At 45.0% G+C, this 102,899-nt stretch overlaps 3 protein-coding genes, 1 non-coding gene and 1 pseudogene across 8 annotated transcripts; 2 read left to right on the top strand and 3 right to left on the bottom strand.

Annotated features, from left to right (window-relative positions):
• Nucleotides 1-12,748: 12,748 nt before the first annotated feature.
• Nucleotides 12,749-65,029, top strand: LOC118649209 (zinc finger protein 724-like). 5 transcript variants are annotated; one of them, XM_036296087.1, is made up of 8 exons: nucleotides 12,749-12,916; nucleotides 24,101-24,246; nucleotides 25,968-26,094; nucleotides 35,233-35,306; nucleotides 36,509-36,707; nucleotides 50,653-50,779; nucleotides 56,919-56,992; nucleotides 57,879-57,934. In XM_036296087.1, the coding sequence occupies exons 2-7, from the start codon at nucleotides 24,232-24,234 to the stop codon at nucleotides 56,929-56,931; spliced, it is 555 nt and encodes a 184-aa protein (XP_036151980.1). In that variant the 5' UTR covers nucleotides 12,749-12,916; nucleotides 24,101-24,231; the 3' UTR covers nucleotides 56,932-56,992; nucleotides 57,879-57,934. The 5 variants fall into 5 exon arrangements, with proteins under 5 accessions (XP_036151980.1, XP_036151981.1, XP_036151979.1 ...); XM_036296088.1 differs by lacking the exons at nucleotides 50,653-50,779; nucleotides 57,879-57,934 and adding an exon at nucleotides 65,006-65,029; XM_036296086.1 differs by lacking the exon at nucleotides 50,653-50,779 and having other exon boundaries at nucleotides 57,879-60,314.
• On the bottom strand, nucleotides 21,904-22,094 carry LOC118649317. Its single transcript, XR_004965598.1, has one exon. It is a non-coding gene; the product is annotated as a U2 spliceosomal RNA (small nuclear RNA).
• LOC118649135 lies at nucleotides 32,997-33,398 on the bottom strand (annotated as a pseudogene).
• On the bottom strand, nucleotides 33,878-34,335 carry LOC118649246 (40S ribosomal protein S15a-like). The gene has a single exon (XM_036296138.1). It carries the CDS (start codon nucleotides 34,296-34,298, stop codon nucleotides 33,906-33,908), a length of 393 nt encoding a protein of 130 aa, XP_036152031.1. The 5' UTR covers nucleotides 34,299-34,335; the 3' UTR covers nucleotides 33,878-33,905.
• Nucleotides 65,006-96,842, top strand: LOC118649210 (zinc finger protein 737-like). Its single transcript, XM_036296092.1, has 11 exons — nucleotides 65,006-65,108; nucleotides 72,447-72,554; nucleotides 72,789-72,909; nucleotides 79,378-79,523; nucleotides 81,683-81,766; nucleotides 83,997-84,156; nucleotides 85,844-85,952; nucleotides 87,724-87,890; nucleotides 91,757-91,883; nucleotides 93,211-93,284; nucleotides 95,219-96,842. The coding sequence occupies exons 8-11, from the start codon at nucleotides 87,876-87,878 to the stop codon at nucleotides 96,692-96,694; spliced, it is 1,692 nt and encodes a 563-aa protein (XP_036151985.1). The 5' UTR covers nucleotides 65,006-65,108; nucleotides 72,447-72,554; nucleotides 72,789-72,909; nucleotides 79,378-79,523; nucleotides 81,683-81,766; nucleotides 83,997-84,156; nucleotides 85,844-85,952; nucleotides 87,724-87,875; the 3' UTR covers nucleotides 96,695-96,842.
• The last annotated feature ends 6,057 nt before the right edge of the window (nucleotides 96,843-102,899 follow it).

Below are 102,899 nucleotides of genomic sequence, written 5' to 3'. Positions count from 1 at the left end.
TAAAACAGGCCTCAGAATCTCATCAGCTTTTACATCAGCCTGCCAAAATGTTGTCCAAACAATTCTCAATCACTTGAAGCAGGCAAAACAGATTATTAAGGAATGTTGCACTTGCATGTTACATCTGCCTCAAGGGCCTAACACAGGAATTAACCCTAGAGGATTAATAAGGGACCATAACTGGCAAATGGATATGACACACTATACTCCCTTTGGACGCCTTGGAGCATTGCATGTCTCTGTAGACACCTTTTCAAAAGTCCTCTGGGCTACTGCATCTACAGGGGAAACGGCAAGACAGGTTACTAATCATTGCCTAGCTGCTTTTGCCATGATGGGAATTCCAAAAATTATTAAAACTGACAATGGACCCACGTACACAAGCTGTCATTTCCAGCAATTTTGTAAAAAGTGGAAAATTCAGGACATTACAGGAATACCGTATAATTCACAGGGACAGGCAATTACAGCGCACCAACACCAAAGGCTAAAATCCCAAATTGAAAAACAGAAAAGGGGGATTATGGAGAAGTAGCCTTTAAGTAGTCTATACCACGCCTTAATCACTTTAAATTTTTCCACTTGTGATACGGATGGGAAGGCATCCATGGAAATACACTGGTGTTAGAATAAGCCAAAAGAAAATGGTCTGGATAAATCAGTGGTTCTCAACCATCTGGGTCTTTAAATACAGTTCCTGTGATCATGTGACCCAACCATAAAATTATTTTCGTTGCTACTTCATAACTGTAATGTTGCTACTGTTATGAATCGTAATGTAAATATCTGATATGCAGGATGGTCTTAGGCGACCCCTGTGAAAGGGTCGTTCGACGCAAGGGGTCGCAACCCACAGGTTGAGAACCACTGGGATAAATGGAAAGATCCTGAGTCTGGTTTATGGAAGGGCCCCAACCCCCTTTTAACATTTTGTTGAGGGTATGCTTGTATATATTTCCAAAAAATTTCTCCAAGCCTGTGTGGATTCCCGCAAGAAATATTAAAATTCAACATGGATCCGAGGGAGGACCTGACCAGGTTAATGAGGACCTTGCACCTGGAGCCACACCTTACAGACAATCGCCTACCCCAGTGGCAGACAGCAGCAGCCCCAAGCAACCCACTGAAGATTAGGAGTGGGAGGAGGATGAAGCTGATGGCGAACAGCCCAGAGATCACCTGAAAGCTGAGCAAATTTGTGAGGAGACCAGAACCCTGAGAACGTCTTTCTTGCCATGCTAGCAGTAATCAACTGTGCAGTAATACTGCCAGGAGCAAATGGGGAAGTATTTTGGACTTATGTTCCTGACCCACCATGGGTAAGACCCCTTACGTGGACTGATCCCCTGCCTAATGTAGTCACCAATAATACCAAACGCCTTGGTCACCCAGGAGGGGTGGGGGAAAGAAGTATATGGGCAAAGTATAATTATACGGGTGTCGCCACCCAGCTTCCCTTTTGTATGACACAGAATGAAACCGCTGCTCCTTTGTGTATAAATTAAAAGAGAGGCTTCTGGCTCGTATGGACACCAAAGAAGCGTGAGACAAAAGCCCAAATACATCTACTATCACTACTTGCTCTGGGGAGAGCTGCAGAAAATGTAGCTTTACTAAGACACCCGCCACTAAGCCATTATGTAAAAAGTCTTATGAATGGCACCCCACCAAGGAAGAAATTAATTGGCAAGACTGAATTATTATTTCTTGTCTCTGTCATTTGCGCGAGGCCCTTCTCCAGATCCTGAGCCCTGAACCACGCTAAACATGGTCCACACAGGCCTCCTGGTTTTCTCAGAAATAATATGAGTTTTGAAAAATTTAAAGTATTTTTATTTTACTATGTTAAGGTTTTTATTATTTTATTTTTATATATTTTTAAATTTTTAAATATAATTTTTATTAAATGCAGAGAGGAAGGGAGAGGGAGAGAGAGATAGAAACATCAATGGTGAGAGGGAATCATGGACCCCTGCCTCCTGCATACCTCACACTGGGGATGGAGCCCTCAACCAGGGCATGTGCCCTGACCAGGAATGGAACCTTGACCTGGTTCATAGTTCTATGCTCAACCACTGAGCTGTGCAATCTAGGCAGGTTTTTTTGTTGTTGTTTTAAATTCTTTATTAGTTAAGGTATTACAAATGTGTTCTCATTCCCCCCATTAACCCCCAACCTCCCTCTCCCACACTCATGCTCTCATACCCCTGTTGTCCATGTCCATTGGTTTGGCTTATATGCGTGCATACAAGTCCTTCGGTAGATCTCTTCCCCTTACCCCCTCCCTCCCCTACTTTCCTTCTGGGGATTGATAGTCCGATCTCTGTTTCTCTGTTTGGATCTGTCCCTGTTCATCAGTCTATGTTGTTCTCTATAATCCACAAATGAGTGCGATCATGTGGTATTTATCTTTCTCTGACTGGCTTATTTCACTTAGCATAATGCTCTCCAGTTCCATCCATACTGTTGCAAAAGGCAAGAGTTCCTTCTTTTTTACAGCAGCATAGTATTCCATTGTGTAGATGTACCACAGTTTTTTATTATTTATTTATTTATTTATTTATTTTTAAATATATTTTTTATTGATTTTTTACAGAGAGGAAGGGAGAGAGATAGAGTTAGAAACATCGATGAGAGAGAAACATTGATCAGCTGCCTCCTGCACATCTCCCACTGGGGATGTGCCCACAACCCAGGTACATGCCCTTGACCGGAATCGAACCTGGGACCCTTCAGTCCGCAGGCCAACGCTCTCCACTGAGCCAAACCGGTTTCGGCTACCACGGTTTTTTAATCCACTCATCTGCTGATGGGCACTTAGGCTGTTTACAAATCTTAGCTATGGTAAATTGTGCTGCTGTGAACATAGAGGTGCATATATACTTTCTGATTGGTGTTTCTGGTTTCTTGGGATATATTCCTAGAAGTGGGAACACTGGGTCAAATGGGAGTTCCATTTTTAGTTTTTTGAGGAAGCTCCATACTGTTCTCCACAGTGGCTGCACCAGTCTGCATTCCCACCAGCAGTGCAGAAGGGTTCCTTTTTCTCCACATCCTCTCCAACACTTGTTGTTTGTTGATTTGTTGATGATAGCCATTCTGACAGGTGTGAGGTGATACCGCATTGTCGTTTTGATTTGCATCTCTTGTATAATTAGTGACTTTGAGCATGTTTTCATAAGTCTTTTGGCCTTCTGTATGTCCTCTTTAGAGAAGTGTCTATCTAGGTCCATTGCCCATTTTTTTACTGGATTGTTTATCTTACTATTGCTAAGTTTCATGAGTTCCCTTAAATGTTGGAGATTAAACCCTTATCGGTGATATCATTGGCAAATATGTTCTCCCATGTAGTCGGTCTTCTTGTTGTTTTGCTGATGGTTTCCTTTGCTGTGCAAAAGCTTTTTATTTTGATGTAATCCCATTTGTTTATTTTCTCTTTAGTTTCCATTGCCCTAGGAGCATTATCAGAGAAGAAATTTCTTCGGCATATGTTTGCGATTTCGCTGCCTGTGGATTCCTCTATTACTTTTATGGTTTCCCGTCTTATGTTTAAGTCCTTTATCCATTTTGAGTTTATTTTTGTGTATGGTGTGAGTTGGTGGTCTAGTTTCATCTTTTTGCATGTATCTGTCCAATTTTCCCAACACCATTTATTGAAGAGACTGTCTTGACTCCATTGTATGCTCTTGTCTCCTTTGTCAAATATTAATTGGGCATAGTGGTTTGGGTCGATTTCTGGGGCCTCTATTCTATTCCATTGATCTATATGTCTGTTCTTGTGCCAGTACCAAGCTGTTTTAAGAAAAGTGGCTTTGTAATATACAGTTTGATATCTGGTATTGAGATCCAACCTACTTTGTTCTTCTTTCTCGGGATTGCTGCAGCTATTCCAGGTCTTTTTTTATACCCAATGAATTTTTGGAACATTCATTCTAGATCTGTGAAATATGCTATTGGTAATTCAATGGGTATTGCATTGAATCTATAGATTGCTTTGGGTAGTATGGACATTTTGGTGATGTTGATTCTACCAATTCATGAACACGGTATGTTCTTTGATCTGTTTATGTCTTCCTCTCTCTTTTTTCAGTGTCCTGTAGTTTTTCGCATAAAAGTCTTTTTAAAAAAAAATATATTTTATTGATTTTCCACAGAGAGGAAAGGAGAGAGACAGAGAGTCAGAAACATCGATGAGAGAGAAACATCGATCAGCCGCCTCCTGCACATCCACCACCAGGGATATGCCCGCAACTCAGGTACATGCCCGTGACCAGAATCGAACCGGGGACCTCTCAGTCCACAGGCCGACGCTCTATCCACTGAGCCAAACTGGTTTTGGCGCATATAAGTCTTTTACCTCCTTAGATAAGTTTATTCCTAGGTATCTTAATATTTTTGGTGCAATGGTAAATGGGATTGCTTTTTTAGTCTCCCTTTCTTTAAGTTCACTATTAGTGTAAAGAAATGCCTTAGATTTCTTGGCATTAATTTGGTATTCTGCTACATTGCCGAATTCATTTATTAAGTCTAATAATTTTTTGATGGAGTCTTTAGGGTTTTCTATGTACAATATCATGTCATCTGCAAATAAGGACAGTTTTACTTCTTCTTTTTCAATTTGGATGCCTTTTCTTTCTTCTTCTTGTCTAATTGCAATGGCTAATACTTTCAGTACTATGTTGAACAGGAGTGGTGAGAGCAGGCATCCCTGTCTTGTTCCTGTTCTCAGGGGAAATGGTTTTAGTTTTTGCCCATTGATTATGATGTTGGCTGTGGGTTTGTCATAGATGGCTTTTATTATGTTGAGGTATGATCCTTCTATTCCTACCTTGCTGAGAGTTTTTATCAAGAAAGGGTGTTGAATTTTGTCGAAAGTTTTTTCTGCATCAATTGATATGACTATGTGGTTTTTATCTCTCAATTTGTTTATGTGATGAATCACGTTTATTGATTTGTGGATATTGTACCATCCTTGCATCCCTGGGATGAATCCTACTTGGTCATGGTGTATGATCTTTCTGATGTATTGTTGGATCCGATTTGCTAGAATTTTGTTGAGTATTTTGGCATCTTTGTTCATGAGGGATATTGGCCTATAATTCTCTTTCATTTAGGCAGGTTTTATTATTTTAAATAAATGCTTATGCTGAGATAGATTGAAAGTTTGGGAGATCCATTGCTATTGGACAAAAAACAAACAAACAAACAAAAAAACCCGAAGCTCCCAGGACTCAGCTTACTCCCACTCAAATCTACCCACTACACAGAGAATTCCCTGCTGTTTGTTTATAGGTGAAATCTTTTTCAATGAAACATACTTCATATTAGATGTTCACTAACATATTGTGGTAAAAATTATTGTGGTTATAGAGGGAGATTTCACTATTGGATATTTTTTAAAAAATATATTTTATTGATTTTTTACAGAGAGGAAGGGAGAGGGAAAGAGAGTTAGATACATCAGCTGCCTCCTGCACACCCCCTACTGGGGATGTGCCTGCAACCAAGGTACATGCCCTTGACTGGAATCGAACCCGGGACCCTTTAGTCCGCAGGCCGACGCTCTATCCACTGAGCAAACCAGTCAGGGCGCACTATTGGATATTTGATCAATGGTTGTACTCTTTTATGGGCTTACAGTATAGAGAATATACCACCATACAAAATGATTCCTTTCTTGTTTATTTTTGGCTCCTGATTGTGCCCCATTATGGGCTCGAACTCGCAATCCTGGCACATTGGGGTGGCACTCCAGCCAGCAAAGTTACTCCTTGGCCAGGACAACATTAATGAATCTTTTTGTTGTTGTGAATCCTCACCTGAGGCTATTTTTCAATTGAATTTTAGAAAGAGTGAAAGGAAGGGGGACAGACACGGAGAGAGAAACATCAGTGTGAGAGTGACACATCGATTCGTAGCCTCCTGCACGGGCCAAGAGTTCAGCCTGCAAGGTAGGTACGTCCCCTTTACCAGTTTCAAAGCCAGGATCCTCAGTCCATGAGCCAATGATGTATCCACTTAGTGACACCAGAATTAATGATTCTTGAGCTAAAAATATGTCCCAGTGTCTTCTTCAGTGTATATATTTGACAGGCTTGTTATGCATACGTGACAGATCACTGAGAAATAGAAAAGAAAGCAAAAATAGGGGATTCAGGAGGGAGGAGGCAACAAAATAGGTTATAATTGTAGGAAGTTAACTTTCTTAGTGGATGAGCATTGACCTATAAGCCAGGAGGTCGGGTTAGATTCCTCGTCAGGGCACATGCTGGGGTTTCCCCTTCAATCACCAATAGGAATCAGTGGAATATTGATCCTCTCTCATCATTGATGTTTTTTCTCTCTCCCTTCCTCTCCAAAATCAATACAATATTCTAAAAAGTAAATGTAGTTTCTCTTTAAAATCCTTATCCAAGGATATTTATTATTTCCATTTATCTTAGAGAGAGTGGGAGGGATAGTGGGTAGAGAGGTAGAGAGAGAAGCATTGATATGAGAGAGATACATCAATTAATTGCCTCCCTCAGGCACACAGGGCAGGGTGGAGAGCAAACCTTTCACTCAGGTACCAGACCCGACTGGGAATCAAATCTGTGATCTTCTGGTGGGAGGGATGACCCTCTAACCTACTGAGCTACACCTGCTGAGCTGTAGATTCTCTTTGAAGGGACATATAATAAATTTGAAGTTACCTTATATGAGACTAGAGGCCCGGTGCACAAAAATTAGTGCACTCGGGGGGAGGGGGGGGCCCTCAGCCCGGCCTGTGCCCTCTCGCAGTCTGGGACCCCTCGAGAGATAACGACCTGCTGGCTTAGGCCTGCTCCTGGGTGGCAGAGGGCAGGCCCAATCCCTAGGTGCAGCCCCTGGTCGGGCTCAGAGCAGGGCCGATTGAGGAGTTGGGGTGCCGCCCCCTGTCATGCACGGAGCAGGTCGGATTGGGAGGTTGCGATGCCACCCTCAGTCACGCCCAGGGTAGGGCCAATTGGGTTGGGGCACCATTCCCTGTCACACTCAAGGCAGGGTCGATGGGGAGGTTGCGGCGCCACCCCCTGTCACGCACAGAGCAGGGCCAATCGGGGTTGGGGCGCTGCCCCCATCACACACAGAGCAGGGCCCATCAGGGGGTTGGGGCACCGTCCTCTATCACCCACAGAGCAGGGCCCATCAGGGGGTTGGGGCGCCGCCACTCTCACACTCAGGGCAGGGCCGATGGGGAGGTTATGGCTCTACCCCATCACACACAGTGCAGGGCCCGTCAGGGGGTGGTGTTGGGGAGCTCCCCCCTATCAGGCACAGAGCAGGGCTGCTCAGGGGGTTGGGGCCCCGCCCCCTGTCACACACAGAGCCGCAGGGCGATCAGGGGGTTTGGGCGCTGCCCCCTGTCACGCTGATCCCGGTGCCGGGAGGCATATTACCCTTTTACTATATAGGGTAGAGGCCTGGTGCATGGGTGGGGCCGGCTGGTTTGCCCTGAAGGGTGTCCTGGATCAAGGTGGGGGTCCCCACTGGGGGGCCTGGCCAGTCTGGGTGAGGGGCTGAGGGCTGTTTACAGGCTGGGAGTGACTGAAGTTCCCAACCGCTCCTTTTTTTCTTTTCTTTTTTTTTATTCTGGGCCAGCTTTACTTTGAGGCTTGGCTCCAGCTCTTAGGCCTCCGCGGGGCTGAAAGTAGGTTTCTGGCCTTTGCTTACAATGTTGTGAATCTGCTGGCTGAAGTCCGGCGGTATTTGTTACAATGTTTCTTTAACTGCAGGCTCAGAGGCCTGCAGCCGCAGGCGGGAAACGTTGGTTTCCTCCAACGATCCTCCCTCACTGAGGCAAGCAAGCCTCATGTTACTTTCAAGCTACCTGGCTGCCGGCCGCCATCTTGGCTGGCAGTTAATTTGCATATCTCGCTGATTAGCCAATGAAAAGGGTAGCGGTCGTATGCCAATTACCATGTTTCTCTTTTATTAGTGTAGATATGACTGACAAATATGTCACCATGTAAGGAAGTTTATCTCAAAGGTCTTTCTAACCCTGTTCGTTTGGCTCATTTGTTTGCCTGTAGTGCCCTCCACCAAAAGGTTGCAGGTTTGATTCCTGGACTTGGGGGTATGATTCCAGAGCTGCTCAGGGCAATTTCGGGAAGCAACCAATGGATGTTTGTCTTGCACATGGATGTTTCTCTCCATCTCTGCCTTCCTCTGTAAATTCAATTTTTTTAAAAAAACTTTAAAAATATTTTCAAAACAAGGTATTTTCCAGCTCCCTGGGGCCCCAGACAGCTGCCCTGCCAGGAGAAGGCACCTGTGTGTATGAGCCTAAGTGAAAGCAGTGCAGAAGGGCTCAGCCACCCCGGAGTTATGTGCAATGATGAATGTTGGTTGATTTCAGCCACTAAACTTTGGGCATTTTATTCCACAACAAAGACTAGTTGTAAGAGAAAAGAGTTCCTGAGATTGAGGTGCTCAGTAATAAAAACCTAATGTGTGTGACATGGCTTTGGGACTGGCTAGTGGATAGATGCTGGAAGGAGGCTGTTAGTAGACACTGCAAGCGAGGAAACTAGGATTGAGGTCTGGAAGCACGGGAAATGATGTGTTTTTTTGTTTTGTTTTGTTTGGGGAAATCATGTTTTGATCTAGTGAAAAAGTTCACAAAACTTTTTCCAATACACATGAAGCAGAAAAACCACCTAGGCAACCCATAGACCAGGGGTCCTCATACTTTGTAAACAGGGGGCTAGTTCACTGTCCCTCAGACTGTTGGAGGGCTGGACTATAGTTAAAAAAAAACTATGAACAAATTCCTATGCACACTGCACATATCTTATTTTGAAGTAAAAAAACAAAACGGGAACAAATTTGTATTGTATACAAATACAATATTTGTATTTGCATGTGGCCCGCGGGCCATCGTTGGAGGACCCTTGCCGTAAACTCTTAAGAAATATTGAATATTGTTGCATTAAGAGAATCAGTTTTGGGTGGTTTTACATAACAAATAATGAACTTGAGACGCAGACTGTTACGGACTGAATTGTGTCCCCTCAAAATCAATTTTTTGAAGGCCTAACCCCCAATATGTCTGTATTCGGAGATAGGGGGCTTAGGGAGGTCATTAAGGTTATATGAGGTCACAAGAGTGGGGTCCTAATCTGATAGAAGTGGGGTCCTCATAAAAGGAGATAGAATAACCTGTCTGTACATATTCTTGGATTTTTATATAGATAACTAGAGGCCCGGTGCACAAAAATTTGTGCACTGGCACGGGGGCGGGGTTGGGGGGTCCTCAGCCCGACCTGTGCCCTCTCACAGTCTGGGACCCCTCGGGAGATAACCAGCTGCTGGCTTAGGCCCACTCCCCGGGTGGCAGATGGCAGGCCCGATCCCGTGGTGACTGCGCCGCTTCCCTGGGTCGCAGACGGCAGGCCTGGATGGCATCAGGGCAGGCAGCGGATCACACTGCCGCCCGCCCCACCGCCCTGGGTCGCACACGGCAGGCCCAGATGGCGGCGGTCGGGCGGTGGATTGCACTGTCCCACCCCGCCTGCAGTATGCAAATTTAACGACCATCTTTCTTCGGTTAATTTGCATACTCATCTGATTACCTGATGGGCTTAGTGAAGGTATGGTCAATTAGCATCTTTGTCTTTTATTAGTGTAGATATTATCAAAAAAAGGATAGTTCAATATCTTTTTTTGAACTAAGTTGGCAATGTTTATTTCTGATGTGTCTATTTAATTTTGGAATAGGTATTACATTCAAATGCTGCCTGAAATAATAAAAGGTGTGTAGTGAAAAAACAGTATTTAAGGTAATTTAATTCAAGTGTCGGGCACAACATTTGATTTAGTAATGCAGTTTACCTCAATTTTCTTTAAAAGATTTATTTTTCAGCAATGCTATTGTCCTAAATGATCACACATCTTAGTCATCCAATCTCATATCCCAGGTCGTGTTCCTACGAAAGGCTCTGGAACTCAGCCATGTTGAGTCTTGGTCTCCCTGGGGAATGAGGAAGGGAGCAGGACAGGCTGCTGGTGTGAGTATGAAAGTGCCTATCTTATCCAGGGAGAGTTTTGTTTCACCTTCTAGTTCTTCATCCTCACACAGACCATTGCAACTCTTTGTTTAATTAAAGTACTTACATGAATTCCAATTGCAGTCATGTTCCTGGGTTCAAGCCCCTCCCCACCTCCAACCTCTCCCTGAGATCCCAGTTCCTTCCTACAGACTTGCTTCAGCCTCACTACCAACATCTGCCTGCATGGCCCAGGGGAAGGTGGGGGCAAATTAACTGCTGGCATTCTCCTCCATTCCATTGGTGTATGTATATGTGCTAATTCAAGATCCCAACCACTTGGTTACTTTTGCTTTCTAAAATGTTTTTAGGGTAAAAAAGTGAATCTTCCAACTTTTCTATATTAGAAATATTTTGGCTGTCCCACATCTCTTGGCTGTCCACAGACAAAATTGCCTTGGAATTTTGATAGGTAATCTATTTATTCTGTAGAACAGGGAATATTAAGGAATTTCTCAATTTATTTGTATCTGCTTTCTGTAGCATTGTTGTGTCATTTTCAGCGTAGAAGTCTTTAACTGTCTTTGTAGAATGGCTTGGTCTTTATGTGTTTGTCTGTTAGTTATATGTGGTGTGTTTTCTGGCTCTGGGTGGCAATACTGAGGGTTGATATTTTATTGGCCTAAAGTGACTAATACTTATGTAGGTTAAACATAATCCTCTGGTCTAATTTACTCTTTATTACTTACTGTATAGTAAATAAAGTTTCATAAAACTCTAGGGCAGGGGGCCAATTCACTGTCCCTCAGACCATTGGAGGGCCGGACTATAGTTTTAAAAAAAAACTATGAACAAATTCCTATGCACACTGCACATATCTTATTTTAAAGTAAAAAAACAAAACGGGAACAAATACAATATTTGTATTTGCATGTGGCCTGTGGGCCGTAGTTTGAGGATCCCTGCTCTAGGGAATATCTATATTCATGACAATATTCGAAAATGGACCTGGAGAGTATTATACTAAGTGAAATAAGCCAGTCAGAGAAAGACAAATACCATATGATTACACTTATATGTGGAATCCAATGAAAAAAATAAACTAGAAACAGAAAAAAAAAAATTGGTCATATCTACAAATACAGCCCTGTTTATTCTGAGTATCATTTCTGTGTTTTTTGTGTGTCTTCTCCTAGATGGGTTTTACCAGAGATTAGTTTTCATTACATTTTCAAGGAGCTCAATTTTGGTTTTATTGATTTTATTGTTTCCTTGATTTTTACATTTGTTTTAAATAATAAAACTTTAGGTACTCTCACAAATTTGTATATATTTTTATAGTCATTTAGTAACAAGTATGTTATAATTTCCCTCATGAGTTATTTAGAAATGCATTTTAAATTTCCCCCCAAAATTAAAAAATGGTGATGAGACTAAGTAAACTGATAATACTTATTCTTCTTTTTTTAAAAAAAATATATTTTATTGATTTTTTACAGAGAGGAAGGGAGAGAGAGAGTTAGAAACATCGATGAGAGAGAAACATTGATCAGCTTCCTCCTGCACATCCCCCACCGGGGAAGTGCCTGCAACCCAGGTACATGCCCTTGACCGGAATTGAACCTGGGACCCTTCAGTCCGCAGGCCGACGCTCTATCCGCTGAGCCAAACCGGCTTTGGCAGTTATTATTCTTATAACTGTTTTAAATATTGTTGATTTTTGAATTATTTTGTTTCCCAAATATAAGGAATACTAACAGGAGACGTTGTACATTATTGTCAATGGCCCATTATCTAGATTATAGGGACTACTAAATTAAAGACATGCATTTCAAAATGCACTCCCAGAACACAAAAGCTTCAAAGACCACAAACAGAACATTTTTATCCCTGGAAAAATATCTGAATAACACTATCTCCCCCACAGTGTTGGATGGGATCTTATCTCATCAGGGGCCTAACCATGAATGGATATCTGGGTCTGTCTCTGACACCCCCATCCACCTGCTTCCCTAACTCAAGCTGCCTCTCCCTTCAGATGGGGAGACAGGGAGGGGCTGAGAGAGCAGGATGCCCTTCCCCTCCCCCCTCCTCACTGAGGGTTTAAGGATCCAGGTTAATCGCAGGCAGAAAGTTTCTGGTTTCAAACCCGACCAGCCCGACTGTTAAGTTCCCTGTAACTTCACTGTGAGAATGTGCTCCCGGCTTGTGAAGATCCTGGGAAAGACCCCTCCCTGGGACACCTGCAGCTGAAGGGCAGACCAGCCAGTAGCTCTCAGCACAGCCTCTGGGAGCTGGGAAACTTCTGTGTGAATTCCAGGTTCCTCCTCCCTCTTCATGCTTTTGCCACAGCTGCCATTTACTCGCTAGCACCCTAATAAAGAAACAGCCCCTCTATCTGGGGTGCCTTGTGCCATCAGAGGGCCCCTGGCCCTTTCCTCCCTTTAAAGAAGTAAAATAAACGCCCTCCCTCTGCTCCTGTCTCTTCTCTCCCTTGTGAATCCTTTTGCAGCCGCGTCACCAGCCAAAACCCTGACAATGACGTGGGAAACTCCCCCAGGAAGGGCTGTCCCTGTGGGAGGAGGTGCGGGGACCCGGGGCTGCCCCCTCGCTCCTGCCCCGCCCTCCCTCCCTCTGTCCCTGCACAGGCCTGGCCGCCGGGCTCGGCCCCGCCCCCATCGCGGAGTCGCTCAGCTCAGGCTCTGGCCCCGCCCACCCCGCAGGGAGGCGCATGCGCAGTTCCTTGCAGACCCGGAACCGGCTGTGGAGGGCAAGATGGCGGCTTCTCCGTGAGGAGGGTGTTTGTCTTTAAAGCTGACGCTCCCCGTCCCCTCCCCGCAGGGAAGGCTGAGGGCGCTGCCGGCGCTGAAGTCCTTGTTGGGGTCCCCGCCCCGGAGCCTCTCTCAGCGGTGAGTCCGCGTCCCGGGAGGCTGCGCGGTGCGGGCGCCACGTTCCTTTGGGAGGAAACTGAGGCCCGGCCCGTGGTCACTCCGCCTGTGGCTGTGGCCACCGCCTGCCGCGAGGTTTTCCTGCTGAAAACCGTTCCCGGGGCCGCCGGTGCTCCCCGCGGGGCTGAGAGTCTGCGTCAGGGGGTTCCCGCCCTTTGCGGCCCTCCCCCTGCCCGGCGCTTCCCGCCCCAAGAGCCCGGATTGCTCCCGACCTGGGGGTCTGCACCCCGCTCCTAGGCCCACCCCCATTTAATAAGGGGTCTGCGTGCCCGGGGAGCCCAGTGTCCTTGGGGTGGGATCAGGGGGAAGAACACGATGTCCCCTGAAGAGGCGACCTGCCCGCAGGGAGGGGCTTTGTGGGCGCGGTGACCGCGGGGGGCGGGGGCCCAGGCTGGGGGGTCAGGAGAGGGAGTGAGAGAGACACGTGGGCGGGAGAAAGGGCAGCGAGGGCTCCACAGAGAGGGGCCCATAGGGGTTTGGGGGGGACTGGACGGCGACGGTAGGAGTGAGGGTGTCACTCGGGAAAGTAGCCTGAGGAGGAAGGAAGTGGAGACACAGGGAGGAGGGGGAGCCCAGAGAGAGGAAGGGGGGCTGAGAGGGAGCGGGTCCTGGGGAGCAGAAGTGGGGGCCTCACAGGAGGAGGCTCTTGAGACAGAGACACTGGTTCAGAGGAGAAGAGTTGGGGGAGCGAGTGCAGGGACAGAAAGGGGGGCTCAGGGATGAGGGAGCAGAGGGAGCAGCACTGAGTCAGCAGCTGTGGGAGCGGACAGAGGGGAACAGGCAGCAGAGGGGCCACGGGCGTGGGGAGGGGCAGACGCAGATGTGGGTGGAGATGGAGCCTCAGAGACCAGGAGAAAGAGCCCCTGAAGGGAAGTAGGTTTCAGGAGTTTCATGGTCCAGGTGTAGGACAGACAGAGAAAAGGGAAAGATCAAGGGACAGGGAAGTGAAATATAGGAAAGGACCACAGTGGGGAAGAAGGGAACAGTGAGACAGAGACAGATCCATAGACAGAAATACATAGTAATGGGAAGGAGGGAAACCCTAATTTCAATGAGAGGGTAGCTGATGGGATGTGGGTGATTAAGTTGTGATCTATCTGCTTGTGTGTTTATATGGTTAAGTTAACAACTGAATTATTTAAACAGATTTGACTGAGAATTATACATTTCCACTTTATAAGGTTTGCCAATTATATGCTTATTTCATTCCATTTGAAACCCTTATTCACACAGAGGGAGAGACTGTTCCTGATGGGCCCCCTGTCATTTCCTGGGATGGCAAGAGGAGTTGACTTGGGACAAGAAATGACTGAGTCTGCCCCCACAGGATGCTTTTTATCAAGAAACTAGGAGTCCAGCCTTGCTGCTGGCCACTCCCTCTCTGGCCATTCAAGCATCCATGCTGCAGCTGATCAGGCCCTCCTCCAGCTCAGGTGCAGGGAGTCCCCTGCCTCCCTGCCCCCAATGCTGTGCCCGGCAACCTCCTCCTGTCCTGTGGACCTGTTAGGGGTCCCAGTTAATTAGCATATTTCTCTATTTTATATACACTTGAGTGACCAGATTATTATGACCACCCCATCAGTACTTCATTGACGCTACCACAAATACTGATTATTGATTACTTCCTAAGCAAATACTCTTAACGTTTTATTATTATTATTTGCATAACTAATTCACTTCATTGTACTGATGGGGTGGTCATAATAATCTGGGCAGTGTGTGTGTATATATATATATATGTGTATATATATATATATACACCCGGTTCACAAAAATGTGTGCATTCGGGGGGTCCCTCAGCCCGGTCTATGCCCTCTTGCAGTCTGGGACCCCTCGGAGGATGTCCACCTGCTGGCTTAGACCGGCTCCCTGGGGGATCGGGCCTAAGCTGGCAGTCAGACATCCCTCCGGCAGCCCTCTGGGGATGTCCACTTGCCAGCGGGGAGCAGGCCTAAACTGCAATCGGGCATCCTTAGCGCTGCTGAAGAGGTGGGAGAGGCTCCCACCACCACCGCTGTACTGGCAGCCGTCAGCCTGGCTTGTGGCTGAGCAGAGCTCCCCCTTTGGGAGCACACTGACCACCAGGGGGCAGCTCCTGCATTGAACATCTGCTCCCTGGTGGTCAGTGTGTTATAGTGACCAGTCATTCTCAGTCATTCTGCTGTTAGGGTCAGTTTGCATATTACCCTTTTATTACATAGGATAGAGGCCTGTTGCACGGGTGGGGTCTGGCTGGTTTTCCCTGAAGGGTGTCCCTGATCCGGGTGGGCATCCCGCTGGGGTGCCTGGCCATCCTGGGTAAGGGGCTGATGGGTGTTTGCAGGCTGGTCACGGGGGTCCCCACTGGGGTGCCTGGCCAGCCTGGGTGAGGGGCTGATGGCTGTTTGCAGCTGGTCACACCCCCTTTAGCGTGGGGGTCCCCACTGGGGTGCTTGGCCAGCCTGGGTGAGGGGCTGATGGCTGTATGCAGGGTGGTTACACCCCCTTCAGGGTGGAGGTCTCCACTGGGGTACCTGGCCAGCCTGGGTGAGGGGCTGGTGGCTGTTTGCAGGCTGGTCAAGCCCTCCCCAGTGGGGACTCTCACCCCATGGAGGTCTGGCCAGCCTGGGTGAGGGGCTGATGGCTGTTTTCAGGCTGGCCTCACCCCCTTCAGGGTGGGGGTCCCCACTGGGGTGCCTTGCCAGTCTGGGTGAAGGGCTGAGGGCCATTTTCAGGCTGCCCAAGCCCTCACCCGCATCCCCCACTCACCCTGGCAACGGAAACTCACAGCCTCTCCTTTTTTCTGTTTTTTCTTTTTTTATTCTGGGATTTATTTACCTTCTATAATTGAAACTTTGCTGCTTTGAGTGGAGCTCAGAGCCGGGCTCTGGCAGGTGGGAAGCTTGGCTTCCTCCATTACTGGAGCAACCAAGCCTCCTGCTCGCTCCAGCTCCGTGGCTGCCGGCTGCCATCTTGGTTGAGTTAATTTGCATATAGTCACTCTGATTGGCTGGTGGGTGTGGCTTAAGGCGTAGCGAAGGTTCAGTCACTTTGCATGTTTGCCTTTTATTAGTGTAGATACACACACACTAGTGGCCTGGTGCATGAAATTCATTCACAGGGGTGCGTGTGTTCTCAGCCCGGCCTGCACCCTCTCCAATCTGGGACCTCTCGAAGGATGTCCCGCTGGTTTACAGGGATCAGGCCTAATCTGGCAGTCGGACATCCCTCTCGCAATCTGGGACTGCTGGCTCCTAATTGCTCACCTGCCTGCCTACCTGCCTGATTGCCCCTAACCACTCTGCCTGCTGGCCTGCTTACCCCCAGCTGCCCCCCACCGCCGGCCAGCTTGCCCCCAAATGCCTCCCCCCGCCAGCCTGATCACCCCCAACTGCCCCCGTGCCAGTGTGCTCGCCCCCAACTTCCTTTCCTGTCAGCCTGCTCACCCCAACTGCTCCCCGTGGTGGCCTGCTTGCCCCCACCTTCCCTCCCCACTGGCTTGCTCATCCCCAACTGCCCCCCTGCTGGCCTGCTCACTCCAACTCACTCCCCCCCCCCCCCCGCCCCGCTGTCCTGATCGCCTCCAACTGACCCCCACTGACAGCCTGCTTGCCCCCAACTCGCCCCCATGCTGGTTTGCTTATCCCCAGTGGCCCCGCCCCTCACCAGCCTGATCACCAACAACTGCCCTCCCCTCTTGGCCTCTAACCGCCTCTACCTTGGCCCAGCCACCATGGCTTTGTCCAGAAGAATGTCCGGAAGGTCTCCTGGAAGGTCTCCTAGTCTAATTAGCATATTACCCTTTTATTAGTATAGACTAGAGGCCCAGTGCACGAAATTCATGTACTGGGGGCTGGGGGTTCCCTCGGCCCAGCCTGCCTCTCTCACAGTCCGGGAGCCCACAGTGGATGTCCTACTGATGGCCACAGTCTGGCAGCAGAGGCTTGGAGCAGGCATCGTGTGTGTGTGTGTGTGTGTGTGTGTGTGTCCCCACTGGGGGTCTGCCCCCAGCCACATTGGAGACTCAGAGCAGGCACTGTGTGTGTATGTGTATGTGTGTGTGTCTCTCTCTCTCTCTGCTGGGGGCCTGCCCCCAGCCACACCATGGAGGCTTGAAGCAGGAGCCCCTCTGTGTTGATCTCTCAGGCTCCTGGCCTCCACTGCATGTTGTACTCTCCCTTGAGCTATGGCCAGGATGGGGGTGCTGCTTGCAAGCCGGACTTTCCTGCTCCAGGATTGCCATGGTGACGGGGTAGCAGGCCCAGCTGGGGGCTGTCCACAGGCCAGTTTTTCCCGCTTCCAGGTCTCCATGGCAACCATGGAGCAGGCCCAGCTTGGAGCTACCCGCAGGCCGGGCTTGCTCTCCTGCTCCCGGATCCCCATGGCGACCGGGGAGCAGGCCCAGCTCGGGGCTGCCCTCAGGCCGGGCTTTCCTGCTCCCTGAACAGGCGCAGCTGGGGGCTGCCTACAGGCCGCACTTTTCTACTTACCAATGGCTGGTTCACCACAGTGACCCAGGGCCCAGCGGCACTTTCCTGTTCTCCAATAGTCATAGGGTCCCAGCTGGGGGCGGGGCTTAGCAGTGTGGGGCTTAGGCGGCATGAGGGTCCCGGCTGGGGGCTCAGGTGGCACATAGGGGTCCCGGGTGGGGGTGGGGCTTATGCCCTGCTGCTCAGAGCTACACATGGGGCCCAGATGGCAGCTCGCGCTGTCCTGCCCTGCCTGTAGTATAGGATAGAGGCCTGGTGCAAGGGTGGGGGCCAGCTGGTTTTCCCTGAAGGGTGTCCCGGATCAGGGTGGGGGTCCCGCTTGGGTGCCTGGCCAGCCTGGATTACAGGCTGATGGCTGTTTTTAGGCTGCTCGCACCCCCTTTAGGGTGGGGGTTCCCACTGGGGTGCCTGGCCAGTCTGGATGACGGGCTGAGGGCCGTTTTCAGGCTGGTGGGTGACTGAAGTTCCCAGCCTCTCCTTTTTTTCTTTTTTTCTTTTTTTTCTGGGATTTATGTACTTTCTATGGCTGTCACTGGAGCTGAGAGCCGGCTTTAGCTCTGAGGCTGGCTCCAGCTTGAGGCCTTGGCTGCTGAAAGCAGATATCTGGGCTTTGTTTAGCTTCTGTAATTGAAACTCTGTTGCCATCACTGCTGCTTTAAGCTCTGAGCCCGCTGCCGGCTGAAAGCAGGTTTCTGGAGCTTGTTTAGTTTCTATAATTGCAACATTGTTGCATCCGGAGCTCATAGCTGGGCGGTGGCAGGCGGGGAACCTTGACTTCCTCCATCACTGGAGCAAGCAAGCCTCCTGTTCGCTTCAGCTGCCTGGCTGCTGGCCGCCATCTTGGTGGGCAGTTAATTTGCATATCCTGCTGATTAGCCAATGGGAAGCGTTCAGGGGTATGGTCAATTTGCATGTTTCTCTTTTATTAGATAGGATAGAGGCCTGGTGCACGAGTAGGGGACGGCTGGTTTGCCCTGAAGGGTGTCCCAGATCAGGTGGGCGGCCTGGGTAATGGGCCTGTGGTGGTTTGCAGGCCAGCCACACCTCCATGGGGTGAGGGTTTCTGCTGGGGGTGTGTGGCCAGCCTGGGTGAGGAGCTGATGGCTGTTTGCAGGCTGGCCACACCTCCTTCAGGGTGGGGGGTTCCTCTGGGGTGCCTGGCCAGCCTGGGTGAGAGGATGATTGGCTCTTTGCAGGCTGGACACAGCCCCTTCAGGGTGGGAGTCCCACTGGGGTGCCTAGCCAGCCTGGGTGAAAGACTGATGGCTGTTTGCAGGCTGGCCACAGCCCCTGGCAACCCAAGCTCCCAGCCCCTCCTTTTTTTCTTTTTACAGCGCCTCCTTGAGTGGAGGGAAGCAGGTATCTGGGATTTATTTATATTCTATAATTGAAACTTTGTAGCCTTGAGCAGAGTCCAGGGTGGGTGGGAAGCTTGGCTTCCTTTATTGCCGGTGGAAACTCAAGCCTCCTGCTTGCTCCAGCGCCATGGCCGCTGCCATCTAGGTTGGGTTAATTTGCATACTTGCTCCTGATTGGCTGGTGGGTGTGGCTTGTTGATGTAGCAGAGTGGCACCAATTTACATGTTTCTCTTTTGTTAGTGTAGATAGATATAGATATCCTATCTAATAATAGACAAACATGGTAATTGACCATACCTTCGCTATGCCTCCCATTGGTAATCAGGGCTATATGCAAATTAACCGCCAACAAAGATGGCAGCTAATTTGCATACTGTAGGCAGTGTGGGACAGCACGAGCCGCGATCCAGGCCTCTGTGTGCGACCCCAGAATCCGCCTGCCTGCCGCCCGTGATCGGATCCAATCCTGGGCTGCAGGCCGGTCCCAGAAACCCCAGAAGCCACCTGATATGACAGTAACTCTATCAGTAAGCACTTTGAAAGTCAGTGGCATAAATGCACCAATTAAAAGACATTATGAGGGTGAATCAAAAACAAAATCCACTTTAAATATGAAGACACATATAGATTAAAAGTAAATGAATTAAGCTGCAGCCTGTTTTGCTCAGGGGATAGAGCATTAGCCCGTGGACTGAAGGGTCCCAGGTTCGATTCCAGTCAAGGGCATGTACCTCAGTTGCTGGCTTTATCCCCAGTCCCTATCAGAGCATGTGCAGGGGGAAACAATCAATGTGTGTCTCCCTTTCCCTTCACTCTCTCTAAAATTCAATGGAAAAATATCCTTGGGTGAAGATTAACAAAAACAAAGTAAATGGATTAAGTAACATTAAAGAGATTATAAGAAAAATATATTTCAAATTTTGTTAGTTGTAGAATGGTTATGTTTAAATTATTAACACCGCCCTGGCCAGTTTGGCTCTGTGAATGGAGCGTCGGCCTGTGGACTCGGGCGTCCCGTGTTCGATTCTGGTCGAGGGCATGTGCCTTGGTTGCGGGCACATCCCCAGTGGGGGGTGTGCAGGGGGCAGCTGATCGATGTTTCTCTCTCATCGATGTTTCTGGCTCTCTATCCCTCTCTCTTCCTCTCTGTAAAAAATCAATAAAATATATATTTTTAAAAAATAATAATAAAATAAAATAAATTATTAACACCTAAGAAATTGGGTGAAGGGCACATATAATATGCTGTAGTATTTTATAGTTTTTTTACATGTATGAAATTATTTCAAATTAAAATATTAAAAAATTAAAAATTAATAAAGTATTAATTGAAATGTTTCTGCATTACATGAAAAATCTCCTAATTGCTTCTAGCATAATTTATTAAATTGTGCTAAAATTTACAAGTGTTCAATTAAAAAGTATCTTTTTTTTTTAATATATTTTATTGATTTTTTACAGAGAGGAAGGGAGAGAGATAGAGAGTCAGAAACATCGATGAGAGAGAAACATCGACCAGCCGCCTCTTGCATGGCCCCTACTGGGGATGTGCCCGCAACCAAGGTACATGCCCTTGACCAAAATCGAACCTGGGACCCTTCAGTCGCAGGCCGACGCTCTATCCACTGAGCCCAACCAGTTTGGCAATTAAAAAATATCTTAATTCTAGATGATATAATAGAAAATATGTAATCGTTCAGTTATAAGCACTTATCTGAAAATAAAAATTTAAAGAAGTGAATTTAAAGGGATTTGCCAAAGAAAATATATGCACAACCCATGTACACAGACAGCAGTATGGTAATGGCCAGAGAGAAGTGGGGGGCGAGAGCCAGATAGAGGAGGCAAAAGGGGCGAAATAGGGAATCCTATATAATAATAATAAAAGGCTAATATGCAAATTGACTGAACAGCAGAATGACCGGTTGCTATGATGCGCACTGGCCACCAGGGGGCAGACGCTTAGTGCAGGAGCTGCCCCCTGGTGGTCAGTGCACTTCCATATGGGGAGTGCCACTCAGCCAAAAGCTGACTTATGGCTGGCCAGTGCAGACGTGGTGGCAGGAACCTCTCCCACCTTCTTGGCAGCACTAAGAATGTCCAACTAACGGTTTAAACTCGATCTCTTGGGAGGCCTAAGCCTTTAGTTGCCGGAAGCCGGTCCATCCTTGCTGCTTGACACAGTCGCTGCAGGATAGAAACATCTGCACAGCATATGTTTCAAGGGACCTGGCATATATAGCATACTGTTCTTAATATGTTTGCTCCCCTTAGCGCTGTGTGTTTTAACCAAGGTCACCTCTCCGAGAAAGGTTGTTTCCCCAGGTAGGGATTTTTCCCTGAAGTTAGGGAGGGGATGAAACTCCTTAACTAAGTGCCAGGCGGGTAGTTAATCACTTTAACTACAAACAATCATGCTTAAGCTACATAATCTTTACTCCCTGGAATGGAGATAAGAAACACCCTAACCTTTGTAATAGAAATTGACAGGATTAAAATCAACTGGTATAAATACGGATGTAACAAGACAATAAACAGCAGAACTTCGCTGGAGATCCAGACCAGAACTTGGCTGGAGATCCTGGCTAGAGATCCTGGCTAGGCTGCTGATCAACTGAACGCTGTCTCTGTGTCATTCCTTCTTTGCCGACTCCGTCTACACCTTTGGGAACCCCTGGACCTGCTGGGGTTGGACCCCGGCATTTAGTCGGACATCCCCCGAGATCTCCCTGGCTGCCAGAAGAATGTCTGACTGCAAGCTTAGGCCTGATCCCCCGGGGAGTGGGCCTAAGTCGACAGGTGGACATCCCCCAAGGGTGTCCTGGACTGCAAATGGGCCCAGGCCAGGCTGAGGGACCCCCCCTCCCCCAGTGCACAAATTTTTGTGCACCGGGCCTCTAGTATATAGATATTAGAAGGATCAATCTTTTTTTGTCTGCCATGGCTTTGATTTTCTCTATCTGACATTTCATTCACGTAAATAGTCGTTAACTGCTGACATCTCACAAGCAGCTATTATCATTCTTTGCTTATATAAGGTAGTCTCCACATTTTTAAAACTTTAAATGTAGAAATCATTACATTAAAAAAACAACTACCCTAATTGTTTTTGTTTGTTTGTTTTCTTGCACTGTTCCCAGAGATACTTCAATACCGGCTTGGTGCATGGATTGGGTGGAGCAAAATCCTGTTCCATCTCCCTGCTCTAAAAATACATTTAATATAATGTCCTCGGATAGAGGACATATCACATATTAAACTGATAAGTACAGATACTACACTTGATCTTAGACAAAAGGCCCAGCAGCGATGTTTTTGGTTTTAAATATTGTGTGTAGTTCAGATTCTGAGACCTGTTTCATTTCCACTGTTTATCATCCATCAATGCATTAATTGGCACTTAGTCAATAATATGAGGCTATCTCAGCGTGCACTGGTAAGGATGTCAATGATCTTAACAGTCAGAGTCTAGTTCTGTGAGTTGGTTTAATGTTCAGTAGCTGCTTCTTTTCCTTTATGTGATTTGTTGAATTTGTGTCTATGAGTCACAAAAGAGCCATTCCCCTCAAGTACCTGTTGTCCATTCTCAGAAAATATTGAAGAATGGACTGGATTGACCTGAAACTTGGTTCTCACAGAGCCCATCTATTCATGGTGAATTCACTTGATCAGCATATTTGAATATCTAACATTTCCCAAAGACTTTAGTATGAAGATCTACTATTTGTAATTTCCTGGAAAAAGAGGAAGGAAATCTACCTAGGAAACCTGCACTGGTAAAACTTCTTGCTTCCAGTCATCTGTGGGAACCATGTCAGTGATACCAGATAGTCAAGGGTAATTAGAGTGTGAAGGACTCATCTGTAATATGCCAGACAGCCAAGGACACTCTGAGCATGGGAATGTTAATCAGGTTGATCAAGGACTATACAGAGATACAAGGCCACTGCAGTCTACGCTGTGCCCTTTTTTTTAAAAAAAATATATATTTTATTGATTTCTTAGAGGAAGGGAGAGGGGTAGAGAGTTAGAAACATTGATGAGAGAGAAACATCGATCAGCTGCCTCCTGCACACTCTCCACCGGGGATGTGCCCGCAACCAAGGTACATGCCCTTGACCGGAATCGAACTTGGGACCTTTCAGTCTGCAGGCCGATACTCTATCCGCTGAGCCAAACCAGCCAGGGTAACTGTGTCCTTCTATAACCCAAAGGATTGATGTCACTGTTGGCAGGAAGCCTCTTTTGTCTAATTAGTATTAAAGTATATTAGTAAGGCTAGAGACCTCAGATGAAGCTGCGAGCCGGTACTGCTATGATGTGAGGCTATGAGCTTATGGAGAGCTCAGATATAGCTACCTTGTGAACCCAGCATGCAAAAGAGGCTGGGAAGATGCAGGGAGCTCAGGTGCCGCTACTATGTGAGGCTGTGAGTTCAGAGGCAGAATGTGGCTGCTCAGATGATAGCTGTAGGCACAGAGGATACTGCTGCTGCTTCAGGCTGTGGGTACAGAGGCTACTGCTACTTTGTGGGAAAGATGTATTTGTTTATCAGCTGGTGTGCAGCTGCCTTTATAGGACTGTTACGAAGAGCTGTTTTGTCTGATGGCTCGTTGTTCGCAGTGCCTATAGGCCCACTAGCTTCTATAATAAGGACTCTCTTATATACCCACAACTTCTCATGGCTTCTTCTTCTACTATTTGGTGTTCAAGAAGGTCCAGCCCCTGGCAGAGGAGCTCAAACCCCACAGTTGGTGTACTCGAGCTGAGGGTAAAGGAGGAACTTAGACTACCTGTAAGTTCCCAGCAGTTAGTACAGCGAGCAGGGTTCAAGGAGGAACCTGCTCTCACAATTAGAATTATGAGCAGGATTTAGCACTAAGCACTCCCGGAGAAATGGAACCTACTCTGACACATGGTGTGGTTGAGCAGAATTCAGAAGAATAGAGGGACTCCGAGTAGGTGTGCTGTGACACCATCACACTACCCAGAGGTCTCAGGTGTGCTGGGACTTATGTCTGTTACCCAGGGCTACTGAAATCAGCTCTAAGGCAGTCTTACAGGCCTCAGGAGTGAACTGGAGAAAGATGGCATAGCTTGGGCCTCTGCAGGCTTTTTTCAGGATAGGTAAGCAGTGCTCTGTTGGTTTGGTGTTTGGGGAAATCAGCACATTCTCTCATTGCTGTAGGAGTTTGTAGAAGTCTTTGGAAGGACAGACATATGAAGATAGAATAAAACACCTCACATTAGTATCTCATTGTTCCTGACTCTCTCCTGTTACAAACGTAGGATGGGGTGGCCTTTTTCTCATTTCCAGGTCCTTCTGACTGTGGGTGTGAGGTGAGCTGATTAACAGGCTGTGTGGATGCCTTTGAAGGCACATTCTGTGGTTCCTCAGTTGTCACTTGAGAAAACATCCCAGGACCAGCATCAGTAACCAGGACCCAAATGGCTGCTTGTCAGGTAAAAGATGAGGCTATGTTTGCTTTCCTCTAACATCTTCGAATATTTCTCTACTACTGATATTTTGCCTTGCAGGTTGTTTAACTTTCCTTATTTCTTATGATAGTCAATGTTAGCAGTTTTATATTTCCCTCTCTCCTTTTTTAAAAAAAATATATTTTATTGATTTTATTACAGAGAGGAAGGGAAAGCGATAGAGAGTTAGAAACATGGATCAGCTGCCTCCTGCACACACCCCAGTGGGGATGCGCCCGCAACCAAGGTAGATGCCCTTAACCGCGATCCAACCTGGTACTCTTCAGTCCGCAGGCCGACACCCTATCCACTGAGCCAAACTGGTTCGGGCTCCCTCTCTCCTTCTTTTTATTTATTTATTTATTTAAAAAATATTTTATTGATTTTTTTACAGAGAGGAAGAGAGAGGGATAGAGAGTTAGAAACACCGATGAGAGAGAAACATCGATCAGCTGCCTCCTGCACCTCTCCTACTGGGGATGTGCCCGCAACCAAGGTACATGCCCTTGACCGGAATCGAACCTAGGACCTTTCAGTCTGCAGGCCGACGCTCTATCCACTGAGCCAAACCGGTCAGGGCCCTCTCTCCTTCTTGATGTATATTTTTACTGATTGCAAAAGGAAGAGCAAAAGACAGAGAGGTAGTAACATCAGTGATGAGAGAGAATCATTGATTGGCTGCATTCTGCACATCCCACACTAGGACCTATCCTGCAGCCTAGGCATGTGCCGTGATTAGTGACCTCTTGGTTAATGGCTCAATGGTCAACCGCTGAGGCACACCCTCCGGACCAGGCAGAATAATCTTGCTCTAAGATTATTCATAGTAAAATTTCAAATAGGATTGTAGCTCTTATTCCATGAGTACTGCAAGTTACATTAACAAACCCCTTGAGTTCAAAGTTATTTGTGAATTTTTTCCTGCGTTTTCATTTTCTGTGTATTCAGACATGTGATGTGGTAACATTGGTATCACAAGTAAAAAGTGAGCTTCTTACACATGTGAAACATAGGCCCCATCTCAGAACATGTAGCAGAATCTGTATTTTTAGAAAAGTTCAATCGTTTATGTTACACTTGAAGAAGTGCTTATATTTCCGACTCACCATGACATCTCCAGTTGAGAAATATACACCACTGACCCTGAATGATGCAAACACAGCCCTCAGAAACCCATATGCCTGTGTCCATGCTTTAATTTTAAAGTTGTTTACTGAAAAGCAAATTCTATACCATGGATTGGTGGGCCTGTGTCATCCTCATTTGTCACGTCAGAGAATGTTACTGGAGCAAAGTGATCTTTTTATTTTTATTTTTTAAAATTTTTTATTGTTTAAAGTATTATGAATAGTAGTACATATGTCTCCTTTTTTCCCCCATTGACCATCCCTTGGCCTTCCCTACCCACTGGAACATGCCCTCACCACCACCCCCACCCCCACCCCCACCCCAGTGTCTTGTGTCCATTGGCTATGCTTATATGCATGCATTCAAGTCCTTCGGTTGATGTCTTACCACTGCCCCCCATCACTCCCCAGCCTTCCTGCTGTACTTTGACAGTCAGTTCGATGCTTCTCCAAAGTGATCTTATTGGATGATTCAGGATACTCCCCTAGGTCCAAACCTCTTCTAACACTGTGTTCATGTTAGATGTGACATTATGAACTCTTCTGGTGACCTCTTAGTAAATGTGTCTTTTCTTTCAGGGACTGCTGACCTTCAGGGATGTGGCCATAGATTTCTCTCAGGAGGAGTGGGAATGCCTGGACCCAGATCAGAGGAAATTGTACCTGGATGTGATGTTAGAGAACTACAGCAACCTGGTCTCCGTGGGTGAGGATGACTTCCTTCCTGAGTTCCTACACCACGCGCAGGGTTTTGTTTCCTTTATTATTTTAACATCTCTAGGACCTGCTTTCTAGGGTAGATTCTTACTGTCTGTATTGTGTATCTGATCTCCTAAAACTTCCATCTTATAGAAATGTCTCATTATGTATTAAACCACTATTCCTCATTTGCTTTAAAAGTACGGCCCATAACTACCATTTTTTTTTTTTTTTATATAACGTGGACTACATTTGATTACTCACCTGAGGGAAATCCTGTATTATCTGTCTCTTTGTGACTTGTGTGCTTCACTTAAAAATTGTCATGAACGTTTCTCTTTGTGGTATCAGGTGACAATATCTGTTTTTATTTTATTTTATTTTACTTTATTTTTTAAATATATTGATTTTTTTATACAGAGAGGAAGGGAGAGGGACAGAGAGCCAGAAACATCGATGAGAGAGAAACATCAATGAGAGAGAAACATCGATCAGCCGCCTCCTACACACCCCCCACTGGGGATGTGCCTGCAACCAAGGTACATGCCCTTGACCGGAATCGAACCCAGGACTCTTCAGTCCACAGGCCGATGCTCTATCCACTGAGCCAAACTGGTCAGGGTTCTATTTTTATCTTATTGCAGAAAGACATCCCATTACACATATATGGTAAATTTTCTTTATTCACTCTACTATCCATGGACATTTGAGTTGCTCCCATCTGTTGCAGCCTCTTGTGAATAACATTATAATGGACACAAATGTGTAAATGGCTTTTTCAGATCTTTTGTGAATATTTTCCGATATATACCTAGAATTAGGATGGCCGCCAGCAGTATTTTCTTTTCTTTTTCTTTATGCTATTATTTATGTAATTACACACTTAATTTGTTATTTTGTATTAATTTCTGTTCCTGTACAGGGACACAGCTAACTTTGTGACTTGGTCTTATATATTGTGTTTTGAGAAATTCATTGGATTTTTCGATTCCAATCAAATTCACTGTGATTTGCAATACACAATTCTGTCACTTCTTAATGTGATCATTTTATTATTTTTTATTTTTCTTGTGATGATGGGAGCTACTTAAAATATTTTAAGGCTCTAGCTGGTTTTGCTCAATGGATGGAGCGTCAGTCTGCAAACTGAAGGGTACCGGGTTTGATTCCAGTCAAGGGCACATGCCGGGTTGCATGCTGCATTCCCAGTGAGGGGCATGCAGGAGGCAGCCAACCAATGATTCTCTCTCATCGATGTTTCTATCTCTCCCTCTACTTCCTCCATGAAATCAATAAAAAAAATTTAAAAAAATATATTTTAAGGTTATAACAATATACTTTCAACTCAGTGTGTCAGTTGCATAGGAAAACTCTGCTACTTGCCTCTGTACCTGTGTACCCATTTAAGTTATTGATATGACATTATCTTACCAGGTATACATTGTGTGTCTTATAGCAGAGATATAAGATTTTATTCCTTATACTTTTAATTTCTTTTTAATGATATATTTTTGTTGATTTCAGAGAAGAAGGAGATGTGGAGAGATTTAGAAATATCAATGATGAGAGAGAATTATTATTTTTTAAAATATATTTTATTGATTTTTTACAGAGAAGAAGGGAGAGGGATAGAGAGCTGGAAACATCAATGAGGGAGAAACATTGATCAGCTGCCTCCTGCAAACTCCCTACTGGAGATGTGCCTGAAACCGAGGTACATGCCCTTGACCGGAATCAAACCTGGGACCCTTCAGTCTGCAGGCCAACACTCTATCCACTGAGCCAAAACGATCAGGGCAAGAGAGAATTATTGATTGGCTGGCTCCTGCATGCCCCTCACTGGGGATCGAGCCCTCAACATAGGCGTGCACCTTGACTGGAAATGGAACCATGTCAACCATCCACCACTGAGCTACAGCTGTTGGACTATCCCGTTTATTTTCTAAAGTTCTAAAAGAGAAATCAAAGTGATATTTGTTTCATTATTAAAACACCACAAAATTTAATATTTCTGTGTCTTTTTTCACATACAAGGAATGTTTCTATGTTCATATGTTAGTGTTGTGTAGACATTTAAAATTACCTCCAGAAGGATTTTTCTTTCTTTTTTTTTTTGATTAGTTAAATCTTTATTGTTCAGATTATTACATTTGTTCCTGTTTTTTCCCCCCATAACTCCCCTCCACCCAGTTCCCACCCCACCCTCTGCCCTCACTCCCCACCCACTGTCCTCATCCATAGGTGCACGATTTTTGTCCAGTCTCTTTCCGCACCCTCTCACCCCTTTCCCCCCCATGAATAGTCAGTCCATTCCCTTTCTATGCCCCTGATTCTATTATAATCATCAGTTCATTCTGTACATCAGATTATTCACTTTATTTTCAGATTCACTTGTTGATAGATGTGTATTTGTTGTTCATAATTTGTATCTTTACCTTTTTCTTCTTCTTCCTCTTCTTAAAGGATACCTTTCAGCATTTCATATAATACTGGTTTAGTGGTGATGAACTCCTTTAGCTTTTTCTTATCTGTGAAGCTCTTTATCAGACCTTCAATTCTGAATGATAGCTTTGCTGGATAAAGTAATCTTGGTTGTAGGTTCTTGGCATTCATCACTTTGAATATTTCTTGCCACTCCCTTCTGGCCTGCAAAGTTTCTGTTGAGAAATCAGCTGACAGTCAGTCGTATGGGTACTCCCTTGTAGGTAACTGACTGTCTTTCTCTTGCTGCTTTTAAGATTCTCTCTTTGTCGTTTGCTCTTGGCATTTTAATTATGATGTGTCTTGGTGTGGTCCTCTTTGGATTCCTTTTGTTTGGGGTTCTCTGTGCTTCCTGTACTTGTAAGTCTATTTCTTTCACCAGGTAGGGGAAGTTTTCTGTCATTATTTCTTCAAATAGGTTTTCAATATCTTGCTCTCTCTCTTCTTCTGGCACCCCTATAATTCGTATGTTGGTATGCTTGAAGCTGTCCCAGAGGCTCCTTACACTATCTTCGTATTTTTGGATCCTTTTTTCATTTTGCTTTTCCGGTTGGGTGTTTTTTGCTTCTTTGTATTTCAAATCATTGACTTGAGAAAATTTTGGAGTTGGCAAAAGTTTTTTTCCCTCTCCATTGTTGTTGATGTGTTTTGTCAGTGTTCTTTTTGAATGGTTTTTGTTCCTTTATCAGTTCAGTGTTTTATTTTGTGCCACTTTCACCCCAATAGTTTTCTGTTTATTAACCCCAAGTAATATTAGAAGGGCTGTCTTTTCAATGAGAATTTATTTTTCACATGCCTTTAGGATAGTATTCTGTGATTCATGATATTTTCGTATTGTTTTAGCTAAGTTACCTCCTCTTTTTCACTGTTCTGTCTTTATGGGGTACCCTTGGAGTTTGATTTATTAGTGTCTTAAGAATCTCACAGGGGGAGCTTTGCTCAGCCACAAGCCAGGCTGATGGCTGCCAGTACAGCGGTGGTGGTGGGAGCCTCTCCCGCCTCCTCAGCAGCACTAAGGATGTCAGACTGCAGCTTAGGCCTGTTCCCCGCTGGCTAGTGGACATTTCCTGAGGGCTCTGGGGCTGCCAGAGGGATGTCTGATTGCCAGCTTAGGCCCAATCCCCCAGGGAGCAGGCTTAAGCCAGCAGGTGGTCATCCCCCCCAGGGCTCCCAGACTGCAAGAGGGCACAGGCTGAGCTGAGGGACACCCCGTGGAGTGCACAAATTTTTGTCCACCAGGCCTCTAGTGTAATTATATATGTGCTTTCTGATGGTCTTAGGCGATCCCTGTGAAAGGGTCGTTCGACCTCCAAAGGGGTCGCAACCCACAGGTTGAGAACCGCTGCCCTAACTGCTCTCCCCTGCCAGCCTGATCCTCCTAACTGCTCTCCCCTGCCTGCCTGATCACCTCTAACCGCCTGTGCCTCAGCCCTGCCATCATGGCTTTGTCTAGAAGGATGTCCGGAAGGTCGTCAGGAAGATGTTCAGTCTAATTAGCATATTACCTGCTTATTAGTGTAGATGCCACCTTGTCCCAAAAATCCAGGTTGTTAGCAGGTTTTCCTGTCATGGAAGGGGAGCCCGCAGTATTATCCTGGGTTCTGACCAGGGCTTATGCACTCGTGCTTTATCTCAGCAGATGAGATTCCTAGAAGACTCTTGGATGTACCTTGAACATTTCTATCAATTTTGCCAAATCATCCTCCAAAAATGTTGTACCACTTTAAATTCCCACCAGCAACCATGCGTATGCCCTCTGTCCTACTTTGATGCCAATATCATTGATTTCCCCCTAGAAGCCTCCCTCCCCTCAGCGGGGACTGCTTGGCATTTGAGCCAAACTCACTATTCAGCCCGGGACTTGATTTCCCAAGATAGAATTATGGAAGAGAAAAAATAGTTTTCCTCTACCCTTCTGAGTTTTTTTTTTTTAAATACATTTCTTTATTGATTTCAGAGAGGAAGAAAGAGGGAGAGATAGAAACAACAATGATGAGAAAGAATCATTAATTGGCTGCCTCCTGCACGCCCCCGACTGGGGATCGAGCCCGCAACCAGGACATCTGCCCTTGGCCGGAATTGAACCTGGGACCCTTCAGTCCTCAGGTCTACACTCTATCCACTGAGCCAAATTGACCAGGGCAAATATATTTTATTGATGTTTTACAGAGAGGAAGGGAGAGGGATAGAGAGTTAGAAACGTCGATGAGAGAGAAACATCGATCAGCTGCCTTCTGCACACTCCCTTACTGGGGATGTGCCTACAACCAAGGTACATACCCTCTACCGGAATTCCCTTTTGAGTTCTTAGCGGAGGCCCTCGTAATGAAAGACAGATTACCAAGAGAAAAAGAAAAGTTCATTAACAGGTATACCTCGTGTATATGTGGGAGATCCCAGGGAAAAATGAGTAACTCCCCAAGGTAGCTTAGAATCCAGATTTAAATACCTTCTTCCTAGGGAAAGGGGACGGGATATGTAGGCCTCTTAGAGAGTACATGATTTTTAGGAAAGATGAATGGGGGAGGGGGAGATAGTTTGTAACAAAGTTTGGGTGTGATGTCAACTTCTAGTCTCCTGTCCTGTGACAGGAGTCAGTCTTCACTGGCTGATGGCACTTTTCCCATCGAGGGAAACTTTTGGGGGGTCCGATTTTAGGCAGATCAGGAGACTTAAGTTATAGCCTCTCCTTGCATTTGCTGTTTTTTTAAGCATCTGCACCTCAAGATCATCAATATAACAACATGGCATATGTTGAGGTGGTCTGTTCTCTGACCTTCAGAATAAACCCAACAAAAGCTTGTTTCCTCTCTTAGATGATTTGCCACAGTAGCGTTATTCCCTGGAGACAGTATTCTGACCAGACCTTCCTGGGAGTGGTCATAACATACCCTGTGCTTGTAGAAAGGTGTGGGCCATATCACTAAATAAATCAGGGTCAGTTTTCCCATCTTGTGGAAAGGGAGATAAAGTTGTGAAAGGTTATCTCCCTTTCCACAGGTTTCCATTGGGTTTGTGTCTCTGCTGCAGCCCCAGTGGCCCCAGCGCCTCTGCGGCCACGGGGCTTGGGGCTGCTGGGTGTTGGCCCTCCTGCGGGCTGTGTCTCTGCTCCTCTGACCCCAGCGCTGAGGTGGGGCTTGGGGCTGCCGGCTGCCAGGCCCCCTTGCGGGCAGTGACTTTGCTCCTCTGACCGCAGATCCCAGGCGGGGCTTGGGGCTGCTGGGTGCTGGCCCCCCTGTGGGCTGTGTCTCTGCTCCTCCAGCCCCAGCACCTCTGCGGCCACGGGGCTTAGAGCTGCTGGGTGCTGGGCCCCCTTGAAGGCTTGTGTCTCTGCTCCCCTGCCCTGGTGGCAGCAGTGGCCAAGCAGGTCCAGAGGCCCTCCGCCAGTGGGTTGGGGCAGAATGCCTTCGTCGTCACTATGGCAACAACAACGCGGTGCCCTGGCCCAGCCACCGCCATCTTTGTCATGGAGTGACGGCTAATTTGTATATTACTTTTTTATTAGGTAGGATAGGAGATAATTTTTAAACTGCATATTGAAGCCCTAACTCGTTTGGCTCAGTGGATAGAGCATTGGCCTGCGGACTCAAGGGTCCCGGGTTCGATTTTGGTCAAAGGCATTTACCTTGGTTGCGGGCACATCCTATGGGGAGTGTGCAGGAGGCAGCTGATCGATGTTTCTCTCTCATCAATGTTTCTAACTCTCTATCCCTCTCCCTTCCTCTCTGTAAAAAATCAATAAAATATATTTTAAAAAATAATAAACTGCATATTAAAGCAAATTTTATCATTAAAATAACTTAATGATACTGATTTTTTGAGTATGAAACTAATTTAAAAATATTTTTACTTTAAAAATAAGCCTGTATCCCCCCCGCAAGCTCTGATACTTCTTTTATTCAGATTCGGGAAGAAAATACCATTCTGATTGCACAAAATGCAAAAATTTTAATTGTTTTAATCCCAGTATAGAATTTTAAAAACTATTAATTTAAAACAAAGTCATTAAGTGCACAACACTGATTTCTGGCCAGCTTCTGGTATTTTGTTTCTCCCTTGGTTCTCCCAAGGAAAACTTCAATTGAATCTTCAGCTGAATAATCCTCAAATGTACTTCATATGCAAAATGAGAGCTTTTGTTTACATAGTTTTTAGATTTTGCTGTTCTTAATTTAATTCTGGAACTCAATTTTACTCCCAAACCATAATTACCATATAACCTTTGTAATGCATGGTTGTATGCAATTCAGGAAAGCAGTAGTATACCATCAGGCTCTGTTTACCCAGAGCTTAGGAGAAATAGGATTGGTCGCACCCATTTAAAAACAAATCCCAGTGCATGGTTTCAGTGTAAGTTCTGACAGTTAAATATATGGTATATGTCTCTAAGTCTCATCTTGATTTTCAAAGGTAGGCACAGGATGTTCTTCACCGCTCAGCTTTGCCCAGCTGGAGCTGAAGATTTTGTAACTTCATAGTGAGACCCATGTTGCCAGTGATTTTCAATTTGCCTTGAAAGAAGGCCCACTGAGTATTCATTTTATGTGTCATTAAAGCCATCAAGTCCAAGTCAGCTGTTGTAATTGGGCAGTCAGCCTTATCTGAGCCAGGAAGCACTAATTCTTTGCCAGTCTTCATATCCACCCAGGTGGCTTCTTTACCCCAGGGCCATCCTTCACCTTGAAGGCAAAAATGTCACAACTGTTCCTCTGCCTCTTCTAGCTCCTTCTCAGTTTCCTTAAAAACAAGATTTGCCTTTAACCCTTCAACTGCAGCTCTGGTTGGAGCAGCCTCAATTTGATGAGTTCTGGCGGCATCGGGAAAACCCATCTGGGAGATTGCGACCACTACAGCTCCTCTGAGGCCTCAATTATGCTGCAGAGCAACCTTTGCACCAGGAACTTGCCTTTTCTCTACTGTATTTTTTCATTCGGGTATTGAGTTTTTTAATTTCCCACTTCGGAGTTTTTTTTTTAAATATATTTTATTGATTTTTTAAAGAGAGGAAGGGAGAGAGATAGAAACATCGATGAGAGAGAAACATCGATCAGCTGCCTCCTGCACATCTCCTACTGGGGATGTGCCTGCAACCCAGGTACATGCCCTTGACTGGAATCGAACCTGGGACCTTTCAGTCCACAGGCCGACACTCTATCCACTGAGCCAAACCAGTTTTGGCCAGAGTGGTTTCTTAAAATATACTTTCTCATTGTATTTTTATTTTGGTCATAACGTTTTCCTGATGTTATACAGTAGTCATTTTTTTCTTTTTTTTTTTCTTTTTTTTTTCTTTTTTTGTCCTTTGAGGCATTTTATTTCCATATATGTATCACATCCCTAGAAAAAGAATCCCAGGATTTTCCCTCCTGTGTGTTTTCGTCTTGCTTCTTCATGGTCCATGATGCCCGCTGAGGTTGTCAGTACAATGAAACCAAATTGGCGGGACGGAAGCAAGTTGTTCTGCCATTTTTCTAGATCTTTTAGTTGCACATCAAATCTGGGGCTGATTACTCCACACTTGTTCAACCTGCCTGTGAGGTTCACAACAATCTTCCCAGCTCTGTGGTCATCAATAATTTCAAATTCGCCAATGTCACCATGCTTCATCATCACGGTCAGAAACTGGACGATGACTTTGGAGCACGGCCGGATGAGAACCTGGCGCTTGCCTCTCTTTTCGGCATTGTTGATACTCTTCAGAGCATCAGCCAGGACATTCTTGCGCACCATGATGGCCGCACGGACCGATGGCGGAAAGAGAACTGGAGGGGCGAGCGCACGGAGTTATGGGAAGCGGGTAGGATCTCGCGAGATTTTCAGAGCACCACCGGGGCGGCTGGGAGACTCGTCATTTTTTTCTACATTTTGTTTTTAAGATACTTACTTTCCCTTTTTTTCATTTAATTAATATATTTTCATTGATGTAGTGCCACTTTGATTACATATATTTTGTGTTTCTGATGGGGCACTTTCTGTTTCTTTGCATGACTTGATATCTTTTGTTGAGATTTAGGAATTGTAAACAAGCAGGCTTTTGAACATGTTTTCTGTAGGAGGAAACAAATAATAACCGTCTGTGGAACAAATTCTAATTTCATTCAACACTATTTTCAGGATCTTTATTCTTGGTTCGGTTGTCTGTTTAATTTCCCAGTTGGAAATGTTCTCTGTTTCTTTCTCAGGCCCGTGGTATCTTTTCAGGCTTGATGTACATCTTTAGTACCACAGTCTTTGTGGTACTTGAACACTTTCTCATTGTTTCTTTGTAGCAGCCACTACAGTGCACTCACCGTGTACTGCCATTCTGTTCGCACTCTGTGTCATGCACAACAGACACATGTTCTTCAAGATGCTTCAAAACAGGGAGATCATTGAACATGCACTTCCCTCATCTCTCTCTCCAACGAAGAAACTGGGAGGTGGGAGTATTTTTATAATGTTGCCATTGTGTGCCAGGGGGGTTAATTAAGCAGGTATCATTGGCAAAAGTAAGCACCTCTTTGTCCCACTTTGATATGACTTTTCCTCATTGTACCTATCTTGAGCTTTTTTTGAATCCTTCACTTGCATTTGGAGTACTCAAAACTGTCATTTGCTCAACACTTGCTAGTAAGTTGAAAGTATAATCACCTGATTTTCAAAACTGAAAATTTATTTCTTTCAGCTATGTCATCTGAAGATGAACAGGCCTTTTTGCCAAAGCCCGAACCACAAGATGTATGCTCTGAAATAATACTGGTAAGATATAAAAGGTAGTGGCTTTGATAATGTACACTTGAGAGACTTGGAATTTGAGAAAGTTGATGAGAAGAGAGAATCCTATATAATAAAAGCCTGATATGCTAAGTATCTGGTTGTCTAGGCGTCTGTTCAACCAATCAAAGCAAAATATGCTATTGATATGCTAAAGCTGCTCAACTGCTCCCTATGGCATGCACCGACCACCAGGGGGCAGACACTCAACATAGGAACTGCCCCCTGGTGGTCAGAACGCTCCCACATGGGAAGCACCGCTCAGCCAGAAGCCAGGCTCATGGCTGGCGAGTGCAGTGGCAGTGGCTGGAGCCTCTCCCACCTCTGCCGTGGGAGTTGGACATCCCCCGAGGGCTCTGGACTGGAGAAGGCACAGGCCAGGCTGAGAGGACCGCCCTGAATGCACAAATTTTGTGCACCGGGCCTCTAGTATTAATATAAATAGAACTAACCCGTAATCATTATTAATAATAAAATTATTGTTACCAAAAGAGGTCAAGGGTATTATGCATTTGAGAAACGTGCCACTTTAAAGTCAGTTACATTGGCAGATCAGTGTGTTTCTGCACATGAAGGTAGAAAACGACTTTTTACTATTGTGTGTCCTTGGAAAGGAAATCTGAAAAAAACTCAAGTCTGTGTTATGAATAATCATTTAATTGTTTAAAGTGTGTGGTGGAATTAATTGTTCAGTCAATCCTTTCTAAAATTTTGAGATTTATAATGTACTTATGCAATTTAAATGTGCTCAATTTTACAATATATTTTTATTTTTTTTAAATACATTTTTTATTTCAGAGAGGAAGGGAGAATGAGAAGAACATCAATGTTGAGAATCATTGATTGGCTGCCTCCTGCACACCCCTCACTGGGGTTCAAGCCCACAACTCAGGCATGTGTCCTGACCAGGACTCAATCCCTAACCTCCTTGTTTATACATCTTCACTCAAACACTTAGCCACGCCTTCCAGGCATTTTGGCAATCTTTTAAACAAGGATTCATTATTATTCCTCTGACAATTAAACATTTTATTTTTTGTTTATAATTTTTATAGATTGGGGATGCTTTTTTTACACAACCATCTTGGTTTAATGAGTATCACAAAATGGTTCTTATAAAACAAGTGTACACGTTTAATTAAATTATTACTGTCACTGAAAGCCTTTCTATCTCTTATTATCACCAGGGTACATATACTGAAGACAGAAGTTATCAATGGAATGCATATTGGAAAACCATTAAGCAAGAGCCATATCATAATAATCATTGGAGAAGTGAGCTTGCAGAGGATCATTATGAAAGTGAAAAACTCTTTGACCAAATGTCCAATCACAATATACATCAAGTTATTCCTATTGTGGAGATGATACTCAAAGAAAGTAAATGTGAGGAATCTTTTCAGGAATCTTCAAGTTACACCAAACAAGAGGGTATTCATGCTGGGGAGGAGGCTTACAAAGGGAATGCCTGTGGTAGAATCTCCAGTCAAATATTCAATCCAAGTAAACTGAAAGAAATCCATAGTGGAGAAGAACCTTATGAATGTAAAGCTTCTAGTAAAACATCTAATTGGCCTTCAGGTTGTACTCTAAATCAGAAATTTCATACTGGAGAGAAGACTTACAAATGTAAAGTATGTGGCAAAGCCTTTAATCACTCCTCACACCGTAATCGTCACCAGCGTATTCATACTGGAGAGAAGCCTTATAAATGTGCAGAATGTGGCAAATCCTTTGGGTCATCCCCACAACTTACTCTGCATCAGAGAGTTCACACTGGAGAGAAGCCTTATAAATGTAGGGAATGTGGCAAAGCCTTTGGATGCTCCTCAGGCCTTATTAAGCATCAGAGAGTTCATACTGGAGAGAAGCCTCATAAATGTAGAGAATGTGGGAGAGCGTTCAGTGAGACCTCAGGCCTTAAGCGACATGAGAGAGTTCATACTGGACATAAGCCTTATAAATGTAGAGAATGTGACAAAGCATTTAGCTACTCTTCATCCCTTACTTCTCATCAGAGAGTTCATACTGAAGAGTGGCCTTATAAATGTAGAGAATGTGGAAAAGTTTTAAGCAAGGCCTCAACCCTTACTGAACATCAGAGAGTTCATACTGGAGAGAAGCCTTATAAATGTAATGAATGTGGCAAAGCCTTTAGTCAGTCCTCAACCTTTAATAAACATCAGAGAGTTCATACAGGAGAGAAACCTTATAAATGTAATGAATGTGGCAAAGCCTTTTGGCATTACTCGGGCTGTATAAACCATCAGAGAATTCATACTGGAGAGAAGCCTTTTAAATGTAATGAATGCGGCAAAGACTTCAGGGAGTCGAGAAAACTTACTCGCCATAAGAAAATTCATGCTCGTGCCCTAGGTGATTTGGCTCAGTGGATAGAATATCGGCCTGCAGACTGAAGGGTCCTGGGTTCAATCCCAGCCAAGGGCACATGCCCAGGTTGCGGCCATGATCCTCAGTTGGGGGTGATCAACTAGTCTCTCTCATCATTGATGTTTCTATCTCTCCCTCTCCTTTCTTCTGACTCAAAAAAAATATAAAAAGTTGCAGGTTTGCCCTAACTGGTTTGGCTCAGTAGATAGAGTGTTGGCCTGCGGACTGAAAGGTCCCTGGTTCGATTCCAGTCAGGGGCATGTACCTTAGTTGTGGGCACATCCCCAGTAGAGGGTGTGCAGGAGGCAGCTGATCAATGTTTCTCTCTCATTGATGTTTCTAACTCTCTATCCCTCTCCCTTCTTCTCTGTAAAAATATCAATAAAATACGTTTATATATTTTTTAAAAAGTTGCAGGTTTGGTTCATAGTGCACAAAGACCCAGATTGGGAGTGTGATTCCTGGTCTGCTCAGGGGATGTTCGGGAGGCAACCAATAAATGTCTTGCACATACAGTGGGGCCTTGACTTACGAGTTTAATTCGTTCCGTGACGGCGCTCATAACTCAAATTACTCGTATGTCAAATCACTGTGACGTTCGCTGCGCCAACTAGCAGTGGGGTATCTGAAGCTGGCTCGTAACCCGAATTTTTTTGAGCTTGCAACTCAAAGCCAAAAATCGTCCGAAAGACGGCTAGTATCTCAAAAAAACTCATTAGTTGGGACACTCGTAAGTCAAGGCCCCACTGTAGATGTTTCTATTTGTTCCTTCCTTTATAATTTCACTCTAAAAATATGTTAAAAAAATTGTTTCAAAGAAAAATTTCCCAGCTCCCTGCAGCCCCAGAGAGTTGCCCTGCCAGCTGGATACACCTGGGTGTATGCGCCTAAGAGAAAGCAGCAGAGAAGGGCTCAGCCACCACAGAATTATGTGAAAAGATTAATTTTGGATGATATAAGCTATTAAACTTAGGGATTTTTTATTCTATGACAAAGACTAGTTGAAAGCCCTAGGTGGTTTGGCTCAATGGATAGAGCGTCTGCCTGCAGACTGAGGGGTCCAAGGTTTGATTCCGGCCAGGAGCACATGCCTGGGTTGCGGGCTCGATCCCCAGTGGGGGATGTGCAGGAAGCAGTCAATCAATGATTCTCATCATTGATGTTTCTCCCCCTCTCTTTTCCTTTCTAAAATTAATAAAATATATATATATATATTTTAAAAAGACTAGTTGAAAGAGAAGAGACGAAGTTTGAGGTGCTCAATAATAAAAACCTAATGTGTGTGACATGGCCTTGGGACTGGCTAGTGAATAGAGGCTGGAAGGAGATTTAGTGGACAGGTACATGCGAGGGAACTAGAATTGAAGGAACTAGGATTGAAGTCTGGAAGCGTGGGAAATCATGTTTTGGTTTAGGGAAAAGTTGATCTAAATTAAAGGTCCCAGTTCCTACACAGTTGCTTCAACCTCACTACCAACATTTGCCTTCCTATACCACATGAAGCAGAACCACCTGGCCAACCCATAGACTCATAAGAAATATTGAGCCGTAACCGGTTTGGCTCAGTGGATAGAGCGTCGGCCTGCAGACTGAAAGGTCCCAGGTTCGATTCCGGTCAAGGGCATGTACCTCGGTTGTGGGCACATCCCCTGTGGGGAATGTGCAGTAGGCAGCTGATCGATGTTTCTCTCTCATTGATGTTTCTAACTCTCTATCCCTCTCCCTTCCTCTCTGTAAAAAATCAACAAAATATATTTTTAAAAAAAGAAATATTGAATTATTGCATTAAGGGAATCAGTTTTGGGGTGGTTTATATAACATAATGAACTTGAGATGCTGAGTGTTTAGGACTGAATTGTGTCTCCTCAAAATGGATACTTTGAAGCCCTAACCCCCAATATGTCTATTTGGAGATAGGGTATTTAAGGAGGTCATTAAGGTTATATGAGGTCACAAGAGTGGGGTACTAATCTGTTAGAAGTGGGGTTCTTATAAAAGAAGGAGATAGAATAACCAGCCTATATGTGCTTGAAGTTTCATTTGGACAATATTATCAAGAAAGGATAGCTCGCCCTAACCGGTTTGGCTCCATGGATAGAGCGCCGGCTTGCGGACTGAAGGGTCCCAGGTTCGATTCGGGTCAAGGGCATGTACCTTGGTTGCAGGCACATCCCCAGTAGGGGGTTTGCAGGAAGCAGCTGATCAATGTTTCTCTCCCATTGATGTTTCTAACTCTCTATTCTTCTCCCTTTCTGAAAAAAATCAATAAAATATATTTCAAAAGAAAGGATAGCTCAATGTCTTTCTGAGCTAAGTCAGCAATATTTTGATGTGTTTAATTTTGGAATAGGTGTCACATTAAAATGCTTCATGAAATAATAGAAGGTGTGTAGTGAAAAAACAGTATTTAAGGTTAAGTGTTGGGCACAACATTTGTCTTACTAATGCAGTTTATCACAATGTTCTTTAAAAGGTTTATTTTTAAGCAGTGCTATTACCCTAAATGCTCACATGTCTTAGTCATCCAAATCTCATATCCCAGGTCATGTCCCTCTGAAAGACTGGAACGCAATGCTGTTGAGTCTTGGTCACCCTGGGGAATGAGTAAGGAAGCAAGAAAGGCTGCTGGTGTCAGTATGAAATTACCTGTCTACCCAGGGAGAATTTTGTTTCTTCATCCTCACACAGATGATTGCAATTTTTGTTTAATGAAAGTGCTTACATGAATTCTAATTACAGTCATGTTACTGGGTTCAAGCCCCTCTCCACCTCCTGCCCCTCGCTGAGGTCCAGTTCCTGCAGAGTTGCTTCAGCCTCACTACCAACATCTCCCTGCATGACCTGGGAGAGGGTGGGGGCAAATTAGCTCCTGACATTACCCTTTGCAATTGTCAGTTTCCAACACACATGGAAATCTTTCTGAGTGTTTTCATAATAAATATTTGTAGCTGAATGTGTGAGTCCCTGACTTCAATACCTTCACCACTGAGAATGGAGAGGGATGTGGACAAACAGACATCACTGCTGGAGAGGGTTTCATTCCATTATCAGTTTTATGGAGGAAATCCACAGGAATGTCGGGGAGTTGGAGATCACTTTTACCACATCATTGCTGGAGGTTGCATTTGCCCCTGTGGATTGTATCCTCTGCCACAGAAAAGGCTCCTGTTGGATGCAGGCGAGGCTTCATCAGGGTTTATGTGAGGGCATTCCCCTCGTTCCATTGGTGTATGGGTCTGTGTTAATCCAGGATCACACCCACTTGGTTGCTTGTTCTTTGTAAAATGTTTTCCAGTGTAAAAAAGTGAATCTTCCAGCTTTCCTACATTTGAAGTGTTTGGCTGTCCCACATCTCTTTTGCTTGGTTCCATATGAATTCTAGTGTTGTTTATTAAATTACAGCCAAAATTGCCTTGGAATTTCCGTAGGTAATCTACTGTGTAGACAGTTGGACATATTAAGAAATGTCTCCATTTATTTGTATCTGTTTAGCATTGTGTCATTTTCATTGTAAAAGTTTTTACTGTATGTGTAGAATGGATTGTCTATGTGTTATGTGTGGTGTGTTTTCTGGCTTTGGGTGGCAATAGTTGATATTTTATTGGTCTAAAGAGATGAAATACTTATATAGGTTAAACATAATTGAGTTGGACTTACTGTAAATTAGAGGTTTCTGAACAGGCCATATCTTTAAAGTAAGTAGAGGTTTATAAAACTCAAACGAATACCTATATTCATAAAAATACTGGAAAATACTCAAACAGAAATGGTGATGGGACTGAGTAAACTGATAATAGTGATTCTATATATATATGTAAAAGGCTAAGTGACAGACCAGCTGGTCGGGCACACTGACAGCTTAAAAATAAAGGTAGACTTTTGCGCATGTGATACATATAAAGCTCTCGCTGGCGCCTATCGCACGGGTGTTTTAATTATATAACACTATAGTATATAAACTATTTTGACATAATTTTTTAAAATATATTTTATTGATTTTTAATTTTTTTTATTTTTTTATTTTTTTACAGAAAGGAAGGGAGAGGTATAGAGAGAAACATCAATGAGAGAGAGACATCGATCAGCTGCCTCCTGCACACCTCCTACTGGCATATGCCTACAACCAAGGTACATGCCCTTGACCAAAATCGAACCTGGGACCTTTCAGTCCTCAGGCCGATGCTCTACTCAATGAGCCATACCAGTTAGGGCTTGACATGTAGCTTTTGCAGTAATGTAATTACCACACAAATCTTTCTTCTAGTTAATTTCCTTTCAATATGCAAGAATCCCTGCACTGGGCCACTAGTATTCTAATAGCTCTGTTTTAAATATTGTTGATTTTGAAATTGTCTTGTTTCCCAAATACAAGGAAAACTAACAGGAGACATTCTACATTAATATCAGTGTCCCATTAACTAGGTTATAGGGACTACTAAAGGCAACATATTCCGTTAAAAATGCATTCCGCCGAGAAGTGGCGGAGGCCTGTCTGGGATGGGCCCCGCAGGGCAGCGGGGGCGAGGGTGGGATCCTAGCCACAGCCTCAGCCAGTGCTGGTGCCAGAGACTGGGACGCTGTCGTTGCCGGAGCAGGGTGCGCGGCCGAGGCACTGAACTAGACAGAAGGAGAATATGGAAATGAATAAAGTACAGACTCAACTAGCAAAAACCTCAGAAAGAGTCCTTAAGAATGAAAATGCGCCCTAACCGGTTTGGCTCAGTGGATAGAGCATCGGCCTGCGGACTCAAGGGTCCCAGGTTCGATTCCAGGCAAGGGCATGCACTTTGGTTACAGGCACATCCCCAGTAGGGAGTGTGCAGGAGGCAGATGATCGGTGTTTCATTCTCATCCATGTTTCTAACTCTATCCCTCTCCCTTCCTCTCTGTAGAAAAATCAATAAAGTATATTTAAAAAAAATGGATTCCCCCCAAATGCATTTCCAGAACACAAAGACTTCAAAGACCAAAATTAACAACCAGAAAATTTTTATCCCTTGAAAAATACATAAATTAAAATTTCCTTCTCACTGTGTTGGGTGGGACCTTATCAGGGGCCTAACCATGAATGGATATCTGGGTCTGTATCTGACACCCCCATCCACCTGCTTCCCTAACTCAAGCTGCCTCTCCCTTCAGATGGGGAGACAGGGAGGGGCTGAGAGAGCAGGCTGCCCTTCCCCTCCCCCCTCCTCACTGAGGGTTTAAGGATCCAGGCAAATCGCAGGCAGAAAGTTCTGGTTTCAAACCCAATCTGCACGCCTTTTGAGTTCCCTGTAACTTCACTGTAACAATGTGCTCCCGGCTTGTGAAGATCCTGGGAAAGACCACTCCCCGGGACACCTGCAGCTGAAGGTCAGACCAGCCAGTAGCTCTAAGCACAGCCTTTGGGATCTGGGAAACTTCTGTGTGAATTCCAGGTTCCTTTCCCCCTTTTTATGCTTTTGCCACAGCTGCCATTTACTCGCTAGCACCCTAATAAAGGAACAGCGCCCTCTATCTGGGGTTCCCTGTGCCATCAGAGGGCACCTGGCCCTTTCCTCCCTTTATTTTTTTTTTTTTTTAATTAAATCTTTATTGTTCAGATTATTACATTTGTTCCTCTTTTTTCCCCCCATAACTCCCCTCCTCCCAGCTCCCGCCCCACCCTCCGCCCTCACTCCCCACCCACTGTCCTCTTCCATAGGTGCACGATTTTTGTCCAGTCTCTTCCCGCATCTCCCACACCCCTTTCCCCCCCAAGAATAGTCAGTCCATTCCCTTTCTATGTCCCTGATTCTATTATGATCACCAGATTATTTATTCACTTGATTCTTAGATTCACTTGTTGATAGATGCATATTTGTTGTTCATAATTTGTATCTTTACCTTTTTTTTTTCTTCTTCCTCTTCTTAAAGGATACCTTTCAGCATTTCATATAATACTGGTTTGGTGGTGATGAACTCCTTTAGCTTTTCCTTATCTGTGAAGCTCTTTATCTGACCTTCCGTTCTGAATGATAGCTTTGCTGGATAAAGTAATCTTGGTTGTAGGTTCTTGGTATTCATCACTTTGAATATTTCTTGCCATTCCCTTCTGGCCTGCAAAGTTTCTGTTGAGAAATCAGCTGACAGTCGTATGGGTATTCCCTTGTAGGTAACTGGGTTTCTTTCTCTTGCTGCTTTTAAGATTCTCTCTTTGTCTTTTGCTCTTGGCATTTTAATTATGATGTGTCTTGGTGTGGTCCTCTTTGGATTCCTTTTGTTTGGGGTTCTCTGCGCTTCCTGGACCTGTAGGTCTATTTCTTTCACCAGGTGGGGGAAGTTTTCTGTCATTATTTCTTTAAATAGGTTTTCAATATCTTGCTCTCTCTCATCCTCTGGCACCCCTATAATTCTGATGTTGGTGCACTTGAAGCTGTCCCAGAGGCTCCTTACACTATCTTCATATTTTCGGATTCTTTTTTCATTTTGCTTTTCCAGTTGGGTGTTTTTTGCTTCTTCGCATTTCGAATCTTTGACTTGATTCTTGCGCTCCTCTGGTCTGCTGTTGGGAGTCTGTATAATGTTCTTTATTTCAGTCAGTGTATGCTTAATTTCTAGTTGGTTCTTTATCACAACATCGAGGGTCTCATTAGATTTCTTGAGGATCTCACTACATTTATCGGCGGTCTCACCAGTCTTTTCGAGGGCCTTACTAAGTTTATCGGCAGCTTCTAGACAGTTCTTAAGAGACCTTAAAAGTGTGGTTCTGAACTCAATATCCTCCATTGACAGTTTTGTCCTGTTTCTTTGTCTCCGCATTTTTTATGCTTTCTTGGTGCACCCCCTAGTGGTCTTTGTCCGCAGTCTTGTTGCCTTTAAGCCTTGATTGATGTCGGCAATACCGGGGTGATTTGACCTCCAGGCTAACTGGCTATGAGAGTCTGCTGTGTCTGTAGTGGGAGGGCTTCTGTGCTGGATCTCTAGGGCGGTGCTAATCTAGCGTTTGCCTGAGGCTATCCGGCAAATGGCGCTGCGCAGGGCTTGGGCGGGGCGGGTCCCCGGGGATCTACAGGGCGGGCGGAACAAGCAGTTATGGCGACTCTCAGTTCCTTCCCCAGGGGCTCTGCCTCTCAGAGCCCCAGCAATGGCTGCAAACCTCGGAGAGAAAGCTGCCTTCGAGTTCCGACCGAAGCCAGACAGTCCCGCTTCTCCCGTTTGAGTCTCAGTCCCCAGAGACTCGCCCGGATCTGGAGCTCAGAGTCTGAAACTCCCTCCCGATTGAAAACAACAACCGCGCCCTCCGCCGCCAGCCCGCTCCGCGTGCACTCCACACCTGAGTATTTCACTTCAGCACTGCGCCTCCTCTGAGTCTGGGTATGATATTCTCTTTCCTCCTAGTTGTAGAATTTCCACTCAGCCAGCCTTCCCGTGGTTCTGGGTGATGTCCGTTCTGTCCTTTAGTTATATCTCTGAAGTGGTTGTTTGAGGCAGCGATCTCCGGCGTTAACCTATGCCGCCATCTTGGTTTCTGCTTTCCTCCCTTTAAAGAGGTAAAATAAACGCCCTCCCTCTGCTCCTGTCTCTTCTCTCCCTTGTGAATCCTTTCGCAGCCGCGTCCCCAGCCAAAACCCTGACAATGACGTGGGAAACTCCCCCAGGAAGGGCTGTCCCTGTGGGAGGAGGTGCGGGGACCCGGGGCTGCCCCCTCGCTCCTGCCCCGCCCTCCCTCCCTCTGTCCCTGCACAGGCCTGGCCGCCGGGCTCGGCCCCGCCCCCATCGCGGAGCCGCTCAGCTCAGGCTCTGGCCCCGCCCACCCGCAGGGAGGCGCATGCGCAGTTCCTTGCAGACGCCACAGGTGGCGGTTCCCCCTGAGGAGGGTGTTTGTCTTTAAAGCTGACGCTCCCGTCCCCCTCCCCGCAGGGAAGGCTGAGGGCGCTGCCGGCGCTGAAGTCCTTGTTGGGGTCCCCGCCCCAGAGCCTCTCAGCGGTGAGTCCGCGTCCCGGGAGGCTGCGCGGTGCGGGCGCCACGTTCCTTTGGGAGGAAACGGAGGCCCCGGCCCGGGGTCTCTCCGCCTGTGGCTGTGGCCACCGCCTGCCGCGCGGTTTTCCCGCTGAAAACCGTTCCCGGGGCCGCCGGTGCTCCCCGCGGGGCTAAAAGGAGGTGCAGGGACCGGGGCTGCCCCCTCGCTCCTGCCCCGCCCTCCCCCCGCTGGGCGCTTCCGCCCAAAGAGCCCGGATGGCTCCCGGCCTGGGGGTCTGTACCCCCCTCCTAGGCCCACCCCCATTTAATAAGGGGTCTGCCTGCCCGGGGAGCACAGTGTCCATGGGGGGGCTCAGGGGGAAGGACGCGGTGTCCCCTGAAGAGGCGACCTGCCCGCAGGGAGGGGCTTTGTGGGCGCGGTGACTGCGGGGGGCGGGCACCCAGGCTGGGGGGTCAGGAGAGGGAGTGAGAGACAGACACGTGGGCGGGAGGAAGGGCAGCGAGGGGTCCACAGAGAGGGGCCCATAGAGGGTGTTGGGGGGGCTGGACGGCGACGGTAGGGGTGAGGGGTTCACTCGGGAAAGTAGCCTGAGGAGGAAGGAAGTGGAGAAATAGGCTTTAGCAGGAAGATCTATTCTCCTTAATTTCCTGGGACAAGAGGAAAGGAAATCTGCCTGGGAAACTGCATGTGTGTAACTTCCTGCTTCACCCCCTCCCACTACCCAGAGGTCTCAGGGGTGCTGGGTCTGGTGTCTGGTACCCAGCGCTACTGAAAACAGCTCTGGGACAGCCTGGGAGACCCCAGGAGGGAACTAGTTAAAGATGTCATGTCATGGCCCCCATTGCAGGCTTCTTCAGGGGAGATAAGGGCTCTGGTGTTGGGTTTGAGGCTACAAGGGAACAGCACATACTCTCATTGCCGTCGGAGTTTGTGGAAGTTTTGGAAGTACAGAAACATGAAGACAATAAAAACCCTCACAGTGTGGTCTCCATGTAGGAGCTCAGTGATCCTCACTCTCTCCTGTGACCAAGGACAGGAGGGGTGGCCTTTTCCTCATTGCCAGGTCCTTCTGACTGTGAATGTGAGGGGAGCTGATTAACAGGCTGTGACTCCTCAACATAGTGTCACCTGAGGAAACATCCCAGACTCCGATCAGGACCAGGACCACATGGCTGCTTCTCAGGTAAAAGATGTGTCCTGGATCAGAGGCTGTTTGCTTTTCTTTGAACATCTGTGTATATATTTCTCTTTCCCTTCCCACACCTGTGTCCCCTCTGCTGCCTTTCTTATAGTCTGTCCTGTTACCCACAGCGGGCTGACTCGGTGCTGCTTCTCCCTCTGCTCCGTCATCCCTAAACCCCCCATTCTGTCCCTGCACTCCCTCCCCCAATTCTTTTTTTTTTTTTTTTTAAATACATTTCATTGATTTTTCACAGAGAGGAAGGGAGAGGGACAGAGAGCCAGAAACATCGATGAGAGAGAAACACCGATCAGCTGCCTCCCGCACACCTCCCACTGGGGACGTGCCCGCAACCAAGGCACACGCCCCTGACCGGAACCGAACCTGGGACCCCTCAGTCCGCAGGCCGACGCTCCATCCACTGAGCCAAACCAGTCACGGCCTTGCCCCAATTCTTCACCTTGAACCAGTTTCTCTACCTGAAGTGCCTCCTCTTTCTTGCCCCCACTTCTGTTCACCAGGACCCCTCTCCCTCTCAGTCCCCTTCATCTCTATGGGGCTCTTTCCTCTCCTCCATATTTCTCTACTTTTGATGTTCTTGCCTTTCCAGGTTTTTTTCCTTTCCTTATTTCTTTCCTTTTTTCTTATGATAGTCAGTGTCAGCATTTTCTATATTTCTATATTTCTCTCTTTTTTAATGTATGTTTTTATTGATTTCAGAATGTAAGGGGTAGGGATAGAGAGCAGAGAGAATCATTAATCAGCTGCCTACTGCATTCCCCCCACTGGGTATCTAGTCTGAAACCTAATGTGTGCCCTGACCAGGAATGGAACCCTACCCTCCTGGTTTAGAGGTCAACACTTACTCTCTGAGCCTCACTGCCAGGGCTATATTTCTCTCCTTTTTTCCAGAGCCTTTTCTGCCTTCATTTTATGCAGCCTCCACAAGATCAGGAAGCATTCCCGCTTTTAATTAATGACTTGCAACGCCTCAGAACATCGTTTTTGTGACAGATCCACCTGGAAAGGCAGCCATGTCTAACATCCCTATTGGGATGGGGTCAGAGGCTCTTGTGTCTTGAAGAAGGGAAATGTAGGTTTTAGGTTCAAGTGGCTACAGCATCAGCTCTTGGTCAGGGGTAAGAAAATGCACATTTTACTGCTCAGAATTGCTCAACAAGTTCTGAAAGAAGAATAAATAATAAATAGAAGAGACTTGCTCATTAGTACAAAGACTTGGTAGTTAAATGTACTGTTAGCTTACAGAACATGAGAGGTGCCTGTGTATTGACACTGCAAAATTTATTTGTGATCATTTCCACATATTTATTGCTGTATTTTTCTCAGTAATGTCACAGCGGTGGTGACCTGACCTTCCGTGTGCCTCAGTCACCTGATGCCCATTGTCTCAGTCCACCTGATGTTCACATGGCAGAGGTGCTCCCCTCGCTGTAGAGTTAATAGTCTCCCTTTCTCAGGAACAAGGATGTAGTAGCGATTTAATGAAAGTTGTGCGAAGACCATCATTTCATATCGGGAAATGTCCCTCTTCTTAGTTTGTGTTTGCTTTTGAAAACGAAGGACTTACTTTTATTTCCTACAGATCATTGGCTTTTGCATGGGACCTTTAAACAACCAGGACTTGATTCTTTAAATTTTCATTATGTTCTATACTCACATGACGGACATACCCTACATGGTCACTTTTTGTATTTTCTAGAAAGTTTCTAAGAATCATATTATTAATGTATGTCCAGTTACATTAAATTTCTACAACATAGCTCTCCACTAATGATACATAAAAATTTTGAAACAAATGTACTAGTAAGAATAATTAGTTCCCCCAGGCTGTATGTGGATCAGTGGCGGAGGATTTGAATTCTGGTCCGGGGCTAGTAGCTCCTGTGTACCTGTGGTAGGCAGCCAATCCATGTGTCTCTCTGTCTCTTTCACATTGACCTCTCTCTCCCTCTCCCTCTCCCTCTCCTTCTTTCCCTCTCCCTCTTCCTCTCTCCCTTTTGTGCCTCTACTTCCTTGCCTTACACTGTCTAAAAGTCAGTGGAAAAAATCTCCCTAGGCGAGGATTTACAACCTCACAAAGGAAACAATAAGTCTAACTTGTTTTGTATCCTTATGTTTCTCTCCTTATTGTGTTTATACAACACACAGGGATCTTACACAAATAGATTCTTGAGATTTATAGAATCACTAAACCATCTTGATTTCATAGTTGTAAAATGTGTGTCTCTGTGCCTAAACTCTTAACATTATTTCAGCTATTTTTGCTCCCCCTCCCCCAAGTATATTTTTATGGATTTCAGAGTGAAGCATCCATCTTATATAAAAACTGCTGTTTGAAATTTTAACCCTGATAATATGGCTTCTGTAAATGCTTGCTTGCTTAAATAATAAGGAAAATAAGACAACTCCCATTCCAGAGAGGCCATAAACTATGCTCCAGAGTTGTCAGTGCTGACACCAGGCCAGGCCTTGAGATATGGTCTCATGGCCCCTTCCCAGCTCACAGGCCTTCTTTCTCAGAAGGCCCGGAAATCTCATTCCAAATTTGGGAGACAAAGGACTGGAAAAAGTATAAATAAAGAGAGTTTCCTCCATTTGGAGGCCCAGAATTTGAAAGACACATTTTTCCCTGGGCCTGCACAGAATTTAATAATAAAATGTAACTCCCTTTCTCTAAGCGTGGCTTGGTTTTTCTCTGATCTTCTGTAACAAGAGAGGAAGGGAAAGGTAGAGAGAGAGAGAAACATCAATGATGAGAGAGAATCATGGACTGGCTGCCTCGTGCACACCCCACACTGTGGATTCAGCCCACAATTTGGTCATGTGTCCAAACCAGATATGAAACCTGTCACATCTTTGTCCATGGGTCAGTCCTCAACCACTGGGCCACACCAGCTGGACCAGGTAGAATAATCTTGTTCTAAGATTAGTCAGTAAATTTCCAACTAGGATTGTGGTTCTTTTGTGTCCTATTCCATGAGAACTGAATTCCATTAACAAAGCTTTTCAGTTCAAAGTTCTATATGAATTGTTTCTTGTGTTTTCTTTTTCTGTGTATTCAGAAGTATGAGATACGGTGCAGAAACATTGACATCACAAGTCAAAAATGAGCTTGTTACACATGTGGAAACGCAGACCCCATCTAAGAACATGGATCAGAATCTGTGTCTTTACAGAAGTTCATTTTGTTGTGGTCTTCTTCATACTTGAGAAGAAGTCCATATACTTCCAACCCAGCATGATATTTCCATCTGAGAAATATACACCACTGACCCTGAATGATGCATATACAGCACTCAGAAATCCATATGCCTGTATCCATGCCTTAATTTTATTTATTTATTTATTTTTTTAGTATATTGTTATTGATTTCAGAAAGGAAAGGAGAGAGAGAGAACGATAGAAACATCATTGATGACAGAGAATCATTGGTGAGCCGCCTCCTGGACACCCCCTACTGGGCATGGAGCCCGAAACCCAGTCATGTCTCCTTGACTGGAATTGAACCTGCAACTCTTAAGTCTGCAGGCCAACACTCTTATCTACTGAGCCAAACTGAGTAATTTTAAAGTTTTTTTCCCTGTAAAGAAAATCTGTACCGTGGATGTGTGGACATATGTCATCCTCATTTGTCAGTGTTAAAAAACAAATCAGAGAATGTTACTGGGGCAAAGTGATCTTATTGGATGATTCAGGATACTTGCATAGTTCCAAACCTCTTCTAACACTGTTTTCATGTTGGGTGATATCGTGAACTCTTCTGGTGACCTCTTGGTAACTGTCTTTTCTTTCAGGGACCGTTGACCTTCAGGGATGTGGCCATAGATTTCTCTCAGGAGGAGTGGGAATGCCTGGACCCAGCTCAGCGGAAATTGTACCTGGATGTGATGTTGGAGAACTACAGCAACCTGGCCTCCCTGGGTGAGGATGACTCCTTCCGGAATTCCCACTCCATCCGCAGGGTTTTGTTTCCTTTATTTTAACATCTCTAAGGGGCTTCTGCTTTCTGTGTTAGATTCTTGCTCTGAAGGAACACATTGGTCCCTAGATGGTTGGGCTCAGTGGATAGGCTCAGTGGCCTGGGGGTTGAAAGGTCCCAGGTTGGATGCTGGTGAACGGCCAATGCCTGGGTTGCTTTCTCGCTCCCCATTAAGGGGTGTGCAGGAGGCAACATATCAGTGATTCTTTCTCTTCACTGATGTTTCTATTTCTCTCTCCTTCTCCCTCTCTGAAAGCAATAAAAACAAATTTTTTAAAGAGGAACAAATTGGGGGTTCTTTTGTAGAAAAGAAAGGCTTTGTGATGTATGTGAATTTGGAACTCAGCATTTGCACACTTTATGTGTTGTCTTGACGAGTTAAAGTACTATCAGAAACTAATATTTTAGAAAATCATTTTCTAGAATATTCTAAGATTCTACCATGTCTTCTGGCCAGAGAACAACCTGGGTTGGAAATGGGAAAGCCTCTATCAAAATTCACACTCCATTTTCTTTTCTTTTTTATTTTTTTTAAGATCTTGTTGATTTCAGGGAAGAAGGGAGAGCTGGAGAGAGAGAAACTTCAGCTGAGCATTAGTTGATTTTTTTGTACATGCCCTGACCAGAAATGAAACTTACAACTTTGGTATAGCGGTACGATCCTCTAAGCAACTGGGCTACCTGTGCAGACAGATAGGATTCTTTCACTGAGTTCTATGTATCTAGGATTCTCTCATGTCTTTTCATGGCTTGATGTATTATTTCTTTCTTTCTTTCTTTTTTTGTATTATTTCTTTATAGTAGTGAATAAGACTTCATTGTAGGTCCTTCAGTTTATTTATCCATTCACTCGTTGACGGACCTCTTCATTGCTTCTAATTTTTGTAAATTATGAATAAACAGCCCCTTGTAGGCTTTTGTGTAGATAAAAGGCTTAAGTCTTTGGTTTAATAGTAAGTAGCCCAATTGCTGGATTCCATGGCAAGTGTATATTTAGTTTTATAAAAACCTGCAGACTGTTTCCCCAAGGGGCTGTAGCATTTGACATTTTCACCAGCAGTGATTGGGAGTTCCAGTTGCTCCACATGACGAAGGCATTTGGGGGGGTCAGTGTTCTGGATTCTGATCTGTTCAATGGTGGGTGAGTGTTGCTTGCCTGTGCTGTTTGTTACTTCTCATTGTTTTAATGTGCATTTCCTTAGTGACATAACATATGCAGGCTCTTGTTACACTGATTTTCTTTTTCTTTCTTTTTTCTTTATTGATTAAGGTATTCCATATGTGTCCTACCCCCATTGTCTCCCCGACCCTCCATGATTTTCTATGTGTATATATTTTGTAGTGCTGTGTGATTAGGTTTTTGGCCCTTTTTAGTCATGTTGGTTCTTTTTTCATTGTTGAATTTGAAGACTTCTTTGAGTGTTTTGTATAATTGTCCTGTACATGTTGACTGTCTTATTAATATACTAGAGGCCCGGTGCATGAAAATTCATGCACTAGAGGGGGCGACCCTCAGCCTGGCCTGCCCCCTCTCACAGTCCTGGAGCCCTCAGGGGCGGGAGGCAACCTGGCGATCAGGGGAAGGCAATGTCCCCATTATACCTCTGCTGCTGCCACTACCAGCAGCTCAAATCTCGGCCGGCCCCGGTTACCTGAGACTTGGGCAGCCCTCGGCGGCTGGACAGCTGCCATCCGAGGCTTGCCTGCACCTCGGGCCAGTCCTGAGTGGCTGGGCAGCTGCCATCGAGGCTTGCCTGTGACTCGGGCGTTGGCTGAGCAGCCGCCATCCAGGGCTTGCCTGTGCCTTGGGCCGGTCCTGGGGGACTTAGGGGACTGGGGGACTCTGGAGGGAGGTGCGCCTGCCACCCCGGCTGGGATGAGAGAACGGGGCGCTGACATCTTTGAGGGCGTGGCAGTCAATTAGTATATTCCCTCCTTATTGGCTGTGGGTGCCACCATCTTTGTGAGGGAGTGGTGGTCAATTAGCATATTCCCTCTTTATTTTATAGGACTTTTTTTTATTGATTTCAGAAAGAAATGGAGGGGGAGAGAGAGATAGAAACAACAATGATCAGAGACAATCATTGATCAGCTGCCATGTGCCTTGCCCAGAAATTGAACCATGATCTCCTGGTTTGTAGCTTGACACTCAACTTCTGAACCGTGCCAGCTGGGCCATGTCAACTTTTACAAATATGTTTTCTCTGCCTGTGGCTTCTTATTTTTTTTTTTTCTGTTGATAATGCCATATTTATTGTTTTTGTTTTTGTTTTAATGTTTGAGTTGATACATGGGGAGTTTCCATTTTAATACAGTGGATTGAAATACAAACTTGGGTACGTATTTGCCTTATAAAAATGTGAAGTTTATAAAATTAATGTAGTTTTATATTCAATAATGTGGAAGTTTTATTTGCAGCTATTGTGTCATTTCTGGAATAAACACATAGTTTTACCTTGAAGGAGATGAGTTGAGATGTAAATTTTGTCTCCTTACATGTCAAGTCAAATGAAGTCTTTTATTTATTTTAAATGGTAGAGCATCATTGTGAAAATAGTCCTTTTTTTCCAGTTCGCTATCATCACTATTGTAATGGATATATGGGGGGGTATATCTTTTTGAAGAATTAAAGAATTAACATTTTCTTTTTTGTTTTTTTAAAATATACTTTATTGATTTTTTACAGTGAGGAAGGGAGAAGGATAGAGAGTTAGAAACATTGATATGAGAGAAACATCGATCAGCTGCCTCCTGCACACCTCCTACTGGGGATGTGCCCGCAACCATGGTATGTGCTCTTGACCCGAATCAAACCTGGGACCCTACAGTCCACAGGCTGACGCTCCATCCACTGAGCCAAACCGGTTAGGGCGGTATATCTTTTTGAATTCATGTTCTCTGTATAAATCCCCAGAAATGGAATCACTATGTTACCTGGTATTTGTTTGTAAATATTGAAAAATCCTCCATTGTGTTTTGTTAGTGGTTGTACCAGTGAGTTTATAATCTTTCTGACAGTGTATGAATGTTCTCATTTCTCCACTTCACTGGTGATACTTGTCGTTTTTGATTTATGGATGATTGCCATCCTGTTAGGTGTTTGGTGGTATTTCATGCTGGTGTCATTGGAGTTGAACATCATTTAATATGTCTATTGGGCATCTTTATGTCCTGTTTGGGAAATGTCTATTCAGGTCCTTTGCCCATTTTTCAATCACACTGACTTTTGGTGTTAACTTGTGAGAGTTCTTTATATATTTTGGATCTTTAGCTTTTGAGGATGTAGCATTGCTTGTTTTTTGTTGTTGTTATTTTGTGGTTTCTTTTCGTATGCCAAACTTATTGTTTTGTAGTCTCATTTTTTTATTTTTTGGGTTCTTTGTTATGCCTAGGAAGATACATGCAAACCAGTATTTTAAAGAGTGATGGTAAAGTTCATTGACTATGCTTTCTTCCAGTGTTTTCATGGATTCAGGTCTGATACTTTAGTTGTTAATCCATGCTGAGTTCAGTTTGGTTCATTGCCTATGAAAGGGGCATGGTCTTATAATTCTTGCATGTATCTGTTCTGCTTTTCTCACACTACTTGGTGAAGAATCTGTCTTTACCTATTGTGTATTCTTGCCTTCTATCTTACGATTAGTTAGCTATTTAGCTTTGGACATTTTTAAAGTTGTGTTACTTCTTTTTTCATGTTGATTTGTAAAAGGTCTTATATATTCTGGATATTAAGTACTTAACAGATAATATGCTTTGCAGAAGTTTTTCCCATTTTACAGCTTGTATTTTTAATGCACTGACAACTTGCTTTAATGTGATGTTATTTTTATATGGGGCATAATGCCTTTTGACTATTTTGTTTTGTTTATCTCTCCTCTTAGTGCTATAATAAAAAATCAAATATTTACTTCTTTTGTGGTATAAGCACCCTTGTAGAAGATTATTTTACCTCATATGTGAGAAGTTGTAAGTAGGCTCTTTATTCTACAGTGCTTCTATTTTATAGTTGTTATTAATCCTCACATGAAGACATTTTTTTCCATTGCTTTTCAGAGAGAGTGGAAGGGTGGGAGAAAGGAAGGAAGGGTAGAGAGAGGGAAACATTGATGTGAGAGAGACACATCGACTGACCCCCTCTTGCTTGCCTTTAATTTCATACATTCTTTTTGTTTTGTTTTGTTTTGTTTTGTTTTGTTTTAAAATATATTTTACTAGAGGCCCGATGCACAAAAATTGGTTCACTGGCGGGGGGTGTGGAGTGGGGAGTGGGGGGGTCCCTCAGCTGGACCTGTGCCCTCTCACAGTCTGGGACCCCTCGGGAGATAACCACCTGCTGGCTTAGGCCGGCTCCCCGGGTGACAAATGGCAGGCCCGGATCCCACGCTGGGTCACAAATGGCAGGCCCTCTGCTGCACCGCCCCGCCGCCCACCACACACGGCAGGCCCCGTGGGCAGTGGGGCAGGGTGGGCGAATCACGATCGGCCGGGCGAGCAGCGGGGCAGGGCGGGCACGGATCACACACGAACTGCAGGCCCCGGTGGCTGCTGGGCTGCACACACGGACTGCTGGCCCCTCCGGCCACCGGTTCGCGCATACGGACTGCAGGCCCGGCGGGCGGCAGGGCAGGGCAGGCAGATCATGATCTGCCGCTCCCGCCCTGCTGGCCACCGGGCTGTGCACACAGACGGCAGGCAGGCAGGCGGCTTCTGGGGCTTCGGGCCGGCCAGTGGCCCGGGATCGGATCCGATCACGGGCGGCAGGCAGGCGGCTTCTGTGGTCGCACATGGGGGCCTGGATGGCAGCACACTGGTGGCTCGTGCTGTCCCGCCTTGTCTGCAGTATGCAAATTAGCCACCATCTTTGTTGGTGGTTAATTTGCATATCATGCCGATTAGCTGATGGGAGGCGTAGCGATGGTACGGTCAATTACCATGTTTGTCTATTATTAGATAGGATTGATTTTTTTACAGAGAGGAAGGGAGAAGCATAGAGAGTTAAAAACATTGCCGAAACCGGTTTGGCTCAGTTTATAGAGCGTCAGCCTGCGGACTGAGAGGTCCCGGGTTCGATTCCGGTCAAGGGCATGTACCTGGGTTGCAGGCACATCCCCGGTGGGGGATGTGCAAGAGGCAGCTGATCGATGTTTCTCTCTCATCGATGTTTCTAACTCTCTCTATCTCTCTCCCTTCCTCTCTGTGAAAAATCAATAAAATATATTTAAAAAAAAAACACAAAACATTGATGAGAGAAAAACATTGATCAGTTGTCTCCTGCACACCCCAGACCGGGGATGTGCCCATAACCAAGGTATATGCCCTTGACTGGAATCTAATCTGGGACCCGTCAGTCCGCAGGCTGGTGCTCTATCCACTGAGCCAAACAGGTGAGGGCTAATGTCATACATTCTTTTCACGATTGATTTGGTTACATGGAGTCCTGTGACATTTACATTAATTTAGGAAGAGTTTTTGTATTTCCACCAAAAGTGTCACTGGGACTTTGATAGGGATTGCTTTGAATGTTTACTTCACTTTGGGTACCACGGCTGCATCTCCGGAACCTATCTTGAGACATGCCTGTGATCAAGGGGCGTTATAGACAGAAGCAGAGAAGTCGCTCAAAGAATGCGGAGGCCACGTTGCTACACACAAAATGGAGGATGACACCTCGTTGCTTCTTTGTAGCAGCCACTGCAAGGCGCTTACCGTGTACTGCCATTCTGTTCGCACTCTGTGTCATGCACAATATGCACTTGGTGTTCGAGATGCTTCAAAACAGGGAGATCATTGAACATGCACTTCCCTCATCTCTCTTTCTCTCCAGCGAAGAAACTGGGAGGTGGGGGTGTTTTGGTAATATTCCAATTGTGTGCCAAGGGGTTTGAGCAGCTATCATTGGCAAATGTAAGCAACTCTTTGTCTCTCTTTGATGTGACTTTTCTTCATTATACCTATCTTGAGCTTTCTTTGAATCCTTCACTGGCTCTTGGAGTACTCAAAACTGTCATTTGGCTTATAGTTGCTGGTAACTTCAAAGTGCACTCACCTGATTGTGAAAACTGAAAATGTGTTTTCTTTCAGCTATGTCATCTGAAGATGACAAGGCCTTTATGCCAAATACCGGAATACCACATTTATTCTCTGAAATAATACTGGTAAGATATGAAAGGTGTTACTTTGATAATGTACACTTAATGAAAGTCTTGGTATTTGGGGAAGAGTGTGATGAGAAGAGAAGTTATTAATATAAACAGTACTAATCTGGAACACTTACCAGAATAAAATATTTTTTCCCTAAAGAGGTAAAGTGCATTACGCTTTTGGGAAACCTCCCAGTTTAAAGTCAGTTACATTGGCAGGTCAGTGTGTTTCTGTACATGAAAGTCGAAAACAAGTTTTTACTGTTAATGCATTCTTGGAAAGGAAATATAGATAAACTAGGAATTCACATAGTCTGTAGTGTAATCACTTCAGTTGTTTCAAATGTAGGGTGGGATTAAACTTTCATGCAATCATTTCTAAAATGTAGAGATTTATACTGTACCTATAAAATTAAACTGTGCTCAATTTGGCATTATTTTATGATTAAAAAAAAAACACCGTATTTTTATTGATTTCAGAGAGTAAGGGAGAGGAGGAGAGAGCCAAAAATATCAATGGTGAGAGAGAATTATTCATTGGCTGCCTCCTGCATGCCTCCCACTGTGGACTGATCCTGCAACTGGGACATGTGGCCCTGACCGGGAAGGAACCATTACCTACTTATTCATACCTCGAAGCTCAACCGCTGATCTATGCTGGCTAGGCAATTTGGCAGTCTTTTTATTTTTTTCAGTCTTTTAAACAAGGATTTAATATTCTTCCTCTAACAATTTTTTGTATTTATTATTTCTCGGTAATTTCAATAAATTAGGAAAGCTCTTTTTTATACAACGATCTTGGTTTAATGAGTATACCAAAATGGTTCTTACGGAACAAGTGTGCATGTTTAATGAATTTATAACTGTCACTTAAGGTCTTTCTATCTCCCATTATTACCAGAGTACATATTATGGAGACAGCAGATATCAATGGAATAAACATTGGAAAAACTTTAAGCAAGAGTCATATCTTAATCATCGGACAAGCGAGCTTGCAGAGAACCATTATAAAATTAGAAAAGTCTTTGATCAAATGTCCAATCACAATATATGTCAGGTTATTCCTGTTGTGAACAAGACACACAAAGGAAATAAATGTGTCCAGTCTTTTCAGCAATCATTAAATTACACTGAACAAGAGAATATTCATACTGGGGAGGAGGCTTACAAATGGAATCTGTGTGGGAGAGTCTTCAGTCAAATATTCAATGTAAATAGACTGAAAAAAATCTATAGTCGAGAAAAACCTTATACATGTAAAGATTTTGGTAAAACATCTCATTGGCCTTCAGATTGTACTTTAAATCAGAGAATTTATACTGGAGAGAAGCCCTATAAATGTATAGAATGTGGCAAAGCCTTTACCAGATCTTCAAACCTTACAATGCATCAGAGAGTTCATACTGGAGAGAAACCTTATAAATGTATAGAATGTGGCAAGTCCTTTGGTGGCTCCTCAAACCTTACTAAGCATAAGAGAGTTCATATTGGAGAGAAGCCTTATAAATGTACAGAATGTGACAAATCCTTTGTCTGCTCTGCAGAACTTACTAAGCATCAGAGGGTTCACACTGGAGAGAAGCCTTATCAATGTAGAGAATGTGGCAAATCCTTTGGGAGAGCCTCAAACCTTACAAAGCACCAGAGAATTCACACTGGAGAGAAGCCTTATAAATGTATAGAATGTGGCAAAGCCTTTACCAGATCTGAAACCCTTGCTTATCATCAGAGAGTTCACACTGGAGAGAAGCCTTATAAATGTATAGAATGTGGCAAGTCCTTTGGCAGCTCCTCAAACCTTACTACGCATCAGAGAGTTCATACTGGAGAGAAGCCTTATAAATGTACAGAATGTGGCAAATCCTTTGTCAGCTCCTCAGAACTTACTAAGCATCAGAGGGTTCACACTGGAGAGAAGCCTTATCAATGTAGAGAATGTGGCAAATCCTTTGGGAGAGCCTCAAACCTTACAATGCATCAGAAAGTTCATACTGGAGAGAAGCCTTATAAATGTAGAGAATGTGGCAAATCCTTTGGCAGATCCTCAAACCTTACTAAGCATCATAGAGTTCATACTGGAGAGACATCTTACAGATGTGTGTAGTGTTGTAAGTCCTTGAACAGCAGTGAAAATTTACTGAATATCACAGAATTCATACTGGAAAGAAGACTTATGAATGGGAAAAATGTAAAAAACTTTTAAAAGCCATTCACATATTACCGTACCTTAGAGACTTCCAAACAGAGAGATACTGTACATATGTAGAGAATAGGCTGGTGCCTTTACCCACGGCTCAAAATTTACTAATCATCAGAGATTTGATAGTATAGGGAAGCGTTACACTGTAGAAAATGTGAGAAAGCCTTTAACCTGTGTTCAAACTTAACATTTACGAAGCATTCTAAAGAGAAACAACAAAAATATAAAATTATCCAAAGATTTAACGATGCTTTCATTGAGAGTGATAAGGTCTTACAAATTCTGAGGGATATGTCAAAGTGTGTATTCTCATTTACATGTCATAGAACCTCTTGGAATTATTACTGGATCGAAGCCCAGCAGATATAAAGAATGTGACAAAGCTTACTCAGTATGCATACCTTACCCAACATCAGAATTAAAACTGGAGAGAATCAATACAAATGTAAACATTGTCCTAAAATTTTTAATCAGCATCTGTAGCTTATTGCTCACATTGGAGTTTATTCTAGAGGAAAACCTTAAAACTGAAAAATGTGGGAAATCATATAATTGAACCTACAGCCCCAGTCTTATCAGGGATTATAATTGGGTAGAAATTCCACGTTTTTTTAATATAGGAGGAATGACTTTTCTTTAAAATATACAGTTTACAAATCTCCAAGGAATTTATGCCTTAAAGTGGCTTTAAAGATGTAAAAAGTTTATCCAAGTATTTAATTGATTATGAATTTTAAAGTCTCACTGAATTCACACTAGATCAATAGCCAAAATGCCCTTCAGATATAGCCCTAAATCAGTACTCACAGTGTACTCCAAACTTTAAATGTTGTTAGGTAATGTTTGTATACTTGAATATATCAAAAAAGTTGATGTTTCCATATGTACAATTACTTAGAGTGTTATCTCATTTATATTGAAATCATTTGAAGTATTTTGAAAAGGAAATGTTAATGTGATTCTACTCCCATACCACTTGATGCTGGTATGTTTTATATCTGGTGTGTGTCAGTGAAATCATGGGGTTGATTGTTTCTGTCTTAAAGATTTGTGAGATGTTGTATATTATATGGACTTCACTTATGTACACATTCCCATGGAATATTGGGTACATTGTACGGCGCATTATTTTCTTCTATTAGAGAATAATACTGTTGAATAAATTTTTAAAAATAGTTCTCAAGTTTTGTAAATGATGTCATCAAGGATACTTCCTTTTCTTTGCCAATGTGTTCAGGTGAAAACTTTTTGAGGGCATGTCAATTTGTGGTTGTCACATTTAGGTGATTGGAACTACACTCAGGACAGTGCTGTCTGTGTAATAGATTTTCTATGATTAAGAGGGATATTGCAGTGACATTGTTGTACCCAGGATGCAGAATTGGCATGAACGCTGCATGTGGAGAGAGGACACTTTTCCCAGTGTCCAGTGTACACATCGAGCTGAACTCAGAAACATTAATTCCATTTCTTTCATTTCTCATTTCCTGTTCCTCTCTGTCTTCTTTCCTTTTCACTTTGTCTTCTAAGCTGCCATTCCAGTGCTATGACCACAGCATGTAAAGCTCTTCCTATCCCACATCAGCCCTTCAAAGCCCTGTAACTTTCACTCAGTAGTTTTGAATTTAAAAATGCAATGACTGACAGTAGAATTTGGTGAATATTTTTCTTTGTTTTCATGAGGTAGGTAGCCCACCATTCACCTTCTCATGCTGACACCTATAGTTTTTAATATGAATATGAATTTTCGGAATACCACAAATTGGCATCTGTGTACTTTGTAATTGGAATGATTTTTCTTGTCCTGTTTTTCATTGGAAACCTTAAGGATTTCTCATTGTTAGCCCGTTAACTTCTTTATTGGGATGGAATTAACCCATGTAAATAGTTTTTTTTTGTTTTTTTTTATTTTTATTTATTTTTATTTTTTTATTTTTTTATTTTTTTATTTTTTATTTTTATTTTTTTTTGTTTTTTTTTTCCATGTAAATAGTTTTTTTTAAAAAATTAAATCTTTATTGTTCAGATTATTACAGTTGTTCCTCTTTTTCCCCCTATAGCTCCCTCCATCCGGTTCCCACCTCCTCCCCCACTGTGCTCATCCATAGGTGCACGATTTTTGTTCAGTCTCTTCCCGAATCCCCCACACCCCTTTCCCCCCCAAGAATAGGCAGTCCACTCCCTTTCTATGCCCCTGATTCTATTATAATCACGTTTATTCTGTTCATCAGATTATTTATTCACTTGATTTTTAGATTCACTTGTTATAGATATGTATTTGTTGTTCATAATTTGTATCTGTACCTTTTTCTTCTTGTTCCTTTTCTTAAAGGATACCTTTCAGCATTTCATATGATACTGGTTTAGTGGTGATGAACTCCTTTAGCTTTTTCTTACCTGTGAAGCTCTATCTGACCTTCAATTCTGATTGAAAGCTTTGCTGGATAAAGTACTCTTGGTTGTAGGTTTTTGCTATTCATCACTTTGAATATTTCTTTCCACTCCCTTCTGGCCTGCAAAGTTTCTGTTGAGAAATCAGCTGGCAGTCAGTCGTATGGGTACTCCCTTGTAGGTAACTGACTGTCTTTCTCTTGCAGCTTTTAAGATTCTCTCTTTGTCTTTTGCTCTTGGCATTTTAATTATGATGTGTCTTGGTGTGGTCCTCTTTGGATTCCTTTTGTTTGGGGTTCTCTGCGCTTCCTGGACGTGGAAGTCTGTTTTATTTCACCAGGTAGGGGAAGTTTTCTGTCATTATTTCTTCAAATAGGTTTTCAGTATCGCTCTCTCTCTTCTTCTGGCACCCCTATAATTCAGATGTTGGTACACTTGAAGCTGTCCCAAAGGCTCCTTATACTGTCTTCGTATTTTTGGATTTTTTCATTTTGCTTTTCCGGTTGGGTGTTTTTTGTTTCTTCGTATTTCAAATCTTTGACTTGATTCTTGCGGTCCTCTAGTCTGCTGTTGGGAGTCTGTATAATATTCTTTATTTCAGTCAGTGTATGCTTAATTTCTAGTTGGTCCTTTATCACAACCTCGAGGGTCTCATTAGATTTCTTTTTTTTTTTTTTAAATATATTTTATTGATTTTTTACAGAGAGGAAGGGAGTGAGATAGAGAGTTAGAAACATCGATGAGAGAGAAACATCAACCAGCTGCCTCCTGCACATCTCCTACTGGGGATGTGCCCGCAACCCAGGCACATGCCCTTGACCGGAATCGAACCTGGGACCTTTCAGTCCGCAAGCCGACGCTCTATCCACTGAGCCAAACCGGTTTCGGCATCATTAGATTTCTTGAGGATCTCACTACATTTATCGGCAGTTTCTAGAAAATTCTTGAAAAACCTTAAAAGTGTTGTTTTGAACTCTGTATCTCGTAGTTTGCTTTCCTCCATTTCTGTCATTTGTGTCCTGTTTCTTTGTCTCCGCATTTTTTTATGCTTCACTATGTCGATAGAGTGGCTTTCTGTGCTAGGTGTCCTATAGGGCCCAGTGGCTCAGCCTCCCCAATTACCTGAGGTAGACACTCTTGGTGCACCCCCTTGTGGTCTTTGTGCGCAGTCTTGTTGTAGTTAAGCCTTGATTGTTGTAGGTATCACTGGGAGGAATTGACCTCCAGGCCAGTTGGCTGTGAGAATCAGCTGTGTCTGCAGTGGGAGAACTTCTGTGCTGGAGACACCCCTCTGGGTCAAGACTTGCTTCAATGGGGCTTTGGTGCTCACTGAGTCTGCTCCCTGAGTGTGTTCTTTATGGATCAGAGGAGCTGCAATCTGGATGGTCCCACTCTGACCACCTGGCACACTGGCTCTTGGATCTCTAAGGAGGTGCTAATCTAGACTCTGCCTGAGGCTATCCAGCAGGAGCCAGCTTTGACTCAATGCAAGTTGCCCTGGGGCCTTAGGCCAGCTGCAGTTTGTTAGGTAATTATCAGATTGCAAAGGGCCAGGCCTTTCATATGCAAAAGCCTGTGGAGCAAGCAGTTATGGCTGCTCTCAGTCCTGCCCTTAGAGGCCCTGCTTCTCAGTGTCCTGGCAATCGCTGCAAGCACCCCCAAGAGAAAGCTGCCCTCGAGTTCCGACCAATGCCAGACAGTCCAGTTTCTCCCGTATGAGTCTGGGTCCCCAGAGACTCGCCCGGAACTGGAGCTTAGAGCTTGAGACTCCCTCCCGATTGAAAAAGACAACTATGTCCTCAGCCGCCAGCCCCCTCCGCATGCGTCTCACAGGGTTGTCTCAGCCTCATAGGGGCCGTCTCAGCCTCATAGGGGCTGTTGGTGCCTCACAGGGGTCGTCGCAGCCTCGCAGGGGGCGCTGCATCCCACGTTGGGGGTGAAGGTGTGAGACAGAAGTTCCTCTTGCTGTCTCTCCTTGCTGCTCCCTTGCGTATCACTGATGCTGCAAGTTTCTGAGAGTAGTCTGCAGGTTCTGGACATCATACTTTAACTGGTCAACATGAAGTTTGAGATTCTGTCTTTTGTTGGGCAGCTCCTTGCTGGACAAAATCTCCAGGCATTCTTGCTGGCTGAATATCTGGTATGCCTTCTTGGATTTTGTTTTCTACTAAGTGCACAGACTGCTTGTCTGCCATCTCCTGGCAGCCCATGTGAGACTGGATCTGGTGGACCTGCTTGTGCGTTTGCTGGTACAGCGGTTCCTTGTCACCAGCTCAGCCGGGTCCGGCTCCGGCTTCCTCTGAACCTGATTCTGCTTCTTGAGTGTGTCCCTTGTGGATGCAAGGAGTTGAAATCTGCAGTTTGTTGGGATAAGTGCAGGTGGTTCCTTTTGTGCCACTGGCACAGCTTGGGTGAGGATGTAAATTGATTAGAGTGGGATCTCAGGGAATCACCAGGGCGGAGCAAACAGCAATGGCGTCTCTGTGACTTCTTGCCTCTCCACGTCTCCGCGTCCCCCAGTGCTGGCAAATAGCTCCACGAGAAAGCCACCCTTGCTCTCCAACCCGCTGCAAGGCCGTCCCGCCTCTCCCCGTAGGGGTCTGGGACCTCAGAATCCCGCCCCAAACAAGCTCAGTGGATTTGAGAGTTTGTAACCCCTTCCGATTGAAAAAAAACACGCATCCAGTTGCAGCCCGCCTGGTGCGTGACTCCGTACCTCTGTTCTTGGCACCTCTGCACATCCTACTCTGTCTCAATGCTCTTCGTTCTTTCCTTCCAGTTGTAGAACTTCCACTGGGCCAGCTTTCCCATGGTCTGAATGATAACTGTTTTGTCTTATAGTTGGTAGTTTCAATGTTGTTGTTTTGAAAATTTTACCTTTATGCCGCCATCTTGGTTCTCTCGGCAGGTTTTATTTTTTTAAATAAATTCTTATGCTGAGATAGATTGAAAGTTTGGGAGATACATTGCTATTGGACAAATAAACAACAATAACAACAACAAAACACGAAACCCCCAGGACTCAGCTTACTCTCACTCATGTGTACTCACTACACAGAGAATGTCCTGCTGTTTGTTTATAGATGAATTTTTTTTCAATGAAATATACTTCATATTAGATGTTCACTAACACATTGTGGTGAAAATTATTGTGGGTATAAAGGGAGATGTAATTATTGGATATTTGATCAATGGCTTTACTTCTTTTTAGGCTTACATAACAGAGAATATACTATCATACAAAATGTTGCAGAATTAGTGATTCTTTTGTTGTTTATTTTTGACCCCTGAGTGTGCCCCAGTCTGGGCTCAAACTTGCAATCCTGGCACATTAGGATGATGCTGCAACCAGCAAAGTTACTCTGTGGCCAGGACAAAATTAATGAATCTTTTTGTTGTGAATCTTCACCTGAGTCTATTTTTCCATTGATTTTTAGAGAGAGTGAAAACAAAGGGGACAGACACAGAGGGAGAAACATCAGTGTGAGAGAGACACATTGATTGGAACACTCCTGCAAGTGCTAGGAATCCAGCCTCAAGGTAGGTATGTCCCCTTTACCAGAATCAAAGCCAGGACTCTCAGTCCATGAATCAATGCTGTATCCACTGAGTGACACCCGCTAGAGCAGGAATTAATGATTCTTGAGCTAAAAATGTGTCCCAATGTCTTCTTCAGTGTATATATTTGACAGGTTTCTTTCTTTTTTTTTTTTTTTAATATATTTCTTTGATTTCAGAGAGGAAGGGAGAAGGAGACAGAAACATCAACAATGAGAGAGAATCATTGATTGGCTGCCCCCTGCACACCCCCTACTGGGGAACGAGCCCACAACCCAGGCATATGCCCTCGGCCGGAATCGAACCTGGGACCCTTCAGTCTGCAGGCCGACGCTCTATCCACTGAGCCAAGTCGGCCAGGGCTTGACAGGTTTCTTGTGCATACGTAACAGATCATTCAGAAATAGAAAACAAAAGAAAAAATAGAGGATTCGGGAGTGGGGTTAGGGGAACAAAATAGGTTATATCTAATATAATAAAAGGGAAACATGCAAATTGACCGTATATCCACTACATCCACAACCCACACCCACCAACCAATCAGGAGTGAATATGCAAATTAACCCAACTAAAATGGTGGCAACCATGGAGCTGGAGTTGCCCCCAGCAGTGGAGGAAGCCAAGCTTCCCGCCTGCCCTGGCCAGCCCTGAGCTCCGCTCAAATCTACAAAGTTTCAATTATAGAAGGTAAATAAATCCCAGATACCTGCTTCCAGCCTGCGGCCGTGGCCAGCCTGAAAACAGCCATCAGCCCCTCACCCAGGCTGGCCAGGTACCCCAGCGGGTCCCCCACACTGAAGGCGGTGTGGCCATCCTGAAAACGGCCCTCAGCCCCTCACCCAGGCTGGCTAGGCACCCTAACAAGACCCCCACCCTGAAGGGTCTGTGGCCAGTCTGCAAACAGCCATCAGACCCAAACTCAGGTTGGCCACAATCCCATGGGGTGAGGGTCCCACTGGGGGGCTTAACTAGCCTGAAAATGGCCCTCAGTTCCTCACCCCAGCTGACCAGGAACCCCAGTGGGACTCCCACCCTTATCCGGGACACCCTTCAGAGCAAACCAGCCAACCCCCACCCATGCACCAGGCCTCTATTACCAGGCCTCTAATAAAAGAGAAACATGCAAATTGACTGCACCTCCGCTATGCTCCAAGCCATGGCCACCAGCCATTCAGAGCGACTATGTGCAAATTCACCCAACCAAGATGGCAACTGGCATCCACTGACCTGGAGCAAGCAGGAGGCTCTATTGCCCCGCTGATGGAGGAAGCCAAGCTTCCTATCTGCCCTGGCTGGCTGCGGCCTCCACTCAAGGCAACAAAGTTTCAATTATAGAAGATAAATACCAGATACCTGCTTCCAGCCAGCCTCCACTGGGAGCTTGGGTGGCTAGGGGCTGTGGCCAGCCTGCAAACAGCCATCAGACCCTCACCCAGGATGGCCACACCCTCATGGGGTGAGGGTCCCCACTTGGGGTCTTGGCCAGCCTGCCATCAGCCCCTCACCCAGGCTGGCCAGGCACCCCAGCGAGTACCCCCACCCTGAAGGGGCTGTGTCCAGCCTGCAAATAGCCATCAGGCCCTCACCCAGGCTGGCCACACCCTCATGCGGTGAGGGTCCCTTCTGAGGGGGTTGGCCAGCCTGCAAACAACCATCAGCTCCTCACCCAGGCTGGCTAGGCACCCCAGCAGGACTCCCCTCCCTGAAGGGGGTGTGGCCAGCCTGAAAACGGCCCTCAGCTCCTTACCCAGGGTGGCCAGGCACTCCAGTGGGACCCCCATCCTGATCCGGGACACCCTTCAGGGCAAACCAGCTGGCCCCCACCCATGCACCAGGCCTCTAGCTAATCTGATAAAAGAGAAACATGCAAATTGACCGTACCTTCGCTACATGCACATGTCACATCCAGAAGTCACACACACCAGCCAATCAGGAGAAAATATGCAAATTAACCCAACTAAGATGGCGGCGGCCATGGAGCTGGAGTGTTGCCTCTGGCAACAGAGGAAGCCACACTTTCCACCTGCCCTGCCGGCCCTGAGCTCCGTTCAAAGCTACAAAGTTTCAATTATAGAAGTTAAATAAATCCCAGGTAACTGCTTCCAGCCTGGGCCATGAGCAGCCTGAACACGCCCATCAGTCCCTCCCCCAGGCTGGCCACACTGCAATGGGGTTAGGGTCCCCGCTGGAGTGTTTGACCAGCCTGAAAACGGCCCTCAGCCCCTCACCCAGGCTGGCCAGGCACCCTAGCGGGACCCCCACCCTGATCCAGGACACCCTTCAGGGCAAACCAGCCAGTCCCCACCCATGCACCAGGCTTGTATCCTATATAATAAAAGGGTAATATGCAAAATTGACCCTAACAGCAGAGCGACTGGGAATCACTGGTCACTATGACACACACTGACCACCAGGGGGTAGACAGACGCTCAATGCAGGAGCTGCCCCCTGGTGGTCAGTGTGCTTTGACAGGGGGAGCTCTGTTCAGCCACAAGTCAGGCTGCCAACTGCCAGCACAGCGGTGGTGGTGGGAGCCTCTCCTGCCTCCTCAGGAGCACTAAGGATATCCAACTGCAGCTTAGGCCTGCTTCCCACTGGCAAGTGGACATCCCCCGAGGGGTCCTGGGCTGCCAGAGGGATGTCTGACTGCCAGCTTAGGTCTGATCCCCCAGGGAGGGGCCTAAACCAGCAGGTGGATATCCCACGAGGGGTCCCAGACTGTGAGAGGGCACAGGCTGGGCTGAGGGACACCCCCAAGTGCACAAATTTTTGTGAACCAGGCCTCTAGTCCTATATAATAAAAGGGTAATATGCAAATTGAACCTAACAGCAGAAAGACTGGGAATGACTGGTCACTATGACACACACTGACCACCAGGGGCAGACAGACGATCAATGCAGGAGCTGCCCTGTGGTGGTCTGTGCGCTCCCACAGGGGGAGCTCTGTTCAGCCACAAGCCAGGCTGACGGCTGCCAGCACAGCGGTGGTGGTGGGAGCCTCTCCCGCCTCCTCAGCAGCACTAAGGATGTCCGACTGCAGCTTCTCGGCCTGCTCCCTGTTGGCAAGTCGACATCCGCTGACGGCTCCCAGGCTGCCAGAGCGATGTCTGACTACCAGCTTAGGCCCGATCCCCCAGGGCGCGGGCCTAAGCCAGCAGGTGGACATCCCCTGAGGCGCCCCAGACTACAAGAGGGCACAGGCCAGGCTGAGGGACCCTCCCCCCGCGAGTGCACAAATTTTTGTGCACAGAGACTCTAGTCATAATATAAGTAATCTTCCTGGCCCGGCCTGTGTTGCTTAGTGGATGAGCATTGACCTATGAACCAGAAGGTCAGGTTAGATTCATAGTCAGGGCACATGCCCAGGTTTCCCCTTCAGTCCCCAAGAGCGGGTATGCAGGAGTCAGTGGAACATTGATACACTCTCATTATTGATGTTTCTTTCTCCTTTCCTTTCTGAAATCAATAAAATATTCTAAAAAGTAAATGTAGTTCCTCTTTCTTTAAAATCCTTATCTAAAGATAATTTTTTCCATTGATCTTAGAGAGAATGGGAGAGAGAGTGGGTAGAGAGGTAGAGAGAGAAACATTGATATGAGAGCGACACATCAATTGGTTGCTTCCCTCTGGCACACAGGGTAGGTTGGAGACTAAACCTTCCACCCAGTAACAGACTTGACTGGGAATCAAATTGTTGACTGCAGGAGGGATGATGCTCTAACCACTGAGCACACCTGCTGAGCTATAGATTCTCTTTGAAGGGACTTATAAAAAATTTGAAGTTACATTATATGAGATATGACTGACAAATATATCACAATGTAAGGAAGTTTATCTCAAAGGTCTTTCTAACCCTGTCTCATTTGGCTCATTTCTCTGCATGTATTCCCTCCACCAAAACGTTGCAAGTTTCATTCCTGGTCCCACAAATGCCATATTGGGGGTGTGATTCCAGAGCTCCTCAGGGCACTTTTGTGAGGCAACCATTGGATGTTCATCTCCTTCTCTGCCTTCCTCTCTAAATTAAATTTTTTAAAAAACTTTAAAAAAACTTTCAAAGCAAGGTATTTTCCAGGTCCCTGAGGCCCCAGACAGCTGCCCTGCCAGTTGGAGGCACCTGCATGTATTAGCCTAAGTGAAAGCAGCGGAGAAGGACTCAGCCACCCCGGAATTATATGCAATGATGAATGTTGGTTGATTTAAGCCACTAAACTTTGGGGTGTTTTATTTCACAACAAAGACTAGTTGTAAGAGAAAAGAGTTCCTGAGATTGAGGTGCTCAATAATAAAAACCTTATGCGTATGACATGCCCTTGGGCCTGGCTAGTGGATAGAGGCTGGAAGGAGACTGTTAATGGACGCTGCAAGCGAAGGAAATAGGACTGAAGTCTGGAAGCACAGGAAATCATGTGTTTTTTTGGTTTTCTGTTTTGTTTTGGGAAATCATGTTTTCATATAATGAAAACATTAACAAACCTTTTGCCAATAGCACAAGAAGCAGAACAACCACCTGAGCAACCCATAGATTCATAAGAAATATTGAATATTGTTGCATTAAGAGAATCAGTTTTGGGTGGTTTATAAAACAGATAATGAACTTGAGATGCTGATTGTACAGGGCTGAATTGTGTCCCCTCAAAATGGACATTTTTTAGGCCTAACCTGCAATATGTCTGTATTTGGAGATTGGGGGTTTAGGGAGGTCATTAAGGTTATATGAGGTCACAAGAGTGGGGTCCTAATCTGATAGAAGTGGGTTCCTTATAAAAGGAGATCAAATAACCTGTCTGTACATATTCCTGAAGTTTTTTTTAGATAATATTATCTAGAAAGGATAGTTTGCCCTAGCTAGTTTGGCTCAGTGGATAGAGCATCGGCCTGAGGACATAAAGGTCCCAGGTTTGATTCCAGTCAAGGGCACATGCCAAAGTTTCAGTCTCGATCCCCAGTCTGCAGCATGCAGGAAGCAGCTGATCAATAATTCTCTCATCACTGATATTTCTATCTCTCTCTCCCTTTTCCTTCCTCTCTGAAATCAATAAAAATATGTTTTAAAAAAAGGAAAAGAAAGGATAGTTCAATGTCTTTTTCTGAGTTAAGTCCACAATATTTATTTTTGACTAGAGAGTTGGTGCACGAAAGCCAGGCATGGGTAGAGTCCCTAGGCCTAGCCAGCGACCAGGGTCAGTCAGGTTCCCTGCCTCCTCTCCTCCTTCCCTCGCCAGTTGCCAGCTTCCACTAGTTCTCAACTTGACTCCCAGCCTCCTCATTCCCTAGCTCCCTGAGTGCTTGGGAACAGGGTGGCGGCCCACCCCATGACCTGCAGGTGGTTCTGGCCCCTGCTCCACCATCCTGCTGCGGTCCCTCTCTCGTCGGGGCCTCCATTGCCACCCACTGCTGGAGCCGCTTTGCTGAAGCCCACAATGTTCTGCGCCACCTTCTACTGGTTAGTGCACATCATAGAATTTGAGAACAATCGAATTCCCATTCCCCCGGTCAAACTAACAAGGGGACACTTTGCATATTAGCCATATATATATATATATATACATACATACACACTAAAGGCCCGGTGCACAAAAATTTGTGCACTCGGGCCAGGGGGGCAGTGTCTGTCAGCCCGGCCTGTGCCCTCTCGCAGTCTGGGACCCCTCAAGGGATGACCACCTGCTGGCTTAGGCCCGCTCCCCGGGGGATTGGGCCTAAGATGGCAATCAGACATCCCTCTGGCAGCCCTCGGGGGATGTCCACTTCCAGCAGGGAGCAGACCTAAACTGCAGCCGGACATCCTTAGCGCTGCTGAGGAGGCAGGAGAGGCTCCCACCACCACCACTGTACTGGCAGCCATCAGCCTGGCTTGTGGTTGAGCAGAACTCCTCCCATGTGAGAGCGCCCTGACCACCAGAGGGCGGCTCCTGAATTGATTGTCTGCCCTCTGGTGGTCAGTGTGTGTCATAGTGACCAGTCATTCCCAGTCCTGCTGTTAGGGTCAGTTTGCATATTACCCTTTTACTATATAGGATGGAGGCCTGGTGCACGGGTGGAGGCCGGCTAGTTTTCCCTGAAGGGTGTCCCAGATCAGGGTGGGGTCCCACTTGGGTGCCTTGCCAGCCTGGATGACGGGCTGATGGCTGTTTGCAGTTGGTCACACCCCCTTCAGGGTGGGGGTCCCCACTGGGATGCCTGGCCAGTCTGGGTGAGGGACTGAGGGCCGTTTTCAGGCTGGAGGGTGACTGAAGCTCCCAGCCTCCTCCTGTTTTTCTTTTTTTTTTTTTATTCTGGGATTTATTTACCTTCTATGGCTGTCACTGGAACTGAGAGCCTGCTTTAGTTCTGAGGTTCGGCTCCAGCTCTGAGACCTCGGCTGCTGAAAGCAGGTATCTGGGTTTGTTTGGCTTCTATAATTGAAACACTGTTACAGCTCCAGGTCTGAGGCTCGGCTGGCTGAAAGCAGGTTTCTGGGGTTTGTTTAGCTTCTATAATTGTAACATTGTTTCTTAGAGTGCAGCTCAGAGGCCAGCAGTGGCATGCGGGGAACCTTGGCTTCCTCCATCACTAGAACAAACAAGCCTCCTGTTTGCTGCAGCTGCCTGGCTGCCGGCCGCCATCTTGGTTGGCAGTTAATTTGCATATTGCCCTGATTAGCTAATGGGAAGCGTGTCGGAGGTACGGTTAATTAACATGTTTGTCTATTATTAGATCGGATATAGACTAGAGGCCTGATGCACAAAATTCATGCAAAGGGCTCGGCCTTCACAGCCCCAGGTGCTAAGGCTGACCCTCGCAGCCCCTCACAGACTCTCGCAGCGCCCCTGCCCCCCGGCCCTTTCAGCCCCAGCTTCATCTGGTGGGTCATTCTGATGTTTGGGCTAATTAGCATGTTAGCTCTTTATTATATAGGACCTGTTTAATTTTGGAACAGGTAATACATGAAATAATAAAAGGTTTGTAGTGAAAAATAGTACTTCAAGGTAATTTAAGTGTCGGACACAACATTTGTTTTAGTAATGCAGTTTATAACAACATTTTTAAAAGGTTTTTTTTTTTTAAGCAATGCTATTGTCCTAAATGATCATATGTCCTAGCCATCGAATCTAATTCTCATATCCCAGATCCTGTCCCTGAAAGGCTCTGGAACTCAGCCATGTTGAGTTATGGTCTCCCTGGGGATTGAGGCAGGGAGCAGGAAAAGGCTGCTGGTGTCAGTATGAAATTGCCTGTCTACCCATGGAGAGTTTTGTTTCACAATCTAGTTCATCCTCAAACACATATTTGCCATTTTTTGTTTCATTAAAGTGCTTACATGAATTCCAATTGCAGTCATGTTCCTGAGTTCAAGCCCCTCCTCACTTCCAGCCCCTCCCTGAGATCCCAGTTGCTACAGAGTTGCTTCAGTCTCACTACCAATATGTGCCTGCTTGGCCCAGGGTAAGCAGGAGATGGGGGTGGGATGGGCCGGGGGGAGGTAAATTAGTTCCTGATGTAATCCTTTTCAACTGTAGTTTCCAACACATGTGGAAATCTTTCTGAGTGCTTTCATAATATATTTGAAGCTAATTGTGTGAGTCACTGACTTCCAAACTTCACCATTGGGAATGGAGAGGAATGTTGACAAGCAGACATAACTGCCAGAGGGTGTTTCATTTCATTATCAATTTTTAGGAGGAAATCCACAGACATGTCGGAAAGTTCAAGATCACTTTTACCACATCATTTCTGGAGGTTGCATTTGCCCCTTTGGATTGTATCCTCTGGCACAGAGAAGGCTCCCTATTGGATGCAGGTAAGGCTTCATCAGGGTTTATGTCGGGCATTCTCCTCTGTTCCATTGGTGTATGGATCTGTGTTAATCCAGGATCACACGCACTTGCTTACCCTTGCTGTGTAAAATGTTTTTCAGTGTAAAAACGTGAATATCCCACTTTCCTATATTTGAAGTATTTACCCTCTCTGGAATCTCTTTTGCTTAAATTACAGTCAAAATTGCCTTGGAATTTCCATAGATAATCTATTTATTGTGTAGCCACTTGTACATATAAAGGAATGTATTTCAGTTTATTTGTATCTGCTTCCTTTAGCATTGCTGTGTCATTTTCAGTGTGTAAGTCTTTCACCATCTTTGTAGAATGGATTGTCTTTATGTGTTTAACTGTTTATTATATGTGGTGTGTTTTCTGGCTTCAGGTGGCAATACTAAGAGGTGATATTTTATTGGCATAAACCAATTAAATATTTATATAAGTTAAACATAATCCTCTGGCCTGGCTTACTCTAAATTACAGGTTTCTAAACAGGTCATATCTTTAAAGTAAATAAAGATTTATAATACTGAAATGAATACCTATATTCATGAAAATACTGGAAAATAATAAAAATAAAAATGGTGATAGGTCTAAGTAAAATGATAATAGTTATTATTCTTATAACTCTTTTAAATATTGATTTTCAATTGTTTTGTTTCCCAAATAATAGGAAAACTAACAGGATACATTCTACATTGATATCAATGTCCCATTAACTAGGCTATAGGTACTACTAAAGTCAAAATATTCATTTAAAACTGCATTCCCAGAACACAAAGATTTCAAAGACCACAACATACAACTAGAAAATTTTTATCCCTTGAAAAATACATAAACCTGTTTCCCACTATGATGGATGGGACTATCTCATCAAGTGCCAACATGAATGGATATCCTGGTCTGTCTCTGACACCCCCACCCTCCTGCTTCCCTAAGTCAAGCTGCCTCTCCCTTCAGTTGGGGAGACAGGGAGGGGCTGAGAGAGCAGGCTGCCCTTCCCCTCCCCCCTCCTCACTGAGGGTTTAAGGATCCAGGCAAATCGCAGGCAGAAAGTTCTGGTTTCAAACCCAATCTGCCCGCCTTTTGAGTTCCCTGTAACTTCACTGTAAGAATGTGCTCCCGGCTTGTGAAGATCCTGGGAAAGACCCCTCCCCGGGACACCTGCAGCTGAAGGGCAGACCAGCCAGTAGCTCTCAGCACAGCCTCTGGGAGCTGGGAAACTTCTGTGTGAATTCCAGGTTCCTCCTCCCTCTTCATGCTTTTGCCACAGCTGCCATTTACTCGCTAGCACCCTAATAAAGGAACAGCCCCTCTGGGGTGCATTGTGACATCAAAAAAGCCACCTGGCCCTCTCTGTCCATCCAGCGCGACCCGCCCACCCCACAGGGAGGCGCATGCGCAGTTCCTTGCAGACGCGGAAGGGGCTGTGGAGAGAAAGATGGCTATTCCCCCTGACGAGGGTGTTTGTCTTTAAAGCTGACGCTCCCCGCCCCCCTCCCCGCAGGGAAGGCTGAGGGCGCTGCCGGCGCTGAAGTCCTTGTTGGGGTCCCCGCCCCGGAGCCTCTCTCAGCCGTGAGTCCGCGCCCCGGGAGGCTGCGCGGTGCGGGCGCCACGTTCCTTTGGGAGGAAACGGAGGCCCCGGCACGGGGTCTCTCCGCCTGTGGCTGTGGCCACCGCCTGCCGCGCGGTTTCCCCGCTGAAAACCGTTCCCGGGGCCGCCGGTGCTCCCCGCGGGGCTGAGAGTCTGGGTCAGGGGGTCCCCCCTTTGCGCCCCTCCCCCCGCCCGGCGCTTTCCGCCCAAAGAGCCCGGATGGCTCCCGGCCTGGGGGTCTGCACCCCCCTCCTAGGCCCACCCCCATTTAATAAGGGGTCTGCCTGCCCGGGGAGCAAGTGTCCACGGGGGGGGGGGGGGGGCTCAGGGGAAAGGACGCGGTGTCCCCTGAAGAGGCGACCTGCCCGCAGGGAGGGGCTTTGTGGGCGCGGTGACTGCGGGGGGCGGGGACCCAGGTTGGTGGGTCAGGAGAGGGAGTGAGAGACAGACAGGTGGGCGCGAGACAGGGCAGCGAGGGGTCCACAGAGAGGGTCCCATAGGGAGTGTGGGGGCGACTGGAAGGCAACGGTAGGAGTGAAGGGGTCACTTGGGAAAGTAGCCTGAGGAGGAAGGAAGTGGAGACACAGGGAGGAGGGGGAGCCCAGAGAGAGGAAGGGGGGCTGAGAGAGAGCGGGTCCTGGGGAGCAGAAGTGGGGTCCGCACAGGAAGAGGCTCTTGAGACGGAGACACTGGTTCAGAGGAGGAGAGTTGGGGAGCGAGTGCAGGGACAGAAAGGGGGCTCAGGGATGAGGGAGCATCACTGAGTCAGCAGCTGTGGGAGTGGGACAGACTGGAACAGCAGCAGAGGGGCCACGGGCGTGGGGAGGGGAAGACGCAGACGTGTGTGGAGATGGAGCCTCAGAGACCAGGAGAAAGAGCCCCTGAAGGGAAGTAGGTTTCAGGAGTTTCATGGTCCAGGTGTAGGACAGACAGAGAGAAAAGGGGAGAGAGAGCAGGGGAGAGGGGGACACAGGAAAGGACCACAGTGGAGGGAAAGGGAGCAGGAGACAGAGACAGATCCACAGACAGAAATACATGTAGTGGGAGGAGGAAACCCTGATCTGGGCAAGTGTTGAGCTGATGGGATGTGGATGATTCAGTTGTGATATATCAGCTTGTGGCATATAAATATATGTAGATATAAATTTTAAAGTATATTTTTTATCGATATCAAATTCACAGGGAGAGGGAGAGGGAGAGAAACATCAATGAGGAGACACAATCATTGATCACCTGCCTCCTGCAGGCTCCTCACAGGGGATCAAACCTGAAACCTTGGCATAAGCCCTGACAAGGAATCTAACCATAACCTCCTGGTTCATAAGTCCAATCGCAACCAGTGATCGAGCCACCTAAGCATGGCTTCACATATTTAACAGCTGTTTTTTTTTTTTTGTTACACAGATTGAATCAGACTTATAAATCTCCAGTTTATAAGGCTTGGGAATCTATCCTAATAAAAGGGTAATATGCTAATTAGACCTGACATCTTCCCGAACATCATCTTGGCCGTCTTTTTGGAAAAAGTCATGGTGGCAGGGGCTGAGGCAGAGGCGGTTACAGGCAACCAGGCTGGCAGAGGAGGGCAGTTAGGGGCGACCAGGCCGGTAGGGGAGAACAGTTAGGGGAATCAGGTGGGCAGGTAAGGAGTTAGGAGCCAGAGGTCCCAGATTGCAAGAGGATGTCCAACTGCCAGTTTACCTATACTAATAAAAGGGTAATATGCTAATTCAACCAGATACCTTCTGGACAACCATCCAGACGTCCTTCTGGACAAAGCCACAGTGACAGGGGACTATGCAAAGGTGGTTTGGGGCAACCAGGTCGGCAGGGGAGGGCAGTTAGGGGCGACCAGGCTGGCAGGGGAGGGCAGTTAGAGTAAACATACTGGCAGGGAAGGGCAGTTAGGGGCGACCAGAGTGGCAGGGGAGGGCATTTAGAGTAAACATACTGGCAGGGAAGGGCAGTTAGGGGCGACTAGGGTGAAAGGGGAAGGCATTTAGGGTGACCAGGCCAGCAGGGGAGGGCAGTTAGAGTCAACAAGGCTGGCAGGGGAGTGCAGTAATGGGGATCAGGCTGGCAGGGGTGGGCATTTAGGTGGATCAAGCCAGCAGGGGAGGGAATTTAGGACGATGAGGCCGGCAGTAGAGGGGAGTTAGGGGCAACCAGGCTGGCAGGGGAGGGCAGTTAGGGGCAACCAAGCCGGCAGGGGAGGGCAGTTAGGGGTGACCAGGCTGGTAGGAGAGGGCATTTTATAGGGATCAGGCCGGCAGAGGTGGGAATTTAGGCAGATCAGGCCAGCAGCGAGGTCATTTACGGGGACCAGGCCAGCCGGGGAGAGCAGTTAGGGGGATCAGTCCGGCAGGGGAGGGCAGTTACAGGGATCAGGCAGGCAGGTAGAGTGGTTAGGGCAGGCAGGCTTGTGAGTGGTTAGGAGCCAGAGGTCTTGGATTGTGAGAGGATGTCCGACTGCCGATTTATGTATACTAATAAAAGGGTAATATGCTGATTAGAGCAGACATCTTCCAGACAACCATTTGGACATCCTTCTGGACCAAGCCACAGTGGTGGGGGCCGAGGCATGGGTGGTTTAGGGGAATACAGTCCAGTAGGGAGGGCCGTTAAGGGTGACCAGTCTGGCAGGGGAGGGCATTTAAGGGGATCAGGGTAGCGGGGAGGGCAGTTAGGGGGATCAGGCGATAGGCAGAGTGGTTAGGGCAGGCAGATGAATGGTTAGGAGCCAGAGGTCCGGGATTGCGAGATGGATGTCCGACTGCCAGTTTATCTATTGTAATAAAAGAATAATATGGTAATTACATTGGACATCTTCTGGACAACCATTCGCATGTCCTTCCCGACAAAGCTATTGTGGCGGAGGCAGAGGCGTTTAGGGGTGACCAGGCCATCAGGGGAGGGTAGTTGGGGGGATCAGGCAGGCAAAGGAGGGCAGTTAGGGTGATCAGACTAGCAGGCGAGGGCAGCTAGGGGGATCAGGCAGGCAGGCAGGTGAGGAGTTAGGAGCCAGAGGTCCCGGATTATGAGTGGGATGTCCGAGTGCCGGTTTACCTGTACTAATAACAGGGTAATATGCTATTTAGACTGGACATCTTCCAGACAGCCATCCTGACATTCTTCTGGACAAAGCCACGATGGCGGGGGCCTTGGCAGAGGCTGTTAGGGGCGACGAGGCCATCAGGAGAGGGCAGTTAGGGGTGACCAGGCCAGCAGGGGAAGACAGTTAGGGGTGACCAGCTCGGCAGGGGATGACAGTTAGGGACAACGAGGCCGGCTGGGGAGGGCAATTGTGAGGATCAGGCCAGCAGGGGATGGTATTTATGGGGATCAGGCCAGCAGGGGAGGGCAGTTAGGGGATCAGGCCAGCAGGGGAGCACAGTTGAGTGCGGCCAGGCCGGCAGGGGAGGGCAGTTGGGGGCGACCAGGCCGGCAGGGGAGGGCAGGTAGGATGACCAGTGTGGCAGTGAATGGCAGTTAGGAGCAACGAGGCTGATAGGTGAGGACATTTAGATGATCAGGAGGGCCATGGAGGGCAGTTAGGGGTGACCAGGCCAGCTGGGGAGGGCAGTTATGGGGAACAGGTCAGCATGTGAGGGAAATTAGGGGCAACCAGGCCGGCAGAGGAGGGCAGTTGGGGGCGACCAGGCCTGCAAAGGAGGGCAGTTAGGGAGAACAGGCAAGCAGGTGAGGGAAATTAGGGGCAACTAGGCTGGCAGGGGAGGGCAGTTGGTGGAATCAGGAAGGTAGGCACAGTGGTTAGGGCAGGCAGGCAAGTGAGCTCTTAGGAGCCAGAGATCCCATATTATGAGAGGAATGTCTGACTGCCCATTTAGGCCCGGATTGGAGAAGGTACAGGTCAGGCTTAGGGGACCCCCACCCCTCACCCCGCACAAATTTCATGCACCAGGCCTCTACTGTTATAATAATTTGCTTCCACTTGCAACTCTTATTCACTCAGAGGGGAGAGACTTTTGTCTGTTGCTCATGTGTCGTTCCTCGGATGGCAACGAGGAGATGACCTGGGTTTATCAACACTTGATGCCTTTTCACAGAATATTAGAAGCCTTAACTTTGTTGCTGTGGTGTTTTGTGTCTCTCTCTTTCTGTGTGTGCTGCTTCCATGGATTTACTTTTTCTATGTCTGACACCTAATTTATTATTTAAAAGCATCCTGAGCCGAAACCGGTTTGGCTCAGTGGATGGAGCGTCGGCCTGTGGACTGAAAGGTCCCAGGTTCGATTCCGGTCAAGGGCATGTACCTGGGTTGTGGGCATATCCCCAGTGGGAGATTTGCAGGAGGCAGCTGATCGATGTTTCTCTCTCATCGATGTTTCTAAATCTCTATCTCTCTCCCTTCCTCTCTGTAAAAAATCAATAAAATATATTTAAAAAAATAAATAAATAAATAAATAAATAAATAAATAAAAGCATCCTGAGATAAATTCTCTGGGTTTTCCCAGATCCCCTGAGGAGCTTTTAGAAATGCCCTCAGGTGGGCTTTCCCCCATGGAGTTGGACAGCTGCTCTGGGTGGGGCATCATTGGTTTCTGAGGGCCTCCAGGTGATGGAAGGTGAGGATGGGGATTAGCAGGAGGGTTGCAGGATGCCTTTGTGAGAGTGGGGAGTAGGCTTTGTTCAGGGGAGGTAAGGTGATGCTCTGTTTGGTTTGGGGGGTCAGGACAGTAGCTGACATTCTCATTTCTGTAGGAGTTTGCGGATGTCTTTGGGAGGAGAGACACATGAAGACACACACACAAACTCACAGTGTGGTCTCCATGTAGGAGCTCATTGTTCCTCACTCTGTCCTGTGACCAAGGAGGGGTGGCCTTTTCCTCATTTCCAGGTCCTTCTGACTGTGAGTGTGAGGGGAGCTGATTAACAGGCTGTGCTGGCTTCTTTGAAGGCACATTCTGTGGCTCCTCAACGTATTGTCTCCTGAGAAAACATCCGAGGCCCTGATCGGGACCAGGACAAATGGCTACTTTTCAGGTAAAATATGTGTCCTGGGACAGAGGCTGTGTTTGCTTTTCCTTGAATATCTTTTGATTTATTCCTCTACTTCTGATGGTCTTGTCTTTGCAGGTTGTTTTCTTATTTCATTACCTTTTTCATCATAGTCAATTTTAACATTTTCTTTATTTCTCTGTCCCTTGTTTTTCATAATTTTTTTCTCCCTCTTTTTAAAAAAAACATTTTTATTGATTTCACAATGGAAAGGAGAGGGAGACAGAGAAACATCAATCAGGAGAAAGAATCATTAATCAGCTGCCTCCTGCACACCCCACACTAGGGGTCTAGTGTGAATCCTGCAATGTGTTTTGACCAGGAATCCAACCCTGCCCTCCTGGTCCATAGGTCAGCCCTCTACCTCTCAGCCGCACTGGCCGGGCTGTAATGCTCTCCTTCATTTCATGCAGACTCCCCAGGTCAGGAAGCATTCCTGTCTTTAATTAGTGACTTTCAAGTACTCAAAACATCTTTTTGTGTGAGAGATCAAACTTGCAGGGCAGTCATGTCTAACATCCCTACTGGGATCAGTGAAGAAGGCAAGTGTAGGTGTTAGGTTCAAGTGGCTGCAGCATCAGCTCTAGATCAGGGGAAGAAGATGCACATATGCCCTAGCTGTTTTGGCTCAATGGATAGAGCGTTGGACTGCAGACTCGAAGGTCCCTGGTTTGATTGTGGTCAAGGGCACATGATCGGATTGCAGGCTCGCTCCCCAATAGGGGGCATGCAGGAAGCAGCCAATCAATGATCCTCTCAATCATTTATGTTTCTATCTCTCCTTCTCCTTTCCTCTTTGAAACCGATAAAAAAATATATTAAAAACAAAAGATGATGCACATCTTAGTGCTCAGAATAGCTCAGAAAGTTCTGAAAAGCAGGGTAAATAGAAGAGACGTGCTCACTAGGTTAGTACAGAAAACTTGGTATTGAAATGTACCAGTTGCCGAAACCGGTTTGGCTCAGTGGGTAGAGCGTCGGCCTGCGGACTGAAAGGTCCCAGGTTCGATTCCGGTCAAGGGCATGTACCTGGGTTGCGGGCACATCCCCAGTAGGAGATGTGCAGGAGGCAGCTGATCGATGTTTCTCTCTCATCGATGTTTCTAACTCTCTATCTCTCTCCCTTCCTCTCTGTAAAAAATCAATAAAATATATTAAAAAAAAGAAAAAGAAATGTACCAGTAGCCTATAGAACATGAGAGGTACGTGTGGATTAACACTTGCAAAAATTAATGTTTATTTGTGATCATTTTCACGCAATTATTTTTTTATTGATTTTTATTGATGTATTTTTGCCAGTATTGTCAGTAGTGGTGAGCTGTCCTATGCTGTGCCTCTGTCACCTGATGCCCATTGTTTCAGTTCATGTGAGGTTCACGTGGCAGAGGCGCTCCCCTCACTGCAGAGTTGGTAGTCTCCCTTTCTCAGTAGGAAGGGTTTAGTAGGGATTTGTTGAGAGACGTTCAAAGTCCATTACGTGGTATCTAGAAAGGCCCCACTTCTTAGTTTCTATTTGCTTTGAATAATAGACGCCCTACTTTTCTTTCCTACAGATATTTGATTTTTGACATAGGAGCTTTAACCAGTCAGGCCGTGTTCCTGTAAATATTCATTATATTCTATATTCATGTCACGGACATACTGTCCATGATCACTTTTTTAATATTCTGGAATGTTTACAAGAATCATATTAATTTATCTTCAATTCAGCTAAATTTCTATGATTGTAGCCCTAACCAGTTTGGCTCAGTGGACAGAGTGTCAGCCTGCGGATTCCAGGGTCCCAGGTTCGATTCCAGTCAAGTGTGGAAAGGAAAATAAGACTCCAACACAACATGCAGGTGAATGGCCAACGGCACCTTTTGGTCGCCGTTCTAACCTATTTATTTCCTTCAAAGTTATACAATCAATCATTGTTGCTAAGTGCGGTTACTAAATCAAGTGAATTACATAAAACATCATTAGTCAATTTTTGCCCCGTTACCAAGATATTATTAATCAACTTGCCCTGTTGCCCTAGCTATTAGTATCAACTTGCCCCATTGCCCCGACTACTAATATTAACTTGCCCCGTTTCCTAGACTATTACAAACTTGCCCCGTTTCCCAGACTACCCTCGACCATAGTTGGTTCCATTTCCCCAGCAACTGCCAACATACCTGAGAGGGACATTCAGAGGTCACAGTGGCCACGCACCCGGAACCAGCAGTTTGCTGCGGCATCTACAGGTACGCTCCCACATATCCCCCCTTTTTAGTCAACCTCTCTTAAAAAAGATTAAAAACAGTACTAAGATAGCCACTAGTATTGCAGGGATCCAGGAACTGGGAATAATGGAAGAGAACCAGGTCTTTGGGTGCCATTGCAGGCGACCCCACAGGTCTGCCCACACTTGTTCTCGGGAAACGGTTATTAATCCTGCCAATTCAGTGTGCACTTGCTTCTCTAAGGATCCAATATCCTGAGAAAGATTACTATTAAAAACTTCTAGGAGAGCTTGTTGCTCATCACTCCAAGATTCATTGGCATAAATGAAGTTAGTAACACAAATTCGGGTAAACTGTGCATCACAGGTTAATTGCTGCTGTCTGACTGTGGCCTGCTGACGCTGACCAATCCACAAAACGGTAGCCTCCAGAGCTTCTAGCCTAGCCATAATCTGCTGATAAATGGCTACCTGTGTTTCCAAGTTAGAGGTCAGGTTGTGAACCTACTATCCACTTGTTGGGCTGTAAGGATAGAGGTCTCCAAGGCAAATCCTGATGCTACAGCAGAAGAGATAATTACCATAGTAGACATAATAAAAGCTATTGAATATACAGAGGAACAGTGGGTACATTCCAGGTGAGGGTCTGGTTAAACAATGCTTGAAAACGAGAGTCCCCCAAATGTCCATTAGGCCTCACCCAAGTCCCTTGAATATAGTCCGAGTCATTAGTAGTCTAAGGCGGATCAGGATCATTCCAAGTCTGCAGAGTGAAGGTTGGTGGATTAATCATATGAGTCCAGTGAACCACAGCCGAAGTCACTGGAAAAAGTCCAGTCAAGGTGATCAAAGCCAAAATCAACCCCCAGGAAGAGTTCTGAGTGAATGCTTTGAGCTTCCGCATCCAGCCTCTTCAAAGAGCGCCAGGTAATAGGAGGAGCTATCTCCATCTGCCGACCACCCCTCCGCTGGAGCGCATCCTGAAGGTTTATGGCTTCTATCCTCTTCCTCAGAGATCCATCGCAAACTCGGTTGTTGGGGTCTGCATCTGGAACTTAAACACAAGCATACCCTCTTCCCCAAGTTAGCAACTCCACCGGGCCTTTCCAAAAGGAGGATTCCTGATCCCGGTACATTACTTTAGGATTAGGCTTATGTTCTTGAGGAACTAAGTGTTGTTTAGTAGCCATTTCCCCATGCTGCTGATATAAAAAATTTAAAAAATACAGTGCCCTATTTAGCCTATCTCTAGGCGTCATCCCTCTACTCCCCCTTTTTTGTTTTAACAATATAACCTTCAAGGTAGAATGGGCACGTTTTATAATACCCTGACTAGTGGGATTATAAGGGATGCTAGTAATATGAGTGAAGAATTGGGGAAATGTTGTAATGCTAAAATTAAAGCTTTTATCTCAGCTCGCTGGGTGTTGGAATATTTCTTAGCAGTAAATTGCTTCTAGCTTCTATGCTTACTCCAGCAAATCCCAGCTACACCAGTATTTCCTGATCTATTAGTAAAAACAGTCATTGCATTCTCTAAAGGAGTGAAAGAAATAACTCTAAAAGGTTAACATTGTCTTCTCGCCACTCTGCGTCTGCGCCCTGGTGTTAGGCACTCAGCTTGGCGCTTTCCCGCGCTCGCCCTTGGCCCACTCCTTCGCAGCCCAGCTTTCTTTGCAGCCTCCCGCTCCTCCTCCTTCCCTAAGCCATTGCGGCTATGGTGGACAGCGCCAGTGAGAGTGATACAAGGGGAAGCCAGAGGGCACTGTCATCTCGCAGTTCCGCCTGGAGGAGCTCACCAACTGCCTAGCCTCCTGGCAAGGGGGAATAATCTCATCTCCAGGGGAAAGATTTTTAGAATCCGGCGGAGCCAGAGGGTCCATCATTATCTGACGCCCTTCCTTATCCGCCCCTTCCTCATCTGCTTTTTCCAGTTCTTCTGACACCAAGGCTGCTGTAATAGGCGCCTGAGTTGGCTGCAAGGGCTGCAAAGCAGTGGTAATATAAGCCCAGGTTCCTAAAACAGAACCTCCCATCGCACTGCCTCTCTCCTTAATGTACTGCCCACACGGTTCCACACCTCCACGTCCAGCGTGCCTTTATCCTGGAACCACAGACAGTGATAATGAATTTGCTCTATGAATAGAGTCAATAAATCACACACAGCCAGTCGCCCGAAGCAACTGCTGGATAAGCTTTAAAAAAAGCTGTTTATCCTTAATCATGGAATTCCCCATGCTTTTATCCTGAAGGCTACTCACCCAAGCTCTTTCGGATTCCGCCGAAATCCCTCCGATCGAACTCCCCTGTCTTTCCACGGACCTACGCTGCTCCCCTTGGCAAGCGGCACTGGATTCCTCACACGGGGCACCAGCTGTGGAAAGGAAAATAGGACACCTACACAACATGCAGGTGAATGGCCAACGGCACCTTTTGGTCGCCGTTCTAACCTATTTATTTCCTTCAAAGTTATACAATCAATCATTGTTGCTAAGTGCGGTTACTAAAACAAGTGAATTACATAAAACATCATTAGTCAATTTTTGTCCCGTTACCAAGGTATTATTAATCAATTTGCCCCGTTGCCCCAACTACTAATATTAACTTGCCCCATTTCCTAGACTATTATAAACTTGCCCCGTTTCCCAGACTACCCTCGACCATACTTGGTTCCATTTCCCCAGCAACTGCCAACATACCTGAGAGGGACATTCAGAGGTCACAGTGGCCACGCACCCAGAACCAGCAGTTTGCTGCGGCATCTACAGGGACACTCCCACAGTCAAGGGCATGTACCTTGGTTGTGGGCACATACCCAGGAGGGAGTGTTCAGGAGGCAGCTGATTGATGTTTCTCTCTCATCGATGTTTCTAAATCTCTATCCCTCTCCCTTCCTTTCTGTAAAAATTCAATAAAATAAAAAAAAAAAAAAATTTCTATGATTGTAGCTCTCCACTAATGATATACTGAAATCTATACTAATAAAAGGGTAATATTCTAATTAGACCGGGAGACCTTCCGGACGTCCTTCCAGACAAAGCCATGGTGGCAGAGCTGAGGCAGAGGCGATTAAGGGCGATCAGGCCAGGAAGGGAGGGTAGTTGGGAGTGATCAGGCCAGCGGGGGCGGGGGGCATTTGGGGTTGAGCAGGGCCAGCAGGTAGAGTGTGTAGTAGTGATTAGGCAGGCAGGCCGGTGAGTGGTCAGGAGCCAGCAATCTTGGATTGTGAGAGGGAATTGGGCCTAAACCAGCAGTTGGACATCCCCTGAGGGGTCCCAGATTGGAGAGGGTGCAGGCTGGACTCAGGGACACCCCTACCCCCCACCCTGTTCACAGTTTTGTGCACCAGGCCACTAGTTTTCCCATAAATGAGTGCCTAAGAAATAATAGGTCTAATTTGTTTTCTATCATTATGTGAATTCTTCACCATATTTTGTTTATAATACTCAAAGGGTATCATTCACAAATAGATTTATGAAATTTATGGAATCACAAAATAATCTTGAGTTCATTGACATGACAGTTCTGTTTTCTATCTCTTTTATATTGTGCACTAGAGGCCCAATGGACAAAATTCTTACACCTGGGCGGGAGCGGGGGGTGGAAGGGGTTGTTTCTCAGCCAGGCCTGCAGTCTCTCACAGTCTGGGTGCCCCAGGATCAATCACCCCAAAGAGGTAGACCCTGCCCATCTGTCACGGCCAGCAGTGGCCTGGGTCTTCCTCTTTCGGGCAAACATAGAGCCCACCCAGCTGATCGTTTGCCCTACTGGCCAGTGGGCTGGGCCTCCTACTGTAGGGCGATTAATGGGGTGATAGCCAGGCCTATGACCAATCACATCGCACTTGCATTGGCTCACCTGGCACCAGTGTGTATCATACTGTGGTCGTCTAGAGTCCTGCTGTTCTGTCATTCAGTCGATTTGAATATTACACTTTTATTATTGTAGATAGTTCTCATAGATGTGTCTGACTCTACATACAATGTTAACATTATTTGAGGTATTTTTTCTTACTTGCTTAACCTGTCTTTATTACTCTTCTCAGTTACCAAAACTGCTGTGAATACTCATGAAGTTTCTTTATTTTTTTAAATTGTAGGGATGACAAAGGAGAGGGAGAAGCAGCACTGAGTCAGCCAAGTGTGGGGAACAGGACAGACTGTAACCGGCAGCAGAGGGGACACAAAAGTGGGAAGAGAAAGACCCAGGTGTGTATGTAGATGGGAGCAATCAGAAAGACCAGGGAGAAAGAACAACTGAAGGTGAAATAGGTTTCAGGAGTTCCATGGTGCAGGAGTAGGGACAGAGATAGAGAAAAGGGGGAAAAGAGCAGGGGGTGGGGAGACAGAACATAGGAAAAGTTCAGTCAGCGTGGTTCAGTGGCGGAAGGTGGCCCTATGAACCAGGAGGTGACAGTTTGATTCCTGGTCTGGTTTTTTGGCTTAGTCCCCCCCTGGGGGGCTTGCAGGAGGCAAGCAATCAAGGAGTCTCTCTCATCATTAATGTTTCTATCTCTCCCTCACCCTTCCTCTCTGAAATCAATAAAATATATATTAAAACAAAAACAAAAAACATAGGAAAAGACAACATTGGAGAGAAAAGGAACAGGGAACAAAAACAGATCCATAGACAGAAATACATAGTAGTGGCAAGGAGGGGAACCCTGATCTGGGTCAGAGGTGAGCTGATGGGATGTGGAAGGTTAAGTTGTGATATATCGGCTTGTGGCTTATATGTTTAATTTAACAAGTGAATTGTTTAAACAGATTTGAATAAGTATTACAGATCTCCAATTTATAAAGCTTATGAATATTTTGTAATTATTTGCTACCCTTTGCAACCTTAATCACACAGAGGGAAAGACGTTCCTGATGGGTATGTTCCTGATGGGCCCCTTGTTATTTCCTGGGAATGCAAAAAGGAGGTGACCTGGGATAAGAGATGACTGAGTCTGATGTTTTATGAAGGAATATTAGAAGCACTGGATCTTTTTTTCTTTCCCAGGGATTTGAATTTTCTATCTCTGATATTCAATTCATGTAAATAGTCATTTAGTTCTGAAATCAGCATTGGTTACATCTCACAAGCACTTCTTATCATTGTTAATATAAGGCAGTCTCTCCCTTTTCAAAACTTTAAACCTAGAAATCATTACATTAAAAGAAACAACATAATTGTTTTGGTTTTAAATGCATTACGTGTAGTTCAGATTCTGAGCCCTGCATCCTTTCTACTGTTTATCACACCTCGAGACATCTATTGGCACTTAATAATATGAGGCGATCTCAGCGTGCGCTTGGTAAAGATGTCAATGATATCAACAGTCAGAAGCTAGTTTTTTGAGTTAGTCTAATGTTCAGCTCCTCTTTCCTTCCCTTTATGTGTGATTTGTTGATTTAGTGTCCATGAACCATAAAGGAGACGTTCCCCTAAGTCCTTCTTGTCCATTCTCTAAAAATATTAAAGGATGGACTGGATTGAACTAGAAATTGGTTCCCACATAGACCCTCCTCTATTCATGGTGAAGTCATTTGATGAGCATATTTCAATAGCTAACTTTTCCCAAAGGCTTTAGCATGAAGATCTATTCTCTGTAATTCCCTGGGAAAGGAGGAAGGAAATCTGCCTGGGAAACCTGCACGTGTACCAGTTCCTGCTTCAACCCCTCCCACTACCCAGAGGTCTCAGGGGTGCTGGGTGTGATGTCTGCTACCCAGGGCTACGGAAAACTGCTCTGAGGGAGCCTCGCAGATCCCAGAAGGGAACTGGTAAAAGATGCCATGTCATGGGTCTGAGGGCAGGCTTTTTCAAGGGAGGTAACAGGTGCTCTCCTGGGTTTGGGGATTTAGCGGAGCAGCACATGTTCTCATTTCTGTAGGAGTTTGTGGAAGTGTTTGACACATGAAGACAGAAAAAAGCACCTCCCAGTGTGGTCTCCATGTAGGAGCTCATTTCTCCTGACTCTATCCTGTGACACAGGACAGGAGGGGTGGCCTTTTCCTCATTTCCAGGTCCTTCTGACTGTGAGTGTGAGATGAGCTGATTAACAGGCTGTAGGGGTGCTTTTGAAGGCACATTCTGTGACTCCTCAACATATTGTCACCTGAGAAAACATCCCAGATCCGGACCAAATGGCTGCTTCTCAGGTAAAAGATGTGTCCTGTGTCAGTGGCTATGTTTGCTTTTCCTTGAACATCTGTTGATACATTTCTCTTTCCCTTCCCACCCCTGTGTCTACTCTGCTGCCCCTTTTACACTCTGTCCGTTTCCCCACAGTTGGATGACTCAGTGCTGCTTCTCCCTCTGCTCCATCATTCCTAAACCCCCCTTTCTTTTCCTGCACCTGCTCCCCCAATTCTTCCTGAACCAGTCTCTTTGTCTGAAGTGCCTCTCCCTTTCTTGCCCCCACTTCTGTTCACCAGAACCCCTCTCCCTCGCAGCTCCCCTTGGTCTCTCTGGGGCGCCTTCCTCTCCATATTTCTCTACTTCTGATGTTCTTTCTGTTCCAAGTTGTTTTCCTTTCCTTATTTCTTTCCTTTTTTCTGATGATAGTCAGTGTCAGCAGTTTCTATATTTCCCTCTCTCTTTTTTAATGTATGTTTTTATTTATTTCAGAATGAGAAGGAGAGGGAGAGAGATAAAAACATCAATGAGAAGAGAGAATCATTGATCAGCTGCCTCCTGCACACCCCCCACTGGGGATGGAGTCCGAAACTTGCGTGTGCCCTGACCAGGAATGGAAACCTGCCCTCCTGGTTCATAGGTTAACACTCTACCCGTGAACCACACTGGCCCGGCTATACTTCTCTCCATTTTCCCAGAGGCTTCTCTGCCTTCATTTTATGCAGCCTCCCCAAGGTCCAGAAGCATTCCCTCCTTTAATTAATGACTTTCAACTACTCAGAACATCCCTTTAGTGATAGATCCACCTGGGAAGGCAGCCATATATAACATCCTGTTGGGATGGGGTCAGAGGCTCTTGTGTCTTGAAGAAGGGAAAGCAGGTTTTAGGTTCAAGTGGCTACAGCATCAATTCTTGGTCAGGGGTAAGAAAATGTACATTTTACTGCTCAGAATAGCTCAGAAAGTTCTGAAAGAAGAGTAAATAGTAAATAGAAGAGACTTGCTCACTAGATTAGTACGAAAGACTTGGTAGGTAAATATTCTATTAGCTTACAGAACATGAGAGATACCCGTGGATTGACACTTGGAAAAATTAATGTTTATTTGTGATCATTTCCATATAATTCCTTCTTTTTTATTTTATTTATTTATTTTTTTTTATTATTAGTTAAGGTATTACAAATGTGTCTTCATCCCCCCCCATTAACCCCCAACCTCCCCCACACACACAAACTCATGCTCCCATCCCCCTGTTGTCCATGTCCATTGGTTTGGCTTATATACATGTATACAAGTCCTTCGGTTGATCTCTTCCCCTTACCCCCGCCCTCCCCTACTTTCCTTCTGGGGATTGATAGCCTGATCGCTGTTTCTCAGTCTTTGGGTCTATCCCTTTTCATCAGTCTATGTTGTTCTCTATAATCCACAAATGAGTGAGATCATGTGGTATTTATCTTTCTCTGACTGGCTTATTTCACTTAGCATAATGCTCTCCAGTTCCATCCATGCTGTTGCAAAAGGCAAGAGTTCCCTTTTTTTTACCGCAGCATAGTATTCCATTGTGTATATGTACCACAGTTTTCTAATCCACTCATCTGCTGATGGGCACCTACTATGCCCAATTAATATTCGACAAAGGAGGCAAGAGCATACAATGGAGTCAAGACAGTCTTTTCAATAAATGGTGTTGGGAAAATTGGACAGATACATGCAAAAGGATGAAACTAGATCACCAACTCACACCATACACAAAAATAAACTCAAAATGGATAAAAGACTTAAACGTAAGACGGGAAACCATAAAAATACTAGAGGAATCCACAGGCAGCGAAATCGCAAACATATGCCGAAGAAATTTCTTCTCTGATAATGCTCCTAGGGCAATGGAAACTAAAGAGAAAATAAACAAATGGGACTACATCAAAATTCCTTCTTTATTGAGGTATTTTTGGCAGTAATGTCACAGCAGTGGTGACCTGACTTTCTGTGTGCCTCAGTCACTTGATGCCCATTGTCTCAGTCCACCTGATGTTCACATGGCAGAGGTGCTTCCCTAACTGCAGAGTTAATAGTCTCCCTTTCTCAGGAACAAGGCTGTAGTAGCGATTTAATGACATTTGTGCAGAGACCATCACTTCACATCTGGAAATGTCCCACTTCTTAGTTTGCATTTCCTTTGGAAAATGAAGGATTTACTTTTCTTTCCTACAGATCATTGGCTTTTTCATGGGAGCTTGAACTAATCAGGCCTTGATTCTTCAAATTTTTGTTATATTCTATACTCCCATCACAGACATATCCTACATGGTCATTTTTTGTATTTTCTAGAAAGTTTCCAAGAATGATATTATGAATGTATGTTCAATTTCATTAAATCTCTACGAAATAGCTCTCCACTAATGATACATAAAAATTTTGAAAGAATTGTACTGATAATAAATATTAGTTCCCCCAGGCTCCTGTGGATTAGTGGTGGAGGTTTCGATTCTTGGTCCAGGGCAAGTAGTTCCTGGGAATCTGCGGTAGGCAGCCAATCCATGTATCTTTGTGTCTCTTTCACATTGATGTCTCTCTCTCTCTCTCTCTCTCTCTCTCTCCTTCTCATCCCTCTACCTCTCTGCTGTCCGCTCTCTAAAACTCAATGGAAAAAATCTCCCCACGTGAGGATTTACAACCACAAAAAGGAAAGTAGGTTTAACTCAGCCGTGGGCAAACTACGGCCTGTGGGCCGGATCTGGCCTGTTTGAAATGAATAAAACTAAAAAAAAAAAAAAAAAAAAGACCATACCCTTTTATGTAATGATGTTTACTTTGAATTTATATTAGTTCACACAAACACTCCATCCATGCTTTTGTTCCGGCCCTCCGGTCCAGTTTAAGAACCCATTGTGGCCCTCGAGTCAAAAAGTTTGCCCACCCCTGGTTTAACTTGTTTTGTATCCTTATGTTTCTCTCCTTATCCTATATAATAAAGAGCTAATATGCAAATGGTCTTTACACCCTCATGCCATCACGCTGTGATGCCCTCGTGCTGTCACAATCCATCACATTGTGAGTGTGGAGCTGTGGAGGCCGGTCCCGATGTCTCCAGCTCTGCATGGCGAGGTTGGGGGATCCCCCTGAGGCCGCAGACCCCTCCCCAGCACCGGGATGGGAGGCTGGGTGTCCCACCAGGCAGGTTGCCCAATGGGGTTGGGGCCAGCAAGAAATTTCTATTATAGAGAAAGGGCAAATAGCAATATTAAAATATTTCCTCTGATTAATTCCCTTTTAATGTGCATGAATTTCATGCACCGGGGCACTAGTTTGTTTATAAAACACAATGGGGATCACACACAAATAGATTCATAAGATTTACAGGATCACTAAACCACCTTGATTTCATAGTTGTAAAATGTGTGTCTCTGTGCTTAAACTCTTTACATTATTTCAGCTATTTTTTCTTTTTTCTTATTTTCTCAAGTACATTTTTATCTATTTCAGAGATGAAGGTAGAGGTAGAGAGAGACATATCAATGATGAGAGAAAATCATTGATCGGCTGCCTCCTGCACATCCCCTACTGGGGATTGAGCTTGCAATGAGAATTAATCCCACGACTCTTAAGTGCACAGTCTGACACTGTCCACTGAGACAAACTAGCTAGGGCTTTGCCTTAATTGTAAAGTTTATTTTCCTGTAAAGGTAAATCTATATCTAGGATTTGTGGACATATGTCATCCTCATTTCTCAGTGTTCGAAATCATATCAAGGAAAGTTACTGGGGCCAGGTGATCTTATTAGGTGATTCAGTATACTCCCATAGGTCCCAACCTCTTCTAACACTGTTTTCATGTTGTGAAACTTGAACTCTTTTGGTGACCTCTTGGTAAATATTTATTTTCTTTCAGGGACCTTTGACCTTCAGGGATGTGGCCATACATTTCTCTCAGGAGGAGTGGGAATATCTGGACCCAGCTCAGCGGAAATTGTACCTGGATGTGATGGTGGAAAACTGCAGCAACCTGGCCTCCCTGGGTGAGGATGACTTCCTTCCCGAGTTCCTACTCCACCCGCAGGGTTTTCCTTTATTATTTTAACATCTCTAGGGGCTTCTGCTTTCGGTGCTAGATTCTTGCTCTCAAGGAACAAATTGAGCTCTAGCTAGTTTGGCTCAGTAGATACAGCACGGGTCTGTAGACTGAAAGGTTCTAGGTTTGATTCTGGTCAGGGCCAATGCCAGGGTTGCTGGCTCTCTCCTCAGTGGGGGCGTGCAGGAGATAGCCTATCAGTGATTCTCATCATTGATTTTTCTCTTTCTCTCCCTCTCCCTTTCCCTCTGAAACCAATAAAAAAAATACATTTTTTTTAAAAAAGGAACAAATTGGGTGTCCTTGGGTATAAAAGAAAGGCTTTGTGATATATGTGAATTAAGAACTCACACATTACATGTTGCCTACAATTATTGAGGTTCTATAAGAAAATATTTTAGAAAATTATTTTCTAGAATATTGTAATATTCTAACATGTCTTCTGGCCAGAGTACAACCTGGATTGGAAATGGGAAAGCCTCTATCAAAATTCACACTCCATTTTCTTTTCTTTCTTTTTTTTCTTTTTTTTTAATATTTTTTATTGATTAAGATATTACATATGTGTCCTTATCCCCACGTTACCCCCTACCCCGCCCCCCCCCCACTAATGCCCTCACCCCCCTGTTGTCCGTGTCCATTGGTTAGGCCTATATGCTTGCATATAAGTCCTTTGGTTGATTTTTCCCCCTTACCACCACCCTCCCCTACCTTCCCCCCAAGGCCCAACAGTCCAATCAATGCCTCTCTGTTTCTGGATCAGTCCTTGTTCATCAGTTTATGTTGTTCATTATATTCCACAAATGAGTGAGATCATGTGGTATTTATCCTTCTCTCACTGGCTTATTTCACTTAGCATAATGCTCTCCAGTTCCATCCATGCTGTGGCAAATGGTAAGAGTTCCTTTTTCTTCTTCCTCTTCTTAAAGAATACCTTTCAGCATTTCATATAATGCTGGTTTGGTGGTGATGAACTCCTTTAGCTTTTTCTTATCTGTGAAGCTCTTTATCTGACCTTCAATTCTGAATGATAGCTTTGCTGTGTTTTTATAATATTGCCATTGCATGCCAGGAGGTTTAAGCAGGTATCATTTGCAAATGTAGGCAACTCTTTGTCCCTCTTTGATGTGAGTTTTCCTCATTGTACCTATCTTGAGCTTTGTTGAATCCTTCAGTGGGTCTTGGAGTACTCAAAACTGTCATTGGCCTATAGTTGCTGGTAACTTCAACACTCACCACCTGATTGTCAAACTTGAAAATTTGTTTTCTTTCAGGTATGTCATCTGAAGATGACCCAGCCTTTATTCCAAAGCCCGGAATACAAGATTTGTTCTCTGAAATAATACTGGTAAGATATAAAAGGTGTCACTTTGATAATGTACACTTAATAAAAGCCTTGGAATTTGAGGAAGAGTGTGATGAGAAGAGAGGGAATTAATATAAACAGAACTAATCTGGAATAGTTATCATAATAAAATTGTTGTTACCTATACAGGTCAAGAGTATTATGCTTTTGGGAAACCTCCCATATTAAAGTCAGTTCCATTGGCAGATCAATGTGTTTCTGAAGGTGAAAGTCGAAAACAACTTTTTACTGTTATGCATTCTTGGAAAGGAAATCTGGAAAAATTAGGAATTGTAGTCTGTAGTGTAAATAATCCTTTGAATTGCTTAAAATGTAGGGTGGGATTATATTTTCATGCAATCATTTCTAAAATGTAGAGATTTATGATATACCTATAAAATTTAAATGTACTCAATTTGGAAATCTTGTTAATTATATATATATATATATATATATATATATATATATATATATATATATATTCTATTGATTTTTTACGGAGAGGAAGGGAGAGGGCTAGAGAGTTAGAAACATTGATGAGAGAGAAACATTGATTAGCTGCCTCCTGCACACTCCCTACTGGGAATATGCTTGCAACCAAGGTACATGCCCTTGACTGGAATTTGAACCTGGGAATCCCCCAGTCCGCAGGCTGATGCTCTATCCACTGAACCAAACCAGCTAGGGCTTATTATTGCTTTTAAATATATTTTTATTAAATTCAGAGAAGTAGTGAGAGGGAAAGAGTGAGAGAAACATCAATGATAAGAAAGAATCATTGATCAGCTGCCTCCTGCATGCCCGCTATGAGGATTAAACTCGAAACCTGAGCATGTGCCCTTGAGTGAAATTGAACCTGGGTCCCTTCAGTCCTCAGGGCAATGCTCTATCCACTGAGCCAATTAGGCTAGGTATTTTATTATTTTTTTATTAAAAAATATATTTTGTAAAGATACAAATTATGAACAACAAATATGCATCTATCAACAAGTGAATCTAAGAATCAAGTGAATAAATAATCTGATGAACAGAATGAACTGGTGATTATAATAGAATCAGGGACATAGAAAGGGAATGGACTGACTATTCTTTTTTTTTTTTTAATATATTTTATTGATTTTTCACAGAGAGGAAGGGAGAGAGATAGAGAGTTAGAAACATCGATGAGAGAGAAACATCGATCAGCCGCCTCCTGCACATCTCCTACTGGGGATGTGCCTGCAACCCAGGTACATGCCCTTGACCGGAATCGAACCTGGGACCCTTCAGTCCGCAGGCCGACGCTCTATCCACTGAGCCAAACCGGTTCTGGCATGGACTGACTATTCTTGGGGGGGAAAGGGGTGTGGAAGATGCGGGAAGAGACTGGACAAAAATCGTGCACCTATGGATGAGGACAGTGGGTGGGGAGTGAGGGCGGAGGATGGGGCGGGAACTGGGAGGAGGGGAGTTATGGGGGGGGGGAAAAGAGGAACAGATGTAATAATCTGAACAATTAAGATTTAATTAAAAAATATATATATATATTTTTATTGATTTTAGATAGGAACATAGCAAAAGAGAGAAAGGCAAACATCAATGATGAGAGATAATCATTTCTTGGCTGCCTCCTGCATTCCTCATACTGGGGACTGATTCTAAACCCAGGTCTTGTGCCCTCACCCGGAATGGAACCATGACCATCTTGCTCATACCTTGAAGCTCAATGAATAAGCCATGCTTGCTGGGCAATTTGGCAATCTTTTAAACAGGGATGCATTTTCCTTTCTCTGACAATGTTTTGTATTTATTTTTGTGTAAAATTTTAATAAATTAGGAAAGCTTTTTCTATACAACCCTCTTTGTTTAATGAGTATCACGTACTGGTTCTTATGCAACAACTGTACACATTTAATGAAGTTATAACTGTCGGCCTTTCTATCTCCCATTATCACCAGAGTACCTATAATGGAGAGAGCAGTTATCAATGGATTGAACATTGGAAAAACTTTAAGCAAGAGTCATATCTTAATCATCAATGGAGAAGGGAGCTTGTAGAGGACCGTTATATAAGTGGAAAAGTCATTGACCAAATGTCCAATCACAATGTACATCAGGTTATTCTTATTGTAGAGAAGACACGCAAAGAAGGTAAATGTGTCCAGTCTTTTCATTATTCTTCAAATTACACAAAACAAGAGAATATTCATTTGGGGGAGGAGGCTGACAAGTGGAATCCTTGTGGTAGATTTTCCAGTCAAATATTCAATCTAAATAAAATGAAAAAATTCCATAATGGAGAAAAATCTTATAAATGTAAAGATTCTGGTAAAATATCTACTTGGCATTCAGGTTGTACTCTAAATCAGAAAGTTGATACTGGAGAGAAGCCTTACAAATGTAAAGCATGTGGCAAAACCTTTAAATGTCATTCATCTCTTATTGTACATGAGGGAAGAATTCATACTATTGCACAATTTTACAAACTCAGAGAAGATGGGCAAGGCTTCTGTCAGTCCTCAGGACATATTCAACATCATAGAAATTATACTGGAGAAAAGTCTTATAAATGTTCAGAATGTGACAAAGACTTTAACCGGTGCTCTACCCTTAGCATTCATCTGAGAATTCACACTGGAGAAAAACCTTATGACTGTAGAGATTGTGGCAAAGCCTATGGCAGCTCCTCAGACCTTACTAAGCATCAGAGAGTTCATACTGGAGAGAAGCCTTATAAATGTAGAGAATGTGGTAAAGCCTTTAGATGGTCCTCACATCTTAATACACATCAGAGAGTTCATACTGGAGAGAAGCCTTTTAAGTGTAGAGAATGTGGCAAAGCCTTTAGATGGTCCTCACACCTTACTAGACATCAGAGAGTTCATACTGGAGAGAAGCCTTATAAATGTGGAGTATGTGGCAAAGTCTTTAGATGGTCCTCAGAACTTACTCCGCATAAGAGAGTTCATACTGGAGAGAAACCTTATAAATGTAGAGAATGTGGCAAAGCCTTTACAAGGTCCTCACACCTTACTACGCATCAGAGAGTTCATACTGGAGAGAAGCCTTATAAATGTGGAGAATGTGGTAAAGCCTATAGGTGGTACTCACACCTTACTACCCATCAGAGAGTTCATACCGGAGAGAAGCCTAATAAATGTAGAGAATGTGGGAAAGCCTTTATATGGTCCTCAGAACTTACTCTGCATAAGAGAGTTCATACTGGAGAGAAGCCTTATAAATGTAGAATATGTGGCAAAGCCTTTAGAAGATCCTCAGAACTTACTAAGCATCAGAGAGTTCATACTGGAGAGAAGCCTTATAAATGTGGAGAATGTGGCAAAGCCTATAGATGGTCCTCACACCTCACTTCGCATCAGAGAGTTCATACTGCAGAGAAGCTTTATAAATATGGAGAATATGGCAAAGTATAGATGCTTTTCAGAACTTAGTACACATAACAGAGGTCATACTGGAGAGAAACCTTGTAAATATACAGTATGTGGCAAGGCCTTTAGAAGGTCCTCAGAAGTCTTATACCATATATGTAGAGAATGTGGAAAACCTTCACTGTAGCATCATACGTAAATTATCGTCAGAGAGTTTACACTGGAGAGAAGCCTTATAAACGTAGAGTATGTGGCAAATCTGTTGGTAGGTCTTCAGACTTTACTGCACAGCGGAGAGATCATACTGGAGAGAAGCCTGTTAAATATAGAAAGTACGACAAAGATTTTATTTACTGTTTCTGCCATACTAGACAGCATAGATTTCATAGTAGAGAGAAGTCTTAGAGATGTGCAGAGTTTCGTGAGTCCTTGACCAGCAGTGAGAACTTACTGAACATCACAGAATTCACTCTGGACAGAAGCCTAATGAATGTGAAAAATGGAAAAAAGCCTTGAAAAGTCATTCAGGTATTACTGTACTTGAGAGACTTCCTAACAGAGAGAGTCCTTACAAATGTAAAGAATAGGCTGGAAAAAAAAAAAAAAAAAAAAAGAATAGGCTGGAGCCTTTACCCACAGCTCAAAATTTACTAAACATCAGAGATTTCATACTGGAGGAAACCTTACACTGTAGAAAATGTGAGAAAGCACTGGCTGGCATGGCTTGGTGGCTTACCTTCGACCACCCACCACAATGTCAGGGTGCAATTCCTGGTCAGGGCAGTGGCCCTGGTTGCGGAAGCGATCTCCAGAGTGGGGCCAGTAGAAAGAAGCTGATCCACAATTCCCTCTTATACATATTTCTCTCAAGCACTCTCCTTTCTTTTCTGAAATCAATAAAAATATATTTTGAAAGAGGAAACAAAATTGTGAGGAAACATTTAGTCAGTGTGTATTCCTTCCTGTACATCAGAGAGTTTATACTGGAGAGAAACCTTACAAATGTAATGAGTGAGGTTAATCCTTTTCTTGTCAATGGAGTATTATTTAACATCAGAGAATTCATTGTGAAGGAAAGCCTTACAAATGTGAAGAAGGAGGCACAACTTTTAATTTTCCTTGTTGTCTTACTCAACACAAGAGAACTCGTAGTGGAGGGAACACCTATAAATGTACTGTGTGCAACTTTGATCAGCAGTGGGGTTGCCTGCATTATGAAGCTACGTTGTTGAGCATGGACCCATGAACCAGGAAGTCATCGTTCATTTCCCGATTAAGTTTCATGCCCTGTTTGTGGACTGGATATCCAGTAGTTTTCATGCAAGAGGCACCTGATAGATGATTCTCTGTTATCATTGCTGTTTCTATCTCTTTCCCTCTCCCTTCTCTCTCAAATCCTATATCACTGATGTTGTAGTACAACGTAGGAGATGTTTCATACCCAGCATGCAGAATTGCCATGAACTCTGCATTGAAGAGAGGACATCTGTTTCCAAGCTGCACTCCTAGCTGAACCCAGAAAATTAAGTTTATTTCTTTCATTTCCTATTTCATATTCTCAGTGTTATTTTTTTTTCTTCTCATTTTTCTACTCAGCTGATACTCTTTTCTGCAGCGCTTTAACAATGCCATCTAAACCTCTTCTTCTCCCACATGAGCCCTCTGGCCCGTGTAGCTTCTGTTCTGCAATTTAGAATTTTACTAATGCGATAACTGACTTCAGAATTTGGCAGTATCTTGCTTTATATTCATGAAGTAGGAAGGTGACCGTTGATGTTTCCCTGCTGGATTCTAGATTTTGAATATGAATGTTAATTTTTGGATTATAATAAATTGGCTTCTGTGTGCTTTATCACTAGAATGATTTTTCTTGTCTTGACTTTCATTAAGAATGTCTGTGTTACCTCATTACCTTCTTTCTTGGAAGGACTCAGCCCTTGTTAAACAGATTTTATTGTCAATTACTTAAATGTTGCTTGTTATTGGTCATTCTTCCAAGAGGAATCCCAGAGACCATGGCAGATGTGTGGTTGGAAAATTTTCTTTTTCATCAGAAGTTATTTTGTATATTGACAGCATGACCACAGTTATGTGCATAGGCGTGTTAGTTGTCCCCGCAGTGTTTTCCTAGCCGTTACTGTAAGTCCCAGGGACGGCAGGATAGCAGTGATTGAAATGAAAGTGCCACATTCATTCCTTCTCCAGTTTCTTGTAAATTTGTACAAGCTGGTAATATCATATGCTTTGCATGGGCCAATCCAAAGGATCACACAATGATTAAAGAAAGGAGATACTGGATACTCTTCTACTCTACTTCCTAACATTCCCATGGAGCATTCATACGTATAAAAATATCCTGATATTTTGTGACTGGGTCTCTATCTGGACCACAGGTTTTATGGTTTTGTTCGGGACAAACTATTGGATCTGGATCATTGATAGGAATTTGATGTCACCTAGACAATAGTTCCATTTTCTGGTACTGTAAAGAGGAATATTGAGGGGGTGTATTGAGGTAAAAGATACAAAAGATTTGTTTTTCACATGGTCATTAGGAAAATTGATGAAGCAGACATTGTTTCTTGGTTAAGAGGGCCTTCTCTGTTCATTTTGTCCAGAATGCATATTTGCTTTGGGGTGAAAAGCTATAAGTCAGTGATTTTAACATTTTTTAATCTCATGGCACAAATGGAGTAATTACTGAAATTCAGAGGTCCACCAAAATATGTATTTTGCCAACCTGTCTAAAAAACATCTGACTTTGACTCATGCCCACCACACAGCTATTACTGTGTTGGCCTTTGTCACATTTTATTTGACAATCTCTGGGTAATGTAGTCTGTGCTATTGACTACATAGCCAGGTGTTTATTCTACTAAAAATTCTCACAGCACACCAGTTTGCCAGTGTGACACTCTGCTTGATAATCTCTGCTATAAACATCAAATCCATCTTGTCTAATGAGCCATTTAAGACCAACTTTTCGTATTGACTTTTTTTCTGGCACATCTGTCCATTGATGTCAATGGGAAGCTAAAGTTCCCTGCTTGGACTGTGTTAATTAATTAAAAAATGACAATAACTACATACCTATCAATAATCACTTACAATATAAATGAGTTAACTGCTTCAACCAAAAAACACAGGGTAGATGAATGGATATGAGAACGATACCCATACTTATGCTGTCTAAATGAGACCTATTTCAGATGAAAGTAAATGGTTGGAAAAAAAGTTATTTCATCTCTACCTTTGGGCCCCAAAGACACTACTCTGCAGAGAATTTTGCTCTGGTGAGAGCTCTAATCTTGGACAGTGTACATACAGTACACTGAGGATAATCGTGCTCAGAGTTAGCTGACCTGGAGAGAAACCAAGATGGCAGCATAGGTAAACACCAGAAATGGTTGCCTCCCACAACTTCAAAAATACAACGAAAAGACAAAACAGAAATCATCCAGAACTACAGGAAGGCTGGCTTAGTGGAAATTCTACAACTAAAAGGAAAGAGAAAAGCACACTGTGACTCAGAGGAGCTGTGGAAGTAAAGTGCAGAGGTACGGAGGCTTAAGCACGCGCGGAAAGGGGCTGGCACCTTAGGATGATGCTGTCTTTTTGAATGCGGAGGGAGTCACATGCTCCCGACTGCTCTGAACTCCAGTTCCGGGAAGTCTCTGGGGACCCAGGTATCATACGGGGAGAAACTGGACTGTCTGGCAGCAGGCAGAACTCAGAACTTGAGGGTGGCTTTCCCTCAGAGGTGCTTGCAGCAATTACCGGGACACTGAGATGAGGCCCCTTAGGGCAGGGCTGAGGATCAGCCATAGCTGCTTACTCCGCCTGTTGATTCCCTGAGACACTGCCCCACCCAGGCTGCAGTAGAGGCTTTTGCATATGAATGCCCTGGGCCCTTTGCAATCTGAAAATTACCTAACAAATTGCAGCTGGGCCAGACAGACCCAGAACTTCCAAGAGAAGGCCCAAGGCCCCACAGCAGCTTGCATTGCTTCACAGCTGGGCCTCATCTGAGCACCTCCAAACCCCCAAAAAGGAAGGGGAATCTGCAGATCACTTTGTAACTCCTGCTGGGTAGCCTCAGGCATAGGCTAAATTAGCACCTCCTTAGATCCAAGAGCCAGTGTACCCAGTGGTCAGAGCGGGACCATCCATATTACAACTCCTCAGATCCATAAGGGACACACTCAGGGGGCAGACTCAGTGAGCACCAAAGCTTGTGGGGGAAAGGGGTGTGGGGGATGTGGGAAGAGACTGGACAAAAATCGCACACCTATGAAAGAGGATGGTGGGGAGTGAGGGTGGAGGGTGGGGTGGGAACTGGGTGGAGGGGAGTTATGGGGGAGGAAAAGGAACAACTGTAATAATCTGAACAATAAAGATTTAATTATAAAAAAAATAATAAAGTGGCATAGGGACACAAAACTAGGCAATCCTATATAATAAAAGGCTAATATGCAAACAGACCGAATGGTGGAGGAACTGGTTGCTAAGCCATCCACTGACCACCAGGGGGCAGACAATGCAGGAGCTGCCCCGTGGTGGTCAGTGCGCTCCCACAGGGGGAACACAGCTCAGCCAAAAGCCAGGCTCACAGCTGGCGAGCACAGCTGTGGTGGCAGGCTGAGGGACCTCCCTCAAGAGCACGAATGTTATATTAAAGAATACAATTATATTACAGAGTTAGCTGACCCATGTGAAAGTGCTGCCTTTTAGTGAAGTCAGCATGTAAATAGTTTTTCATTCCCCAGAAGTTTGTTTGGGAAGGAAAAGTAGAAGGAGACATTTTACATTATTACCAATGGCCCATTTATAAAATTATAGGGACTACTAAATGAATAACATTCATTTGATAATGTACTCCCAGAACACAAAGACTTCAAAGATGACAACTTACTATCAATATATTCTGTTGAAAAATACATTAATTAAAATTTCTCTCCCATAGTGTTGGAAGGTATCTTATGTTACCAGGTGCCTACCCATGGATGGACATCTGTGTCTGTCTGACATTTCCCTCATCTACAATAGAAATTAGACTTTTCAGAAATAAACAATCCAATCATCATAAATAGACAGCCATCTGAAGAAACTGGTGTTGCCTATCAAATGTTACTGCTAATAGTAGCAGTAATTAATAATAATAGGATTGTGTCAAGCTTACATATATGTATCACAGCTATTAATATTACTGAAGGTATATTATATGCCCTTAAACTATAAGAAAATATACTAAACACAATATATAATAAGTAAAACAAAACCTGAATCATAATAACAAATTTAATCTCTTCTGCCGTACCAGTGTGGCTCAGTAATTGAGCATAGACATAGGAACTGGGAGCTGAGGGTTCCATTCTAGGCTGGTGCACATGCCAGGGTTTTGGGTCCATTCCCAGGGAGGGGCAGGCAGGAGACAGCTGACCCAGGTCTCCCTCTTCTTTCCTCTCTGAAATCAATAAAAATCTATTTTTAAAAATTGCTTGTTATACTTAATAGAGGCCCATAAGACTTGACTGCCTCCCATTTACAGTATTTTCACTTTACAAAAAACAAAACAAAACTGGCCCTGACTCTATCCAAGGTTACAGTCTTTCTCCAACCCCAATGGTCTATTATTTATGAAGAAAAACTAAGACTGAGCCTTCCCAGTACCAGGGCACCTCATTATCCTACAGAAAGTTGGCTCTTCAGTACTTCCTTTGGGTTCATTATCCTAAAGGGAATCTGTGCACGAAAAGGGAACACATGCTAAGTTAACAAGCTCGTTTAAGGCCTTCAGGTCAGTCTTTCAAAGTCAGAGACCTAAAGTAACCAGAAAGGATGGTCTGAAATGAAAATTTTTTTCACTAACAGCAGTTTATAGCAGGTAGTCAGGTCCTAGGCAAGAATGTTCCCTAACAAGAGAGAATCCTTACCTAAGCCTGTCTATTGTCTTTTGCAGCCAGGATAACATTTCCTTTGGAATATCAGGGTAACTCCCCCTTTTCCACAGCCCTCAGAACACAACCAATGCACCAGGGGGAAACTGTAAACCTTCTCATTGTTATGTTAATTGTTCACTGTTAATTAAGGTGTGTACACCTATATAAAAGACATATATCAATCATTTTAATTTTCTTCTACTCCCAGAGGTTTCCTCACCGGGCTCTCTCCTACCTCTCTAATCTATCACCAATGGATTTCATATAATCCACCCACTTTCATCTTGTCTTTTTTGTTTGTTTGTTTTTTT

This window comes from Myotis myotis, unplaced genomic scaffold (genome assembly GCF_014108235.1).
Source record: "Myotis myotis isolate mMyoMyo1 unplaced genomic scaffold, mMyoMyo1.p scaffold_m19_p_28, whole genome shotgun sequence".
Lineage (NCBI taxonomy): Eukaryota > Metazoa > Chordata > Mammalia > Chiroptera > Vespertilionidae > Myotis > Myotis myotis.
This window is presented reverse-complemented; position numbering and strand designations above follow the sequence as displayed.

What these genes read in the sequence shown, in the direction of transcription:
- LOC118649209 (XM_036296086.1), top strand. An exon ending in CAGCAACCTGGTCTCCGTGG is followed by an intron (nt 26,095 to 35,232) that starts GTGAGGATGACT and finishes TATTTCTTTCAG; the next exon opens with CTATGTCATCTGAAGATGAA. An exon ending in GATACTCAAAGAAAGTAAAT is followed by an intron (nt 36,708 to 56,918) that starts GTGAGGAATCTT and finishes GTTTTCTTTCAG; the next exon opens with CTATGTCATCTGAAGATGAC.
- LOC118649246 (XM_036296138.1), bottom strand. Translation starts at nt 34,298, where the DNA reads ATGGTGCGCAAGAATGTCCTGGCTGATGCTCTGAAGAGTATCAACAAT.
- LOC118649210 (XM_036296092.1), top strand. An exon ending in CAGCAACCTGGCCTCCCTGG is followed by an intron (nt 91,884 to 93,210) that starts GTGAGGATGACT and finishes GTTTTCTTTCAG; the next exon opens with GTATGTCATCTGAAGATGAC. An exon ending in TGTTCTCTGAAATAATACTG is followed by an intron (nt 93,285 to 95,218) that starts GTAAGATATAAA and finishes CATTATCACCAG; the next exon opens with AGTACCTATAATGGAGAGAG.